Source organism: Macaca thibetana, chromosome 18 (genome assembly GCF_024542745.1).
Source record: "Macaca thibetana thibetana isolate TM-01 chromosome 18, ASM2454274v1, whole genome shotgun sequence".
NCBI lineage: Eukaryota > Metazoa > Chordata > Mammalia > Primates > Cercopithecidae > Macaca > Macaca thibetana.
In genome coordinates, this window is record NC_065595.1 from 56,078,956 (window position 1) to 56,218,449 (window position 139,494).

The following is a 139,494-nucleotide window of genomic DNA, read 5'->3' on the forward strand; positions in this document are numbered from 1 at the left end:
CATGACCAACAGGCCTCCAGAAGATTTATGTATAACTCCTGAAAGGCCAGGACCATAGTTGGACTCCTTTAAGAAGAGAAAGAATTCAAACATTCACATTGACCAGAAATAGATTGATTTCATGGCTAAACTCAAACACAAGATTGGAGCCCAGATCTTGATTCTGAACAGCATTCTCCACTAAAAGGAACGAGGGCTCCTCGAAGAAAATCTGATACCGGGACTCAGGCAGAGAAAGTAAAAGATGTGCCTGGAATATTTTCTTGTGCCAGAAAGTAAGGAGGTGGTCAATGATGAGGACGTGTCAAAAGAACACAGAGACCAACTCGAAGGGACTCGCCCTGGCCAAATCTGGGACAATTTGAGCATCAAAATCAATAATGATAATAATGGATGAAAACCCTTTAAATAAGATTAAACTCTAAAAATGTCATACTGATGAGAGAGAAAAGGCTCTTCTTTTAAATAGTAGAAGGCCAACTAATAAATACGGAAGGAATGATGGAGTTATAAAAGCATCAATGATGCAAAAAATAGTGGTCATAGTTTAAAGAAAAATAGCACATGTATAAGGTCTCAAAATATCTACCACAAATGTCTAATTAATTATAAAGGGAAGAGTCGGGTGCTGTGACTCACACCTGTCATTCCAGCTACTTGGAAGGCTGAGGTTTGAGGATCACTTGAGTTCAGAAGTTCAAGGCTGCAGTGAGTTATAATCAGGCCACTGCAGTCTAGCCTGGGCAAGAAAGCAAGCAAGACCCCAACTCTATAAAGAAAACTAACAATTTATAATATATATAAAGGGGAAAAAACATAGATTTAGAGTGGGAAAACCTTACCCAAGTTATCAAAGTCATCACTACTAATGAGACATCATCTACCAAATTATCGGGCTCATTATTTGAAATGAGACAGCCTGATATGATGCGTAGAAAAGCATATTACTTATCTGGTACTTCTGCCAAAAATGCATAACGTGGATATAATCAGACAAAACCATACTGAAGAACATTCTACGAACTAACTTGCCTGTCACCTTCAAAAAATATCAAGGCAAAGGAAGACAAAGAAAGGATAGGGACTTTTTCCTGATTAAAGGCAACCTAAGACACACAACAATTATATGCAACATGTGATGCTGCATTAGATCTTAGACCAAGAAAAAAATAGCTAGAATTTTCATGTGATGCTGCATTAGATCTTAGACCAAGAAAAAAATAGCTAGAATTTTGAGATACCTTACTGACCGGAACAACGGATGAAACTTGAATACCAATAGTGGATTAGACAATAACATCGTATCAATGTTCAATTTCCTCACTTTGATCATTGTTTTGTTCCTAAGTAAGCCAATGTCCATCTCAAGTGTTCTGGGGTAAAGGGACATGGTGTCTCTAACTTACTCTCAATAGTTTAGAAATTTCATTTTCATACGGAGAGTGAAAGAGAGAAGAGGAACGATATAAAGCAAATAGGAAAAAATGCAGATAATTGATAAATCTACATTTAAAAGTGCATAGGAATTTCTTCTACTATTGTTACTACTTTTCTGCAAGTCAAAATTAAAAGAGTAAAGAAAAACAAACCGGGGGGGGTGGAGGGGGCCAGTGGGTCATATGACATCAAAGACAGATGAGATTGACTGAATGTTCCCTCCCTCTTCCCAGCCCCGTATGCGCGCGCACACACACACAGTAAAGCAAAAAGCTAGATCCTTGTCCTTGGCTTCTGCATGGAAAACTTTGGTCCTCCTTGCTTCCCAGACACCTCAGGAGAGATGAAAATTAAAACCTTTCCAATGGAAATACACTTTCAACTTGAGGCTCTCTTCCTTCTTCTCAATTAAGGAATATTTTGAGAAACAACTGATAATTTAGGGCCTTAACCACTAAAGTGAGTGCTCACCCCTTACCCCTTCCCTTAAAGAAGGTGGAGAAAGAATAGAAGCCTCTTGGAGAAGTTTGTAATTCTCCCCGGCAGGAGGTACTGTGGCAGCAGAAGTGCACTGCCCTGGAGGAGGAACTAAGACGGTGGGCGCGGTAGGGCACTGGGTGTGGGCTGTTCACAAGTGGTGGAGTGAAAATCCTGCATCGTGGACTTCAGGAAGAGATGTTGGGTCCTGGTGGCAATGGCAGCATGGAACAGCAGCAGCCCATCCCCACACATTCCAGAGCTGTGGAGCCACCAGCAACAGAACAGATCACACTGTCACCAGAATGACTGGGTGACTGGAACTCACCTAGGATATGAGATTGTTTTGCTCATTCGAAGATGCTTCTGGGCAGGGGGGTTGGTTTCTGGTGCGAAGGTGATGGAAATCCTTCCATACATTCTTTACTTGTATCCCAACTCATCATAGGGGCACCAGTTTTACTCAGCTGCTGGGGCTCTTGCCCGGCCACTTATTACTCAATGCCAGGCAGGACTGTGACACTCCTCAACACTGCAGCAATGGCAGGCTCTCCACTACACGGTAGAAAAGCAGTGAGGAGGATACCTATGTTCCCACCCACTTATCAGGCTTTTCCCCCCATTCCTGTTGGGTGCACAACTAATCAGTCTTTAAATGCCAACTTGTCTGGGAGAGACAGAGCTAAAACTTTTTTATCAATGGTTCACATCCTCATGAAGCCCTGACATCAACCAAACAACCAGAAGAAATGAAACCTACATTAGGGACACTCATGCATATCCTACTCGTCTGTGCCAGGGAAGGAAAACGCTAAAGACAGCCTGGTAGCCGGGTGGCACAGAGCAGAAAAATGCTTTGAACTCTGTTTCTTAGGCAGCACAAAATTCTGCGATGCGTTCTCCAGAAGAATTGAAAGCAGGATCTCAAAGACATGTTTGCACACTCGTGGTCATGAAAGGACTATTCACACCACCAAAAGATGAACATAGACACAAGTGTCCATAGAAGGATGAATGGATAAACAAAGCATGTTGTATACATACAATGAAATATTACTCAGCCTCTGAAAAAAGAAGGAAGAGGTGGCACAAGGTCAACCAATCGAGACCATCCTGGCTAACAGGGTGAAACCCTGTCTCTACTAAAAATTCAAAAAATTAGCCAGGCGCAGTGGCAGGCACCTGTAGTCCCAGCTCCTCAGGAGGCTGAGGCAGGAGAATCGCTTGAACCCGGGAGGCGGAGGTTGCAGTGAGCTGAGATGGTGCCACTGAACTCCAAAAGAAAAAAAAGAAGAAGGAAGAAAATCCTGCCATTTGCAACAATATAGATGAACCTAGAGGACATTATGCTAAAAGAAATAATCCAGTAACAAAAAGACATGCTGTATGATTTCACTTACATGAGGTACCTAGACTAGGCAAATTCATAGAAACAGAAAGTAAAATGGGATTGCTAGGGTTTGGGGGGAAGGGAGAATGGGAAGTTGATAAGTGGATACAAAGTTTCAGTTTTATAAGATGAAAAAAGTTCTCAAGATTGGTGCCAGACGACCTGACTTTGGGGAAAATTACCTGTCCTTTCTGTCCCCTTTCCAGCTCCCCTCTCCACTGAGAACCATTTTCATCACTCAATAAAATTCTCCACTGTTACCACCCTTCAACCCTCCGTGTGATCCCATTCTTCATGGACACTGGACAAGAGCTCGAGACCCACCCAGTGCAGGTAATCAGAAAAGCTGTCACAGCTTTGGGCTTGCGGTGGAGTAGGGGAGAGGGGAAGGCAGCCACCCTACATGACGAGGCAAGGGGCCAACCGAGCTGCTAACCAACCACTGTCCATGGACAGCGGAACTAAAGGAGCACTGTAGCACCCCCTGTGGGGCTTTGGGGTAGCAGTCACCCTCACCTGGGTGCTGCCGCATTGCCCTCCAGGCGACATTCCTGGTCTGGTTGCGGGCCGCATGGAGCTCGTTCCTGTGTTGGCCCCTGGGGTGGCTGGCTGGATCCTGCATCGCTTGTTCACTTGCTCCCTCCCACAAAGGGTTGAGCGCCGAGGGGCCAAGTAGAGGGGGCGCTTCTGCCGTGAGTCCCGTGAAGGAGCCGAGAAAAATCCTGCATCACCTCAACTTCCTTATCTGTAAGATGGGGCTAAAGTACCTACATCATAGCATCAGCTCGAGAATTAAGTAAGATAACACTTGTAAAGTTCTTAGAAAAACCGGCACATCCTAAGTATTTGATAAGTTCGTTGTTATTGCCATTATCATTTCTACTGAAGATCCATCTTTGACCTTGTTTTGCATGTTGTATAGTGGTGCTGGGCAGCCCCTCCCTCCCTATGGACTGTTCTGCCAACCTCAGGATACCATCATAGAAGACTTCAGAGACTGACTGTTGCAGGTTGAACTGTGTCCTCCAAAAAGATATGTTGAGTCCCTAACCCCCAGTACCTGTGAACGTGACCCAGTGTGGAAATAGAGTTTTTGTGGGTGTAATCATACTGGATTTCAGTGGACCCTAATCCAAGATGACCACGGTCCTTCTAAGAAGAGAATAGATGTATGTGCGCACACACACACACACACACACACGTGACAACTGAGGCAGAGATTGGAGTGACGTGTCTGCAAGCAAAAAATGCCAAGGATTGCCAGCAACCACCTATGGTCTCCTCCCCTAGATCATGTAGAGAGAACACAGCCCTGCTGACATCATCATTTCAGGCCTCTATCCTCTGGAACTGCAACATAATAAACTTCCATAGTTTTAAGCCACTCCATTTGTGTTACTTTGTTACAGCAGCACTAGGAACCTAATACTCTCACCTTAGCTTTTCCCATTCACTCTATGGACTTTCCTTTTTAAACTTCCCTCCCCAAACAGTGTCTCTCATAGGATTCTCATCCATGTATTTGTGCATGAACTTCCCTGTATCTTATGAAATATGTGAGTAAATGTTTAGTCACAGTGGTCTTTATCAGAAAACTGCAATGTTCTTTAAGGTTTGTTTTTGTTTTTTTAATTTGGTGTACATGAATTCTTTCCACACCATAACATATGATCATGCAACCAAAGGAATTGACACAGGACAATGGATTTCTTTCTTTAATTCTGTCAGTGTTAGGGAACAATCTGTTGTCGTTGGAATCAGAAGCCAGTCTTGTCCTGCTGAGCCATCGTGTATCCTCATTTGGGTCTGGTCATTCATAACCTTGATGTCCTAATATTCTCTCAATTGGGAGACTGACAGAAACCACTGTCATTTCACCAACTGATTATTCAATTCCATATTCCTAAATCTCATTTTTTTCCAGCTTCTCCGAGTTAAGCATTACATTTTATTTCAGCTAAATCACCTCTGTAATAGGTTGAATCTTATTCTGTTAGAGATTTTGATGACTTCTCCATTGATGGAACATAAAACAGTGTCTAGCACATATACATTTTTACAGTTTAATTTTGGGCTCCCAAAAGATAAATTGTGAACCAAATGGGGAAAGAGATATGAATAAATAATACCAGCTGAACAGACTAAAATATGTAGGAAAAGTTAAGCCTCTCTCAGTAAATGTCAAGTATGAAATTGTTTTATATAATTTTATTCATTGGGCCTATCCTACTCCCACAAGATTTCATTTGATTTTCAGAGATTGATACCATTATGTTCTGCATTCTGAGTATGAGATCAAAACATTGCCAGTTCCAGGCCAGAATTTCTTGCACTCTGATGCAGAACTTGCTCTAATAATGGTGCATGCCCCAGACAGAATGAAGTCTATGGTTCAGCTAGACCCTACCCAACACTACTACTCCCTGCAGACTGATGTGTGTGGATAATCACTGTGTGAGCAGAGCATTGAAGAACCACAGCTGATCAGAGCAAGGGGGCTTAGAGGGACAGCAGAGGAAATGCTCCTAATTGTCAACAGTTATTGCCCCAACCAGGGCTGACGAAGATACACTGCAGCTGAAGCACACATGTAGGCAGATGTGGCAGGGATTGTTCGCCAAACCTTCTGCCTTTTCCTCCTAGATACACAACTAGACTATATATCTCAGCCTCCCTTGTGATGACATGTGACTGGTGACTGAGTTCTGGCCACTGGAACGTGGATAAAAGTGATATACTTATTAAATAAAAAAATTAATCATGATACTTGCTCAAATGGCAAGGCAGACTCTATTCAAGGTAGGAACCATCGAGACAGGTATAGGGACTATTGCAGTGGGAGAGAGAGATTGGGCTCCACTCTGAATACAGGACGGGCAAGTGGGAATTTACAGCCAAGGAGCAGGATGGGAGCCAGTAGGATGCAAAGTTACTAAGAGATAACATCAGAGGTAAGGAAAATTCTTGTTAGAGCAACTCAACAGAATTCTTGTTGAAGGCAGGCCAGGATGATAAGATATTGAGGGTGGTCAGATACCAAGGGTGGGGGACTTTTGTTAAGCTGACTTGGCAGGATTATTGTTTAAACTAGATCCCACAAGGACAGAGAGGGAAGCCCAAGGTTAGGCCTAGTTGGGTAGAGGACTCAGAGGAGACTGACTCAAGTTTGGGTCAAAGGAGAGTGTCTTTGTCAAGTGCTACTTTCAGGACTGGGCTCCAAAACCTTTCATGCAATCCTCCTTGTTCTCTCTCTCTTCCTTCACTTGCCAGCTGGATTCAGAGTACCCAGGGGGAAACTCCAAGGTCCTGGGCAAAATCCAGCAAACGTTTCCTATAAAGGGCTGGATAGTAAATATTTTAGGCTTTGGGAGCTATACCATCTCCACCATGACTGCTCAACTGTGCTGCTGGAGCAGGAAAGCAGCCATTGGTAATATGTAAATGAATGAGTGTGGCTGTGTTCCAATAAAACAAGCTGGATTTGGACCATGAGCTGTAGTTTCCCAAACTCTGCCCTAAGGAAATCACTCAGTAGAAGGATCTTGGGTTTCTGAATGCCTGTATGGATTAGACTATCCCCTCCCATCTATTGAGCCTCATTGGCTGAGACAGGAGTGATGAGTTGGCATGGGATTCTGCTCGGATTAGTCACTCAGTAATCCAGGCCCACACAGGCATCATCTTGGCATACACTTTCACAACCACCCCTATTGGTGAAAGGAAGTATCACAAATCGCACACTTAAAGCTTCCCCCCAGGAGTGGCATGCATCATTTCCATTCACATTTCATTGACTAAAGCAACGCACATGACTACATCTAGCTTCAAAAGGAAAGCAAAAAAATAAAAAGAATGGGGAAATGGCCAACCATATGTCCAGGAGAAGAGGAGAAGCCAATTATTTGTGAATAGCACTAATAATACCACTAAACGTTAAACAAAGCTATCAGCCATTCACATCCTCAGTGCAAGAAAGCCAGGAGAGCTAATCAGATTGCTATCCTCCCAAGACCAAGGTTGAGCTATTAAGGAGAGGTAAAGTGGGTTGTGAGAACTCAGACCCCTGTGGCTAGAGCGAGCTTAGATTAGATGACTGTGTATGGTTTTCAGAAAGCAGCATTATGGCACGAGGAAAACGGGAAATTGGGGGAGCTATGGAGTAGGGGAAGGGAAGACTCAAGGGCCTAAATTAGCATCTAGATACAAATTTGGCTTTCAATCCACCCTGTTCATTTTCTTCATAGAAATGACAGAATTAAATGGCCCACTTACAAATGATTCTGTGTTAGATTGAGCCACATGAGATTGACAAGATTTGACCACTTTTTACCTATAAAAACAGTTTCATATGGTCAAGCCTTCATTTATATTTTAAATATCACTAACTATTCACTTTGAAAATACAATGGCGGCCGGGCGCGGTGGCTCAAGCCTGTAATCCCAGCACTTTGGGAGGCCGAGACGGGTGGATCACGAGGTCAGGAGATCGAGACCATCCTGGATAACACGGTGAAACCCCGTCTCTACTAAGAAATACAAAAAACTAGCCAGGCGAGGTGGCGGGCGCCTGTAGTCCCAGCTACTCGGGAGGCTGAGGCCGGAGAATGGTGTGAACCCGGGAGGCGGAGCTTGCAGTGAGCTGAGATCCGGCCACTGCACTCTAGCCTGGGCTACAGAACGAGACTCCGTCTCAAAAAAAAAAAAAAAAAAAAGAAAAAAAAAAAGAAAATACAATGGCATAAAACAGTTACATTACATTCATAGAGTTAGAGGATTCTATCCAAAAATATGCTCAGAACATTCAGAAAATAAAATATTCCTTGGGCAGTGTAACCAGATCTAGTTCTTGAACATACTCCTAAGAGGAGCAAGAATGACTATATTCTTGTCTTGATACTGCCTCTTCTATTCACCTCACTTCTAAACCTAAGAAAAAGAGAACTAATATATACATTGAGCTCCAACTATGTAAGGGATTTGAGTCAGGGTCACAATTGAGCTGAAATGGGAATTAAGGGTCTGGCAGACCACCAAGCAGCCCCAATGATCTTTTTGTCTGGAGGAATGGAACCTTCAGCAAAGCAGAGATGGAGAGGATGCAAAATGAACATGGCCATAGAGGCTCAGCATTGAGTCTAGCCTATAAGACTAGGTTCAAGCCCAACGCTGTAGGCAGAAATGAAAGGTGCTATTTTCTTGAGGGACTTTGTGAGATACAAGATGTAAACAAGTCTTCAAGAACATTGGGATTTTGTGACTTCTGGGTAGCAGGAATAGAGCAGGAACACCTGCAGTCAGGTCTTAACTTGCCAGAAAGCAGACAGCAACGAGTGGAGGGCTTAGAGAAGACTTCACGAGCACATGTGTGAGAAACTCCCTTAGGAAGCTCAGAAATAATGGTGGAAGACTAAGGAAAGGGTGGAGGGCTGACGTCCTAGAATTAGACAGATGGGGACAACTGGCCAAAGAAATGCGGGCATTTCTTACAAAGTTTGAGGGGTTCTCCAGAGAAACCTAACCAAATATACATACATATATATATCTCCAATAAAGAGATTTATCACAAGGAATTGACTGACTCACCCAACTGTGGGTGCTAGCAGGTCCCATGATCATCAGGGTGAGTAGGCAAGTTGAAGACCCAGGAGAGCCAATGGTGTAGTTCTAGTCCAAAGGCTGGTGCACTTAAGACCTAGGAAGAGTCTGTGTTTCAGTTCATGTCTTAAGGCAGGAAAAAGCTGATTTCCAGTTCAAAGGCCATCAGGTGGGTTGAGCCCTCTCTTTCTTGGGAAAGGATCAACTTTTTTGGTCTATTCAGGCCTTTGGCTGATTGGATGAGGCCCACCCACATCAGGAAGGATAAACTGCTTTACTCAGTCTACTGACTTAAATGTCAATCTCATCCAAAACACCCTTACACATGTACCCAGGCCAGGCGCGGTGGCTCACCCCTGTAATCCCAGCACTTTGGGAGGCTGAGGCAGGTAGATCACCTGAGGTCAGGAGTTTGAGACCATCCTGGCCAACATGGTAAAACCCCATCTCTACTAAAAATACAAAAATCACCTGGGCATAGTGGCGCACACCTGTAACCCCAGCTACTTGGGAGGCTGAGGTAGAAGAATCACTTGAACCTGGGAGGCAGAGGTTGCAGTGAGTCAAGATAGCGCCACTGCACTCCAGCCTAGGAGACAGAGCAAGACTCCATCTCAAAAAAAAAAAAAACCAGGGCTGGGTGTGGTGGCTCGTGCCTGTAATCCTAGCATTTTGGGAGGCTAAGGTGGGCAGATCACATAAGGTTGGGAGTTTGAGACCAGCCTGGCCAACATGGTGAAACCCTGTCTCTACCAAAAATACAAAAATTAGCTGGGTGTGATGGTGCACACCTGTAATCCCAGCTACTTGGGAGGCTGAGGCATGAGAATCGCTTGAACCTGGGAGGCAGAGGTTGCAGTGAGCTGAGATCACACCACTGCACTCCAACCTGGACAACACAGTGAGACTCTGCCAAAAAAAAAAAGACACACAGAATAGTGTCTGTCCAAATATCTAGGCATCCCATGGCCCAGCCAAGTTTACACAAAAATTAACCATCATACAAAGTAACCTTATTTACTCACACAGGCTGATGATTTTGGTCTATGAATACACCATTTCACAAAATCTTCCCAACAGGTATTACTGTTAGGTATTACTGAGGCAAGTTAAAAGGTTAAGTGGATTGTCTGAGATCACAGCTAATGGAGGAGCAAAGATTTGAACCCATAACTTCATGCATGTTAGAAACTGTTGTTTCTAGCAGTTTCCAGAATAAGGAGTCCTTTTTATTAGCAATAAAATACCATAACTTTGTTTAAATATTGATTCAAGCAAACAAACTATTTTTTAAAATTTTTCGAAACAAATGGGGAAAACTGGAGATAATCTTGGTTTTAGATAATACTAAGCAATTATTGTGAATATTTTAGTAGCAATATGGCAAGGTTATATAAAGATAAAACTGATAGGTATATCATTACATGATAGTATTTTTATTTGAGATAATATATCACAAAAAATTTTTTTTTCAAAAGCTATGAGTTCCTACAGACAGAGTCCCAGGACAGTATACTAGCTTGTGTACATCCTGACTGATTAGTGCCTGTGGCATATCCTTATTAAATACTTTGAATTTTGACCCCCGCCTCAATGTGTTGACTTCATTCTGAGCCAGGGTCTTCCCATGATCACAAGGTGGCTGCAGTAGCTCTAGCCTTTACCTTCCCTCAGCTTTATAACCAGCTGGGGAAAATTGTTTAGCTTCCTTAACAGTCTCCAAAGCCCTGGGTCTTGCTCTCATGGGGCCTAACCAGATAACTTGCCTTTAATGAGCCAATCAACTATGACTAGAAGCTAACAACTGGAACCAACCCCTTAGTATATTGCATAGGCTCATGTTGGTGAAGAGGTATTTGCCCAAATAAATGTGGGGTACTGTTAGGAAGACAGAATGGATAGTGAATGGCCAAAACCAACTATTTTCCCTCTCACACCCTCCTACATGAGATTGAGTCTGGGTGTGTTCGACCTGAGTCTTTAGGTAATAAGGAAAGTTAGCCCTTTGTGGATGGAACGTTTTCCAGTGAACTGGGAATCTTAAAAGAAGTGAGCTCAAGGCCAGGCCCGGTGGCTCATGCCTGTTATCCCAGCACTTTGGGAGGCTGAGTTGGGAGGATTGTTTGAGCTCTGAGCTCAGGAGTTCAAGACCAGCCTGATGCAACACAGGCTGAGACTACGCGTGGCTAATTTTTTTATTTTTTGTAGAGATGAGGGAACAACTGAGACTGCCCCCCGGCCATCTCTACAAAAAATTGAAATTTTGCCAGATGTGATGCATACCTTTTGTCCCAGCTACTTGGGAGGCTGAGGCAGGAGAGGAGAGTAGCTTGAGTCTGGGAGGTCAAGGCTGCAGTGAGCCACGATCATGCCACTGCACTGCAGCCTGGATGAGACCCTGTCTCAAAAAATAAAAATAAATGCATAAATACATAAAATGAGCTCAGTAGAATCAGGAAGAGAACAGGATCCCCTCTGCGCCTTAGTAGGAGCCATGATCCCAGCCAGGCCCATGCCCTCCAGGGCCTCTGCACCCATCCTCTGTTTCCACAGTATCCAGAAACAGGATCTCTAATCTTTTTGCTCATTTTACATAGGGACGACAGAGGCTCAGGGAACAACACACAGTGGAGGTCACTTGCCCAGGAAGGGTGGGAGTAGTCAGTGGAATGAGCCCGAGGGATCCGCCCTGTTTTCACCTCTGGGTCCCACTCATTTCATAGAGTCCAACCGGTGGCGTTGCAGATGGACTCACAAGTGAGTGGATTGTGCCCCAGACCCACATCCGTCCAGAACCCCAGCCACATGATCTCCCCACCCCTATACAAGGGAGAGTGATATGGCTTGGCTGCATCCTCACCCAACTCTCATCTTGAATTGTAGTTTCCATAATCCCCACATGTCATCAGTGGGACCAGGTGGAGATCATTGCATCATGGGGGTGGTTTCCCCCATCCTGTTCTCGTTATAGTTAGTTCTCGCAAGATCTGACAGTTTTATAAGGTGCTTTTCCCCCTTTTGCCCTGCACTTCTCCTTGCTGCCACCATGTGAAGAAGGACATGCTTGCTTCCCCTTCTGCCATGATTGTAAGTTTTCTGAGGCCTCCCCAGCCATGCTGAATTGTGAGTCAATTAAACCGCTTTCCTTTGTAAATTATCCAGTAGTGGGGCAGGACTCGGGCCCAGAACTGCAGGGCAAGCATTTGGGTCTCTATTCTGAGTTGTGGGACTTTGGATTTGGGAAGCCCCAAATCCAAAGAAGAGGGAAGTGATCGGACTCATATTAACATAACAGAATCTCCCAGAATTCAGAGTGGAGAACAGATTGTGGGGGTGAAGGAGGAGGAGGAGGAGTGGAGACTCCTTGATGAGCCTTAGACACTCCTGTACTGCCATGTGATGCATGAGAACTTTGTAATTGTGGCCTCACAGGGTTGCCCTGGGTGGAGGTTGGCCATTCTCCAGCACTGTCTTTCCCCCAAGAATTGCATCTTTCAGATCCCACGGAGTTGCCCAAGTGGAGCGGGTCCAGGAGTCCTGGGTGCCTGACGGTAGAGGCATGACCCCATCTGGGCATTGCTCTTCAACCGCTGGCCTGCATTTAATGTGTTATGCGAGGTACACATAACCTGAAACATCTCTAACTCCAGTTCCTCTGTTGCAGTTCGGTTTTCCGGAGACTGGAGACACCTAATGTCACCAACATCCAAGGACTAGTGAAAACCACTTGCAGAGGAGTGTGGGCATGGAGTAGAGGATGAGGAGGTACCTTTTAAGCAAGTCAGGTCTCCCAAGGCCGGTGCTTCCACTCAGAAGGCCCTCCAGTCCCAAAAGACATGCTACAGCCAGCTGAGCACTGTGGAACACACCCTACACAGAAACTGCACATGTGTGGCCCGTGAGGGAGAAGCTTTAATTTCAGTGCAAACCTTCATCAGCCCCAGAAGGGGCACAGTGGAGAGAGACCTTTCTGGAAAAACAAGGGTAGGGTCATCTTGTTGAAGAGCCACAGAGTTCACACTCGACAGATGCCATTTCCATGCAGCAAGGTTGGAAAAGGCTAACTGGTCAGCTCTGGCTTCTTCCAGCACCAAGCAATTCACAATGAGAAGCCTGATTTGGATTGTTGTACAAGGCTTGCTGGGAAAGTTTAAAAGGCATTGTGGGCCTAATCACTGGGTGTAATTAATAGGGAGTGAGGATATTGCAGTAAACTGGGAGAATGTGTCCCTTCCAAATATGCATTCACACATTTTCAGAGACTAAGGCTGTGTGGAATCAGGGTATACAAATTATAACTTCCAAATCTCTCTCTCTCCTATAGCACATATCACTGACAGAGCAAATGCATTAAAGATTATTGGATTTCTATAGTCTTTATGGTCTGTTCACCTCTAAACCATTGCTGCACAGGTGAAAGAGTGGAGATTACAGGGACGTAGATAGAGTCCATCAATGTGGCTTATGACCTAGCCATTCTTTCTGGTGACTCAGATGGAAATAGACTTCATTGCCTGCTGACTTTTGCCACCACTGCAAAAGGTTAACCCCTCCCAAGGAATCCGGCCAGAGATGGCAGAATCAACATACGGTTGCCAAAACTTCTGGTTTTCTAAAAGAAGTGGATATGTATTTTTACGTAGAACCCTTTTATAAACTCTTTATTGCGGTATAATTGACATGCAATAAAACTCATGTTGCAAATATACAGTTTGATATGTCTTTCATGTACATATATTTCAAACCATCTCTATAGCTGTGATAACGAACATATCCATCACCCAACACATTACCTCGTCTCTTATAATCCTCTTCTCTCTGCACTACTGATAACGACTCCCCTGGAAACTACTGATTAACTGTAGCTTAGTTTGTGCCTTATCTAGAATTTTCTTATAAATGAAATCATGAAGTATTTATTCTTTTTTCTGGTTTCATTCATGACACATACTTATTTTTAGGTTTGTTGATGTTGTGTCTATAATTTTTTTAATTGTTCAGTAGCATTCTATTGTCTGGATATGCCACAATTTGTTTATCCTGTCTTCTGTTAATGAATATTTGGGTTGTTTCTAGATTGCAGCTATTAAGTAACTATGCTGAAAGCAAAATTTTCAAAAAGAGCTAGGACAGTCGTTGAATCTCATATTCCACTGCTCTCACACTCTAGACAAATTAATTTATTGTTTCTTTTACAGGCCTGAGGGTTTGTTGTCTTTGCTTGCGCTAAGCTCCTCCACTGGAAATGCCCTGTTTCCCACCCTCTCTCAGCTTACGCAGCTTCTGCTCACCTTTAATGGCAGCTCAGATGCTACCTTCTTCAGGAAAGGTTCTCTGAACTCCTTCCCTCCCCACCCTCCACACCCCAACCTGATCCAACCTCTCCAAACCTCTGCAGCACTGCATACCTGTCTTGTGACACCTCTCCTCTTCCCACGAATTCATGAGACGTGGAACTTTTTGTGTTATCAGTTTCTTCCCCCTTCCAGGCTGCAGACACTACGAGGCAAGCCTATGTCTTGTTCAACCTTGTATGCCCCCACACCAACTCATGGTCAGTACCCAACAGTTACGAAATTCCATTCGAGTCAGCATCCAGGTGGATGTCACTTCTCACAGGTATTGCAACCACCATTAAAACAAATCAACATGGTTGGACGCAGTGGCTCACACCTGTAATCCCAGTCCTTTGGGGGCCGAGGTGGGCAGATCACGAGGTCAGGAGATCAAGACCGTCCTGGCTAACACAGTGAAACCTGGTCTCTACCAAAAAAAAAAAAAACAACAACAAAAAGTTAGCCTGGCATGGTGGTGGGCGCCTGTAGTCCCAGCTACTCGGGAGGCTGAGGCAGGAGAATGGCGTGAATTTGGGAGGCGGAGCTTGCAGTGAGCCAAGATTGCACCACTGTACTCCAGCCGGGGCAACAGAGCGAGACTCCGTCTCAAAAAAAAAAAAAAAATGTTCTTTTTCTTAATCTAGGTGGTGTGTTCAGAAGTATCACTTCACTTTATTATTATTATTGTTATTATTATTCACTCTTTAATATGTCTGATATAATTTTTTTTGAGACAGAGTCTCACTCTGTTGCCCAGGCTGGAGTGCAGTGGTGCAATCTCGGCTCACTGCAGCCTCCACCTCCTGGGTTGAAGTGATCCTCCCACCTTAGCCTCCCAAGTAGCTGGGACTACAGGCACGCACCACCACGCCTGGCTAATTTTTGTATTTTTAGTAGAGACAGGGTTTTCCCATATTGGCCAGGCTGGTCTCGAACTCCTAACCTCAAGTGGGCTGCCTGCCTCGGCCTCCCAAAGAGCTGGGATTGCAGGTGTGGACTACCATGCTCGGCTGCATACGTTTTTTTTAAAGTAAATAGGAAAACTAGAGCCTGAGCTCTCATAGATTCTCCATCATTTACACATCGCTTTCATACATGAAGAATTGTTTCAATTGTAGAGGGTAGACCATTCCCTGAGATCAATTCTGCTCTGGATTTCCCATATGCTCCTTAGAGCTGGGTCATTGCTACCTTAAGAAAGCGCTCATTGAAACTTGATGCCTATAATTCTTAATTACAATTGCATTGCTGGCTTTATGTGCATCTCTGCTCATTTAAACTCAATGCTGACTGACAAATTGTGCTCGTCTGCCTATTCGACAGTAATTTAGTCAGGCAACCTGCAGCTTGCACCAGATTGATGAGCAGCTGTTGGATCTGTTTGGGGGACGTATTGTTGTTTTCTTGGTGTAGGCTGCTTTGTGCGGCTGCTGAATGGATGAATGGTTTTGTCTTCTCCAGTGACACTGTGGGCCCTCTGGATGACCACTCCTGGAACTCCAAATGCACATTTCAAAAAAAAATCAATCACCCACCATTCCAAACGCACCCTCACTCAGAGAAGCAGGATGGACTGGCCCATCTGATTCAACTCAGATTCACATTGCTGTTTTCCAGGCCAGCGAAAGGTCAGGGTGATACCCAAAATGTGGCCATCCGTAGCCTCAAATCAAAGCCTATTTCATTTGTTACACATGGTGACTTGTCTCTGAAGAGCTTTAGGCTAGCATAAACAGCCTTCCAGTACAGTAACCCTGTGCGCAGCTCCTGGGCTCATGCAATTCTGAACTGTGCAGTCTCCCTCTGCCATAGCTCATGGCCTTCAGCCCCTTAAGCATGTTGAGGTTCTGAGTTAATTGTCTGAATCTCTTCAGCTGTATTTATCTCCCTCCCCCCAATAATTCACACTTGATTATGTTTCCAGTTCAACTGGTTTTTCGTGGTGCCCTATGGCCTGAATACAGAGTTAAGGAAAAGTGTCCCGAAGGTATAAGCAACTTTATTGAGATATAATTCACAAACCATGCAATTCTCCCATTTAAAGTGTATGATTCAATGGGTTTGGTTTATTACGGTATTTTTAAAAATTGTAGTAAAATATATATAACATGAAATCTTATATTTTAACCTTTAAAAAAAAAAGAAAAGAAAAGGCTGGAGTGCACTGGCACGATGTTGGTGTCACTGCAACCTCTGCCCTTCGGCTCAAGTGATCCTCCCACCTCAGCCCCCTGAGTAGCTGGGACTTCAGACATGAGCCACTTCGCCCAGCTAACTTTTGTATTTTTTTGTAGACACGGGGTTTTACCATATTGGCCAGGCCGGTCTCGAACCCCTGACCTCAGAGAATCCGACTTCGGCCTCCCAAAGTTCTGGGATTACGGGCGTGAACCACTGCGCCCGGCCCCATTTTGGATTTGAAAATAAATTGACATCACCACATTTCAAGGAACTTAATCTAGGTCCACTTTAATAACGGACATTTTTCAGTGGTCTCATATTATGCCCTGAAATGTTCAGAGGGCACTGGGGACCCTAAGGTCAAACAGATCCTTCCCACTTGCAAGTATGCTCATTGGTTCCTGTTAAGGGACAACATCAAGTGCACTGGGGAGTCACCCACAGGTGGCAATAAAGTATGAGTACCTTACAGTTAATGTATTTTATATGTATAAGGAAGTTTCCCAAAGTTGAAGATGAATACCAGAGCGGATTCTTAAGCACTAGCTCTGAAATGGGGCTAGGAAGAATCAAAATATGTGCACCTTTTCAAACTCCCAACCCCACACCAACCCAATATCAGAGTCAATAATGTTGATTTCCCCATCACTGAGAAAAGCAATTCACGTGGGCTCCTCAAATCTTTCTCTTCCTGGTCAAGCACAGTGGCTCATGCCCGTAATCCCAGCACTTTGAGAGGCCGAGGAGGGCGGATCTCTTGGGATCAGGAGTTCAAGACCAGACAGGCCAACATGGTAAAACCCTGCCTCTACTAAAAATACAAAATTACCTGGGAGTGGTGCTGCACACCTATAATCCCAGCTGCTCAGGAGGCTGAGGCAGGAGAATCGCTTGAACCCGGGAGGCAGAGGTTGCAGTAAGCCAAGATCAAGTCACTGCACTCCAGCGTGGGTGACAGAGCAAGACTCTGTCTCAAAAAAAAAAAAAAAACCCTCTCTTCCCCATCAAAATGTGTCTTTATCTTTCTTCTCTCCCTGCCTCCTCTCCTGCTATCTGGAGGAGGTACCCCCTCTCCTTCAAAACTCCTTTCTCCTCATTGCCTCCACCCTTCTCAGGTGCTAGGCCCGCACTAGTTTCGTCATCCTTTCTCCCTTATCTCTTCCCTCCAAAGCCACAAACATCCTGAGTTTTCTCAACTGGCTTCTGTCCCTCAAGCCGCTATTCCAGCTCTTCACCACACAAATTCTTCACGAAGAACCTTTTCCAGTTGCTCATCTCATACAGACTTCTTAAAGCTTTGCAGTCTGGTGTTTCCACTGGGCAACCCGGAGCAAAAGAGGACTGTGCAGGGCTGAATGGGGTCTAGAAACCAAGAAGGAAGACCAATGAAGCCATGAACTCAGAATGGCTATGATGGCATTGGGGTAAAGATGCAGCAAAATAGAGAAAGAAATGTAGACAGGCATACTGGCAACAGCACCTGGAGTTGACTAGTGATAAGTCAGGCCCCTGTTGTAAGGCTCCTGTCATCTTGTTCATAAGTACAAAGGGGGTTAGGTGAACCGAGCTCATTGGAACACTCTACCGAGTTCACTAAAGACATCCTTCAATTCAAGTCATAGTTAGGATTGTCAGATTCAACAAACAAAAATGCAGGATGCCCAGTTAAATTTGACTTTAAGATAAACAATTTTTATTCATTATTTTATTGTGTTTGTCAATATTTTATTCATAAGTATGTCCCATGCAATATTAGGGTATCCTCAGCATAAGTATGTCCCAAATATTGCATGCCACTTACACTAAAAAAAAATTCCATTGTTTATCTGAAATTTAAATTGAACTGGGCTTTCTATAATTTGCCTGGCAATGCTAGTCACACTCCATACTTCACTTACGGAATTTTAACCAACCTCTTCCTCAATCCTCCTCCTCACTTGACTTCTAGAATACTACTTCATCTCAGTTCCTGTCAATGGCGTCTCTTCAACCTGGTCCTTGAATGTAGGGATTCCACAGGGTTTGGGCTGCAGGCCACATCCTGCTTGGCTCTGTGTCTTCTCCACAGTCAATCTGTCTGTTCCTCTGTTCCTAGGTCTTCCTCATGCCGCACTTATGGCTGATCATGTTCAGAACTTGAGTCACTTCCATCTTTCTTTAGATATCTTCACTTTGAATTGCTAGCCCTATGTCATACGCAACCCATCTAAAACCAAACTCATCATGCTAATATACCTCCAGAATTGGTCCTAGTTTCCCCACTAAGCCATGGTGCCAACATCCTCCTGATCTTGCGTCCAGGAAATGTCAGACCCAAATTCGATTCTTCCTGTTTCATTGCTTATATCCCATCACTAAACCTCTTTTACTCCATCTTTGAATATCTGTCATCTCTGTCACTGGGCCTCACCCTCTGTGATGTCTTGCTTGAAAAAATGTACTCCCAGGTGTCCATCCCCCATCTCTCCAGTTCTTTCTTCAAACGACTGCCACACAATATCTAAAAATGCTTTCCAATTACATCATTCCCTTCTGGAAGGTCTGCATGATTTCCACTGACTCAGAATAAACTCCTGCTTGAGCCTCACTTCCGGTACAGAAGGAGCCTTCTTAACTGTTCTGAACCAACACCTATGAGAGTCAACCATCTACCTTCACCCAATTATGACGTAAATGTACATTTCTCTTTTTTTCAATTTGCAGAGAATTTGAAAATACAGAAAAGCTTAAGAATAAAAGTGTATTTTTTAAAAGAATGACCTTTTAGGCCAGGTGCGGTGGCTCACACCTGTAATCCCAGCACTTTGGGAGGCCGAGGCAGGCAGATTACCTGAGGTCAGGAGTTCAAGACCAGCCTGGCCAACATGGTGAAACCCCATGTCCACCAAAAATACAAAAGTTAGCCGAGCACGGTGGCAGGCGCCTGTAATCCCAGCTGCTCAGACGGTTGAGGCAGGAGAATTGTTTGAATCCCAAGAGGTGGAACTTGCAGTGAGTTGAGATGGTACCACTGCATTCCAGCCTGGGGGACAGAGTGAGACTCTGTTTCAAAAAAAAAAAAAAAAAGAAGAAGAATGACCTTTTAATCCCTTAATACGTTGCAAGTTTCCATGATCTGACCCAGGCAATGTCTGCAGGCCCATCTCCCAGGGGGTGCTACCAAATATCCGAAACTAAGCCTCGAGGTTTATTCATCATTTCCCAAATATGCCACCGTCTCTCCTGCACATGTGCCTTTTCCCAGCCTGACATTCTCTTTTGCCCATTCCTCACCTGCTCAACTTTCAAAAGCAACTCTTTTGTGAGGCCATCCCTGGTTTCTGTGTCACACACCCCCGATTTCTAGTTAGAAGTAATTTCTCTTTCTCCTAAATTCCCACAAAATGTGCCCCTTTATTTAGCACAGATTTATTTGTCTCCCCTCTAAGTTGTTGAGCAAACATGGATTGATGGGTTAGTTACTGGGACATGGGCTGGGAGAGGCAGGATTGGTGAAGATAGCAGGACAATGAGACTTGGGGAGGACGGAGGATCAGGGAGGGCATAGTGACGTCAGTACATCTGGGCTCACATCAGGTGTCCCCACTCCTTGGCAGCAAGGCCTTGGTGGACTCGCTGGGTGCCCCACCCAGAGCCCCTTGGTAAGGGCCCTCACCTGCGATCTTTGCTAACTCACAGCTTCTTGACCTATGAGCCTGGGAGGTGACATGAACCCCGGGAGTGCCCCATCCCCTTTTGATAATGGCTAATTCTGGGGTACAAAAGCCTGACTCCTTTGCCCAAGTTGCACAACTCTTTAGTCCGATTTGGGTTCCAGAGACCCTCTCCGCAGCCCTCCACCCTCAGCCGGCCAAGGTAGACTCCACCTGAGACCTCACTCGCTCAGCTCCTTCCCGTCCTTCTCTGGGTGTCCTCACTCCCGGGGGATTCCCAGGGAGAGCACCCTCAGGAAGTCCCAGCACCTGAAGTCCTGTCCCATCATTTGGCCTGGTATCAACGTTATGTTCTCTCTTTGACCTATGCCGTTATCTCTGAACTGGAGCTCAAGTTCTCCCCCACAGTTGTGAATAAGGACTGTGCAAGCACTTAGCTGGAGGCTGGGAAGTAACAGTTCCATTCAATGCTCCCGGAAACGGAACCTGAGCCCTCAGGAAGGCAGTCCCCAGGGGCAGGCAGTTAACAGTGCTGTGGTGGAGGTGGGCGTGAGGTACCCTCCCTGGAAGGGAAGGAGAGCTTCGCAATGAATGCAGCTCAGCCTCACACACCCCAATCCCTCTGCCTCACCTTAGTGAACTTTAATAATCAGTTTACCTTTACCTTGACTGCGAACCTATCTTTCCTTTTTTTGTTTTGTTTTGTTTATTTGAGGTAGAGTCTCACTTTGTCGCCCAGGCTGGAGTGCAGTGGCACTATCTCAGCTCACTGCAACCTCCACTTCCCATGTTCAAGTGATTCTCCTCCCTCAGCCTCCTAGGTAGGTGGAATTACAGGCGCCCATCACCACACCTGGCTAATTTGCATATTTTTAGTAGAGACAGGGTTTCACCATGTTGGCCAGGCTGGTCTTGAACTCCCAACATCAGGTGATCCACCTGCCTCAGCCTCTCAAAGTGCTGAGAATACAGACGTGAGCCACCACACCCAGCCTCATGAACCTATCTTTCTGGATTCGTTCATAAATTATTTCTAGTGATTGCTGTGTGACCCCAAGAAACTAGAATTTCTAGGCACTCCATTGTGGGTCAATAAGCACTGACTTAATATTAAAATCATCTAGTGAGGAGAACACTGACCTAGTTTCAATCTGTGTGCTCGTAGCAGGAGGACGACGGTGTAGAGTCTGCTAAGATGAACACACCGCAGAGGAGATGGGGTGCTAGCCCGGGGATTTAGGGCCCAGGAGGAGAGCGAGAGAAATGGCTTACATTTATCTGCAGAATACATTTCCCATTTGTTTCATGGCACACTAACCACCGTGCAGCTGTGACTTGCGGGTCTATTCAGTCCTTGGCTGCTTTACATTTTGATTCTTACACACTGAGGATTCTGCTTTTTGGGACTTTAAAAGATTTGACCATAGAATGTGTTCATTTTCAAGTAGATAAAAGATCTTCCTACAGATCAACCAAGAGCATTTCATCTTTTCTTTCTGTGATACCCATCCCAAGGCATACAGCACAATTCAAGAAACAGACATCATCGCTAAAAAGCAGAACATAACCAGATGGCTTTCCAGTTCTGACTATCCGAATACTGTGTCATCTGTGTTACATCATTCTTACAGAACACACACTGCTTTAATTGTGCAGCACAGATCATGACAGATTGCTCCATTTTTTGACATCATTTTCTTTAGTGTTTGCTCTGCTCTGAGCTCAGGGAAACTAATTATGTCCAGGTGGGGTCCAGGTGCAGATATATGTGCTAACTCCAGAGGGCCTGCTTATATATGAAATGGTTTTGCTGGAGTGTTCTAGCTTTGAAAACTTGCTCTCTTGGCCCTTTTTAATAAGAGCTCATTTCTCTCTAAATATTCCCCCATCCCCATGCTGACATGAGTAATTGAAGCTCTCAGGGTCCGGGACCAGCTCTGAGAAGAAGAGCGTTCTCAGACTCGATTGCAGATAGTGGGCTGCCGTTCCTTAGAGTCTCTCAGAAAACCTGTCTTTAGCGTACATGGTCTCATTCTTTAAAGTATCATTCTCATGCACGATGCTGAGATGATTTAGCTTCACTTCCAGTTTAGAATGGAAAATCATACTTGTTACGAAGATGTATTTCCTGTTATGAAAAGGAACTGGATGGCTGGAGGTAGATGGTGGTGATGGTTGCACAGAAGTGTGAATGGACTGAGTGCCACTGAATTGTACCATTTAAAATGACTAAGATGGTAAATTTTGTGATGCATATTTTATCACAGGAAAAAAAAAGGGACTGGTACTGTTTCCAACTTCAGGAGGTGGGCTCCACGGAAATTAGAGCAATATGCCAATTTCAGATCAGTAATATTTACAGAATCCTTCTATTCTATTGATTTTTGCAGAGACTTACACCTTACATTGGCATAGAATTGCTTTATAGTTTGAAAACCACTTTTATATATGCTATTGTATTTTACCCTCTCTGTGTATACAAGATAAGTAGGTTTATCACCATATAACAGATAAAGATTGTTGCATTATCTTTACTACCTAAGAAATTACTTAGGTAGTAAAGATATAATACTCATTTTGGCCAGGCGTGGTGGCTCCCACCTGTAATCCCAGCACTTTGGGAGGCCAAGGTGGGCAGATCACTTTAGATCAGGAGTTCAAGACCAGCCTTGCCAATATGGTGAGACCCCATCTCTACTAAAAAGACAAAAATTAGCCAGCCATGGTGGTGCATGCTTGTAATTCCAGCTACCTGGGAGGCTGAGCTACAAAAATCGCTTGAGCCTCGAAAGCAGAGTTGCAGTGAACTGAGATCGTGCCACTTCACTCCAGCCTGGACAACAGAGCGAGACCCAGTCTCAAAAAAAAAGAAAAAGAAAAAGAAAAGAAAGAAAAAGAACACTTATTTATTTTACTCCACGATCTGCAATTATGTTCAGGGCTTGGCAGAGATGGCCACCTCTGCTCCACAAAGCATCATTTGAGGTGGCCCAACGAGGACTAGAGGATCCACTTCCAAGAATGGTTCCCTCACATGGCTGGCAAGTTGGTGCCAGCTATCAGCTGGGATCTCAGTCAGGGATGTGAGTTAGGGGTCTGAGTTCTTCTCCACATGGACCCCTCCCCAGGGCTGCTGGGACTTTCTACAGCACAATGGCTAGGTTCCAGAAGTGGGTGTTTCAAAAGATAGGAAGAGGTAGCTCCCAGTCTTTAACGACTTGGGTGCAGGAATGCGCACATCTTCGCCTGTACTGTATGCTCTCAGTCAAAGCATTTACAGGGCCTACAATCTCCCAGGAAAGGAGACATGGACCCAATCTCTGGAAAGAAAGATTGTCAACCAATCTGTGTCCATCTTTAATCTGTCTCAAGCATGTCAAGACTTGGAATAGGTTGGCTATGATTACTCAGAGATGTGATCCTTGGTTTTCTCCATGAAATTTCTGGATTGGTGTGATTATTATGCACTAAAACCCATCTAAGTCACTTTACATGATTTTCTTCCCATGAAATCTGTTGATAATCACGCTTAAACCACTTTCCCTCCTTTAATTTAGAGTACAAGAGTGAGTTGAGTTATTTTTTCTACTACAGAATGCTTTGAAATACATCTCTTCCAGCTCCAAGATCTACGTATATACATGAAATCTTTAATTTAGTTTCTGCCAATGATTTAAACACTATTTTTATCATAATATTTATCACACTAAATGTATATAAATGCAAAATCACTAAAACTAAGCAGTTTGAATGTCATAAATGTCATTTATCAGATTATCTCAAGTAAGAAGTGAATTCATTTGATGTTACCTAAAAACCTTAAAGATTATAAATGTGTTATTACGGTTGTGTTTTTATGGTATGAAATTCCTACTTTAGAGTGAAGCTCTTGTAGATGAAATAACAATTTTCTTTGAAGAATTTTACCTTGCAGTTAAATTTGCTGGGAATAAACCATTCCATCAAAAAGGAGATACTGACCTATGAGTGCTGCATGTTGACAAATAAGGTTGTTAAACCATGGAGACCACGGAGAACATTCTTTACAGTGAACTGGTTGAGGTGGTCACCACCTTAACCAAACGATCAAACTCCACAACCACATCACTAATGGTCTAACAACCTGATGTTAAATGCCTCCCGGCATGATACAGTAGGAAGTAAATGGTACCGACTGTAAAATAATCTTGCCCAAAATGACTTGACTCTAATTGAGCCTTAATATCTTTCAGTAAGCCTTTCTCAACTAGTTCCTCAGCTGAACTATGGATCCACAGAAAGTGAGTTGAGTGATGATTGTCAGTTCTCCTAAGAATGGAACATAACTAGTACCATTCTAGTTGCATGGGATAGAAGTTACTTCACGACCTAAAATGAGTGCCTTAGGACAATACCCCTCAATCCTCTCATGGGTCCCCAGTTGTGAAGGGTCAAGTTCAATGAGAAAATAATCAGGCAAATCCAGAATGTGGCATATTCTACAAAACAACTCATCTACTTTCTCCAAAGAGAAAATATCGTGGGGGGAAAAAAAATGGTGATTATTAATTAAAGGAGTCTAAAGACTTCAGTCACAGTTGATGATAGTTTATGCCTCTTTTTGGCCTTCACCTACAAGGATTCATACAGTCTGTGCTCTTGTATCAAGCTTCTTTCACTCAACATGTCTGAGATTCTTCTATGTTATTGCAAGATGCAATATCTCTTTCCTTCTGTTACTGTGTAGCATTCCTTTGTATATACATATGCCACAATTCAGTTATCTATTTTATTGTTGATGGATATCTGTGACTTTTCCAGCTTGGGGACATTGTGAATAAAGCTGTTGTAAGCATTCTTGCAAGGGTCTTTGATGGCATGTGCAACTCTGCGGTGTAGACTGAGGAGAGGAATTACTGGTTCATAGAATTAGTATCTGTGGAAGGATTTTAAATACTGTCAACAATTTTCCTAAGTGGTTCAACCAATTTGCACTTTCAGCCAAAGGATCTGGGAGGTTCAGTTGTTTCATATCCTTGCCTCTTCTAGGAGATGGGGAAGAGGTCATATTGACTGTGGTAAAATATGCACACCAAAATTTACCATCTTAGTCATTTTAAAGGGTACAATTCAGTGGCATTCAGAGGTTGCCTCAAGAGAAACAGCTTGGGGCAACCTTCTGGGGCAATGAAAATATTCCACATATCAACCTGGTTGGTGGTCATATAGGGGTCACAATTTTTACATAAGTATGTAAAAATTCATCAAGGTACAGATTTGAGGTTATACCCTTGTATGTAGGTTCCACCTCAATGAAAGATCAGAGAGCAAGAGATTAAAAAGACAACAACCAAATGTAATGGGTGAAACTTAATTGGCTCCTTGTTCAAAACAAAAAATACTTACCAAAGACAGTTTTGAATCACTTGGAGAGGTTTTAATATGGCCTGGATATCAGATGCTATTAGGGAATTCTTTTTCATTATCTTAGGTGTGATCATTGTGTTGGGGTTATTAAGGAGAATGTTCGCATTAGGAAATGCATGCTGGGGTATTTAATTAGGGGTACACTATCGTGCTGCCTGTAACTTACTTTCTAATGTTTCAGCAAATGTGTCTGTGTGTGTGTATGTGTGTGTGTGTGTGTACACATAGAGATAAAAACAAAGCAAATACGGAAAAAAAAAATGTTAACCATTGTTGAAACTAGGTGGTGGATATGAAGTTGTTATATTATTTTTTCAACTTTTCTGAATATTTAAAACTTTCCAAAACAAAAATCAAATGTGTTGGGGGAAGATATAGAGAGTTGAAGTGACCAGCTTAAAATGACAAGGTAACTAAGGAGAAGACCCTAAAAGAAAACTCTAGCAATCTTGATCCTCTCTGTGCCATCCTGTACATTGTCGCTTACCGGTGTTAAAGACTGATTGTTAAATTTGAATATGCTTTTTAAAATTTATTTCCTTCTTCAAAGTGCTTCCAATAGTCTAACGGGAAAGCACAAAGACACCCCTAGATTTCTCTTATAAATAAACTTGCATTCTGCCTGCAAATCAAACCTCCCCCTGCCCCCGTCTCTCGCCTGTTACATAGCTACTTTCAAAATCACTCCACAATCATTTGACCCATGTCCATATTCCCTTTTTCTAATGCAAAAGCTAAATTGAAAGCTAAGCGGCCCAGGCAGCCCACAAAGCCCCATGATTTCTGCCCTGAGCGGGAGGGGACCTGGTGAAACGCCGCGCCGCTGTTTCAGGTTCACTGCCCAGCTGCCACGCTCAGCCCAGCTTCTCAGGTGGCTGGGCCACTTTGAAGGTTTACTTTCAATTAAAAAAAAAAAAATAAGAAAGAAGCCAAATCGGCAGCTGTCAGGGATGCAGGGGAGATTTATTCTGGGTGGTCAAAGGGGAGCGTGGCCAGCAGTAAAGGCCTAAGGTAGGCAGGAAGGAAATTCAAGCTGGAGAAAGAAATTCCTCCTGGCAAGGTCAGCCGATGCTGGGCTAGTCCTTCTGGGTAAGGCTGCCCGATTCCTACTGCCGGACCTGCTCAAAAGGGAGCCGCGGAGTCGGCTTGCAGACACTTAGAGAGTGGGTTTGGGGAGGGAGACTGTCCAGGGGGAGCTTTGAAAGCAGAGCTTATTAATCAGATGAAACCAGGCCTGAGGGATCCAAACATGACTGATTTTCAAATTGCTTCCTGATTCAAAAGCTGGTGTTGCCCACCTCAAAATGTGATGAGAGGTGAAGAGGCCAGGTCCCTGGGCAGTTCTGCACGCATCGAGCTTCCATTGAAGTCGGCCTGTGTGAAGAAGCAGAGCAGCTGTGCAGAGCGGAGCTGGAGTGGGGGGCTGTGGTTTTATCACCTTTCATTTCCTGTCTCAATTCTGATACGGCTTTAGACGTTTCACATGCGAGTGTGAAAACTAACGTGTGCTTTGCAAAAGCAATCAGCCAAGCGCCCCACTAACCCTGATCAATGCCCTAGTAACTTCTAGAACCAATCAGTCAGCTCCAAACATGGGTTTTAAAATATTCTCAGCCCCTCTCCCCTGTTTACAGCCATGTTATTTATCCACGCAATCCCGGAAGTAATTGGAATATAGAAGCTCGAGTGGGTTCTATGCCCTCTCCATTTCCTCTGGACGTACTAATTATCCGTGTTATACCCACTCGCTTCTTACCGTGGATAACGAGGGTTATCACTGACGCTGTTAGTTAAGCTAGTAGACATTGCCCAACTATCCCAGACCTCATTAGGTATTTAAGATACATATATGTGTTTTATACTTTTATATATATTTCAAATACCTATATTTATTTTATACTTGTACGTACTTTAAATACCTAACGAGGTATTTAAAATACATATATGTATCTAATATGTATGTATTTAAATACATATATGTATATATATAATGCATATATATACATATATATTTAAATACAGATATATATGTATTTAAATATATATGTATTTAAAATATGTATATATACACATATAGATAGAGATTTATTTTTTAAAAACAAACAAAATCACGATGGATTAAGCCTATTTTGTCGGATTTTCAGACATTGGCCTTCTTGTATCTCTCCTGTCATTTCGGACGGTTCCCAAAGAGCGGTCCTTGCACGTGTCCATAAACCAGTCTGTCGAGGGAAGTCAGCCTGAAGCAGCCTCCCTCTTTCAAGTCGTGGCTCTGGGTGTCGCTTGTCCTTGTCCACCACATGGACCTTCTGGGTGGGAAGCCCCGGCACTGCCAGTGCCCATCTGGAGAATGCAGTGGTTACACAGCCTCCAGAAGACACGTTTCTTCCATGGGAGCTCCACTTTCCAACTGGGTTGTCAAAATGCTGCGTTCCTTGCATCATGGATGAAAATGACTTTCTCTGGCTCTGTATCACTTTGTGACATCTGGTCACTAAGGCAGCTCTGTTATGCCAAGAGAATCACAAAGTGTCTTTTGAAAGGTTTTATAACGTGTGCGTTTGTAAAATAATTCCATAACTTCGAGTCATCATTCCTCTCTCCAGGGGAGTTCAAATATAAGCCAGGGCGATCATTATATTAAACACTGCTTGCTTTTTCTTCCTCTTTCTTCCCAACTCTTTTTTCCCCACTTTTCCTCCCAGATTTTCTTCTCCAAAATAAATTTATTTCTCTTTCCCAGGTTACAGAACAAAATCTCATAAGATTTTAATATAAGAAACAGATATTGATAGAGATGGAATGAAGGTATTCACGGGATTAACACTATCTGGGACTGTCCCTGATCAGTCGCAATTTTTAACAAACCTAAAAAGCCAAGTCAGGCACAGTGATTCATGCCTGTAATCCCAGCCACCGTGGGAGGATCACGTGGGTGGATCACCTGAGGTCAGGAATTGGAGACCAGCCTGGCCAACATGGCAAAACCCAGTCTTTACTAAAAATACAAAAATTAGCTGGGCATGGAGACACGTGCCTGTAATCCCAGCTACTCGGGAGGCTGAGGCAGGAGAATCGCTTGAACCTGGGAGGTGGAGGGTGCAGTAAGCCAAGGTCGAACCACTACACTCCAGCCTGGGTGACAGAGAGAGACTCTGTCTAAAAAAAGAGAAATAGGCTTATTTTGTGACTTATAAACAATGCCTACATTATGAAATAGATCAATCCTGAAAATTTGACCTTAGAACAATTTTCACCAAAATGTACATTATTTCCCCCATTAGCATCTATTATATTATCAAAGACAGAGTTTCATAAAAGCAAAAATTTGGGTGTAAGAGATGCCCCAATTTAAATAATATAAAATATGTGGGGTAAGATAAATATTTGATAGGGAGGGGGTACCATATGTCTTTATGTGAAGGAATGGCACAAATGTAAAAGGTTAAGTAGATATTTTGGTACAACTTACAGAAACAATAAACGTCACCCCAACATGCACGTGCTGCCTCGGTGACCAGGAAGGAAGCCGCTCCATGGCTAAATACAATGACTTAAAATGTGTAATTAGAGGCTGGGTGCAGTGGCTCATGCCTGTAATCCCAACACTTTGGGAGGTCAAGGTGGGTGGATCACTTGGGCTCAGGAGTTGGAGACCAGATTGGGCAATATGGTGAAGCCCCGTCTCTACGAACACACACACACACACACACACACACACACACACACAATTGGTCCGGCATGGTGGTACATGCCTGTAGCTTCAGTTACTCGGGAGGCTGAGATAGGAGAATCACTTGAGCACAAGGGGTGGAGGTTGCAATGAGCCAAGATTGTGCCACTGCACTCCAGCCTGGGCGACAGAGCGAGGCCCTATCTCTAAACAAATAAATAAAACGTGTAATTAGATTCATGGAACATGATGTAATATGAAATTAGAACCTATTTTTGTAATAAAAATAGTATCACTCTTTATACCCTGATCATATAATTATAAAAGAAGCTCTGTTGCTTCTTCGGGGGTTGGGCATCAACTAGAACTGAGCTGCAATACCAGCTACAGCCAGTAGATGGTGCTTCCATGAAGGAAGAAAAGACTGGAAGTTGAAAATTCTGCTTCTAGGAAGATACTTGAAGTTCGAGATCTTGAATTTATTGGGTACTTTGACATGTGGTTTTTACTAAGAAATAGATAGCTACTTTGAGAGCTCAGTGGGAACTGGAGTTGTAAGAGTAGATATAAAAGAAATGCCAACAGAAGAATTGTTTAGGAAAGTGGACATAGGTTTGTGAATGGGTAAGATAAGTACTCTTTTTCAGTGGATTTTGGGGAAGATTTTTTTAAGGTTTTGGAGGTCCTGGAGTGTGGCTATTTTTAAAAAGCCAAAAGCTTTTAGGTGGGGCACAGTGGCTCATGCCTGTAATCCCAGCACTTTGGGAGGCCAAGGTGGGGTGGATCGCCTGAGGTCAGGAGTTCGAGACCAACCTGGCCAGTATGGTGAAACCCTGTCTCTACTAAAAATACAAAAAATTAGCTGGGCGCGGCGGTGGGCTGTAATCCCACCTACTCGGGAGGTTGAGGCAGGAGAATCGCTTGAACCCGGGAGGCGGAGGTTGCAATGAGCCGAGATCATGCCACTGCACTCTAGCCTAGGTGACAGAGCAAGACTTCATCAAAAAAAAAAAAAGAAGAAAAAAAAAAGTCAGTAGCTTTTAATATTGTTAGGAAAGCTTCAGGAATGACACTAATGACATAGGTACAGAAAAACTTCTCTACTTACCTTATAGTCTCAGGGGATTGTAAGGGCTTCTTGAAGAAGTGATTGTGGTTTGTAATGTCACGGGGTAGCAAGGTGTGTGTGTGTGTGTGTGTGTAATGTGGATGGGAGGTGGATGGGGTGGGTTGTGTGGTGTGTGGAGTGGATACTGGGGGTGGATATGTGTGGGTTGGTGTGGGCCTGTGTGGACGAGCAGAAGTGTGTCACGCACGGAGAGGGCAGGTGTGGGGGCGGATGTAGCAGAGTATGTGTGTGCACACATATGCCCTCATGTGAGCACCTGGGACAGCCTTACCTTCTAGCAAGGGAGAAGGAGAAGTCATTGTTTTATCATTTTTTAGAGCGTTTATGTAGCCTTAACTGATTTTCTGAGTTTAAGTTAATACAAAATATGGAGAAGTGAGGGGGAACTGTGATCAGATTGCCTTACACTGTAACACAAAACAACCCTTCCCGTGTACTCAGTGGCTGCAGGACAGAACGAGAACAGAGAAAAACTATGTGGAGCTACTGCCATCTGGTGGACCACACAGAGACTGCTGACGTGGATGGGGGAAAGACTCTTAGGGGTTTTGTTGATTTAGATTTGCTTTTTGGTTTTGTTTTGTTTGGGGTTTGTGTGTTTGTTTGTTTGTTTGTTGTTTTTTTTTCTTTTTTGAGACAGCATCTCTCTCTGTGGTCCAGGCTGAAGTGCAGTGGAGCGATCTCGGTTCACCGCAGCCTCGACCTCCTGGGCTCAAATGATCCTCCCACTTCAGCCTCCTGAGTAGCTGGGACTACAGGTGCTCACTACCACGCACGGCTAATTTTTGTTCACCATGTTGCCCAGGCTGGTCTCCAACTTGTGACCTCAAGTGATCCGCCCACCTTGGCCTCCCAAAGTGCTGGGATTACAGGCGTGAGCCACCGCACCCAGGCAATTTGTTTTGTTTTGATTGGATTTGATTCGGTTTTTTGTTTGGTCCACTTACCAGTCACCTCTTTCTACAAGCTCTGTCTTATTAACTTCCCTATGTGAGCATGGTGTGAACAGAGCCTCCTGTGAGCATGGTGTGAACAGAGCCTCCTGTGAGCACGGTGTGAACAGAGCCTCCTGAGAGTCGAGAGACAGTGTGGGACGAAGCTTCAGCACCTGGACTCAAGTTGCAGATCCCTGAATTCAAGTTCTGGCTTCAGCACCCGCTGATAGTGCCGCCCCAGGCAAGTCAACTGCTCTCTTCATCCATTTGTTTCTAAGGAATGAGGCCATTCATCCCGTGCTGGTGAAGTAAGTACGGTACCTAAATTTCTGCATTACCATTATCCATGCAAATCCTGTTTGGCCTTCTCTATACAATGTCCAACACATCAGCTAAACGGCCTTGCTATGGAAGGACTGGGTTGTCTGAAAAGACACAGGGCCAAGCAGGGCTGCTCTGCCGTGGGGCAGCTGTAGGGGCATTACTCTCTCTTGCATCCCTACAAATAGTACTATAAAAGCAACAATTAATCAAGCTATGTCACTTCACTGTGGCGCACATTCATGCTCGCGTTCCTGTTGACTCCGTGCCAGGCAATCTCTAACTCCTTTAAGGCAAGGGCTCTGCCTACCCCATCCCCCAGTACCCGCTCCATGCTATGAACCTGACTAGGGGCTATTGTCTCAAAGCAGCAGGGATTTTCCTCAGTCTCGAGAATGGACTAGAAGAATATGACCTTCAGAACTTCAGATCATCCATGTGATGCTAGATGGAAAAAAACAAAAAAACAAAAAAAACAACAAAAAAAAGAATTGTACTCACACCAACTTGATTCCAGAAATGAGAGGCCAGGAAACATAGAACATGCAACCACCCACCTAACTGGGCCATGACCCAGATGGCCTACATTGGAGGCAAGAAAACAGGAAAGACAGAGTAATAATTTTAAAAACATTTGTTTCCAGTTATCTAAGAAGAAACTGATAAGTGTCTTCCTATGGAGGAAAAAGCAGATCTTTTTTTTTTACATCTTTATCTTGCCTATTGGAAATTTTCGGTAAGGATGAATATCAGAAAAATGTTCACAATTACCCTAAACTTTTTTGCAGGTTGTTTTCTTTTATGATCAACTGTGACCTTTACTAAGACAGCAGAGAACAGGCGGTTTGGAAATTTGAAGTGAAAGATAAAGTCGACTCCTTCTACTAATCCTTTCACAGAGCTACTAATCTTTAACCAAATGGGCTGGTTCTCTTTAAGGTCCTCTCTCATCTTTTATTCCCTCACAGAAGTAGAAACATGTGAAGAAATGTCTATGAGCATAAGCAAGGAGAAATGCATTTTTTAAAAGGCGCTATTTAATACAAAGTGCATAGCCCTTCGTATTGCAGTATATGACTTAAGGTGGAAACTTGAAGAGACTGAATGAGGTAATTCGGGGAAAGATGCTCATAGCTAAGAACAGCTTGTTTTTCCCTGCAATGCCCTTCCTCTTCCATTCTCATGGTACAATTTTACTCTCTTGGGTACCTGTATCCTACCATTGTTATGTTGTGTAGTTTATGATATTTCAGAATCACTTATCTTTACCACTAAATCATTTCTCAATGAATATGTTCCTATCGAGAAGTAGCCATGACCTTAAAAAAAAGTCTGTTCTCTTGCATGATAATGCTCAGTAGCTTCTGTCTGAACACACAGAAGAATAAGCAATGTAAATATCTGCTTCTCTTTTCTATTCAACTTTTAGAGGCTGTTTAATACACAGCAGGGTAAGTGCTTGACATGTCAGTTAGCTATTGCTGAATAGCAAACACTCCCAGAATGTAGTCTTATCATTGCTCAGGAGTCTCTGGGTCAACTGGGTGGTTCTTCTTGTCTAGGCCATGCTAGGCTTCCTTCAGCTGGCCTCATTTTGCCTGGGATTGCCCACGCATCTTCAATAAGCTGCTGAGTTAGCTTGAGTGAGGCTGGCTGGTCTAACATGGCCTCAGCTGAAACACCTTGATTCTCCTCCACGTGGTCTCTCATCCTCCAGGAGTCTAGCCTGGGGCATGTTCACCTGGAAGCTGGGAAAACTGCCAAGAGATAGAACAGATGGGCACAGGCTTCTTGAGGCTAGGCTTGGAACTGGCAAGGTGTCACTTTCACTGCCTGTTGACAGCAGTCTGCTGGCCAAAGCAAGTCACTCTTGATGGAAGGAGCTACGAAGTCAGAGTGCAAAAGGTGGGAATACAGTCATAGTGCAAAGGCTGTGGCCATAGTGGAAGGTCTGCACAATGTACGAGGAAGACAATCAGATCATGACAGCTCCAATTTTTGAATACCCCTGAGAGTAGACATTTATTATCTCTGCCTCCTTTTTTGTTTTTTCTTTCTCGCTCTGTCACCCAGGCTGGAGCGCAGTGCTGCAATCATGACTCACTGCAGCCTAAGACCTCCCAGACTCAAGCAATCCTCTCATCTCAACCTCCCAAGTAGCTGGGATCACAGGCACACACCACCATGCCCAGCTAATTTGTTTGTAGAGATGGGGTTCTGCTATATTGCCCAGACTGTCTACCTTCTTCTTCTGGTAACCGAATACGCCTTCATTTGAGGAAATTGTTCCTCCCTCTTCTGCTCACCTGGTTTGAAAAGAGTAGATCCTACTTCCCTGCCAGGAAGAGGAACTGACACAGGTGGGCAGTCCTGGCGTCCACCCTCCCCTCTAGAGACTGGTTCAGAGACATGCACAAGACACCAGCTGGGCATTCGATTGATTTTTTCCAGCATTTTTTTTTTTCTCAATGTTACTAGGAGAGATCCTTTTTCTATCCACTTAAGAGAAACACAGGCATCCATCGTTCCAGCCCTGTGCAGAAGCCAGTCTGAGAAAACGAAGTTGTTGGAGTCTCTGGCTTTGGCCATCCCTGGGGTCAACTCCCACCACTGTCTTTAGGTACTTTGGTTGTAAAAGCCAATTAGCTCACTTTTGCCCAGGTGGTTCAAATTGTGTTTCTATCATTTGTATCCAAGGGAATCCTAACGGATGGACCCCTGAGAACATAAAATTTCCAACAGAAAAGGCAATGTTTGTACTTTCCAGGGTACTCACTAAAATAATGTCATGAATCACTTTCTTTTTACTTGTAGAGTAGGGGTTGCAATCTAGATATCAAAAGGGAAGAGACAGGTAGATTAAAAGGCCTAAATGAGGGAAAGTGGAACCCTGGGGGCTGACAGGTGTCTCTGTCCACTACCAGATTCAGCAAATTGTTTTCTTGAGGGAATGTGGGCCCAATATTACTGAATCTTTCAATTTTTTCAGGCAAAAAAAAAAAAAAGTTAAAATCCCAATTTTAGGGAGAAATTTTCTAATTTATAATTCATGACAACAAATTCAGTTCATCATATTGACCAGACGCATCCATGAACCACTCTCTTGGAAGCTGTGTTATGAAATGTAGAGTGAACTCACCGATTTTAGAGCTGAGCCACTGCTCCACACCTTCTCGGAGTTCCTCATTCCTCCCTCACCTCCATCACCAACACACAAAAATGTTAGACACTTCATAAGCATTGCTAACAAGAGCAGAGAAAACTTCACTGGAACAAGGGTGCTGGGTTTAGCAGCCACGTCACTCAGCATATCCACCTAATGGAACGTGATTTGAATTAGTGCCTTAAGAAAAATACAAATTGGCTGAGGCGGGAGAATGGCGTAAACCCGGGAGGCGGAGCTTGCAGTGAGCGGAGATCCGGCCACTGCACTCCAGCCTGGGCGACAGAGCGAGACTCCGTCTCAAAAAAAAAAAAAAAAACAAATTACTAACCCGGGGCGGTGGCTCACACCAGTAATCCCAGCACTTTGGGAGGCAGAGGCGGGTGGATCGTTTGAGGCCAGAAGTTCAAGACCAGACTGGCCAACATGGGGAAACCCATCTCTACTAAAAATACAAAAATTACCTGGGCATGGTGGCACACGCCTGTAGTCCCTGCTACTTGGGAGGGTGAGGCAGGAGAATGGTTTGAACCCAAGAGGCAGAGGCTGCAGTGAGCTGAGATTATGCCACTGCACTCCAGCCTGGGTGAAATAGTGAAACTCTGTCTCAAACAAAAAGAAAAGAAAAGAAAAAGAAAACTACAGATTACAATATGTTACGGAGTGGTGGGCTGCTGATGGTACAGTTGAAACTGTAGGTGTGAAATCCCTAAAGGCCAAAGTTCTACTTTATTATGCTTAAACACACGATGCGTTTGCCAGTGATTTCTCTGTTGCCTACAAGCTTCAAGCCCGCTTTTTTAGACACCACACCATAAGGCTGGAGCTAGGAGTCACACCTATTTCTCAGACTCTCTCGTCAGCTGGCTCTCAGTTAGCTTCCACCAATGGAAAACACTGGCAAGAAATAGGAAGATGGGAGATCCTAAGAAGAAACTCACTTAGCGCTTCTAGTGTGAGTTGGCATCCCTCCAGCAGCAGTGCACAGCAAGCCTCCTACTTCAATGCACCCCATCCGAGCGACCAGCAGCAGCTGTCACGGCTGTCCCCTCAACCCCATGTGGCAATCTGAGCACCAGCTGGCCCCACCCTTTGGGATGCCCAAGCCCTAACTACAAAGCATCACAAATCAATCAGAAATCCAAGCGTCAGTCCTCCCGATACTTCTCCAAGATCCTAGGTTTTGATAACATCACTTCTCCCCTTATATTCTCTCAATGCCTAAAGATGTTATCTGTTTTCTCAAAGTATTAATCTCCGGGTTAACCAATTCTCCGCATTAAATTTCTTCTGCTTGAAATAATTAACATGTTTCTCTTTTCTTCGTTCAACTTTGACTGATAGCAGTTATTAGAATAAAAATGTACTTTGTATGCTAGAATTTCTTTTTCTGAACTCATAATGTGAAAAACGGTTTCTTCAAATACCAAGATCTTTACTACAGGAAAATTGTTACCAAAAAGCCACAGAAATTGTTCTGTAAAATCCCAGTTAGGGCCGGATGTGGTGGTTCATGCTCATAATCCCAGCACTTTGGGAGGCTGAGGTGGGCAAATCACCTGAGGTCAGGAGTTCAAGACCAGCCTGGCCAACATGGTGAAGCCCTGTCTCTACTAAAATACAAAAATTAGCTGGGGCGTGTTGGCAGGCACCTATAATCTCAGCTACCCAGCTACTCAGGAGACTGAGGCAAGAGAATCACTTGAACCCAGGAGGCAGAGGCTGCAGTAAGACTAGATTGCACCACTGCACTCCAACCTAGGCAACAGAGTGAGACTCCATCTCAAAAAAAGAAAAAACCGCTATTAGGATACTTCAGCTACTTGTGTCGAAATCTTCATGATTCATAAAAACACTTGGCCAACCAGGCGCAGTGGCACATGCCTGTAATCCCAGCACTTTGGGAGGCTGAGGCTGGAAGATCCCCTGAGGTCAGGAGTTCAAGACCAGCCTGACCAACATGGCGAAACCCCGTCTCTACCAAAAATACAAAATGTAGCTGGGCGTGGTGGTGGGTACCTGTAAGCCCAGCTACTCGGGAGGCTGAGGCAGGAGAATTGCTTGAACCCGGGAGGCAGAGGTTGCAGTGAGCCAAGATCACACCATTGCACTCCAGCCTGAGAGACAAGCAAGACTCCATCTAAAAAACAAAAAACAAAACAAAACAAAACGCTTGACCTACAGTGTCTTTCCTAATCAGCATTTATATCCCAAAGCCCTTCTTCACTCTTCAGGAGTCCATTTCTATACACACCAACTGAAGCCAATACTTAGGAGCCAATATTCTTAGGAATGTTCTGCCAATTATGCCAGTGGATTTGGATCTGGATTTAAGATGAGCAAATAAGTGTTTAAAAATCAGATTTTAAAAGCCAGCCATGTTTGGGGGAGAGAGCAGTAATTACTCATTCTAGAACAGAAGGCTTCATTTTATGAAAGCATTTGCCTGAAGATATCTTAAGAAATTTACATATGCAAATATATATTTTCAAAAAACGAGATTACCTTTTTTTTTTCTTTAGAAACATCCACACTGATATGGTTTGGATTTGTGTCCCCGTCCAAATCTCACGTCAAATTTTAATCCCCCATGTTGGAGGAGAGGCCTGGTGGTGATTGGATGATGGGGGCAGATTCCCCCTTGCTGGTCTCATGACAGTGAGTTCTCAACAAACCTGGTTGTTTAAAAATGTGTCACCTCCCCCTTCTCTCTCTTCCTCCTGCTCTAGCCATGTAAGACATGCCTGCTTCCTCTCCACCTTCTGCCATGATTATAAGCTTCCTGAGGCCTCCCAGACATGCTTCCTGTACAGCCTGTGAACCTATGAGTCAATTAAACCTCTTTTCTTTATAAATTACCCAGTCTCAGGTAGTTCTTTATAGCAATGCTAGAACAGACTAATACATTCACCAAACTAATAATTATGGCTATTCTCTGTATATGGGAATTGTTTCAGTATTGTCTTTTCTTCTTACAATAAGTACACATTACTTTTATTATAATGGAAAAAATATTCTAAAGTTCCTCTAGTGCAAATTTTAAATACTTGAATTCTAAAGCTAGGATTCATCTTCTGTTTGAATGAAAATGCCTCATGTATGCCTTTTCAGTAAGCATCTACTGAGCATCTATGGAGTGCCTGGTGGTGTACTAAGAGAACCCCAAAGAAAAATTCCTGTTCCTGGAGAATCTAAACGCTATCAGCATGGTTCACAGGCATCTTTACAATAAATAGCCAATACATGATAGACCTTCAATAAACACTTGTTTAATGAATATATGCATGTACCATCATAGGATTTATTTTTCAAACTCTTGTTTCATAGAGGATTAGCCACATTCAGTTCACTTATCACACACACATCATACTTCATCACTTCTAAGATGCAGATTGTCCACATTTCAACTCTAAAATCAGAATGAAGCTTACTGTCAATGTGATTTTTTTAAAATATTATATCAGACAATTTGCAGCATTTTCTCTTTCATAATGGTAAATGATATGGTTTGGCTGTGTCCCCACCCAAATCTCATCTTGAATTGTAACTCCCATAATTCCCATGTGTTGTGGGAGGAACCAGATGGGAGGTGATTGGATTATGGCAGTGGGTCTTTTCTGTGCTGTTCTGGTGATAGTGAAACAGTCTCACAAGATCTGATGGTTTTAAAAATGGGAGTTTCCCTGCACAAGCTCTCTCTCCTTGCCTGCCGCCATCCATGTAAGAAGTGACCTGCTCCTCCTTGCCTTCCACCATGATTGTGAGGCCTCCCCAGCCATGTGGAGCTGTAAGTCCATTAAACCTCTTTTTCTTCCCAGTCTTGAGTATGCCTTTATCAGCAGTGTGAAAACAGACTAATATAGTAAATAAAATAACAATATGTCTTATCTTGACAGCATCTTAGATGGAATGAAATACAATATATATTCTATTTTATAAATACTTTAGAAAATACATGTGAATTGTTGGGCATGCACCCCCCTGAGGTTCAACTGGGAAACGTTTTCATAGGACCACTCCATTCCATGAACGTTCAAGCCCCCAGTGATCACTTGAAATCCACAACTAGTAATTTATATAAATGTTAAAATCAACAGCACACAAGTAGCAAGTTTATAAAAATGTGTGCATTTATGAGAGTTTACTTCTCAAATTTTTCAAATTATTATTGAACGTTAAACACATATTTCTCATATTGAACTTTAATAAGGCATAAGGGTATATAAACATTATGTACATTTCTAAGCACTCATGTACTTAAAAGACTTTTGTATTTTAATGTTTGAAGTTAATCAAAGGTTTAAAGTTTCTAAGAAACATGAAAATGACTAAACGGTGTAAGAACTGCAAAGTTATAAAAGAAAAACCATTAAAATCTTATTGGAGAGATGAAATTAACTATGAGAAAAATGAAATTTTGTGACAAAGACAGGCAGAGAACATTACAAGAAAGAGAACAATTTAAAATCTTTTTAGTGGGGTGTGGTGGCAAGTGCCTATGGTCCTAGCTACTCCAGAGGCTGAAGTAGGAAGATTGCTGGAGCCCAGGCAGTCAAGGCTGCAGTGAGCTGAGAGCATGCCACTGCACTCCTGCATGGGCAATAGAGCAAGACCCCATCTCAAAAGAAAATTTTTAAAAAGGACAAAACATCACCAAACTAATAAAATGTGAATCATCTGTAAAGTATAATCTATACTAACTACATAATAAAGGAATATCTCTGAGCAGTGCAATGTAAAATATTGGGCACATGCATTAAAAACATTAAATAAATACAACAACATTTTAAAATAATAATTGACATCCAGGCAATAATTATTGTGGTGGCTTGTGCCCATAATCCAGGCACTTTGGGAGGCCAAGGCGGGAGGGTTGTTTCAGCCCAGGAGTTTGAGACCAGGCTGACCAACATGGCAAGACCCTGTCTTATCAAAATAAAAAAAAAATTCCAGCTTGGCCAACATGGCAAAACCTCATCTCTACTAAAAATACCAAAATTAGCCAGGCATGGTGGCATGCACCTGTAATCCCAGCTACTCAGGTGGCTTAGGCACAAGAATTGCTTGAACCTGGGAGGCAGAGATTGCAGTGACCCCTGATCACGCTACTGCACTCCAGCCTGGGTGACAGAGCAAGAGTCTTTCTCAAAAAAACTTTAAAAAAATTTTGTTTTAATAATTATTGACATCCAACCTGGGCAACACAGTGAGACTTCATCTCTACAAAAATAATTTTTTAATTATCCAGGTGTGGTGGCGAGTACCTGTAGTCCTACATACTTGGGAGGCCGAGGCAGGAGGATTGCTTGAGCCGAGAAGTTCAAGGTAGCACAGTGAGCTATGATTGCATTGCTACACTCCAGCCTGGGAGACAAAGCAAGATGCTGTATGCTGTTTTAAACAAATAGTTTTGTTTTGTTTTTTTTTTAGACAAAGTCTTGCTCTGTCGCCAGGCTGGCAACCTCTGCCTCCCAGATTCAGCGATTCCCCTGCCTCAGCCTCCCGAGTAGCTGGGACTACAGGCATGCAGCACCACACCCACCCAATTTTTTGTAGTTTAGTAGAGATGGTGTTTCACTATGTTGGCCAGGATGGTCTAGATCTCCTGACCTCATGATCCACCTGTCTTGGCCTCCCAAAGTGCTGGGATTATAGGCGTGAGCCACCATGACCAGTCAACAAATAAAATTTTTAAAAAATAATAATTATTGACATCTACTAGTTCAGTGACTGTACACGAGGTCTATCTAGTTAAATCATGTAGTCCCTTCAGCATCTCTTAGCCTTCCTCTTCCATATTTTCTCACAAAAGGAAGCTGATGTGGAAGCTGGAAGAAGAGAACAGGAAGAAATGGGACAAGCCATACTTTCAGCCATTGGTGACAATTGCCTATCCCTTGCCTTCTGATCCTGTGACCACCAGGGCCTCCAAAATAACTTCACTGAGGACCTTTGAGAGCTGCCATCATCAACTCTTTCCTCTCCCACACTACGCTTTCTTCCTTACTGGGATTAGGAATATAAAATCTGGACACACACAGGAGCTCACCTGGGCACATCTCCGTTCCCTGCTCTTGCCAACTCAAACCCTACCTCACCCACCCACTGATCAGAACAGAGTTGGGCAGTACCAGCCAGGAGGTTCTTTTTCCTATTGCAATGCTTTAGGGAATGATTTTCAAACTGGATAAGTTTCTGTTACTATAAAATAAAAAAGAGAAATTCACTTGAGATTGTATTATACATGGAACATAGAAAACAAAACTGGATTTTTGTAATCGGCATGATATAAAGATCTAAAAGACAAGGAAGAGGTGAAGACTAAGAAGAATATAGTACTATTATGACTACAAGTTTACAAAAATATTATCAAGTCATAATTATACTGCTATTATTCACTGGAGTAATTTTCCATTGACTTCAAAGTGCAGATCTGTTGGTAGAATGAAAAGGGCAAGATAAAGGGCAGACCTAATCCATTTAGGTGAGATTGAGACTAAAATTTACAGAAGTGAGAAAATTGTCTTTAAGAAGATACTGACCGACTGTGTGGTGATGGTAGAGGTTGCTTTTTTATACAAAATATTTTCAAGAAAGCCTTTTGAAAGCGCTTGTGACACAATGGATACAAAAGAGGATTGACAAAGGAATTGAACCACTGAAGCCAAAATGCAATTCTGTACCAAACGGATTTAGAACCTGTCTCTGAGGAGTAAAATGAAAGAACAATTGTGAACAGAGAATACGGAGCCCAGCAAACAGCAAAGACTCCTAAGAGAATGGCCAGTGACTTGGCTAATCTCCTGGCTCTAAGCAGTTCAGCATGCTCCCTTTGGTGAAGACCTACAGAATCTGATTGGGAGAAGGAACCCATTTTGGAAGCAATTCTATTGCTATTCATCTTGGTTCTTAAGGAATACATGAGACTGCTCTTTCTCCTCTGTCTCTCTGAATGAAGGGACACAGGCATTTCTGTCGATGCAGAAAGAGATCCCCTTGAAGAGAGTCCACATCTGAATGACTGTCCACAGCTGTTGGAAGAGACAGCAGTCGGTCCAGGATGGCTTTGGCACCTACTGAGATGATCACGCTTCCACAGGCTCCAATAAATATTCATGTTGAAATAAGCAACTAAGATGACTGGGATCAGGAACTCCAAGAATGATGTGATGGCAAGGATGTACCATTCCGAAAAAAATCCAGGTTCACATTCACTACCTTCATCCTTCCAAGTCTCTGAAACTAGAATCATTGGCCCATTCACTAAGAAGGCCAGCACCCAAACGGCCACCATCAGAGTGACAATCTTCAAGATCCCAGTATGTTGAGTTCTATAAGACACCTAGAAGAGACCAAACAAATTATTTTCAATATAATGAATGTATATGGGATGCATAAAGTATCTGACAAGTCCTTAGAAATTTCAGGGATGTGCAAAGGATGGAAACTTTAACTAACCTGGGTATCATGATGTGGACCAGGACAGAGGGTTTGACTTCAGAGGAGCCTGGGCCAAGATGCAGACTTTCTTAATGGGTTTCAAGGGGAGAAGACTAGACTGTAACCTTCAAGGTTAAATCCCTGATGCTATAGCAAATGTCAAAGCCAATGTGTAAAATAAGAAAGCAGGTTTTCCTAATTGACACTAATCTGAATGTCAAACAACTGAAGTTGGGCGCACCTTACCACAGTATTGCTCAATCTGCAGGCTGAGCATGACCAGATCTTTTTAATGAAATAGAATAGTTGATATCAGAATGCATCACATATAGTGAGGGTAGGTGTTCTTTAATGATGTTTCATCAAATAAAGCAATATGTCTTTGGGAATAGAGATACATATATTTCAAGAGAAATGCAGTTCCTCTGAATCACAGCACCAAATGCATTTCTCACTGTAGTCACAGTCAAAAAAGTTTGAAAGCCCTTGCCTTATCTGATTCCAATACATAGAAAGAATCTACTCTGTGGTTTTTGCTGAGACTTCAAGGTAGAATCAGAAAGAGAAAGGACTCTCATCACTACCGAGAAGATTAAGCACAGACACAAAGATTTTTTTTTTTTAGTTTTTATTTTATTTTATTTTTTTGAGACAGAGTCTCACTCTTGTCGCCCAGGCAGGAGTGCAATGGCGCGATCTCGGCTCACTGCAACCACCACTTCCCAAGTTCAAGCAATTCTCCTGCCTCAGCCCCTTGAATAGCTGGGGTTACAGGTGCCTACTAGCACACCCAGCTAATTTTTGTATTTTTAGTAGAGATAGGGTTTCACCATGTTGACCAGGCTGGTCTCAAACTCCTGACCTCCACTGATCTGCCCACCTCAGCCTCCCAAAGTGCTGGGATTACAGGTTTGAGCTACCGCACCCAGCCCAAAAAAGAATTTTAAACCTGCTGCAGATAAATACTGCATTGCTATTAAGCATTACCAAGTCACTTCTTGGTGTTCATTTGTTTGTTTGTGACAGGGTCTCGTTCTGTTGCCCAGGCTGCAGTGCAGTGGCACAATCACAGCTCACTGCAGCCTTGACTGCCTAGGCTCAAGTGATCCTCCTGCTTCAGCCTCCCAAGTGGCTAGGACCACAGATGTACACCACCACACCCAGTTAAATTTTTGTGTTATTTGTAGAGATAATGCCTCACTATGTTGTCCATGCTGGTCTCGAACTCCTAGATTCAAGTGATCCTCCTGTCTTAACCTCTCGAAGTTTTGTAATTATAAACTTGAGCCCACCTAGCCCACGCGCGTCACTTCTTTGTGCAAGCATTTCCGCCTGACAAATACAATGTCAAGGCTGTGATGACCAGTCACTTTGAGAGACACAACTGTGACTAGTGCCACCATCTTTTTTAAGGATGAAGAATATTCTAACTCCCCTTGGTCACAAGGACAGGCTTCTATAAAGGAAAATGAGATTCTATGAGTGAGGACTGCCCTCCTACCACAGGACCCGCAATCCTTATGTCAATCCTGAAATCTTTAATAATGTCTTCTCAATCTAAAGACCCCTAAGATCAATCACTCTATATGAGGGATAAGGAACTCTTTAAGACGACCTGGAACAGACAACCTCTCTGAACCTCATTTAAATCAGTACGGTTTCGACCCGGTGCAGTGGCTCACGCCTATAATCCCAGCACTTTGGGCGGATCACGAGGTCAGGAGATCGAGACCATCCTGGCCAACATGGTGAAACCCCGTCTCCACTAAAAATACAAAAATTAGCCAGGCATGGTGGCTTGCACCTGTAGTCCCAGCTCTCAGGAGGCTGAGGCACAAGAATAGCTTGAACCAGGGAGGCAGAAGTTGCAGTGAGCTGAGATGGAGGCAGAAGTTGCAGTGAGCTGAGATGGAGGCACTGCACTCCAGTCTCGTGACAGAGCGAGACTCTGTCTAAAAAAAAAAAAAAAAAAAAAAAAAAAAAAAAAATCAGTAAGGTTTCAAGGTTCCTTTCAGCTCTCATGTTCCATGTTTCTCTGATTTCCTCACTCACAGGCAAAAAAAAATGGATCCATGAAATTGGAACATGCTTCCTTTCTCTACCTCTTGTGTCATATTTTTTCTGAAAATTTTAAGTCTCATTCTACAGTGGTTTCTTAGGTTTTAAAGGGTGCAGCATTGCCCAGCACTCTTTCCTTAATGGATCGTATATGCTGAGAAGACCTCTATTGGCTGGAGGTAAAAAAAAAAAAAAAAAAAAAAAAAAAAAAAAAAAGCTAGTTAATAATTTAAAAATAAAAACACTAAGTTTTTTTTGTTTTGTTTTTTGTTTACTGTAGGGAGGTGGATTTGTTGTGTTGTTGTTGTTGTTGTTTTCTCTCAAATTGCTGGTATTTCTGAGGCTAAGCTAAAATGCATATGGTGCTGGCCACAAGCTCTCATATGCAATGAACTTTTTTTTTTTTTTGCCTTCTGCTTCCTGTGCCACTAATTAATACATCTCTTGCACTAAATCTAATGATTATGAAGATGGTAACAATACCCAGATGGTCCTAAAGCTGCATTTAGTGTTTAATTGCTCTGCTCAGCCTTGGTAATGATATAACACAATATGTTGGAAAGAGATCTCTCTTCCATTATGCATAAGGTCAATTGAGATAATGGACAACCAAGGAGCTGTGAAGAGGATGCTGATCTCCGCATCTCCGGGGAGCATTTTTGAAAGATAGACAGTTCAAGTGAAAGGACACAAAGATAGATGTGTACCCGCCCCCCACCCGCTACACCCTTGTTCTGCTCTCTAATCTTTGCACATACCAGAGATTTCGTAAGTTCTGTGAGTACCTGGTTTTCTGCACGTACCAGAGATTTTGTTTTGCACATACCAGAGATTTTGTAAGTTCTGAGGCAAGGTCACAAGACGTGTTTAAGTAAGATAAACTCTTGCTGCCATAAACCTGCTCTCCCGCCTCAAAGTTTGAACCAAAATATCAGAAATGGCGGGAACCAATCATAGTTAGCCAAATCGCCTTGTTCAAACACTAGCCAATCATATATCCGATTTGTATAATAACTCTATGCCCACTTTTCTTAGACTATATAACACTGCTCGGAGCTCAGTGGAGGAGCTCTCCTGCCCGTCTCGTTTCACGAGCGAGGGAGAGTTCCAGGTTTGAACCTGTAATAAAGATCCTTGCTGCTTAGCTTTGACTCTGGACTCTGGTGGTCTTCTTCGGGGAATAAACGGTCTGGGCATAACAAATGGGGGCTCGTCCGGGATTTCCCCCAAGCCCACCAGACCCCCAAGTCAATGGATCTTAATCTGTAGGTAAGCCGGCTTTGTCACTGTCTCTGTCTTTGTCTCTGTCTCCCTGAAATTTCGCGAAATACGTAATCTGTAATCTGTATTGGTCTGTTTTATAAGTGGCATGGTCTTGGCGGACGCGCTAAAAGACAGCCACTCGGGACTGGTGGGAGACGTCCCCCAGTGCCCATCTGGGGGCCTCCATCCTTGGTTGCCCCGTCTGACTCAGGTCGGAATTCCGACACGCGCTCGCGAAGGCTCATCGTTTCTCACTGTCTGTCCGTTATTGTTAAGTGTTAAGTGTAAGTCCAAAACGAAACATAAAACCTTTTCTTCCCCTTCCAGGACCGGACCTGTCGGATACTCCCCTCTGCTTCACACTCATTTTCGTCCCTCCTTCTCTTTGTAGGAGCAGTCCAAAGATGGGCAACAACCAGAGCACGCTGCTCTCACTCCTTGTTACCAATTTTAAGGATGTGAAGGCTCGGGGGCATAACTTAAGCGTAGAACTAAAGAAGGGAAAGCTAGTTACTTTCTGCCGTTCGGAGTGGCCCTCGTTCGGCGTAGGGTGGCCCTCCGAAGGAACTTTCTGTCTCTCTATTATTACTAAGGTAAAAACTAAGATTTTCCTGCCAGGGCAGTCAGGACATCCTGATCAAATTCCTTATATTCTAGTGTGGCAAAATCTTGTGGAAGACCCACCGCCCTGGATAACTCCATTCATCCTTGAGCCTTGCAAGGTCCTAGTAATGCGACCTACAAGACAAAGGACTCCCTCTGCTCCCTCGGCCCCTGTGCTGCCAGACAGCCAGGACCCCCTAACGTTAGAACCCACACTTCCCCCACCATATCCGCACCTTATCCCGCAGGACCTAGTCCCCCAGGGTGGTGCTTCCGTAGAGGGAAACCGAGAAGCGGAAGCAGCCGAGAGTGAAAGTAACCCGGGGGGGCCAGCCGGCCGAACGCGAGGCCGCGTACTGCGGGACCAAGCTTCCCAACTCCCTGACTCCACCGTAGCCCTGCCTCTCAGAGAAATAGGATCGCTCGATGATACCAGGCTCTCCCGTCTCATGTATTGGCCTTTTTCCACTAGTGATTTATACAATTGGAAGTCCCAAAATGCTCGGTTCTCCGATAATCCCAAAGATCTAACCTCGTTGTTAGACAGTGTCATGTTTACTCACCAGCCAACCTGGGATGACTGTCAACAGCTCCTCCGAATCCTGTTCACAACGGAGGAGCGGGAAAGAATCCAAGTTGAGGCCAGAAAGCTGGTTCCAGGAGATGACGGCCAGCCAACTGCAAATCCTGACCTCATTAACGCGGCTTTTCCTTTGACCCGGCCCAGATGGGACTACAACACGGCAGAAGGTAGGGGATGACTGCTCATTTATCGCCAGACTCTAATGGCGGGTCTCCAGGCTGCAGCTCGCAAGCCCACCAATTTGGCTAAAGTATATTCTGTGTTACAAGGTAAGACAGAAAGCCCCACTGTGTATTTAGAGAGATTAATGGAAGCTTTCAGACAGTATACCCCTATGGACCCGGAAGCACCGGAAAATCAGGCTGCGGTAGTAATGTCCTTTGTAAACCAGGCAGCATCAGATATTAGAAGAAAACTCCAGAAATTAGAAGGTTTAGAGGGAAAGCAGATTCAGGACCTCCTTCAGATGGCCCAGCGAGTTTATAATAATAGGGATACTCCAGAAGAAAAACAGTTCAAGGCAACCAAAGAAATGACCAAAGTTTTAGTAGCAGCTTTCCCCCAGGCAGGGAATGGCCAAAGCAGAAAGCAGACAAAGCAAGGCTCTAGGCAAGGATTAGAAAAAGATCAGTGTGCTTATTGCAAGGAACGTGGTCACTGGATTAAAGACTGCCCAAAGAAACGGAGACCAGCTAACCCTACCTCCGTACTCGTTACCCAAGACTCTGACTAGGAAAGACGGGGTTCGGACCCCCTCCCCGAACCCAGGGTAACTTTGCAAGTGGAGGGGTCCCCAGTTCGCTTCTTGGTCGATACTGGGGCGGAACGCTCAGTCCTAACCAAACCAATTGAAAAAATGTCTAAGAAAACATCCTGGGTGCACGGGGCCACAGGCATCAAAAAATACCCCTGGACAACCCAGAGGACTGTAGACTTAAGAACGGGAAAAGTCTCCCATTCCTTCCTAGTCATCCCAGAGAGCCCCTGCCCTCTACTAGGGAGGGACTTGCTGACAAAGATGGGGGCCCAAATCCACTTTGAGCCAGAAGGGCCCAAGATAACTGATTCCCAAAACAGGCCAATATCTATCCTGACTGTCACCTTAGAAGATGAGTACAGACTCCATCAAGAGCAAAAGCCCCCCGATCAGGAAATTGACTCTTGGCTCCAGCGTTTCCCTGAAGCGTGGGCAGAAACTGGGGGCTTAGGGCTAGCTAAACATCGACCTGCCATATTTGTGGAAGTTAAGCCAGGGACGGACCCGGTTCGGGTTCGGCAATATCCTATGCCCCTGGAGGCAAGAGAAGGAATTACGCCCCATATCCGCCGACTCCTAGACCAGGGAGTCCTACGGGCTTGCCACTCATCCTGGAATACTCCACTGTTACCTGTTCGTAAACCCAACAGTACGGACTACAGGCCAGTACAGGATTTAAGAAAAGTTAATAAAAGGGTCATGGACATACATCCCACTGTGCCCAATCCATACACCCTTCTGAGTGCTTTACATCCCGAAAAACAGTGGTATACCGTTCTTGATCTAAAAGATGCTTTCTTCAGCCTTCCTCTGGCTCCCAAAAGTCAAGGACTCTTTGCATTTCAATGGACGGATCCTGAGAGGGGCATCAACGGTCAGCTAACATGGACCAGGCTGCCACAAGGGTTCAAGAACTCACCAACCCTGTTCGATGAAGCCCTTCCTGAAGATCTGGGTGAGTACCGGCGGCAACACCCTGAAATAACTCTTTTGCAATATGTTGATGATCTCTTAATAGCAGCCAGATCCCCGGAAACTTGTGTTCAAGGGACTGAGGACCTCTTGAAGACTCTGGGGGAGCTAGGCTACCGAGCCTCAGCAACAAAGGCTCAGATCTGCAAGTCGGAGGTAACTTATCTGGGGTACCTATTAAAAGGGGGGCAACGCTGGCTAACCAAAGCCCGAAAGGAAACAGTCCTACGCATCCCTAGACCCCAGTCGACACGGCAAGTGAGAAAATTCCTGGGGTCGGCAGGGTTCTGTAGGTTATGGATACCCGGATTTGCTGAGTTAGCCAAGCCCCTATACCAGGCAACAAAGGAACGGCAGCCCTTCAATTGGACGGAAGAGGCTGAGCTGGCCTTTCAACAAATCAAAACTGCCTTGTTATCAGCCCCCGCGCTGGGGCTCCCTGATGTCTCCAAGCCCTTCCACTTATTATACGTAGATGAAAGTAAGGGTGTTGCAAAAGCCGTGTTAACACAGTACCTAGGCCCCTGGCAGAGGCCAGTTGCCTATTTGTCAAAAAAATTAGATTCAGTGGCTGCTGGCTGGCCACCCTGCCTGCGGATAATCGCGGCGACCGCCCTAATGGTCCGAGACGCTGATAAACTTATCGTGGGGCAAGAGTTGCGCGTTATAACCCCGCATGCCATTGAAGGCGTCCTCCAGCAGCCGCCGGACCGATGGATGAGTAACGCCCGGCTCACCCACTATCAAGGACTGCTGTTAAACCCCCTCAGAATAACTTTTCTGCCCCCAACCTCTTTAAACCCTGCTTCACTGCTGCCAAATCCAGACTTGGACGCCCCGTTCCATGAGTGCACTGAGATACTGGCTCAGGTGCATGGGGTGCGGGAGGACCTACAAGATCGTCCGCTCCCCGACACAGAACTCACCTGGTTCACTGATGGCAGCAGCTACGTCCACCAAGGCCAGCAGTATGCAGGAGCGGCTGTAACGTCAGAGACTGAGATACTTTTTCAGGATGGACAGAAGCGTTCCCAACTAAGAAAAAAACTGCTCAGGTTGTAGCAAAAAAAATTTTGGAAGAAATCCTCCCCAGGTATGGCTTTCCCGTCCAAATAAGGTCAGACAATGGACCAGCCTTCGTTGCTAAGGTAAGTCAGGATTTGGCTTCCATTCTTAGGGCAAATTGAAAATTACATTGTGCTTATAGGCCCCAAAGCTCAGGACAGGTAGAAAGGATGAATCGGACTCTGAAGGAGATCTTAACTAAATTGACCATGGAGACTGGCGCTAATTGGGTAGTACTTCTCCCCTACGCTCTGTTCCGGGCCCGAAATACCCCTTACAGACTGGGCCTCACACCATATGAAATCATGTATGGCAGACCCCCACCCCTGGTCCCCAGTCTAAAAGATGACTTACTCAAACCTGAAACTGAAAATGTCTCTGAGCTCCTGTTCTCCTTACAAGCCTTACAGGAAATTCACCAGGAAATTTGGCCCAGACTACGAGAACTGTACGAGGCAGGACCTCCGCCGACGCCTCATCCGTTCCAGCCAGGAGACTAGGTCCTAGTCAAGCGCCACCGGCAAGAAACTCTTCAACCCAGGTGGAAAGGACCACTGCAAGTACTCCTGACTACTCCCACCGCTCTCAAAGTAGAAGGCATCGCTTCGTGGATCCACTACACACACGTCAAACCATTGGACCCAACATCCGACCTTCTCGAGCCGTCTAGAGCACTGGTTACATGGACTGTAGACAAAGCTAAGAACAATCCCTTAAAGCTAACCCTGCGCCGTCACCCACATAGCCGTAACCATGTCTAGCTTGCCTATGCTTTTATGCCTTATACATCTGACTCTCCTAACTGCTGCGCCGTCTAATCCCTATGTCTGGAGGTTCTGGCTCTATGAGAACAAAACTCACCCCGGGGAAACCCCCCAAGCGGGTAAACTGCTAGCTAGTGCAGACTGCCCCCCCTCCGGGTGCAATACTCCAATTTACCTCAATTTCACTAATTTCCAAATTGCCCAACCGGGGATACCCATGATTTGTTTTGAATATGATCAGACTGAATATAATTGTAGGAATTATTGGTGGCACCAGAATGCAGGTTGCCCATACCACTATTGTAAAATGCACTCAGCCAAGGTATAGGACGAATACCCGAGAAAGTCTAACCTCCTCAGGACTCGCTACCCGACAGGGACTCCCAACATATTCACTTGGATAATAACAGATCCAGGGCACTCCCGGTAGACATCGCCCCAACATGGGGCAGTCTACTACGATGCCAGTAGTAGCTGGCCTAGTAGCCACCTGTACTTATGGCGGAGTCTAGTCCAGATTCGACCCTTAATCCATACACAAATCCACAGACAGGAAACCAAGCTATCACAAGACTTGCAGCCCTTCTCCTGGCTAACCCTATTACAAGAAGGGCTAGCATTCGCCAACCTCACCGGTTTAGGCGACCTGTCCTCTTGCTTTATGTGTGCAACCTTAGGAAGACCACCATTAACCGCTGTTCCCCTTTCCTCCCCACCCACAAACTATATGCCAGATTCTAATTCATCAACAGTTGCAATACCTGATGTAGCCCTGTACCGTGACCCATACCAAGAGAAATACCCCTACTGTTATTCAGCATTTAGTAGCAGCCTCTGCAACCAGACGGCTACATACCCTAATAGCCCCATACATGCTCCCCCTGGTGTGTTCTTCTGGTGTAATATGACTCTGTTAAAAACTCTGTCCAAAAGCATCTCTGACGGACAGTTGTGCATCCCTGTTACACTAGTTCCCCGACTGACCCTGCTGACCCCGGCAGAGTTCATAGGCTGGGCAGGGACTGCCCCAACTGAAACTGCGCGACATAGACGAGCAGTTTTTCTACCACTAATTGCCGGAATATCCTTAACCACCTCTGTCGTCGCAGCGGGGTTAGCAGGAGGGGCCCTACAACACTCCATGATAGAAAACGACAAGCTGTTACAACAGTTCTCTGTTGCTATGGAAGACTCCGCCTATTCCCTAGCCTCCCTTCAGCGGCAGCTCACCTCCCTAGCACAGGTCACCCTTCAAAACCGCAGAGCCTTAGACTTACTCACGGCTGAGAAAGGAGGTACCTGTATGTTCCTCAAAGAAGAATGCTGTTTCTATATAAATGAGTCAGGGTTAGTTGAGGAAAGAGTCCAACGCCTACACGAACTAAGCTTAGAAATGAAAAAGCAACAATTCACTACAGCCGCTAACAATTGGTGGAGCTCTTCAATGTTTTCCCTTCTGGCACCCCTTTTAGGCCCCCTAATGTCTTTACTACTTCTATCCACTATAGGCCCCTGTGTGGTAAATAAAATTTTACAATTTGTCAGAGAAAGGTTTGATACCATCCAACTAATGGTCCTCCGTAGCCATTACCAGCCTCTCCTGCACCCAGAAAGTGAGGCTATATTATAAGACTCTAGAAATCCAAGATTGGACATCCAGTTACTTATGAGAAGGGGGAAATGAAAGGACACAAAGATAGATGTGTACCCGCCCCCCACCCGCTACACCCTTGTTCTGCTCTCTAATCTTTGCACATACCAGAGATTTCGTAAGTTCTGTGAGTACCTGGTTTACTGCACGTACCAGAGATTTTGTTTTGCACATACCAGAGATTTTGTAAGTTCTGAGGCAAGGTCACAAGACGTGTTTAAGTAAGATAAACTCTTGCTGCCATAAACCTGCTCTCCCGCCTCAAAGTTTGAACCAAAATATCAGAAATGGCGGGAACCAATCATAGTTAGCCAAATCGCCTTGTTCAAACACTAGCCAATCATATATCCGATTTGTATAATAACTCTATGCCCACTTTTCTTAGACTATATAACACTGCTCGGAGCTCAGTGGAGGAGCTCTCCTGCCCGTCTCGTTTCACGAGCGAGGGAGAGTTCCAGGTTTGAACCTGTAATAAAGATCCTTGCTGCTTAGCTTTGACTCTGGACTCTGGTGGTCTTCTTCGGGGAATAAACGGTCTGGGCATAACACAAGCATTGCTTGAATCCGGACCCAGGCTGCTGGAGTGGTGTCCCTGAAATCCCGCAGTGGCCTAGCTCTTGCCCACTACAGAATATGCCCATTATTCAGGACACTGTCTCTTACCCTACTTTTTTCCCGCCTGTATAAAATATCCACATCTTCTGTCAATCAGGTTTTTTTGGCGAGGCCAAGCGGCCTACTAGAACTTGTTAGTGTTAGTAATGAGATGGATTTCAGGACCATTCTAAGTGCCTGTTGTGGGTTACATTATGTCCCGCAAAAAGGTATGGTGAAGTCCTAAACCCCTCAGTACCTGTGAACGTGACCGTATTTGGAAATATGGTGTTTGCAGATGTAATCCAGTTAAGATGAGGTTATACTGAATTAGGGGTCACCCTATCCGATATGTCCTCATAAGAAAACAAAGACACAGACACAGACCCAGGGACACAACACCATGTTACAACAGAGGTAAAGACTGGAGGGACGCATCTACAAGCCAAGGAATGCCAGGGGTTGCTGGCAACACCAGAAGCTAAAAGACAGGCACAGAGCAAGACGTCCTGGAGCCTTCCGAGAAAGAATGGCCCTGTCGGCACCTTGATTTCAAATGTCTAGTCTCCAGAACCGTGACACAATAAATTCCTGTTGTTTTCAGCAACCCAGTCTGTGGTCCTGTTATGGTAGCCCTAGCAAACAAACACAGTGCCCCAGTGAGTCTCCCAGCAATGAGATTTCCTGTGGTCTTGATTTTACTGTCAAGTTTCTTTCTTCATTTGCAGGTAAAGAAATACCCTTCTTTTACTATCTTAATTCTGTATACTTTTTTTTTTCCCCCCCGAGACAGAGTCTCACTCTGTTGCCCAGACTGGAATACAGTGGTGCAACCTTGGCTCACTGCAGCCTCCGCCTCCTGGGTTCAAATGATTCTCCTGCCTCAGCCTCCTGAGTAGCTGGGATTACAGGCGCCCGCCACCATGCCAGGCTAATTTTTGTATTTTTAGTAGAGACTTTGTTTTGCCATGTTGGCCAGGCTGGTCTTGAACTCCTGACCTCAAGTGATCTGCCAGCCTCAGCCTTCCAAAGCCCTGGGATTACAGGCGTGAGCGACTGCACCAAACCATTTTTGTACATTTTAATTCCCATTCCCTCCAGCTACCATGAAGCCCTGCTGTCCTTCCCCACCCAACTCTGACTTCAGCCACACGGAATCTGCCCCTCCAGAAAACCTCTCTGAGAACTGTAATCATGTGCTCCACCCGCACTGGGCTTTTCTTTTCCAAATTATTGTCAGATTTCCATTCCTCAGGCCACCCATCCCTTTCCCCTATCACACTGTCCCCTGTGCTTTCAGCTACAGTAAGAGTTCAGCTTCCCCACTGCTGCTTCTATGGGATCCCAGTGGTCTTTGAAGGTTTCCTTCTGTTTTCACACGGCTGCATTTGAACTATTCGCCAACAGAGGTACAAGGTCTATCTGAGCACCCCTGCCAGCATCCATACATTCACTTGTGGAAACCTATGTATTCTACTCTGTGCTGTGCACTGGGGACCCAGGATCTAGCCAACATATCCCTCACCAAGTTTACAGCCTGAATTGCCAGGGGAATTACTGGAGGCAAGACTAGGATTTAAAAACAAAACACAGGCCAGGCATGGTGACTCATGTCTGTAATCTTAGAACTTTGAGAGGCAGACGGGGGCGGATCACTTGAGGTCAGGGGTTCGAAATCACCCTGGCCAACATGGCAAAACCAGATCTCTACTAAAAATACAAAAATTAGCCAAGCGTGGTGGCGTGCGCCTGTAATCCCAGCTACCCAGAAGGCTGAGGTCCAAGAATGGCTTGAACCCGGGAGGCAGAGTTTGCACTGAGCCGAGATCGTGCCACTGCACTCCAGCCTGGGCGACAGAGCCAGACTCTGTCTCAAAGAAATAAAAAAGTAAAAATAAAAACAAAAAACAAAAAGAAAGTCTACATTCCCTCTGGGCATCATCCCTCATCTGTCTGTAACCTCTAAACACTTTTCCCAACTGGGTAAAATGTCCCTTTTCTGCCCACAAACCTGAGAGTAAATTCAAAAGCTGGGACAGCCAGAGAAGGAAGCCCTAGGAACATCCAGAGGAGATTAAAAAGAAATGTTAACCCAGAAAGAAAGGAAAATTTGAAAGTATAAATGGAAAAGATTCTGAATTAGAGCATTATTTTTCAAATACTTGACTGTGATCTAAAGTAAAATAATATTGTATATCATAACCAAGCACACAGACGAAAGTATTCACAAAACAGTATTTACTTTTATTATGTACAAGATACTCTGATGTTTTCTAATTTTTTATTTTGTTCTATTCCTTTTTTTTTTTTGAGATGGAGTCTTGCTGCGACACCCAGGCTGGAGTGCAATGGCACAATCTCAGCTCACTGCAACCTCCTCCTCCCAAGTTCAAGCAATTCTCCTTCCTCAGCCTCCCAAGTAGCTGGGATTACAGGCAAGCGCCACCACACCTGGCTAATTTTTTTGTATTTTTAGTAGAGGTGGGTGTCAGGCCTCTGAGCCCAAGCCTGTATGTATTCATCCAGATGGCCTGAAGTAACATAAGAATCACAAAAGAAGTGAAAATGACCTGTTCCTGCCTTAACTGATGGTATTACCTTGTGAAATTCCTTCTCCTGGCTCATCCTGGTTCAAAAGCTCCCCCACTGAGCACCTTGTGACCCCCATCCCTGCCAGCCAGAGAACAACCCCCTTTGACTGTAATTTTCCACTACCTACCCAAATCCTATAAAACGGCCCCACACCTATCTTCCTTCCCTGACTCTCTTTTCGGACTTAACCCGCCTGCACCCAGGTGATTAAAAAGCTTTATTGCTCACACAAAGCTTTTTGGTGGTCTCCTCACAAGGACATGCGTGAAAGCGGGGTTTCACCATATTGGCCAGGCTGGTCTCGAACTCCTGACCTCAAGAGATTCACTTACCTTGGCCTCCCAAAGTGCTGGGATTACAGAAGTGAGTCATCATGCCCAGCTGTTCTATTCTGTTTCATTCCATATTTTTTTCATTGAAAAAAAAAGGTCACAACCCACTAAATTGATTTCATAAATCAATAATGGGTCAAGGCCAGCAGATTGAAAAATATGAGACTATAGGCATTTGAATTGTTTATCCAAGCTGATCTGCACTCTCCACATACAATACAAACTGCGGTGGACCCTGCTGCCAATGAAGTATGTGATGCTAAGGGGGAGACATAGCTGGCTGTCCTCCCACATCCATTCTCCCCTCCTTCCTATGTGGTGGCTCAACTAGAGTTTCCCAGCTTCCTTTGTGGCGAGATGGGACCATGTGACTAAGTTTCACCAATAAAATGTAAGTGGAAAAGACTGTGTGACTCTGCACTACTTGGTTAAAAAAAAATAAGAAAATCCCTTGCTCTGGACTTCTTCCCTTTCTCCTTCCTGTCCAGAACCTAATATCACAACAACCTGACTTTGACCATGCAGAGGAGGAGAATGGCCTACAGCAGAGGCCAGAAAACTACTGTCCATGAAACAAATATGGGCTAGGCGCAGTGGCTCATGCCTGTAATCCCAGCACTTTGGGAGGCAGAGGCGAGTGGATCACCTGAGATCAGGAGCACAAAATCAGCCTGGCCAACACGGTGAAACCCCATCTCTACTAAAAACACAAAAATTAGCCAGGCATGGTGTTGCATGCCTATAATCCCAGCTACTCAGGAGGCTGAGGCAGGAGGATCACTTGAACCTGGGAGGCAGATGTTGCAGTGCAGTGAGACAAGATCATGCCATTGCACTCCAGCCTGGGTGGCACAGCGAGACCCTGTCTCAAAAAAAAAAAAAAAAAAAAGAAAGAAAGAAAGAAATGTGGCCCACCACCTGTTTGGGCAAATAAAGTTTTATTGGAACAAAGCCAAGTACATTTTTTTATATATCATCTATGGCTGTTTGGGGGCTACAATGGTATATTTGAGCAGTTGCAACAGAAACAGTAGGTTCTACAAAGCCAAAATTATTTGCTGTCTGGCTCTTGATCACGAAGGTTTGCCAGTCCCTGCCCTAAAGGGTGCAGAGCCACCTGCCAGCAGCATTCCTGGGTGAGTTCCTGGAGCAGAGAATCCACTCTTTCATGGACTGTTATGTGAGAGGAAAATAAACTTTTATCTTGCTTAAGCCTCCACATTTTGGAGACTCTTTGTCACAGCAGTTTATCTTTGCCTGATCTAATACACCTTCCAATCCTGTCAACCTCCAGCTGCACAATCGTCCCAAGCTAGAGCTGTCACTGTCCTCTCAACACCCCAGGACAGCACTTAGTCCACTGTACTGAACCGACTTGTTCCTGGATCTGCCTCCACGTAGATGACTATGCTCATCAAAAATAGAGACTCACATAAAAAAAGAAACAACAGATACCAGGGCCTACCTGAGGGTGGTGGGTGGGAGGAGGGAGAGGATCAAAAAACTACCGATCAGATACTACGCTCATTACCCTGGTGACAAAAAAATCTCTACACCAACACCCCCGTGACACTCGGCTTACTCATACTCACATAACAAACCTGCACACGTACCCCCTGAAGCCAAAACAAAAGTTGGAAAGAAAAATAAAATAGAAACTCTGCATATTCACTTCTGTATCCCAGGACTTAGCAAAATGCCTGTCACACAGCAGTCCCCCAAAGAGCTGGGTCCCTGAGATGGGAGTGAAGGAAGTTTCCCATCTAGGCCTCAAAGGTTTCAGATCACTGCCCCATATTTCTGTGGCCCCCTTATCCTTACTTCAACCTTATTTTGTCTTTTGATCCATTGCTGAGAAATTTAGTATGACTTAAGAATTTCCACTAACTCGCAGATGAGGCTATTCCAAATCTTGAGTAAGTTCCAGCTTTCTTGGCACAGGTTCTAAAATGGCACGAGAACTTGATCTTTCTGGCTGGTCCCACTGTGTAAACTGTAGCTTCCCTATATACTGTCTTTTCCTTTGGCCATTCAGAATTGATTTTCTCATCACATTTCAAAGTATGGCATTCTTTCTACTGCCCTCCAAGTTCTATTCCAAGGAATAGATTCAGGTCTCAATATGTCTGTGGAGTAGAACCCATAAACCTGTCATGAATGTCATGTCTATCCAGTCTACTATAGACTCAATATACCAGTGGAGACAACTTGCCTTGGGTTTTCTTTGATTCCTTCCCATTTTAGTGGCACATAGGTGAGTGAATTATCCAAATCACACAACTAACAACCAGCAAGAACTCTATGCCAGACAACTAAAGGATAGGGCTCCTCTAAGGCCTGTCGATTCAATTAAAAATTAGGCTTAAAAGAATTTTTGCCTGGGGACCCATATGTACATTCACACAATCTTCCAAGGGGGATAAATTAATGTTTTGACTTACAGCGTTTGAGACTGACAGGTATCGATCATAGCTGATGAGGACAATGTTGTATACAGATGCTGTACATAAAAGATAGTCAGTAGTGAGCCAAAATACACAGATTTCCTTTCCAAAATCCCATTCGAACAGCATGTGAGGGATGTACAGAGGAATGGAGATCACACCTGCACAAGGAAAACATAAGTGTAAAAAAATAGCACACATCAATGAACACAAATGGGCATGTTTTAATGGCTACACAACACCAGGACATATCTGAATTCACTACAAATGCTTTGGCTGTAATTTAAAAATTCATGGTACTTCATCAAGCAGCTCAGGACTGATTTTCTACACACTCCTTAAATGCCATTTTTATAAGAGGGGTCATGAACGTTGCACAGCGGGCCCTCCTTATCCGTGAATTCTACTTCTGTGGATTCAACCAACCACGGACAGAAAATATTAGGAAAAAAAGTGCATCTGTACCGGACACATATAGACTTTGACTAATAGTAATGACTTCTGGTCATTATTCTCTAAACAATACGGTATAACAACTATTTACATAGCATTCACATTGTCTTTGGTATTATACAAAATCTACTGATGATTTAAAGTATACGGGAAGGGCCGGGAGGGGTAGCTCATGCCTGTAATCCCAGCACTTTGAGAGACGAAGGTGGGCAGATCACTTGAGGGCGGGAGTTCGAAACTGGCCTGGGCAACATGGTGAAACCCCATCTCTATTATTAAAAATAATAATAAATAATAAAGCATATGGGGGGATGTGCATATGTTATATGGAAATACTACAGCATTTTATATCAGGGACTTCAGCTTTCTTGGATTCTGCTATCTAAGGGGAGTCCTGGAACAAACCCCCACAGACACCAAGGGGTGACTGTACTTTCAATGGCTCCTTTCCACTTTCCAAATTAAGTACAGGTCTTGTATTTCTAGCCATAGGCAGCACAAATCATCTTTACTTTTTTCATGCTCTAACCCAAACAGGATGGACCACCCTTCTCCCACACATATGGCACATTTTCACATCTCTTTTTTCTCTGCCAACATCATTCTTTCTTCCTAAAATGTCCACCTGTCTTCTACTAAAAAGTCAATTCAAGCCAGGCATGGTGGCCCACACCTGTAGTCCCAGCCCTTTGGGAGGCTGAGGTGGGTGGATCACCTGAGGTCAGGAGTTCAAGACCAGCCTGCCCAACATGGTGAAATCTCATCTCTACTAAAAATACAAAAATTTGCTGGGCGTGGTGGCACACGCCTGTAATCCCAGCCATTCTGGAGGCTGAGTCAGTAGAATCACTTGAACCCGGGAGGTGGAGGTTGCAGTCAACTGAGATTGTGCCACTGCACTCCATCCTGGGTGACAGAGCAAGACTCTGTCTCAAAAAAATAAAAATAAAAAATAAGTAAAAAGTCAATTCACTTCCTTCTTATTTTTCACTGAGGCCAAAAAGTGACCTCCTCCATGTCCTCTTTCTTGGAGCTTCCTCAGTAGAAGTGACCCCTCTGTCCTCTGCACTTTCCTGGTTCTTTGCTCATCTTTCCCTCTCTCATGCATTAACCACATTCTACTTTTATATCATAGTCATCTTTTTTGTCTGTCTCTCCTGAGGATGAGGGCCGTATCACAAATCAATGTTCGTATTTCCTGCAACCTCTAGAGTTGGCCAATGACTTGTACATTTCACTTAAATTAATAACAGCTAATATGTTTTATACAATTACCATGTGGTAGACCCTGTGCTGTGTGCATTGCAAATGTTACCTCATTTCATCTTCATAGAAAGTTTGTGAGGAAGGGACCATGCTGAGTTAACGTTAAAGAACCTGAAGCTCAGAAAAGAGAAAATTAGACCAAGGTCCACTCAACTAGCAAGTGGAGAAGATTGCATGTGAAACCAGGGATTGTGATATCAGAACCTCTGACTTTACCTACAACTCTTCGCTGTGTGAACAAATAGATAAGCTCTATCACAGCGATTCAGCCCAGCACAGAAACTGCTTAACTGAAAAGTGACGAAATGAGGTTCCCTTTCCTTTAGCTTTTAGGGGTTTTTAATTGCATTCGCATTTCAGACAAGTGTGATTAGTTGCTAAGAATATGATCTATTAAGTGGAAGCTCAGATGAAATCTTACTTTGTTGAGTCACTTCAAATGTATCAGATACTTCCAGGAATTCCCATTTTTTTATGAGAACTAAATTAGTCTATTATTAAGAATAGTAAAGATAAAGGACAAGGGAAGGAAGAAGGAAAGCCTGCATTCTCCAAAAACAAGACGACATGAGGCTATAACAGCATGGTTTCAGAACCAGTGGAAGGTAGTGCTAAACCCTAGTATTCTGTCCCTAGGTTACATACAAAAATGAAAGACAAGACACCGTAGAGATGAAGAGTTGCGTGGTCAGTTCTTATATGTAGTTCAAATAACCTGTTTGTTTCATGTTTCAATTATATTTTTAAAGATAAGCAAACTTCCTTAGGGTGTCTTTCATCTCCAGGGTATGTGTGTGTATGTCTATGGTATAAAATAGGTCACTGGCTGAGAGTGGTGGCTCATGCCTATAATCCCAGCACCTTGGAAGGCTGAGGCAGGTAGATCACTTGAGCCCAGGAGTTGGAGACCAGCCTGGGCAACATGGTAAAATCCTATTTCTACAAAAAAAAAAAACAAAACAACAACAAAAAAAATTAGCTGGACATGGTGGCACATGCCTGTAGTTCTAGCTAACCAGGAGGTTGAGGCAGGAGGATCACTTGAGCCAGGGAGGTCAAGGCTGGAGTGAGCCATGATCATACCACTGCACTCCAGTCTGGGTGACAGAGTGAGACCCTGCCTCAAAATAAATAAATAAATAAAATAATGTAGGTCACCAGGTCCACTTGAGGTAAATCAAAGTATCCCCCAAACAGAGACATTTATTATATTTCAGCCCACGGTTGTGGCTTCCAATGTTCCCAACGTGAGTATTTTCAACACTGGAACTCATTTCTTCCACAGAACGAGAAAGAAGAAAGATACTAGTAACGCATTCTAGTCACCACTGACTAAGAGTTCAGGGCAGGGGGTGGGAGGTAAATACTCTTTGTCACACACTTTCTCATTTACACAAAAGAGGAAGAGTGTGTTCGAAAGCCTAGGAGATGCTGGAACAGTGGTTAGCTGAAGACAGGCTCCAGGATATTTGGTTTTCGTAACCCCCGCTGTGCTGTCACCCGGCATTCTAGGTAACACTTCCGTACTTGTGTCATGCTCAGTTCCTCTGTCTTGTTGAGCAACAGAGATGTCTGTGGCTCATTCTGAACGAGATGCAAAGAAACTGAATCTGAACTATTTCTCTCATATACGTACTCCGAAGTGTCTCTACACCTTCTTTTTTTTTTTTTTTTTTTTTTTTTTTTTTTTTTTTTTTTTTTTTTTTTTGAGACGGAGTCTCACACTCTTGCCCAGGCTGGAGTGCAGTGGCGCGATCTCGGCTCACTGCAAGCTCCGCCTCCCGGGTTCCCGCCATTCTCCTGCCTCAGCCTCCCGAGTAGCTGGGACTACAGGTGCCCGCCACCGCGCCCGGCTAATTTTTTTTTTGTATTTTTAGTAGAGACGGGGTTTCACTGTGGTCTCGATCTCCTGACCTTGTGATCCGCCCGCCTCGGCCTCCCAAAGTGCTGGGATTACAGGCTTGAGCCACCGCGCCCGGCCGTCTCTACACCTTCGATTCGGGAATTGTGTTTTTGGGTGAAATGGAGCTGATAAGTAAACAAGAGCCAGTTTCTTGAAAAGATTAAGACAAAAGTAAAAGAAAACAAATATATGCCCCACCTCCCAGTCCCACTCCTAGTTCTCACCCCTCAGTCACTCCACCCCAGCCCCTCTGGCCTCCAGTGCACCACCCACCCTTCTGCCTCAGATCCTGCGCACCTGCTGTTCCTTGGTGTGAAATGCTTTTCCCCAAGGGCGCCTTCTGTTTGCTCAAATGTCTTTCTTTTTTGTTTTGTTTGTTTGTTGACACAGTCTGGCTTTGTTATCAAAGCCAGAGTGCAATAGCATGATCTCGACTCACTGTAACCTCCACCTCCTGGGTTCAAGTGATTCTCCTGCCTCAGCCTCCTGAGTAACTGGGATTACAGGCATGTGCCACCATACCCGGCTAATTTTTGTGTTTTTAGTAGAGATGGAGTTTCACCATATTGACCAGGCTGGTCTCGAACTCCTGTCCTCAACTGATCTGCCCGCCTCAGCCTCCCAAAGTGCTGGGATTACAGGTGTGAGCCACTGCGCCCAGCCTTCAAATGTGTCTTTCTAAGTAAATTCTAGCTCCAGGGTTTAAAATTGCAGCCCCACTCCCAGCACACTCCCTTTCCCTCCTCTCTGCGTTTTTTTTTTTTCCAGTAGCAATTATCAGCCTCTAAAATACTATATAATTTGACTCAGTTATTTTTCTTATTTATTGTCTGTCTCCATGCCCCTGCATCCATTAGAAATAGAATCATCATGAGGGCAGGGATTTTCACCTGTATTTTTACTGCTTTATCCCCAGCACCTCAAAAGTGCCTGCTTCAAAAGAAATAATTGTTGGATGAACCAATAGATGAGGATGAAGAAGCCCAGTTTGCTTTAAAATTGCCACCCATTTGACATCATCCCTTCTTTCTAAACCAGCTAAGAAGCTACATCTTCCATGAGAAAAGGCAATCAAAAGATGGGAGGAGCTAAAATCCCCAAGTAAATCCTTTGGGACACCAGAGGAATGTGTGGATGATGGTGAGTGCACAGAGGGTGTTATGGCCTGAATGTGTATGTGCCCTCCCCAAACTCACATGTTGGAGCCCTAACCCCCAATGTGGCTTTATTTGGAACTAAGACCTTTAAGGACAAAATTAAGGGTAAAAGAGTTCATAAGAGTGGGGCCCTGATCCAATAGTGTCCTTATAAGAAGAGACAACAGAGAGTTCACTCTCTCTCTCTGTGCACACTCAGAGAAAGGCCTCGTGAGGATGCAGGTAGATGGCAGCCGTCTCCAAGCCAGAAAGAGAGCCCTCATCAGAAACCAAAATTGGCCAGAATCTTGATCTGGAATGTCCCCGGCTCCAGAAGGATGAGAAAATAAATGTCAGTTGTTTAAGCCACCCAGTCTAGGGTATTTTGTTACAGCAGCCTGAGCAGATGAATACAGAAGGCCAGGAAAGAGTCCTGAACTCGGGCATACAGGTATCAAGATAAACTTTGCCATCCTGAACACTTGGTTCAGGCTCTGATAGCAGCAACCACGCTTATCTGCTGAAGATCCTGTCCAGCCGTCTGACACATGGTCATGCAGGCCACAAATGCCAGCACAACATGGGGATGAGAAGAAAGTACCCATAAATGGAAAGACTGGTCACATGGCAACACTTTTATAGATATTGATGTAGATATAGATAGTATGTGTTTCCCAGACTAGTGTACAGATGATGTATATTTATATAACATCCGATATAGCTAGTACTAGAATTTTTCCTCAGTAAATCTTTGCTTTCAACAGTAAATTCAGCCTGAGACGCTAGCAACTCAGGTGCCACAAATTTAGATTATACGCAGAGGGCCAATTCTGAAACCTGGGGGAAGAGGGCATTCAGCCAGCAAAACCACAGTTCCAAGCACATGTGAGGGTCTAATCTGCCCTGCCATTGTCACACGGCTCTGGAGCTCTGGATCTCATGACCCCAAATGTTAAGAATCAATGGCTTACAGCTGCAGAATACCTCTCATGCGTTCTGCCCTGCACGCTCACCGCCTCCACGCCTTCCTCCCGCCTCAGAGACAAAAGGTTTTCTTCCCAGCATGGCAAAGGAGAAAGAACAGCATTGGCAGCAAACTTGAATCCTATTACAAAATGCTCCCGGGGCTGTGTCTTGGTGAGCCCTGCGTTAAATATGCAGACCTCTGCATGAAGCTGGCAGGGGGCAGGGGAGATGTGAGGGATGAGGCCGGCAGGCAGATGAATGGAGACTCTGACCTGCACCCAACTCCTTTAATCAGGAGCAAAAGAAATGATCAGAATTATTTCTTCACCCACCTGCTGATGGAGGAGATCACCAGGACTGCTGAATAACTACATCTGCAGAGCTATTTTCCAAAGACGAGCTCAAGCTCTTGAGGGTGGGACTGCCATGAGGCCGGCCTTGGGCCAGACGTGGAGACATTTTTACCTAGAACCATCTTTATTCAAAAGCTTCAGGCCCCAGGCTCTCTCAGCTGTCTCACCCGTCCCACCCTAAAACTTGGGCAGTCGGGACCTCACTCCCTTTTGGTTAGTAAAAACACTGCATCTATTTTAAGTGCTGACTGTCATCTAAAAGTCACAGGATCCTGTGAAGAAGGAAGAAGTGAAGGATACATGTATTTACAGTGGAATCTTCTCTATGTTCACATAAATAAACTCGTATATTTGTACATGTTTATGGGAGCACAGAGAATGATGTGGAAGGATCTACATCAAGCAGCAAATGTTGGTTACCTGAAGGGACAGAATTGAGGAAACAAATGGGGAGATAGTGCATTTTTTCAATACTTCTTTATGGGTTAGCTGCCTTTATCTGTCATTTCTATGCCATGACTCCTAAATCAATCTCCCAAACTAGAATTTTTCTCCAGAACTTTCAATGCAACATCAGAACCAGAGCCGCCCTGCCCACATACTTCCTGTGTCATTGAAGAGCTCCATACTGTTCTTAGTCTCAGAAACCCCATCTCTAACTCAGCTTTCTCTTTTCCTGTCCGATGCCTCCCTCCCCTGCTCCCACCCCGCCTTAGCCGCTCTGCCTGCTGTTCCCAGCCATCCTAGCTCGGGTCCTAACTACATGATTTCTGCCTAGATTGTTGCAGGATGGTCTCTGAAACCATGCCACCCCACACTCCAGTTTCCCCACTTCCTTTAACTTTTAACTTTTTTTTTTTTTTTTTTTTTTTTGAGACGGAGTCTCGCTCTGTTGCCCAGGCTGGAGTGCAGTGGCCGATCTCAGCTCACTGCAAGCTCCGCCTCCCGGGTTCACGCCATTCTCCTGCCTCAGCCTCCCGAGTAGCTGGGACCACAGGCGCCCGTCACCGCACCCGGCTAGTTTTTTGTATTTTTAGTAGAGACGGGGTTTCACCGTGTTAGCCAGGATGGTCTCGATCTCCTGACCTCGTGATCCGCCCACCTCGGCCTCCCAAAGTGCTGGGATTACAGGCTTGAGCCACCGCGCCCGGCCGAGTTTCCCCACTTCCTATGGCTCTTCCAATGCCTCTAAAGTAAAGCTTTGATCTGTTCAACCACTCACCTGTTTTAAAATCCTTAAATCTCCACAAGGCCTGCCAAATAAACTCCACTCCACACTCACGCTGGTATTTAAAGGCCCTCACTTATAGATTTCAGCTTCATCTCTACGGCTCCCCTGCACCCATCTGCACACCAGCCAGCTCGAAGCTCACCCTTAGGAAGATAAGCGCAATGATTTTCTACCAGCATGCCTTTGCTCATTCTTGGAGCAAAGAATCCTTCGCCCTATCTCTGACTACGGAAATTCTATCCATCCTTCAAAGTTCATGTTAAATGCCTTTATTCGCTAACTAAACGTGCTTTATGCCTCCTCCAAGTGACCATAGCACTTGTTAGGTCTTGGTGGGGTCTCGGGTTACTCTATACTGCTATAGTCATTTCTGAACGTCTCTTGTCCACTCTTCTCATCAAAACCTTACTGGAAGAGACTAACCTAATCTTCTATAGATCCCTTGATTACCTAATAGTGCTTGCATGCCTAGCAGTATTATACAGGCTAGATACTATACTAACATTTGTGACCTAGGTCGGCGTTGACCCATAGCTGCAGAAAAATTAAAATAAAAAAAAGGAACTAACATTTCTTGAGTGACCACTGTATTCCAGGGAATGAACTAAGTATTTTATGTGTTTATTTCATTTTAACTAAATGTAAGCTTTATGCAGTTATAAACAAAAATAATCTGAATATGCCAGATTAAATTATACTAGAAACTCTTATAAAACAATATCATCAGCTGACATTTCTGTACATCTACTTATCATGATAAGCATTGTTTAAAAATAATAATCATCAGGCAGTGAAAAATTATAAAGTGCATGTTTTCAAAGAAAGTTGGTTTGATTTCTATGGTCTCTTAACGATGATATAATGCTGTGATATCATATTATATGCAAAGTACTTTACGGTTGGGTATATTTTACAAAATTCTATGCCACATCATTAAATTAATACTATTAAACATATTATTCAATCTGAAATGCTATTTTCTGATTGTACTGGTTACTAGCATATACATAATTTCTTATTACTCCAACATTGTGATACCGAGAAAACCATATTTACTTGAAGAGGAATACTTATAAGTCTAAACATACGAGGAAAATAGCACCAGAAACAAGTAACTCTTACATTAAAATTTTGGAGCTGTTCTGGACTTATCTTTATTCTATAAAAAGAAAATAAACTGTTTTCAGCTGAAAATTCCCCTGCCACACGGATTTACATATGTATAACATTCCCTTACAGTGCCATATAGCCCCCTTCCAAACTTTAATACTTAAACTTTTTGGGTTTATTTTTCCCCCACCATATACAGTCCCCTGAAATAACAAAAGTTTATTTTAAGGTTTTAGAGATAAATTAAAATCAGAAAAGATTATCTTAAATAAAGACATATAACTTACCCACAAAGAAGTCAGAGATGGCCAAGTTAAGAAAAAAATAACTACTTCGATGTCTAAGGTTTTTGTCCACTACAAAAGCTAAAATGACCACAGCATTTCCTAGCATTATGGCAAAAGCTAGTAAGGACATAAAAAACGCTAAAGTAATACGAGTGCTTAGTGATAAGTTAATTGTGCTGTTAGTATCTGGCATCACATCAAATGATGAAGAAGGTCAAATTAGCAAATTAATCCAGCCAGACAATTCTGACAAGTATGTTTTCTAATCGGATACCTAAAATATGTAGTCTTCTACTCAAAACGACAGTTTTAATCTAATACTGATCTCATAGAACTTCCTGATTCTTGATAAAGTAAGCTTGTGGTAACAGTTTCCCTTTAACTGACACAGAAAAACTATCTCCAAAAAACAGTGAAATGTTTTACCTTAAACATTTTACTGTGATTCATCCATCTCCCATTATTAGAATAAAATTATATAATCTATAAAATGTAATCATCATATAGGTAATAAATTGGGCCCACACAAGGTTCATTTTTGTCGTTGTTGTTGTTGTTTGGAGATAGAGTCTTGCTCTGTTGTCCAGGCTGGAGGCCACTGGTGTGATCTCGGCTCATTGCAACCTCCGTCTCCCAGGTTCAGGCAATTCTCCTGCCTCAGCCTCCCAAGTAGCTGGGATTACAGGCACTCATCACCATGCCCAGCTAATTTTTATATTTCTTGTAGAGACGGGGTTTCCCCATGTTGACCAGGCTGGTCTTGAACCCATGACCTAAAGTGATCCACCCACCTCGGCCTCCCAAAGTGCTGGGATTATAGGCATGAGCCACCACACCCAGCCATTTTTAAAACTCATGTAGATTCAGTTAAATATTCTCATCTGGCCATGATGGAGTAATTGGGGCTGAATTTCATGGTCCCATCTGAAACAGCCAAAAAATTAGACGATGGTTTTCAAGGCATTTGTCATTAACAAGGAAGGACAGTGATCCCTGAGGGAAGGCATGAGGCCTGCAGTTGCCCCAGCTTACTGCCTTGAGAGTTCCCAGGGCATGACCAGAGGGGAAATCCAGGCAGAGCCCAGGAGACTCCCTGGAATGAGGAAATGGAGCTGAGAGTACAGGAGTACCAGAGAGGGTCTGAACTGCAAAGCCGCACTGAGCAGAACTCCAGAGATCTGCAGAGGACCCCCTTCAAGTATTCACCAGAGTGCTGATTAGCACAATGTGGAGGAACCGCTTTTAGGCAAGAAAAAGAACCACTCGAAAATATTACAGGCAATAGTACCCAATGCTCACAGAGGACTGGTTATAGTGCCTGCTTTTATTAGCCAAATGGAAAAAGTTCCTAATTCATGGGACGTTGGGTAGTATACTCAGAAGGGTCTTGCCTCAGCAGTTAGGAATAATTAGCCCTATACTAAATATTTCTTGGGTTCTTCCTAGCAAATCTGAAAAGCAAAACCTGAAAGTTTGAAACTATTTCCAAGTAGCTTATTTGCAACCCTGAACACAGCTCAAGAATATTTATATAACATAAAAATATCCAGTACCCAACAATGTAAAACTTACAATGTCTTAAATCCAATTAAAAATTATCTGACATGCCAAGAAGAAGGAAAATGTGATCCATAATAAGGGGAAAAACATCAATCAATTGAAGTCAACTCAGAAATGACACAGATATTAGAATTAACAGACAAGAACATTAAAATAGTCAGATGGAATATGGAAAAAGGAAAATGGAATATAGCTGTATTCCATGTTTTCAAAAAGATATGTAAAGATATAGAAGATTTTTAAATCAAACATCTAGAAATAAAAACTAGAATGTCTGGACTAAACATACATTGGAAAGGATTCATGGCAGAGATTGCAGAAGATAAGATTAGCGAACTTAAACATGTAATGATATAATCCATCTACAATGAAACACAGAGATAAAAGAGATTTTTTAAAAATTAACAGTGTATCACTAAGCTAGAAGACAACTTAAGTGACCTAATATATGTCTAATAGGAGTCCCAGAAGGAAAGGAGAAAGGAAACGACAGAAAAAAATTTGAAGCATCAGTGGTTAAAACCTTTCAAAATGAGATGAGAACTATAAACCAAGAAGCTCAATGAATCCCAAACACAAGAAACAGAAAGAAAACTACAGAAGGCATATCAAATAAAATTGATCAAAACCAGTGTGAAAAAGAAAAGTTTAAGAACAGCAGGGGTTGAGGGAGGACACATAACATAAAATAAGAAAGGTATGGGTGTCAGCATGTTTCTCATCAGAAGCAACAGAAGCAGAAAAACAGTGGCTGCAATATCTCTCTAGTGTTGAAAGAAAAAAAAACTCAACCTAGAATTCAATATTTAGCAAAAAAGAAAAAAAAGTTTCAAAAACAAAGACAAAATAAAGGGTTTTTAGATATATGAGAGCCGAAATAATTCACCATCAGCAAACTTGTTCTACAAGAAATGTTAAAGGAAGTTCTTCAAGCAGAAGGAAAATGATGCCAAATGCAAAAATGACTCTATGAAAAGGAAGGAAGAGTAACAGAAATGGAGATTTTCTTGCTGGCCCTCCTAATAGAACCTAAGTTGCTACAGGGCAGAGAATGCACTTTGTTTCATTTTGTTTTGTTTCTTTTTTGTTTAAGTATGTGCATAAATCATAAATTGATAATTGATTAATGTTTACAAGTTGAGCATAACCATGTAACTACCACCCATACCCCTTTCCAATTACTTACCCTCATGGGTAAGCATTATCTGGACATTTAAAAACATAAGTTAATCTTGCACACTTTTATTTTATAAATGTAATTGTACATTCAAAAATTATATAAAATATTTCTTCATGTATATTCATTCTACATGATCCACAATTGATTAAATTATTTAAAAATCTTTACATTCTGCTCTATTATAATTTATTAATGCCATTTGCTTGTAAATTGATTAAAATGAAGATAAAAAGTAATTAATTGTTGTATTAGTCTGTCTTTATACTGCTATAAAGACATATCCAAGACTGGATAATTTATAAAGAAAAGAGGTTTAATTGACCCCCAGTTTCGCATGGCAGGGAGGCCTCAGGAAACTACAATCATGGTGGAAGGGGAAGCAGGCATGTCTTACATGGCAGCAGACAAGAGAGAGCATGTGAGCACACAGTATGGGTATGGGGGAGCTGCCCCCATAATCCAATTACTTCCTTCCCTCGACACATGAGGATTACAATTCAAGATGAGATTTGGGTGGGGACATAGCCAAACCATATTAATTACATTTTCCCTTTCCTAATAATTTCACTGGGGGAAAAAAAAAACTATTCTTTCTCATGCGCCAGTCATAACCTGAGCCAGAAGCTCCTTTACTGGATAATTCCAACTAATATGTATTCATTAGATATCCACTTCAAAAGCAAGACCAGAACCAGATTTTTTTAAAAGGCAAATACCTGAGTTCAGAACCTACATCTTTTTCCGTTTAAAATTCACTGCCAGAAAGATGCAGTTTCCCACAGGAGAAAGACTCTGAGGAAGCAAGGGGCAAACTGAGATTCTCCCAACCCCTCCCATTCCCCTACCTCAGACATGAGAGAAACAGAATTTTGGAAAACTTCTTTTTTTTTTCTTTTTTGAGACACAGGCTCATTCTGTCACCCAGACTGGGGTGCAGTGGCACAATCTCAGCCCACTGCAACCTCCACCTCCCGGGTTCAAGCGATTCTCCTGCCTCAGCCTCCTGAGTAGCTGGGATTACTGGTGTGTGTCACCACGCCCGGATAATTTTTGTATTTTTTTGGTAGAGACAGGGTTTCACCGTGTTGGCCAGGCTGGTCTCAAACTCCTGGCCTCAATTGATCTGCCTGCCTCAGCCTCTCAAAGTGTTGTGCTGGGATTACAGGTGTGAGCCACAATGCCCAGCCAATTTCTACCTTTTTAACTGATCTAAACTGAAGATTAGTTAGATCTTAGTAAAGTGAACTGATGGCACTCAGTTCACTGCTCACATAGGCAATGACATGCAAAATAACATTGTATTCAATGGACTTGTATTTATCACTTTCAAAGTCATGGGTTAATAGGACATTGAAATGGATAACTAAAATACCTGTTTAAGAAGGTGGGCATAACAAAGAATCAAATGGCTAGTCTATAAGCCTGCAGCTTTGTGTTTTGCAACTGAAGGTGAGGGGAACTAAAGGTGAAGTTCCATTAGGTAAATAATTATATCTGTTGGTAGAATTAGGGAGAAAGAGATAAAGAATGAAACAAGTATTTGCATATGATCTTCCCTACTTCACCTCTATTTTCCTTTTCAACAATGGATCTGGTAGTCCTTGCAACCAGGGCTACCATTAAGAATCCCAAAATCCACATCAGGCATGGTGGCTCACGCCTGTAATCCCAGCACGTTGTGAGGCCAAGGCAGGCAGATCACGAGGTCAGGAGATTGAGACCATCCTGGCTAACATGGTGAAACTCCATCTCTACTAAAAATACAAAATTAGCCAGGCATGGTGGCATGCACCTGTAATCCCAGCTACTTGGGAGGCTGAGGCAGGAGAACCGCTTGAACCCGGGAGGCGGAGGTTGCAGTGAGTTGAGATTGCACTACTGCACTCCAGCCTGGGTGACATAGCGAGACTCCATTTCAAAAAAAAAAAAAGAATCCCCAAATCGTATAATATTCCAAAACAAGGTCATATATATATATATGTGTGCGTGTGTATGTGTGTATATATATGTGTGTATATATATATAAATTTGAACCTAAATGCAAAAATTCCAAAGAGGTTGATGGCATGGATTATCTGTTCCCTGCACTTTGCCAGGGTGGGGCTGACTATGCAAATGTTTTGTTGCTTCGTGGAAGGACAGTACCCTTTCTTCGTATGTATCCAGTGTGATCCCCTACTCTTGGGAATGACCCCAAAAGGAAACCCTGGAATATCTCATTTTGCTACCAAACATATGGGCTAGTCCAGTGACAACAAGTGGGACCTGCTTTAGGGGGAAAGGTTTGGATTTAAATTAATGATACAAGGAAGAAAGGTGAAACTGTTGCTGAGGGGAGGGTAGTTAATAAGTGGATATTACAAAAGGGAAAATCTAATATAATTTTGGTGCCTTGAGAGACTCTCAGAGCAAAAGAATAATATTCTCTTTTAACTTCCACCCAGTGCCCCTTGCAGTATTCAGTTTTCCAAAGCCTCTTTCTGAAGAATCAAGAGTAAGCAGTACAGTAGCCAACTCAATGAATGTAACACACACTTCTGAGAGTGGTCTTCGTCTGCAAAATGGATGAGCAGATAGCAGCTCTGACTATAACTATCTGGAACAATACAAATATGGCTATGTCCTTTCGTTTCCATTTCACAGGATAGAGCTATGGTCGAAAACCTGAATTGGGAAGCAAACTATGGAACACGCATCCAGTTGAATCTGGAAAACACCGATTACCACTAGTCTAAATGAGCATTGTGCAACCATTGATTGAGAAAGTTTAAAGAAGGTACTGGGATATGATGGAAGACGTTCATCTTCAGCATGTCCCATCTGTCAAAACATTATGTACAAAAATAGCTCTTGTTCCTGTTACTGGGGGTGGAAAGCCATAAAGAGATGGAGGAACAATTGAGATACTTGGATCGCTGAGAAAGGAAAATAATTCAATCTAATTTGCAGGCTCAAGTACTGAGAATGAAAAGTCAGGAATTCTATGTGGACGGGTATGGGAAGCATTATGGTATAGCCAAATCAAAGTCCATTTAGAGGCCGGGCACGGTGACTCACGCCTGTAATCCCAGCACTTTGGGAGGCTGAGTCAGGTGGATCACTTGAGGTCTGGGGTTCGAGGCCAGCCTGGCCAACATAGTGAAAGCCAATCTCTACTGAAAATACAAAAATTAGCCAGGCTTGGTGACACATGCCTGTAATCTCAACTACTCATGTGGCTGAGGCATGAGAATCACTTGAACCCGGGAGGTGGAGGTTGCAGTGAGCCAAGATCATGCCACTGCACTCTAGCCTGGGTGGCAGAGTGAGACTCCCTCTCAAAAACAAAACATCCATTTAGCAGTGAGTACCACTCATATGGCTTTAGTTTGAGGGAGCCAACATTGTAGGATCCAAGTTTATTTCCTAATTATAAGAAAGAAGTTGGTACTCAACATCAACAGTGGGTCTGGTGGATCAAACTGCACTGACCTGCTTAATATAAGGGAGACTTCTGAGAATTCAGAGCTAGGCTGAGAGGAATTCATGAAGAGGAATTCCCTTTCAATGAGGAAAGATATTTTGAAGAGAAAAAAGACTTCTTGTATAAACAGAGAAACTGCAAGACATCCTCCTCCAAGAGGAAAGACAAGGATGGCAACTGAAATGACACAATGCTGATGGAATGGGTCTTGCATTAGAGTGCACAGTAAGACCGTATGCCCAGACCAAGTGATGGGAATGGGCTTGCATGTCACACAGCTGGGTTACAAGGTATCTGCATTCAAATGGAGTCTGAGCTATCCCAGACCCGGAGGCCTGGGATTCTCACAGCAGAAGCACAGGATACACACTTAGAGGAGGCTGATGTGCTTCCCAGTCTAAGACATTGGTAATTGGAGAATACAACATACTGAGGTGCTCCTTAACAACTTTAGTGCCGCAAGTGATAGTGTAACTTGTGGGTACTGGACGCATTTTAAATAGGACTAGACGACTTCCAATAGGGAATAAATAGGCCCTGTTGGGGACATGTCTCCTCCTGGGAAAACGCTATCCACCAAACCATATGGCCAGAGAAATGGAATTTATAAGAGGTTTGGAATCCTAAAAAAACAGAGACATGGCCTCTAAGCTCCACTCCCATGAGAAAAGGCAGATTTGTTGGGAGAGACAAAATAATACATCATTATGTCTGATTTATATTATGCCATGTATTAGAGTACTACAATATAGAAATCACAGGTAAATTTAATATTGTAGAGGCTAATAAAACTTACAATAATACTGATGTGGTTGATCAAATGTATTGTGAGATTGAATTAAAACCCCCTCACAACACTATCGCTATGGAATAAAATTGGCCTGAAGAAGATTTAGACTTGATGAATTATTTTTAGGACTCTCAATCACTCATAGACGCATACCTGAGAGAACAGACAGCTACAAATCAGAGAGGCAAAAGAATTATAAAGTTAGTCCAAAATATGAGCAAGTTTGTTCCATTTTGTGCTAGTAATTTATTGAACTGTTCAGTTGTCTAAATCCATACCAGATCTTTACTAGGTATCATAGATGTTTGGAATTAGGTGCATTTGATTGTCCATGTGATTATGTGATGCTGTAATGCAAGTAATTGCTCTCAATCCAAGACTTGTCACTTCGTCTTAAAAAGGCCTTGAAGATTGATGGTGGCGGCAGTGAAACATGCTGCAAAGGCTCATTCCAGAAGGCTGAGTTGTTTTGCTAAAGTACCTGCAGACACTGACCCCTGGCCAAGACATGAAATGTACCGATTAATAACATTGGTTTGTAACATGGGTCTGAGGAATTTCGGGCCAGTTTGTTCTAGCTTTTAGCATTGCTGACTGGTACCAGTGAGACTGATGATTTGCACCTGGTCTTCATGAGCCCCAAGAGGCTCTGTCATTAGGGCTGATGACATAGGAAGAATATGCCTATGTGACCAGCAAGGTATAAGAAACCCCAACTGAGGCTCCATTTTATGCTCCCTGGATTCAGGGTGTTTCACGCACATGTCAGTGGTTCCCGGACCAACAGAGGACATACATACGTGTGGCCCTTACAAGAAGAGGATACTGGAGGTCAGGCCTCGGTTCTTCAGACCCCTCTGCTGGTAAAGCAGCCTTTGACTGAGACAAATTTCCTAACTTTAATGCTGGTGCTAATCTAATGGCCAACATCATTTAGTAAGTCTCTAGGGAGTTCCAAATTTTCCCACATTTTTCTGTCTTCTTCTGAGCCTTCCGAAGTGTTCCAACCTCTGACTGTTACCCAGTTCCAAAGTCGCTTCCACATTTTCAGTTATCTTTTCAGCAATGCCCCACTCTACTGGTACCAATTTACTGTATTAGTCCATTTTCACATTGCTAATAAAGACATACCCGAGACTGGGCAATTTACTAAAGAAAGATTTAACTGGACTTACAGTTCCACATGGCTGGGGAAGCTTCAGAATGATGGTGGAAGGTAAGGAGGAGCAAGTCATGTCTTACATGGATGGCAGGAGGCAAAGAGAGAGAGAGCTTGTGCAGAGGAGCTCATCTTTTTAAAGCAGATGTCATGAGATCATCAGATCTCATTAGACTTATTCACATCATGAGAACAGCACAGGAAAGACTTCTCTCCATGATTGGATTACTCCCACCATGTTCCTCCCACAACACATGGGAATTCAAGATGAGAGTTGGGTGGGGACACAGCCAAACCGTATCAGCCTCTCTTTAATAGTCTTGATTAAAAGGGCTTAATCATGACTTTTTGAACATTAAAGTCCATGATTATGTCGTATGATGAACTCCCCTAAGAAGATTACTGATAATAGACAGTTGATGGGGTTTCATTATATGTATTTACTTTTATTTACAGAATTTGAGGGCCAAGCATGATGACTCATGCCTATAATCCCGGTACTTTGGGAGTCTGAGTCGAGAGGACTGCTTGAGCCCAGGAGTTCAAGACCAGCCTGGGAAACAAAAGGAGACCCCCATCTCTACAAAAATTTTAAAAATTAGCCAGGCTAATGGTAGTGCATACCTGTGGTCCCAGCTACTCAGGAGGCTGAGGTAGGAAGATTACTCACTGAACTCCAGACTAGGCAATAGACAGAGACCCACTCTCTCAAATAATAATAATAATAATAATAATAATACCATAAGTATTTTAAAATAATAGTTAGAAACATTAGGTGTGACAGAGAAGGAAGGTGGTGGGGGGCGCTGCCACACAAGTTAGAAAAATAGAAAAAGATTTGACACTTAGCCATAAGATTCAATACAGGTCAGTAAATTCAAACAGAGATCTAGAATACTCTGCAGCTACACCAGTTCTATTTTCACACAAAGTAAGAGATAATGAAATCTGACCCAAAATGATTCCTCATTATTCTTTTTCCTGAATGCTATCTACCTGGCAGCCAACTTCCATCAAGAAAATTCCCCATAACCTAAGGCCACAAGGCAAGATCCCCATGGCTCTCTGGTTGCTTTCTTTTCCCACATGAAATGACAAAAAGTAGTGATTACCACACACAGTACAGAGAACCAATCCCTGATCACTTTCTGGGCTGAGTCACTCAGTACCCCTTCATAATCTTATCCACAATGGTTGCAGTCATCATGTTTACTTTTGCACCTTATCTGACACTACAGACAAAGTCAGCAATGTATTTATCAGCCTTTCTTTCCTTCCCTCTTCACAGCAAATGCTCTCTAGAGCCTCTGGATTTAGATGCTGAAATTATAAAATTACATAAAACAACTGCTGTGCTGCTTTTGTAACAGCAAAAGCAACCTTGAAAGTTGACCAGGCGCAGCATGGTGGCTCACGCCTGTCATCCCAGCACTTTGGGAGGCCGAGGCAGGTGAATCACAAAGTCAGGAGTTCCAGACCAGCCTGGCCAACATGGTAATTTTGTAAAAATACAAAAATTAGCTGGGTGTAGTGGCGGGCGCCTGTAGTCCCAGTTACTTGGGAGGCTGAAGCAGGAGAATTGCTTGAACCCAGGAGGCAGAGGTTGCAGTGGACTGAGACTGCGCCATTGCACTCCAGCCTGGGCGAGAGAGCAAGGCTCTGTCTCAAAAAAAAAAAGTAAGTTGACTAAGCATAAACACTGGCTATTTTTGAAAAAAACTTTGTAATTGTGGAAGAAGGTTAAAAAAAAAAAATCCTAGTGCCTCTTGTTAGTAAATTATTAATGAGTGAGGCAAAGAAGAGTGACGGTTGAGGAGAGCGGCAAATGAGTTCCCCTCATTCAGGTTTCCTTAGAAAGATTAGAAATAATTTTCCCGCTATCAGAAAAAATTGTAAAAACCCAATTTTAAGTCATGGCTGTCTATATATGTGTGTATTTTATAACATAATTTTTTTTGAGACAGAGTCTTGCTCTGTCACCAGGCTGGAATTCAGTGGTGTGATCTTGGCTCACTGCAACCTCCACCTCTGGGTTTCAAGAAATTCTCATGCCTCAGCCTCCCAAGTAGCTGGGATTACAGGCATGCATCACCACGCCCAGCTAATTTTTGTACTTTCTTAGTAGAGACAGGATTTCGCCATGTTGGCCAGGCTGGTCTCAAACTCCTGGGCTCAAGTGATCTGCCTGCCTTAACCTCCCTATTACGTTTTGGTTTGTTTGATTGGTTTTTTTTTGAGACAGAATCTTACTCTGTTGCCCAGACTGGAGTGCAGTGGAGCAATCTGGGCCCACTGCAACCTCCACCTCCCGGGTTCAAGGGATTCTCCCACCTCAGTCTCCCAAGTAGGTGGGATTACGGGTGCCTGCCCCCTCACCTGGCTAATTTTTTTGTATTTTTAGTAGAGACGGGTTTCACCATGTTGGCCAGGCTGGTCTTAAACTCCTGACCTCAAGTGATCCGCCCACCTCAGCCTCCCAAAGTGCTGGGATTACAGGTGTGAGCCACTGTGCCCAGCCCTTAAAACACACATTTTTAAAAACTGCAAGTACTATACTGTACATAAGCCTTCCACCTGTATAAATGCAGTACATGTATATATGTACATATATTCATGTGTATACTGCATTTATATATATAAAACAGGATGTCCATAAGGATTTTGAAAAAACTGTTAAAACCTATAATGACTAGCAGTTGTGGCTCATACCTGTAGTTCCCAGCACTTTGGGGAGGCAGAGGTATGTGGATAGCTTGAGCCAGGAGTCCAAGACCAACCTGGGCAACATAGCAAAACCCCGTCTCTACAAAAAAAATACAAACAGTAGCCCCCTAGTAACATATGCAACTATAAATGCATGTACTTGTCTCTTGTTTTCAAAATATTGAAATAAAACAAGTAACTTCCCAACATGATTTTTAAAAATAAATTCTTCATTGGAATGTGAATTTAATCATTTTTTTCTCTTACATGTGAAATTGTAAAACTAAACGCTTATATAAGCTGTTTTAGATGATTTCAACAAGGCAACTTCTCAGAAATTCATGTTTCAAATATCAGATATATAATTTCAGTATGTTTTTCAATATGTTTTGGGGACTGATTTATAATTTAATTAAAAAGGTATTTTATGGGATGCATGCTGCAAATTATTTTGGAACATATGACACAAGACGTTTCACATCTATGTTTTATAAAACCATTGCCCAAGATGGTGACAATCAAATATATCTTTGAGTTTTAACTTTTCACATATAATTCAAATACAATGAAATTCACTCTTTTCAAGTGTACAATTCAGCAGTTTTTAGTATATTCATGTATAAGTTTTTATGTGGTCATGTTTTCTTAACTATATGCTGAAAAGTGGAATTGCTGGGTCAAATGGCAATTGTATGTTTAACTTTTTGAGGAATGCCAAACTGTTTTCTGAAGCAGCTGCACTGTTTTATTCTCACATAAAAGGCAGTGTTACAAGGGTTCCAATTTCTTCACATCCCTGCTAACATTGGTTATTTTGTTTGTTGTTATGATTATAATATCCATGCTAGTGGGTGTGAAGTGGTATCTCACCATGGTTTTGATTTGGATTTCCCTAATAAATAACTTTTCATGAGTTTGTTGGCTATGAAATAGGAGCACCAAGAAACCCCCATAAATTAAAGCAAGAAAGTTTGACAGATGTATTTATAAACGAGTTATTACCACATAGATCTATACCAATGGCTCACCCTGTTATCCCATCTATTGCCAGATTCTAATTTTGCCTCCTAAACATTTTTTAAATCTATCAACATATTTTCAACTCCATTGCCATTATCCTAGTCTAAACTAGGCTAATGTTGCTATAACATTCACATACAAGTTTTTATGTGGACATGCTTTCAATTCTCTTGACTATATAATGAAGAGTGGAATTGCTGTATTTCTGCAATAGCCTTTTATCCACTTTTGTTACTTTTCAATCCATTCTCTACCTAGCAGCCAGAGGTAACTTTCTAAAATACAAATCTGATTGTGTCACTCTTCTGTGAGGTCGCAGTGAGCACACATTGTGCCACTGCACTCCAGCCTGGGTGACAGAGTGAGACTGTCTCAAAAAAATAAAAAGAAATTGAGTAGCTGTGACAAACCATACAGCTCACAAAGCCAAAAATATTTATATCTGGATGTTTACAGAAAACATTTGTCAATCCCTGGTTTATGCTTCTTGACTACATCCAGAGTTCCGTCTTGTTTCTCCCTAAGTAGTCTCTCAGTACCAACCCATGGCCTACTTAGATATGCGTGCTAAGTCTTACATCCTCAATAACTTCCCAGTCCTACGGGATGATTTGTTCTGTCCTGCTGTCTGCCTAGCAGGACAATAGGAAAGACAAATGCAAAGATGACATTTGCAAACAAGGGTCATCAATGACAGCCACCTAATTCTTCATAAGCTCTGCACAACTTGGTACAGAAGAGAGATAACTTGCCCAAGCTTGCAAGGCTAGTAAAAAGCAGACACAGGATTCAAACCCAAGTCAGATTTCAGAGACCTGGCTCTTAACTATTATACTATATTGTCTTCCTACAGGAGGCTATGAACTTGGTAACCCCAATGTCAACTTAGAATTCTAGGTAGTGGCTGGGCGTGATGGCTCATGCCTGTAATCCCAGCACTTTGGGAGGCCGAGGAGGGTAGATCACCTGAGGTCAGGAGTTTGAGACCAGCCTGGCCAGCATGATGAATCCCCGTCTCTACTAAAAATGCAAAAATTAGCCGGGCATGGTGGCATGCCACTGTAATCCCAGCTACTTGGGAGGTTGAGGTGGGAGAATTTTTGAATCCAGTAGGCAGAGGCTACAGTGAGCCAAGATGGTGCCACTGCACTCCAGCCTGGGCGACAGGGTGAGACCCCATCTTAAAAAAGAACTCTAGGTACTGTTAAAATCCTCAGAAATAGTTTATCTCAAATACAAGGTATGACTTTATCAAATCCTTATCATATACTAAGCACCACGTCATATACTTAATCCCCATAACTAACCTAGACAGGGAGGAATTATAACCCACATTTTTACAAATTAGAAAATTAAGGGCAGGCTGGGCACGGTGGCTCACGCCTGTAATCCCAGCACTTTGGGAGGCCAAGGTGGGTAGATCACCTGAGGTCAAGAGTTCGAGACCAGCCCAACAAGATGAAACCCCATCTCTACTAAAACCACAAAAATTAGCTGGGTATGGTGGCAGGCACCTGTAGTCCCAGCTACTCAAGAATTGCTTGAACCTGGGAGGCAGAGGTTGCAGTGAACCGAAATTGTGCTACTGCACTCCAGCCTGGGCAACAGAGAGACAGACTCCATCTCAAAAAAAAAAAGGAAATTAAGGGCAAAAAGAAAGCTGAAGTTCCCTGATAAATCCACAGACAAGTATACCAGTGGGATGGTGATAAGGTGTTGAAATTTACAGACTAGGTCCTAAGACATGCAAAACTGTAATCTTCTCTGTCTGTATTTGAACCAAACTTGGTAACAAACACTCATCTTTCTATTGCTGGGAGAAAAAAATGTTAGTTTCAGATTACTCAGTCACTTCAGGTACAAAATGTAACCAAATATATTCAATTTTATTAGTCATCAGGGAAATACAAATTAAAACCACAAAGTGATGCCATTACACACCACACAGCATGATGAAAATGAAAATGGTAATGCCAAATGTACATGTGTGGCAACTAGAACTCTCATTCATTTACTGGCAGACGTGTAAACTGGTATAATGATTTTGGAAAACTGCTTGGCAGAATGAGGGATGTCCTGGAGCCGGCTTGTACTAGCTCACAGAAGCAACTGTTAAATTTTTAGCTATTTTGTAAGCCAACTGAATTCACTTTGGCAGCTTGAAACTGGAGAGAATGGGGGTATTTACACATGGAAACTTGTCAAACATTACAAATCAGCACCTAGCCCAGCACACACCTGGGCAGAATATACCAAAGCTCCACATACACATATCCTAATGCCCAGCAAATTCATTCCTGGGTATAAACCCTATAGAAATGTGTACATATGTTCACCAACAGCCATGTACAGAAATGTTGATAGCAGCACTAATTGTAATAGCTTCAAACTGGAAACCCAAATATCCATAAATAGAATTGGTAAATAAATTGTCACATTCATTTGATGGAATACCATGCAGTGATAAGAATGAAAGAATTAGGCCAGGCACAGGCTGGTGTCACACTTGTAATCCCAGTGCTCTGGCAGCCTGAGGCAGAAGGATTGCCTGATGATTGGGGCTAAAGTAAGAAGGATTGGGGCTAAAGTAAACTATGATCGTGCCACTGCACTCCAGCGTGGGTGACAGAGTGACTCTCCAACTCTTAAAAAAACAAAAAACGAATGAAAGAACTTTTGCTACACACGTCCACCCAGATGAGTTTCACAAACAAAATGTTAGAAAAGGAGTCAAAACAAGGGTACTATATAATTCCACTTACTTAACGGGCAAAACAGACCAAACTCATCTCTGGTATCAGAAATTAGGGAAGTGGTTACTTGGCAGGGAGGAGAGCAGATAATGACCAGTAGAGACACAAGGGGATTGTGAGGTGTTGGTGTTGTCCTTTGTCAATCTACGTGCTGACTATGTAGTCGTGTTTAGTTTGTGAATATTTATCAGTAAAAAATTCAATCTGGCCAGGCATGGTGGCTCACGCCTGTAATCTCAGCACTTTGGAAGGCCAAGAGAGGCAAATTACTTGAGCTCAGGAGATAAGAGACCAGCCTGGGCAACACAGTGAAACCCCATCTCTACAAAACATAGAAAAATTCACCTGGTGTGGTAGCGTGCACCTGTAGTCCCAGTTACTCGGGATGTTGAGATGGATCACTTCAGCAAGGGACGTCAAGGCTGCAGTGGGCCATGATCAGGCCACCGCATTCTAGCCTGGGCAACAGAGCAAGACCCTGTCTCAAAAAAAAAGTTCAATTTAAAAAAACTAGTCACTTCCATAACTGGACATCCATAAGCAAAAAACAAAACAAAACAAAAAAACTTGGACTTTAATCTCACACCTTATGTAAAAACTAAAATGGAAAATAGATCTAAATGAAAAACATAAAATGATATAACTTTAAAAACAGAAGAAAATCTAGATCTAAGGTTAGGAAAAGTCCTTAGACGTTGGATCAAAAAGAAAGATCCAAAAAAGAGGAAAAAAAAGATAATTAGATCACATCAAAATTAACAACTTTACTCTGCAAAATACACTAAGAGAATGAAAAGACAAGCCACAGACTGGAAGAAAATATTTGGAAATCATTTATCTGACAAAGGAATTGTAATCAAACTATATTTCCTGGTTTTGAAATTTTACTATAGTTATGTTACTGTTAGGGGAGGCTCAGTGATGGGTACACAGGACCTACTATTTTTATAACTTCTTGTGAGGCTACAATTATTTCAAGGCAAAAGGTTATTTTATTTTATTTTATTTTATTTTATTTTTGAGATGGAGTTTCGCTCTTGTTGCCAGGCTAGAAATGGCATGATCTTGGCTCACTGCAACCTCCGCCTCCCGGGTTCAAGTGATTCTCCTGCCTTAGCCCCCCTGGAGTAACTGGGATTACAGGTGCCCAACACCACATCCAGCTAATTTTTTTTGTATTTTTAGTAGAGACAGGTTTGACCGTGTTGGTCAGGCTTGTCTCGACCTCCTGACCTCAAGTGATCAGCCTGCCTCAGCCACCCAAAGTGCTGGGATTACAGGCGTGAGACACTGCCTGGCCAAAAAGGTTATTTTTTTAGAAAGGATCTTGGGAGTTATCAAGCAAACTGTCTATTTTTTCCCATCTTTGGCTAGTATTAAGTATATTCCAACACAGTATTAATGGAGCAATCACTGATAACACTTTCCTGGAGGACAATCTGACTCAAATAATCAAAAGCTATTAAAATGTACAAACCTTGACCAAGAAATTCCATATCTAGGAGCTTTTCCTAAAGAAATAATAAAATATATATACAAAAATCTGCAAATGATGTAGGTTTTCAGTTGTTTATAGCAGTGAAAAGTTAAAGAAAACATAAAAATTGGAAATAAGTGGAGGACTAGTTAGTATAATAGGAAATACTGAGAAGACAGAATACAATGCAGCCATAAGAAATGTAAGCCATAGAAGAATATTTATTGACATGGAAAATGTTAACAATATACTTCTATATGAAATATGTAGGCTACAAAACAGTATATACAGTTTAATACCATTTTTATAGAAAGAAAAATAGCCATATAAAATCATGCATAAGAAAAAAATAATGTAAGGATGTACATATCAAATATTAATAATAACGCCTATCTCTGGATAGTGGAATCAGAGGTGATTATGTAATTTTCCCAAAAAATGTTCCTGTCCTCCAAACAGTATATGCTTCATGCTATTATTTCTTGGTTGTAATTAGTTTGATATAATTCTCTTCAGAAAGGCTCTGTTTCATCATATATACCTCAAAGCATACTTTTGATGCAGCTTCCGCAATTCCCATCTAAAAAGTAGTTAATACTTGCTTTTATATTCTGGCATACGCAGACTATTTGTAATTAATACACTATAAAATATGTCAAAGCAGGCCAGGCATGGTGGCTCACACCTATAATTCCAATACCTTGGCAGGAAGATCACTTGAGGCCAGGAGTTCAAGACAGCCTGGGCAACATAGTAAGACCCTATCTTTACAAAAAATTTTTAAAATTAGCCAGGTGTGGTAGCACATGCCTGTAATCCCAGCTACTTGAAAGGCTGGAAGGTCAAGGCTGCAGTGAGCCATGATCATGCCACTGCACTCCAGCCTCAGATCTAGACAGAGCAAGATCTCATCTCTAAAAAAAAAAATTTTAAATAAAGCAAAATACGCCATAGCATAGATCTGATTGTAGAAAATTATTATACGAAGAACTGAAAAATCTCCTAATCAAGACAAAAATTTTAAATAGAGGAAAAAAAATACTATCTATCATTAGTTCAAGTTTCCATTAAGAGTAGAGTGTGAAATAGCTCTGAGTTCAGAACTGGAGAATTTTGCATCTCTCCCTCTTACCAGTCAATTGACTTTAGGTAAAGAATACTAGAGTTTTTTAGTTAGTAAAATATAGTTATCAATTCTGTATAAAGGAGCAAAAATAACTTTCTCATTGTTTTCTATCTCCCTTCATAGGTCTGACATGTTGAAATTGTGAAATTATTTAATGTTAATAGTTTTTAACTTCTTTAATTACGTAAAACAATTAACTTTTTAAAGTATTTTAACAGTTAAAACACAAAACATACTTTTCATGGAACCTGAGGTTTAAGTGTTCCAAACACAAAAAGGTCATTCTCTGATGACTCTTGATAACATACAACATAAAATATAGTTACAACAAATATAATTTAGAATTTATATTTCAGAATCCATCCTGGTGTAAAGTTATTTACTATAACCTTACTAAAAATACCAACAGTAAGGATGTTGAATCTTTTAAAGGTAAAACATCAGAGAAAAGAGAAAAAGACCTGTTTGTCCAATTCTCTGTGCTTTCCATGCTCTAGCACCATCCCAAAGTTGCCTCCTAACTTCTGTTCCCTCCCTGGGAAGGGAAGTCCAGGCAAATCTGTGATCAGTTAATAACTTTTAACAACTGTTTGCCATTCCATCTGAAAGCGAGCAGTTAATCACTTATTGTCATATCTCAAAGGTAAATCTCATTGTCTAAATGCCTAGAGGTAACTGGAAGATGAAAGAAACATAAAGGTTTGATGAATAGAGGGAAAAAAATGGGTGGGAGGGTTGTTTCTGTTTTTCCAATGAAAAGGTTTGCTCCTTCTCTCTGCAAAATCTTGGAACTGAGAAAGCTGTCTGGAGTGCAGATGGGAAGCATGCATCAAACTGATGTAACTACACAACACACTCCGCCCTACACCAGGGTCATTCTGCCCCCTCTATCCCACTCTACAAACGTCCCATTCACCACAGCCTAGCTTCTACCATAGTTCTAATTCCTCAGTGAAGATCACAAGAAAGGTACTTCCAGGTTGTTATAAGAAAAGAGAATGTTACACCAACACATCTCTGGAGTGGAAGGAGACTACTGACACTCCATATTTATTGCTTATATTACAAGAATTAAACAAAAAAAGCAGAGACTAGAAAATCACTTTCTGAAATTTCACAATCACCAATTTGCAACAGAAACTGAGGCATAATATTTATGCTAACAAATATGTTGGATGAATTATCACCTCAGCACATAACTGCAGATGGATACTCCTGGATTTTCACTTAATCCATTACTCAATGATGAACACTATAAAATGAAAGGTGACATACTTATGAACTAAAATCACAAGAAGAAACTCTCCAAGATCAATCATAAATGAGCTCCTATTCCAGTACGCCATAAAGAGCAGTAAAAGGCAATATTCATTTAACAGTACAAGAATCTCGATGACAAGAAATCAGGTATTTATATTCCTCTAGAGACACTTCTTCTCCACCTAACAAAGGCACTTGACATGCACTGAAATGGACAGTTAATTCAGGTACTGCCCTGGGCAACTGTTACCTTCCTAAAATTAGATGAAGTGGTGATTAAGTTCAAATTAGTTCTCCCAAATAAGCCTGAAACACACATGAATAGATCATAAGTTCTCTATTTTTGGCAGACGATATAACCAAAGAAGAAAAGCTAATGTTGGTATCCATGCTGAATTGGCTGACTTGAGCAGTCAAGGATACCCTCTCTGCACAATATACTCCTTGATGACTACGGAATGTATATATAATTATAGGCAAATTAACCTTTCCTATAGTTTCAGGTATTAATGTTCATTCTTCTTCTTGTCTTTTCTTACTTTTTTGTTCTTTCCCAAAGACTTAGATGACTCCTCCTGAAAAAGACACAAATCAGTGCAGCATCTCTCCATTTACATAAAGACTAAAACTTAAATCTAATCACTTAGAAAATATTTATACATATATATTCTACATATATTCATACATATATGTATGTATGTATATATGTTATAGTGAGGGTATAATCACTTTCATATGTGTCATTTCTGTGTTTTACAGGGTACTTTCACTTATAGGCTAATTTTAAACAATCAAGAATAATCAGGGGAACCTTATTTATCTAGTAGATTTATGTTTGAATAATTTCAATATTATTTCATCTATTGTCCCACTTTCCCAAGCAAGGCAGTAAAATTTAAATAAGGCAGATATGAACATACCTAAAATATGAAACAAAATAAACTCAAAGTATAAAGGAAGAGGGTCAGGCACGGTGGCTCATGCCTGTAATCCTAGCACTTTGGAAGGCTGAGATGGGAGGATCACGAGGTCAGGAGATCGAGACCATCCTGGCTAACATGGTGAAACTCCATCTCTACTGCAAACACAAAAAAATTAGCCAGGCGTGGTGGCGGGAGCCTGTAGTCCCAGCTACTCGGGAGGCTGAGGCAGGAGAATGGCGTCAACCCAGGAGGTGGAGCTTGCAGTGAGCCGAGATCATGCCACTATACTCCAGCCTGGGCGACACAGTGAGACTCCATCTCCAAAAAAAAAAAAAAAAAAAAGGAAAAAGGAAGAAAGCATCTAAAGGTATGCCGGTGGAGGGGGAGATGTTTTACACTAACGGAGAATTTCAGAATTTTATAGATGTTTAAAGAACATCTAGTCTGATATGATATCAGCTACAACCACTCTGGGGCTCAATTTTAGGGGTGGAACCTAGTTGGTCTTAAAAGGTTTTTCTAATTATAAAATTTTATGAACCTATGAAATCAAGGTGCGAAGGGATGAAGTGATCTGTCCAAAGTCACATGACTGGCCAGACACACTGTTCAGAGTCTAGGTCTCCAAGTTCTTAGTCCAAAGGTTTTATCAATTCACCACCCACATTCTGATTCACTCTTTTCTGTCTTTTTAAAAAATTCCCAGGCAGTGATAAGAAATTATCTAGATATAGTATGAGGAGCCACTTACAGGTGAATTTGTGTAGTTCTTTTCCACTAGTATGTTTCTGGCACAGTTGTTGATATGTTTAAAGCGATCTGGTCCTAGCAGAATCCCTCCATACCAGCGTGATACTACCACCATGACATTCTTCACATTCAAAATCTGTTATTTTTTGGAAGCATAATTAGATACACAGACAGACATGTACAAATATGAGTTTTTAAAAAGGAGAAAGAAATAACCCATATATAAAATTGCACATAAAATTTCCCAGTGACTTTAATGGTAGAGTCAGATGAGTAGGCACTGAGTGAGATTACTAACAATTCAGGCAGTGAAATGAAAGAACAGAAGGGAATCTGGAAAACCACCACTTGCATGTTTCACAAACGTCCTCAAATTCCCAAATTTGGGGAAACTGGACAGAGTGAAGGGGAGACCATGCAGGTATGATTCTAGTTCCTGGTGACTTCAACTAGAACAGCTAAATTTAGGCAGCATTTTACCACTAGGCCAAATAACAACAACAACAACCACCCTGCTTCTGAACAAAGCTACAGGGGCTGCACGAGGCATCAATCCCTGGTGCTACTAGTAAGGTTTTCATCAGTTGAGATCTAGATCAGTTTCACTCTGTCACCAGGCTAGAGTGCAGTGGGGCAATCTTGGCTCACTGCAATCTCTGCCTCCTGGGCTCAAGTGATCCTCCCACCTCAGCCTCCCAAGTAGCTGGGACCTACAGGTGCATGCACCACCATGCCAGCTAATTTTTGTGTTTTTTTGGTAGAGACAGGGTTTCACCATGTTGCCCAGGCTGGTTTCGAACTCCTGGGCTCAAGTGATCTCCCCGCCTCGGCTTCCCAAAGTGCTAGGATTACAGGCGTAAGCCACCATGCCTGGCTGTCTTCATCAGTTTGACATCTGTCAAATGCTGCCCTTAATGTGAAGCCGGCCAATTTACAGGCCTGCCTCACAAACACAGTTCCTATTCAAGGGAAAGGCCTTGTTAGAAAATAAACCTTCACATACAAGAGCAGAAAAAACCAAGTAACTACCTTAGGAAAAAAACAATCCAATCTTAAAATTAATAAACAATAAATGATCACCAGACAGATGAAGAAAATCCAGCAGCATGAAAGAGAAAGGACAAGATAAACAAACTAAAATGGACCAGGAAAAATTTTTTTAGGAGTGAGAACATCTTAAAAAAGAAACTCTAATTAATATTATCGGAGAAATTTTAGAAGATATTGGAGCCATAAAACAGAACAGGATATTCTTAAAAAGGAAAAACAAAAAGCAAGAAAGAACTCTTAAAAATTAAATATATGGTTGCTAAAAAAAATTTTAAATTCAACAGAAATTTTGGACAACAGTCAAGAAAATGTCTCAGAATATAAAGACAATGAGATGGACAACTTAATTAAAAAAAAAAATATTCTTGATCTATCCAGAGGTTCCAATATCCAACTAACAGGAATTCCATAAAGAAAGAATAGAAAAAATAAAGAGAAGGAAATTGTCAAAAAAACAAAGAGTTTTCCCAAAGTTGAAGACAATCTTCTATTGTCTATGTCTTGAAAGCATAGCACTTCTTATTAATTATTTGCTTTCTGTCCCACATCCACTGGTTAAAATTTTCATTCGATCAATATTTTAACATCAACTACTAATTAAATCAAATATATCTTATATTACATAGTTCAACGGACTTAGCTATTACTAAATGGAGCTCTGTTTCATTGAGAAATTTTATGGCTTGTACAGAACAGGACTGACAGTTTAACTTACACCTACCTCCATGAGATGGAGAAGACGCCCACCAGCCGCTGTTTCCCCGTCATCCTCACAGTCCTGTAAGAAGGTCTGTTTATCCTCACAGTATATTCTGCAAATACACGTAACAGCGTTACACTTTGAACCTAAAATATTATCATAAAAGTTATTCCTCAATATTTGTGATCATGGTGATTACTTCCAAAATTGGCATATTCATTTTTTTAAATCCTTCTTGAAATATGTATTATATTAGATATATTTTCACTGATGGCTTACTATCCAGTATGTTTGCCTTTTTATATACTTGGGAAAGCCAGGAATCAAAGGCATCTCCTTTATATCAGAAATGTTGCTATTATGTGAATTTATACATGTGACATTCCCCTTACTTCATTTAACCTTGAAGCTACCGAGAGCAATCATTGAAAAACATTTATTGAGAATATACTGTATAGAAGCAACAGGTACTATGACATATTATAAAAGACGTAAGTGGCATGCATCTTTCTTCAAAGAGCCTTAAGATGTAGTGAAACAAAAAGCATATAAAAAAAGATGAAGGCAACAAAACCAACATAAGGTAATATTTTATACTTTCCTCTCATCTTACTGCAGCCATCAAGTATTTCTCTATTTTCTTCTAAGAATGCAAAGATTTAAATTTTCCTCTGGATGGTTACTAATATTAGAGACAAATCATGGTATTTTTATCCATTTAAACTATCTAGAAAGTTATATTTGAAATAATAATGTAGGCCTACAATACAGTAAAATAAGCTTGGCAAATAAGTGCCAGAGATTAAAAAAAAAAAAAAAAAAAAAAAAAAAATAGTGTCAGTTACAGCATGCCATCTGGTGGATTTCTTAGGGCCCTACAATGGTATCATGTGGAACTGGGCAAATGTTGTAAAGACATCTTCCCAGCTCTGGCCATAAAAAGCTATAAACTTTTAATGTAAATACTAAAAGCTATAAAAGCCCATCTACACACCTAAGTCAATTATGTTACCTTACAGCCATCACATTCATTCATTCACTCATCCTTCTTTCCCTCCATCCATCCGATGACTCAATATTTACTGACCACCTACTATGAACATTAAAGTTAAAATACTATGAGTGCCTTTTTTCTTTTTTCACATAGCTTAGATACAAGATTGTTGAAGCTGTAGCCACAGCCATGGAGGAGTCAAATAAAGAAACCAAATGAAATTGGATTATCAAATTTAGCTTTATCACTTAACTATGAGATCTTGAAAAGCTAACCTTTCTACAGTGGTAGAATTGCTAACTCATCAGAGTTAATTTACATAAAGTTTTGGCACAGAGTGGGCACTCAAAAAACATGTAGAATAAATGAATATTACAATTTTTACAGCCCATTCTAATGACTGAGAGTAGTCTAATTCCTCATTTTCCTATTGAAGGTCATAACTGATTAAGAAAACATTAAAATTCTGTCCAGTGATACTCTATTAAGAGGGGAATTACATAACAAATAATTGTTTGTAAGTAAGTTTTGGCACTTAAAGAGATGTGAAATTAGTAATATTAAGAACTCACCTACTCAAAATGATGAGTTTTTGAGTTTCAATTTCAGATAGCCTAGATTCTACAAATAGTCTCAATCACATTTTAAATTTATACCAAGTCCCTATGTCCTGATTTATTTTAGGCCTAAACTATGTTCTTTTAAAGTCTTACACATTTTTCAAATGCCCTTCATCTCTTCACTTACAAGTCAGCAAAGATGCATATAAAAACCTGAATTCTCAAAGCCGAAACTCATGTCGTAAAAGAAATACTCTTACTTCACTGCTTATGGGAGCATAAATTGGTTTTAAAAACCTTTGGGCTCACACCTGTAAATCCTAACACTTTGGGAGGCCGAGGTGGGCAGAACACTTGAACTCAGGAGTTTGAGGCCAGCCTGGGCAACATGGCAGAACTCTGTCTCTACAAAAAATATAAAAATTATGCCGGGCATGGTGGCTCGCGCCTATAGTCCCAGCTAACTTTGGAGGCTGAGGTGGGAGGATTGCTTGAGCCAAGATCGCACCTCTGTGCTCCAGCCTGTGCTGCAGAGGGAGACCCTATCTCAAAAACCAAACCAAAACACAACGAAACCTTTGCAAGAAATTTGGCTATATATCAAGAGTTTCAAAATTGCTCACACTTTTTGAAAATTCTAACAATTCTTTCTTCCTTTTATTATATTCCCATTTCATTTCAAAAAAGAATCTCAAGCAACGAGAACCTATCCTGAGAAAATAACCTAAAAAGTATACAGAGATGTTCCCTGGACCACTCTTTATAATCGTGAAAAATATGAAAAACTAAAAGGAAATGAATGGTTAAATAAACTGTAGTATGGCACCTCAAATATTAAACAGCCACTAAACAGTATTTATCAAGCAGTTATAACAACACGAAAAAGTGCCTCTGTTTAATTAAGAAAAAAACAGGATACAAGGGTAAAGCATTGGGAAAAAATAAACTTTGCATAGAAAAAACAAAACAAAAACCAAAATATTGTCAGTTACATTTGATGGCAGAAAATGCCAGATTTTTCCCTTCAGTTCTTTTCTTTTCTGCAGTTTCCAAGTATTCTACATGTCTATTACTATTACGATGGAAAAAATACATAATAGTTATTATTTTCTAAAATCATGCATCATTTCCCTCTATTTTTTACAAATTGCATATACTAAAACTTGTGATGATTACTCACCTGTAGGCATAGATGTTGTGGGTGGCACTAGCTATTTTCTTATTCTCATACAATTTGGAAAGAACCATTTTCACCTTAAAAACAGCAATAACATAAATAAGTATGCTTTTCATATTTGCTCTGTAAATAAATGCTAGAAAAATACCTTAAAGTATGCTGTATTTAAAAAGCCACTCAAAGAGTCTACTATACTCTGAAAAAGTCATTTCCAAAGTTTCCTTCTCATTTTAGGGGCAGAAACTGGTACTCATAATTGATATAAAAATGACAGACCTGGTATTTTTGAGCACTAATTATCAACAAACATTTCGGTACTACTATGTCAAAGGGATAATTTGTTCCCCATGTAGGGAATTTTAAATGTATTATGTAAAACTTCTAAAAACTAGCTCTGAAATCTACCAAATGTATACATCCAATGTAGCAGGTGTACAATAATGGTATGTTCCAAATGTTATAAAACCACAGCTTTCTCTGGGAGTCAAGTAAGGTTCATAGAGGAGGTCACATGAGCCAGGTCTTACAAGTGGCAGTTCTTCTGTATCAGAAGGAAAGATGGGAAAGGAAGAAGACATTCCACACAGAGAACAGGGTTATATGCAAATACAGGGACTGGGTGACCAAATTTAGCAACTAAAAATACAGGACATCCAGTTAAATCTGAATTTTAGATAAACGACAAGTAATTTTTTTACTATAAGTACGTCCCATGCAATAATGTTTACCTGAAATTCAAATTTAACTAGGTATTCTGTATTTTATCTGGCAACCCTAGCAGGAACAAAAAAGAGAAAAGTTCAGGAAGCTTTACACAGCTTAACTTAGAGAATGAATGAGATGACAGAAGATGTGTCATGAATGATAAGCTAGGGCCATATTACAAAGGATCTGTGTAATAAGTTTAGATGTTCCCTTGTAGACAATGGAAATCAGCACACATTACATGTGCAAACGTGGATAAGAGAAAGAACAGTGATACATGGTCAGATTTTTCAGGAATGTTGTAACGTCAAGAAGTATGAAAGAAACACTGGTGGCAGGGAAGACTGAGGTAGAGTTGGGGACACCAATTTGGATCACAAATTGTGCAATCTTCTGTTTATCATTTTATAATCTTTCAGGTTCTCAAATTCTGATCAATAAAACAGACAATGACCTCTAAAATTGGTTTCAGCTCTCACAAATTATAATGCTGTAAATCTAAGTGACTATGATCAGAAACAGAAAGAGGATCCAGAATGAACAAATTCAGAATTAGAATGTCTCAGGAGGACCCTGGGAAGAAGATTTGACCAAGGGCCAGGGACAAAATAGGATTCCTGAGAGAAAAGACCAGAAGTCCGCACCAAAAGTTACGATCTTGACCACAGGTCAATGCAGAAAAGAACTTCCTCTTTCAGAGAGTGAAAGAGCCTGGTACGAAGAGCTGTATCCCTGAAGACCAGGGCTTTAAAGAGCTTCAAGAGTAGAGTAGCTGCAAAGACCAAAGGAAGAGACTCATGCCTAAAACTCGCGGTAAATGAGACTTTTTAAAAAATGTAACTTTACAGGTAGTATTGAAATTGTCTCGTACATCAATAAGGTAAGCTGAGGTACATTATAGAAGCAAGGAAGAAGGAAAGGATTCTGCTGAAAGGAGAATAAGAAAGACAAAGACCTAGGAATAGTTTATGGCTGAAACTGCTCCCATTTATATCCGTGGGTGGAAATAAGGTCACTTAAGATCAAGAAGCACAAAGGAAAGTAAGTCCGGTAGGGAGGACTGGGTTTAGCCAGTCTATCCACTGTCCCCGGGAATGGACTTAGTTTCACAGAACTCCCATTCGACAGGACAAATAATTCTTTTCGACAAGATATTAAGCATCACAATTTTCTATAACACAATGAGTGTTTCTTATTTAAAGATTCATTAGAGGGTTAACCCTAATCAGAGTTTAGATACAATTTTGAAAGCAGTGACAGGCCTGGCTAGGTGGCTTATGCCTGTGATCCCAATACTTTAGATTGGGAGGCTGAGGCAGGAGGGCTGACTGAGTCCAGATTGAGACCAGCCTGGGCAACAAGGAGAGATACCATCTCAAAAAAAAAAGAAAGAAAGCAGAGACAAACAGAAACAAAACAAACCTTCCGTGATTCACAGTAATTTGGGAGTAGAAAAATGAACAAATAATTTTTATCTTATATGAAAATAAAACATAAAAGTGAAAATAAGGGCATTATTGCAAAATCATTTACCTGATACTTTAGGAAATTATCAAAATGAGCTTGACAAAGGAACGTTACCTGTTTGGGACAAACTACTGGAGCCAAGTGTGCCTGAAAAGTACTTCTTCGGTCTGTAATAGGAATGCCATGATCAATCGGAGGCAATTCTTCTACTTCTACTTCTAGAAATGTAGAAGAAACTTTTATTTTTTAAAAAGCCTTACATTCAAATACTGAAAAAAATGAAATGGGGGTGGAGGGAGCTGGGAAAGAAATGTAAATTACATGGCAAATCAACTAAAATAACTATTAATCATTATCTACCAACATTAAATGTAAATTATAATTTTAAGTAAAAAGTTTCTAAGTATATTGTACATAAGATTAAAATATTTGATTTATAAATGATTTCCACCTGCCAAGGTTACCCAGGGAAAGCAGTGGGTTAGGACTAAAATCCTGTACTACTGCAGTCAGTAGTATAAGTTGGCACAATATCTAATATAATACATAATTTTTAAGAGTGGAAAGGGGTCCTGAAAACAAAGATTTATAGCTGCTAATATACAACTTATTTATCAGTTTCACTGTAGTTAGACCTCTGAATCGGGAAAATATGAATTTATATTCTTTATATTGTGTAGCTATAATATAATGCCTTCTGCTAATATAACTGTTTATACTTCATATGATGGAATTAAATACATCAATAATACATCTAATTGGTCAATTCCATAAAGAGTATCATGATTTCCAGTTATTACACCTCTTAACAAGTTTAAGAATCATGGCTGGGCGTGGTGGCTCACGCCTGTAATCCCAACACTTTGGGAGGCCGAGGGGTGGATCATCTGAGTTCAGGAGTTCGAGACCAGCCTGGCCAACATGGTGAAACTCCTGTCTCTACTAAAATATAAAAATTAGCCGGGCATGGTGACATGAGCCTGTAATCCCAGTTACTCGGGAGGCTGAGGCAGGAAAATTGCTTGAACCTGGGAGGCAGAGGTTGCAGTGAGCCAAGTTCGTGCCACTACACTCCAGCCTGGGCAGCAGAGAAAGACTCAGTCTCCAAAAAAAAATTAACCCTCAATTCTGTTGAGAGACTTAATCATCCTGGCTACTACTACCTGCCTCACTTAGGATGAAAAGTTATTCAAGACAAGAAAGTAGGTTTATGTAAGATGTTTTACACCTTCCCTCTGACACTGTCCTTTTCCTGAATTGATTTTTACCACTGTACTACCATAGTAATAAGTCAAATACAGTATTAGGGTCAATATGAACTACTGACCAATTGATAGTATTTATTTATGAGTATGATTTTTAACCTTTTTCTTTTCACGGTAGATCCTGTTTTCAAAAGAGATCATGTCAAATCCACACAGAAATAAATGATTAAAATGGGAGCTACTTAGGTTGAAGCATAAATGAGAGCCCTGAATGCTCCCCACTCTTTCATTTCCTCTTTGTTCCTTTCTACTAGTCCTGGACACCATTCAAAAGCCCTAAAACTCAGAACACCTTTTAAAAGCTACCGTGTAATGACATAGGAAACCCCTCACCTTCAAACAGAATGAATATTCCCCTGGTCTCTTATGTTTTCCTAAGAGGCTTAGGGAAACTAACCATAACATTCAAAATTGTAAAATAGTAAAATGAAACATAGTATCACAGCAACTTATTTTTATGTTGACTACTACTCGATTATGAAACAAATTTGTTTAAACGAAACCAAGGCCAGGCGTGGTGGCTCACGCCTATAATCCCAGCACTTTGGGAGCATGAGGTGGGCAGGTCATTTGAGGTCAGGAGTTCTAGACCAGCCTGGCCAACACGGTGAAACCCAATCTCTACTAAAAATACAAAAATTAGCCAGGCATGGTGGCATATGCCAGTAATCCCAACTACTTAGGAGGTTGAGGCAGGAGAATCACTTGAACCTGGAAGGCAAGGCTGCAGTGAGCTGAGATCGTGCCACTGCACTCCAGCTTGGGCGACAGAGCAAGACTCTATCTCAAAGAAAAAAAAAAAAACTGAACTCAAGCTGGGCACAATGGTGCATTCTTAGAGTCTCAGCTACTTGGAGGCTGAGGTGAAAGGATCACTGGAGCCCAGGAGTTCAAGGACAACTTGGGCAACACAGCGAGACCTCGTCTCTCACAAAAAAAAAAACTCTTAAAGGCATTTTACCAGCTTTAATTTCAGGGGCTGCACTTTCAGTTAATATATTTGTACCTGTGAGCAGAGACTAAAATTTAATCCTGAGACATCAGGAAACAGCTAAGGATTTTAATACAGAAATATAAAAACATGATGTGAACAAAAACATTAATAGCTTTACTTAGTTTCAATTTCTTCGATCAGTAAATCAAAACTCTAGAAAGCAGGGGGAAAAGAGTAAATTTCCATTTATTTCTTACCATTCTGGTAAGACTTGGCAAACACCAAAATTGCCAACAGGCAGGAAAAAAATTAATCTTATCTGCAAATTAGTAACTCCTTCCTAAAATTTGAGAAAATTAGTACATTTATCTATCACCTCAAAGAACAATACATAATACTACCAACCCACTCTCCACAAAAGAAATCAGTAAGTAACATTATACCTGTCCGAGTTTCACTGATATCAAAATCCAGTGCTTTAACCGAACTTTCTGGCTGGCATGCTAAAATGAGATCATCTTCACATTCAACATCTTCTTCTTCAGTTTTCTTCTTTACATCTGGGCCTATGTGAATATGAGACACAATTACTCTACAATGCAGATAAGAAACGATGCTGTTTTAAAAAATCACTGGGTCTTGGGTTTTTGTTTTGTTTTTTTTTTTTTGAGATGGAGTCTCGCTCTGTCGCCCAGGCTAGAGTACAGTGGGGTGATCTCAGCTCACTGCAAGCTCCGCCTCCCGGGTTCACGCCATTCTCCTGCCTCAGTCTTCCGAGTAGCTGGAACTACAGGTGCCCACCACCACGCCCAGCTAATTTTTTGTATTTTTAGTAGAGACGGGGTTTCACCGTGTTAGCCTCGATCTCCTGACCTCATGATCCACCTGCCTCGGCCTCCCAAAGAGCTGGGATTACAGGCGTGAGCCACCATGCCGCGCCCAGGTCTTGGGTTCTAAACACCATTCTTCAATGGTAGGAACCAGCACTCAGCCCATAGGAGAACTGGTTGATTCCTGAGTTGGAGCAAGGAAATTATAAGATGAACCTGGAACGTTGTGTGGATCCACAAACTGGGAAATGCTCAAAAGGAGATGGGGCTTATAAAAAGAACACAGGAGCTAACCTGAAGGGGCCCTTAAAGGTCAAAGCTAGAACAATTTGAGCAACAACAACAAAAAAAATGATCTTATGGCATTTTAACCCATGGACTGAAATAATATACATGAGTCTATACTGATATAAATAATGAACAGATAAACAAATAAATACATAAATGGGGAGGACAGACATCCCTTCCTCATAATAGAATTCCAATTACTAAATGAAGAAGAAATGAAGAAAATAGAAAATCATCATCAGGCAAACACCACAGTAATAAATATTGTTGACAAGTTCCATGGATAGATGCTAAAATTAGTGGCTGAAAGTTTAAGGAGAAACAGGATATTAGCATAGCTTCAAAGTATCTCCCTCAAGCTACAAAGAGAAAGATAGTAACCGCAGTGGTTAATCTTACATGTCAACTTGGCTAGGCCACAGTACCCATATATTTGTTTACTTTTGTTTGACACAGTCTCATTCTGTCACCCAGGCTGGAGTATGGTGGTGCCATCTCAGCTCACTGCAACCTCCACCTCCCCGGGTTCAAGTGATTCTCCTGCCTCAACCTCCCAAGTAGCTGCAATTACAGGCACACACCACCATGCCCGGCTAATTTTTGTATTTTTAGTAGAGATGGGGTTTCACTATGTTTGGCCACGCTGGTCCTGAATTCCTGACCTTAAGTGATCCACCCACCTCGGCCTCCTAAAGTGCTGGGATTACAGGTGCAAGCCACTGTGCCCAGCCTCAGTACCCATATATTTGGTTAAACACTATTCTAGATTTTTCTCTGAAGGTATTTTTTGGATGAGATTAATAATTAACTCAGTTACTTTGAGTAAAGCAGACTTTCTTCCATATGGGCCTCATCCAATCAGCTGACGGCCTTAACATGAAAAGACTGACCTCCCCAGAGGTCTTTTCTTGGTAGAAATTTTTCTACCCAGGAAGAGGAAATTTTTCCTCTTTCCCGAGAAGAGAAAATTTTTCCAGCAGACCATCTTTGTTTTCAAACCATAACATTCACTCTTCCCTGGATCCCCAGCCTGCCAGCCTATCCTGCAAATTTTGGACTTTCCACCTTCCACAACTGTATAAGCCAATTTCTTAAAATATATTTCTGTGTGTGTGTGTGTGTGTGTGTGTGTGTACATACACACATATATATATACACGCATACATTCTATTGGTTCTGTTTCTCTGGAGAACCCTGACTACAGGATTTACAGTGGAGACATCTGGCAAACACCACCTTAACTGAGATATCAAGGTAAATATCACCAATAATAAGGCCTATGATACAGCACACACAGTGGCTCACACCTGTAATCCCAGCACTTTGGGAGATTGAGGCGGGAGCATCACTTGAGCATAGGAGTTTGAGACCAGCCTAGGCAACCTCGTCTGTACAAAAAATTTTAAAAGTAGCTGGGAGTACACCACCACTCCCTGCTACTTTTAAAATTTTTTGTACTCCCAGCTCTTTTTAAATTCTTTGTAGAGACAGGGTCTTCCTATGCTGGAGCTACACCCTATATCCCAGCTATATCCTCCAAGCCTGGGAGGATAGCTTGAGCCCGGGAGGTGGAGGCTACAGTGAGCCATGTGTTCATGCCACCACACTCCAGCCTGGGTGACAGAGCAATATTCAGTCTCAAAAATTAAAATTAAAATTAAAAATAACGGGCCGGGCGCGGTGGCTCAAGCCTGTAATCCCAGCACTTTGGGAGGCCGAGACGGGCGGATCACGAGGTCAGGAGATCGAGACCAGCCTGGCTAATACGGTGAAACCCCGTCTCTACTAAAAAATACAAAAAACTAGCCGGGTGAGGTGGCGGGCGCCTGTAGTCCCAGCTACTCGGGAGGCTGAGGCAGGAGAATGGCGTGAACCCGGGAGGCGGGGCTTGCAGTGAGCTGAGATGCGGCCACTGCACTCCAGCCTGGGCGACAGAGGGAGACTCCGTCTCAAAAAAAAAAAAAAAAAAAAAAAAAAAAAAATTAAAAATAAGGCATATAGGCCAGGCATGGTGGCTCACGCCTATAATCTCAGCACTTTGGGAGGCCGAGGCAGGCGGATCACTTGAGGTCAGGAGTTCAAGATCAGCCTGGCCAACATGGTGGAACTCCATCTCTACTAAAAACACACAAAAAATTAGCCAGGCATGGTGACAGGCGCATGTGATCCCAGTTCCTCGGGAGGCTGAGGCAGGAGAATCACTTAAACCCAGGTGGCAGAGGCTGCAGTGAGCCAAGACTGTGCCACTGCACTCCAGCCTGGGTGACAGAGCGAAATTGTTTCAAAAAAATTTTAAAAAAAGCATATGATATAAATTCTTTGATACGCTGCACTATGAAAGACGCAACAGCATTTTTTTAGTATTCTTGCCAAAAATGGCTAATCTCACTCCAAGCGTGAGAAAACACTGGACAAACCCAAATTCAGGGGCATTCTACAAAAAAACTATCAGTAGTCTTCGTTAAGTGTCAAGGTTATAAAAGTCAAGGAAACATTGAGTAACTGTTTACAGACTAAAGGAGAGTAAAGAGACACAACAATGGAATACAATGTAGAATCCTAGACAAGATCCTACAATAGCAGAAAGGATATTGGTAAGTTTGTAAAATCTGAATAAGCTCCTTAGTTTAGTTAATAATACCACACCAGTGTCAGTTTTCTGCTCTTGATAACTGTATGATGGTTATATAGGATGTTAACAGGAAATCAGGGTAAAGGATATAAAAGAGCCCTTCATACCATTTTTGTAACTTTTCTGTAAGTTTAAAATTAGTTCAAAAGTTTTAGAAATTGTAAACAGCTGTGTATAATCAGTTCAAAATCAGAATTTCTATGCTGAAAAAATATATAAATAATAAAGAATAAATCTGTACTGAAGATTAACAGTGAAATCAAAATGAATTACTTAACAAGTAAATGACTAGCAGAAGAGACTTCTCATGAGCTATTCTGATCACTAGCTCTTTTTCTTCTTAGTTCTTCAGAATTGTTAAGCCTTCCACTTTATTACGAAGTCTACAAAAACAATTTTAAAGAAAATAATCCAAACAAAAAAATTTCTAAAAATTCAAAATCATGAATTATACAACACAAATCAGTAACTCCAAAAGTTAAGGAGTGGTTAAACTATATTATGGATACAGGTAAGGAAAAATATTATTTTATTTTATTTTTTTATTTATTTTTTTTTTTTGGAGACTGAGTCACACTCTGTCACCCAGGCTGGAGTACAGTGGGGCCATCTCAGCTCACTGTAACCTCCACCTCCCAGGTTCAAGCAATTCTCCTGCCTCAGTCTCCCGAGTAGCTGGGATTACAGGCACCTGTCACCAAGCCCAGCTAGTTTCTATATTTTTAGTAGAGATGTGGTTTTACCATGTTGGCCAGATTGGTCTCAAACTCCTGACCTCAAGTGATCTGCCTGCCTCAGCCTCCCAAAGTGGTAGGATTACAGACATGAGCCACTGTACCCAGAAAAAAATGTCATTTTTAAGATCAATTATTAAAATTTCCTAAGAGTTAAGTGATACAAAATTTTCAGAGTCCTAATTTTTTACTATAATACATTCCATTTCTGTAATCCATCTCTAGAAAGGCAGATTGACAAATAACTTGTTTTTGGAATTCTGAGAATACTTTTCTCATAGATGCCCTGAAATGCTACAAAATCAGAACATGGATCATAAAAAGTTGAAGAAAATACTTGGAGAAAGATTGTTATACAGACAATATCTTCATGTCATTTATCTCTTTTTTTTTAATGTTTGTAGATACTTAACAGGTGTACATATTTATGGGACACATGAGATATTTTGATACAGGCATGCAATGTGTCATAATCATACCATAGAGAACCGAGTGTCTATCCTTATCTCTCTGATTTTAATAGAAGCAGTAAAAATACTTGCACTCATAGAAAAATGGTAAAAGGGCTCTAAAAAAAGATATACTGCTATCAACTTTACACTGACTTTGCCAAAGGAGTCCTAAATAGTTTCCCGTAAATAGCTTTCTAAAAAATTAGTAAGTAAACTACCAGGTTCTGTTTTTCTTTTCTTTTCTTCTTCTTTTTTTGGAGACAGGATCTCACCCTGCACCCAGGCTGGAGTGCAGTGGCATGATCATAGCTCACTGCAGCCTTGATCTTTCAGGCTCAAGCAATCCTCCCACCTCGACCTCCCAAAGTGCTGGGATTACAGGCCCAAGTTCTTTTGTAATCCCTCTTTTTCTCATATTAAAAACAATTCTAGCAGTGTAACAAGAACATCCTATTTGGAAATAACATGTTAAATAGAGTTATTTCACCCTCTCAAAGGCCTTTGTGGTAAGTGAAACAAAGACTAGCAAGTGAAGTAAGAGGAAACACTGAAAACCTCCATGTTGTTCATCTACTTAAATGATTCAATAGAAGATTAATAATAGAGCAAAATATAAATGTTCAGATGTTTTAAAATTAGTAGTAATGGCTGCCTAACAATGGGAATACTAAAAACCACTGAACTGTACACTTTAAAAGGGTAATTACGACATATAAATTATATCTCAATAAAAAATTCAACTGCAAAGTTAATTTCTATATCCTAATATTGGTCACTGTGCTTCCCAAAATTCTTTTTCTATAAACACTAGACTCATTTGAAATTAATATCTCAGCTGGATACAGCGGCTCATGCCTGTAATCCCAGCACTTTGGGAAGCCAAGGCAGGTGGATCATTTGAGGTCAGGAGTTCAAGACCAGCCTGGCCAACATGGTGAAACCCTGTCTCTCCTAAAAAGACAAAAATTAGCCAGGCGTGTTGTTATACGCCTGTAATCCCAGCTACTTGGGAGGCTGAGGGAGGAGAATTGCTTGAACCTGGGAGGCACAGGTTGCAGTGAGCCGAGATCGTACCACTGCACTCCAGCCTGGGTGATGAACTGTGACTCTGTCTCAAAAAAAAGAAAAAAAGAAAGAAATATCTCATTTATGTAGTCTAATAATTCATGAGGAAAGTTACAAAGTTCACATTACCTTAACTATAGTCAAAGAGAACAGAAATTTTCGATCCAAGTTCTTTCACCATAAAATTCTACTTCTATAAAAGTATACAGGAGTCTTCTTTATCTGCAAGGGATATGTTCTAAGACCCTGCAGTGGATGCCTCGAAGCACAGATAGTACTGAGTCCTATATATGCTGTTTTTTCCTATATATACATATCTATGATAAAGTTTATTTTATAAATTAGTCACAGTAAGAGATGAACAACAATAATTAAAACCAAAATAGGCCAATTATAACAACATACTTTGAGGCCAGGTGCAGTGGCTGATGCCTGTAATCTCAGCCCTTTGGAAGGCTGAGGCAGGCAGATCATGAGGTCAGGAGATAGAGACCATCCTGCCTAACATGGTGAAATCCCGTCTCTACTAAAAATACAAAAAAAAATTAGCCGGGCGTGGTGGCGGGCACCTGTAGTCCCAGCTACTGCGGAGGCTGAGGCAGGAGAATGATGTGAACCCGGGAGGCGGAGGTTGCAGTGAGCCGAGATCACGCCACTGCACTCCAGCCTGGGCAACAGAGCAAGACTCTGTCTCAAAAAAAAAAAAACCATATATATATACGTGTGTGTGTGTATATATATATATATATTGCACTGCACTTACCTTTCTTGTGATGACGTAAAATTATAAATGCCTATGTGATGAGATGAAGTGATAGAATGGCACAGCCCAAGATTTCATAATATTTTCAGAATGGCACACAATTTAAAACTTATGAATTATTTCTGGAAATTTCCATTTAATATTTTCAGACAACAGTTGACCACAGGTAACTGAAACCATGGAAAGTGAAATCTCAGATAAGGAGGAATACTATAATATGAAATCAAAGACGCTAAACCTTATAGAAAGAAATAACTATAATTACATAAGTAATGAAACTTTTCAGAGAAACTTGGATTTTATAACACACAAACCTTACCCAGAATACAGATTTTCATATTAAATTTCAATTAGAGTATCTACATAAAAATGTAATTATAAGTTAAAAGACTATTGATAGTATTTTTCAATCCTACCTGGTTCTGTCATCTGAGATTTTTGTATTAGAACATCTCTTATTTTCTCCACCCACAGGTAAAGAATACTTTCACCGATATTCTGTCTAAACAAAATTCAGGGAAAACAAAATTTGTTATTTCAAAAATCATCTTCTCAAATTCAAGAAGATATTGACATTTACAATCAAAGACATTATAAACAATCTAACCATTTCTTTTTTAAAATAATTTATAAAAACCTGGGGTTTATCAACATTTGTGTCTGAGTATTTAATACAGGTTATAGCAACCTTAAAAATTCCAGTCGACTCCAAAATTAACATGGCTAACTTTAAAATAAGCAGAAGAGTGGTAACTAAAGAGGGGAATAAACATTTCCAAACTAGATGGATTAGAGAAATATAAATGTGACTTAGTTTCTGTAAGTGGATACAATCTTTCAGTATGATCATTGCTTGATTTTTTTAAACTTTTTAAAGAATTTCAAACCACTTATTTGGTACCCTTATCATTTAGTATACTTATCTCAACAACAAAGAATGCAAAGCATATGGGGAACTCCTTCAGGGAGTCAATTTACAAGACCTAAAAGACAATTCAACAATTTTATATTCATATCTTGTTTCTGACAAAACATTCTATTGCCTAATATTCTATTGCCTAAATAAATATTCTATTGCCTAAATTGATAAATTTTGGTTCCAAATGATATTTGGTTGTCCCGGGTAACGAAATCCATCTCAAAGGATCACTGAGAAAAAGAATGTGTCACGGGTTTTGAAGTCATGTCCATAGTTATGTTAAATGATGGCAACAGCAATAAAATAAAGGCCCAAGCGTCTGCTCTTTAGAGAAAGACACTAACTGTAGATAAGTATGGTATGTGTTTAAAGATATCACCACACTACTATACAGCAACACTTCACCTCTTTCCTCTAACAGTTTCCCTTGAAACCATTATCTCTCTTTATTACTACTCATCAGCACCCACCGAAACTTTCAAAACAAGCAGACAGAAAAAAACAACGTTTTCAAATAATTCTGTACCCTCAAATCCTCCCCATCACACCCCACATCACTACAATTCCTAGTACTAAAACTAAATACTTGTATTGGTTGATATAACAGTAAAGCTATTCACTAAAATGCACTAAGCTGTGTAAAGTTAAACTAATCATTTGATCTGAGTTTCCGTCACCTAATTTTCAATATTATAAGCTGGAAGAGATGCTTTTTAAAATAAGAACAGTCCAGGGCCGGGTGTAGTGTAATCAAAGCACTCTGGGGGGCCAGGGTGGGCAGATCACCTAAGCTCAGGAGTTCGAGACCAGCCTGGGCAACATGGCAAAATCCCTTCTCTACAAAAAAAATACAAAAATTAGCCAGATGTGGTGGTGCCTGTAATCCCAGCTACTCAGGAAGCTGAGGTGGGAGGATTGCTTGAGCCTGGGAGGTGGAGGTTGCAGTGAGTGGAGATCGTGCCACTGCACTCCAGCCTGGGCAACAGAAAAAGACTCCTTCTCAAAAACAAACAAACAAAAAAAAACAAAAAACAGAAAACAAACAAAAAAAAAACCAGCCAGATGTGGTTGCTCACACCTATACTCTTAGCACTGTAGGAAGATAGCTTAAAACCAAGAGTTTGAGACCAGCCTGGGCAACAAAGCGAGGCTCCGTTTCTGCAAGAAATTCAAAAACTTAGCCAGGCACAGTGATGGGTGCCCGTAATCCCAGCTACTTAGGAGGCTGAGGTGGAAGGATCACTTGAACCCGGAAGCTTGGAGGCTGAAGTGAGCTATGATTGTGACACTGCACTCCAGCCTGGGCAACACAGCAAGACTCAAAAAACTAAAAAAAAAAAAATTTAAAGAATAAAAAAAAGATAGCTGCTAGTTTAATGCTGACAATATGATCCCCTTTCTACAGATGAGAAAACAGACACAAAGAGATGCCACTATTTTAAAAACTGACTCCAAAAGTCTGACTGAAACAGCCTTAACCTCAGCTAGACTAAACTTTATATGGGCCCATTCCTGACTCTAGGACCTTACCTCCCTTTTCTTAGAGCATTTTCTTTACAGAACTTGTCATTGTAAATTCCTTCTCTGTCTCTTTGAGATATATGTAAATCGTTTTACAGAAAACTTTAATTGGTTTTACAACCCAGGAAATGTCTTTCTCAAGGACCTGGGAACCATCCCTTTGAAACACATCATCATCAAAGACACTGCCCTTACCTTCCAGTCTCTGTGGAAGTACAGGAGGCTAACTTCAATGGGTGCGTATTAGTAAACACACATGGCCTACTTACAAAGAGAAATATTTGCAGACTCAACAATGACTTAATATGCCCAACACACCCGATTAATGGTCCCACATAATATCTTTCAGTACTTTTGCACTAGCTCATCCCGGCCCTTAAAAACCCATCTGCCTTTTGTTTCAGAGGAGTTGAGTTTACACTTGGTTCTGGCCTCTTTCCCTTATTGCAGGGGCCTTGAATACAGTCTTCCTTGTCTGTTTAACTTTATCCAATGTAATTTTTGATTCAAGAAGCCTCACTCACCAACATTAAAACCTAAGATTCCATGATGCATCAAAAGGTGAAGAGATGTAGAAAATTTCAAAAATTATCTTCTTGGATTCTAAATTAAATATTGCTATAATAGAAATTCACAAAATCAAATACTATAAAAAACTTGTAATCCTTTTCATTTTATCTTAAATAGTATCATATTCTAAGTATTTTAAATGTATTTACTTTTTGTTTTATCAAAATATTTTCATTTATTCAAAATATTCATATGCAAAATATTTAAATAAAAATTAAGGGCTGGGCACAATAGCTCATGCCTGTAATTTCAACATTTTGACATGCAGAGGCAGATAGATCACACGAGGCCAGGAATTTCAGATAAGTCTGGGCAAGGTAGCGAGACCCTTTCTTTACAAAAAAAAAAAAAAAAAATTAGCCAGTGGTGGCACACCTATAAACCCAGACACTCGGGAGGCTAAGGCAGGAGGATCACTTGGGCCCAGGAGGTCAAGGTTGCAGTGAACTACGATCATGCCACTGCATTCCAGCCTAGGCAACAGAGAGAGACCCCATCTCAGGAAAAAAAAAAGTAGGTACAATAACCAAACTAACCTACATCTAATCAATCACCAAATCCTAGCTTATATATATATATATATTTTTTGAGACGGAGTTTTGCTCTTGTTGCCCAGGTTGCAGTGCAATGGCGCGATCTCAGCTCACTGCAACCTCTGCCTCCTGGGTTCAGGTGATTCTCCTGCCTCAGCCTCCCAAGTAGCTGGGATTATAGGCATGCGCCACCACGCCTGGATAATTTTACATTTTTAGTAGAGATGGGGTTTCTCCATGTTGGTCAGGCTGGTCTCTCTCAAACCCCTGACCTCAGGTGATTCGCCTGCCTCAGGCTCCCAAAGCGCTGGGATTACAGGCATGAGCCACTGCGCCTGGCTAATATATTTTTAAGTATTTCTTTAACTGACCTTCTTCTCCACTCGTATTCTTGTTGCCTTAATAAAGGCCTCCACTATATCCCTCCTGAGTTACTGACTGCTCTTCTAAAGAGTCTCTTCTTCACAGACTTACTTTTTATTTATTTATTTTTGAGACAGTGTCTCACTCTATCATCCAGACTGGAGTGCAGTGACTTCACTTCAACCTCCTGGACTCCAGTGATCCTTCTACCTCAGCCTTCCAAGTAGCTGGGATTACAGGCACACCCCATCATATCCAGTTAGTTTTTATTTTTTAAATTTCTATAGAGATGCGGAAGGTCTCACAATGCTGCCCAGGCTGGTCTCAAACTTCTAGCTTCAAGCAATCCTCCCACATTGGCTTCCGAAAATGCTGGGATTACAAACAAAAGCTACCACACTTGGCTCATGTTTAATTTCTAAAAACCTGTATTTTTCCCTTGCTGCCCTCTGCTGGAATTATATGGAAAATATGATTAAAAGTTGTCACAAAGGCCAGGCGCAGTGGCTCATGCCTGTAATCCCAGCACTTTGGGAGGCCGAGGCAGGTGGATCACTTGAGGTCAGAAGTTCAAAACCAGCCTGGACAAAATGCTGAAACCCCATCTCTATTAAAAATACAAAAATTAGCCAGGTGTACAGGCGCTCACCTGTAATCTCAGCTACTCAGGAGGCTGAGGCACGAAAATTGCTTGAACCTGGGAGGCAGAGGTTGCAGTAAGCTGAAATCGCGCCACTGCACTCCAGCCTGGGCAATAGAGCGAGACTCAGTCTCAGAAAAAAAAAAAAAAAAAAGTTGTCACATAGAAGTTTTAAAAATAAATCCAGGTGTGATGGTATGTGCCTGTAGTCCCAGCTACTTGGGAGGCTGAAGCAGGAGGATCACTTGAGGCTTGAGCCCAGGAGTTCAAGGCTAGCTTGGGCAATACAGTGAGGCCCTATTTAAAAAAAAAAAAAAAAGTTTTACAAGTAAGACGTGTATTTCTATTTAGACTACATGTGTGAAAATAATAATCACTGGACCAAGGTTATTCGAGCACATTTAATAAACAAGACACCATATCCCACCATTAGAACAAACTATAATTTGACACTTCCTAAGTCTCAAATAGCTCAAGTGAACTAGTTAAAGAGAAAAGGAAAGTTGTGTCCTGTGGGAAGGTATCTTTTAGTAAAAGGAGGATGTTTGGGATAGGGGATAGGCAAGTGAAGAGCCACTTCTGAGTGTATGACATTGTACCCGGGTAAGAAAAAACGCTAACTGATGAATGTGATTAACATGATGGAAGTTAAATGTGGAAAGATTTCCAAGGAGGAAGTGGTCAATATCACCAAAAGTTAGGTAAGAGCTGAAAAATGGCCACTACATGAACAATTCTGGTGTTAATGGTGAACAAATCCGCAGTATACTGATCTTATTCTATTCGGGGGCTGGGGGTAGTGGGCAGATAAATTGGTAAATAAGAGAGGATTATAGAAAGAAGTTTGTTGGGGGCACAGAAGTTGGAGTGGCCAATAATGTTAGGGAGAGATCTCAGAAAACATTTAATTAAGGAAATACTTATACTTCCGCCAAGCATGATGGAATCACTAAATGGGGACCCAAGAAAGACCATACTTGCTCTAGGCAGGAATAAGTAGAATGGATTCCACAACAACTTACCATTTTCTAATTAAATATTTTGGAAGGAAAAGAAACCTGGCCTGGATCCCAGGGACACAAAGAGGGACTGTCACTGTACCAAATGGAGTGGCCACCTAGAACATATAATACAATCCTTACTAGATCCTGGATTACAGTAAAACTGATATTCCAGAACATTATTTATTTTACTAAATTATTTCATTAAAATTAATCTAAATCATAGTTATATCTTCTCTAGACAACTGCATTAGCCCCCTAACTGATGTCCCACATTTGCTACCTTCCAAACACTACTTCAAACAGAAATAGAATGATCTTATTTATTTATTTATTTATTTATTTATTTTTGAGACAGAGTTTTTGCTCTCGTTGCCTAGGCTAGAGTGCAGTGGCGCAACCTCGGCTCACTGCAACCTCCGCCTTCCAGTTTCAAGCGATTCTCCTGCCTCAGCCTCCCAAGTAGCTGGGATTACAGGCGCCCGCCACCATGCCCAACTAATGTGTTTGTATTTTTAGTAGAGACGGGGTTTCACCGTGTTGGTCAGGCTGGTCTCGAACCGCTGACCTCATGATCCACCTGCCTCAGCCACTCAAAGTGCTGGGTTTACAGGTGTGAGCCATCACACTGGCCCTAGAATGCTCTTTTTTAAATGAAAATATTATCATGGCCAGACACAGTGGCTTAAACCTGTGTCTCTGCACCTTGGGAGGCCAAGGCAGAACTGCTTGAGGCCAGGAGTTTGAGACCACCTGGACAACAAACCAAGGCTCCATCTCTACAAAAAAATAATTTTTAAAAAAATTAGCTGAAGGCAGAGCATGGTGACTCGTGCCTGTAATCCTAGCACTTTGGGAGGCCAAGGTGGGTGGATCATTTGAGGTCAGGAGTTCGAGACCAGCCTGGCCAACATGGTGAAACCCTGCCTCTACTAAAAATACAAACATTGGCTGTGCGTGATGGCAGGCGCCTATAGACCCAGTTACTCGGGAGGCTGAGGCTGAAGAATTGCTTGAACCCGAGAGGCAGAGGTTGCAGTGAGCAGAGATCACACCACTGCACTCCAGCCTGGGCGACAGAGCAAGACTCCATCTCAAAAAAAAATTTTTTTAATTATTTAATTAAAAAAAATAAAATTAGCTGGGCATGGTGGCATGTATCTATAGCCCCAGCTACTCGGGAGGCTGAGGTGGGAGAAATCGCTTGAACCTCGGAGGTCAAGACTGCAGTGAGTCACTATTGTGCCACTGCACTCCAGCCTGGGCAAGAGAGCAAGAACCTGTCTCAAAAAAACAGAGAAAATCTTATCACGGCACCCTACTACCTAAAACCCTTCTCTACTTCCAACTATTCTTAGTATAAAGACAGAATCTTTAACATAACCTACAAAACTCTGGAGGACCTGTCTTGTCTACCTCTCCAGGTCCTTTTCCTACCATATTCCCTCCATCTCATCCTGTCTCTTACCACTGCATATCACCATCACCGTTTCCTACAACGTGCCAAGCTCCCTGACACCAAGCCTTGTGCTGTGGCCTCTCACTGGAATTATCATTCCCTAATTAACTCTGCTTTTAAGTCAAACAAGCCATCCCTCACCTCCTAGACTATGTCAGGTCTTGTTTCAAATTCAATTAGTCTGGCATATCTTCCTTTCATAGAACTTACCACAGCTATTGTTATATTCATTTTTACAATGTTATAAGTAATACCTCTCCCCCACCAGAAATTCTAACTGCCATGATAAAGGGCACTTCTGTTCATGCTAGCCATACCTGCACCCAGGATCTAGTACAGTGCCTGCCATGTAATATTTATTGAATGAAGGAATGAACAAAAAATATAGCCCACCAAGAGATTCTGAGTCTTATGGCCTAATACAAGGGAAATTACCACTCAAGGTACATAGACATTTAATACATAATTACACTTAGGATTCTGTTATCAATTTCATTCTACATAGCCTATGAAAATACCAAATCAAGAGCAGTATCTCTGAATTTACTTTCACAGTTGGCTAAGTGTTTTTTTAAATTAAGATCCTTTTAGCAAATAATTTTTTTTAATTTATTGAGCTTGAGATGGGGGTCTCACTGTATTGCCCAGGCTAGTCTTGAACTCCTGGGTTCAAGCAATCCTCCCATCTCAACCTCCTGAATAGCTGGGATTACAAGCCTATGCCATCGTACCCAGCTTGGCTAAGTGTTTTTTATAGTTATTAGCTCTAAATGTTGCTGTATTTTTGTATCTAAGTAGAAGCTATCAAATGCATATATAAAATTATATAACTAACCTTTCAAGGTCTCTTCAAGTGAATTCTTTTTGTTAAAGCAGAAGTAGCTTTAAAAAGTTTAGAAAGGTTCTAACAAAGGGTTCACAGGTTCAACAAAAGCCCACAATACAATCACTAACAGAATTATTTTTTTAAAATTACCTGTCACTTACATATATATTTCCTCGAGGCTATTTGATAAATCCGCGCGTTCTTGCCCTTTAAGCCAAGGAGCACTAAGATTAAATAAAACAATTAAGAAGATTATTCAAGAATTATGTTTATATCTCAAATTACTGATTACATCACAAACAGGGCTTTAAAAAATTATTTTCATAAAACGGTCTTATATTTGTATAAATCTATATAGTCACAAAATGCTTTAATTAGCATTAATTCATTCAGCCTTCCCAAGAAACCATGACAAAACCCACACCAAAATTACTCTGTTTTAATGGTTTAAAAATTGGCCAGGCGCGGTGGCTCATGCTTATAATCCCACCACTTTGGGAGGCCAAGGCGGGCGGATCACGAGGTCAGGAGATCAAGACCATCCTGGCTAACATGGCAAAACTCCGTCTCTACCAAAAATACAAAAATTAGCTAGGCACAGTAGTGGGCACCTCTAGTCCCAGCTACTCAGGAGGCTGAGGCAGGAGAATGGCATGAACCCGGGAGGTGGAGCTTGCATGAGCCAAGCACGCCTCCGCACTCCAGCCTGGGAGACAGACAGAGCAGGACTCCATCTCATAAAAAAAAAAAAAAAAAAAAAAAAAAAAAATTTCTGAAAAGGATATTTATGTTTACAAGCATTCTATATCTATCATTTGCAATAAATAAAAATAAAAATTTACAGAACCATTATTAACAGTAAGCATTAATGCTATGGTTTTAAAATATGTGCACAAAAAAACTAATAGGTAAAAATTCTAGTAATTGAGTTTTTTTTTTTTTTTTTTAAGGCTAATTAAGTGAAGCAGTGGGAGTGAAGAAACAAAGTAATCTAACCAGTTGTGATCAATTACTGGTTATAAATCAATTACTGGTCTACAATCAGACCAGCCTAGTAATTGAGTTTATGCAATTCTGTTCCCAAGGGTTTATACATATTACTGGGTGACGGGGCCAAGGTAGATGAAATATCACTTGCATCAACAGGTCATGACTCATAAAAGATTAAGCTTGGGCTTCTAAGAAGATGGTTCGTCAACATCAATGGGGAAAGGGGCAGGTAGAAACACCAGAAGCATCATAAGTAACTCCTGGAAGGCACGCAGTCTTACATGTACATCAAGGAACTGTGGTTAGGTCAGGAGAACTAGGTTTGGAGAAACTCTAACGGCCAAGGTTTCTAGATTACTAGGCTCAAGCGGAAGGTTTCCTTCCTCATCTCTAAGGACAATTCTGCAGCTACTTCACCTCTACGAACCTTGTGATTCTCTTTCATACAAAGTGGCATATTCCACTGTTTTATAGAATTTAATTTTTATTTAAATGCTCTATACCAAACTCAAAAGGTATTTTTAATTTCTATATACATTTTAATAAGAAAGATATTTCCCGTAAATGCAAAGTACAGTATAAACATCTTTCAAAATATAATCTTTTTATAGCAATATAAATGTAGAAATACAGCTTACTTCAACTGGTAGATAGGTGGAGCTGTACCTGGGTATTCATTTGGCAGCATCACCTACAATGCAGGTTCAAAAACATCTGTTTACACTTCATCAAGGTTCAAAAGTAACCATATTTACAAAGCTAGCAATCGGACAAAAAGGGCAAGGAGGATAGAGGTGAAAGGAAAACGAAAACTGAAATATGGACATTATACCCTGACCCCAAGTGGATGGAGTGGCATTATAATATTTTCTGGGCACTTTTCAGTATTTCAAAAGAAATACTACAAAAATCCTAGGAAACACTATTAACTATAGGAAACAGCTAACATACAATAGAGAACCATACACCTACTTCTTTTCAAATCAGTATTATAAAAACAAACACTGGCAAAAACTGTTTTGCCTCCTTTATGCTGAAAGTACATACAAGCAGTCATCAAAGATTAAGCACTAAGAAAAGCCATAGCTGACCTTTTCATTTATTTTATCCTAATTACAACTGATAATTGATCATTGATTCTCAATTAATAAAGAAATGAGTGTCTCCTCTACCAGTCATCTACATTATTAACCTCTCCTTCCTTTTAAATGTTAGGCATCTTTCCAGGTTTGGACCCTTTCCTGTTAGATGAAGAGAATAATGAAGGGAAGAAAAACTACAGTCTCTCAAGGGTACATTAACACTTCTAAATGATTAAAAGCACTGGATTAGAAAGATTGAAACCATCAATCAATGTATGATTTGAAAGTGATCTGAGATGTAACTGCCCACGTGTTTCACCATTGACAAAAGCCAACAACAATTTAGAAAACAACACAAATAATCACTAGAATACAGAAGTCAACCATATAGTTAATATTGTAACTGAAAGATGGCTGCAGGGAAGGGGGAAAAAGTACCTGCAAGCAAAGCGTCCATTTGGGGTCATCTATATCGTCGCTAATTCTAATACAAAATATTTTGGCACAGTCGTCAATGACACACCATTCCTCGCCATAAATGGCTGCCATTGCTTCAATTTCCTCATTCTGAAAGAAATTGATGTTTTAAAAAGTCAACAAATGTACATATCTTAAAATCCTATTCTTACTACTTTATAAGGTATTCGCATTCAACATTACCAGCATAGATAAAAGATTCCTAGACGAGCCTTACCAGGGCAAATGTTTCTTAAGAGCAGGTCACCGTGTTCTACTCTCTGGGTGGTTGCTAGGCGCTACTCCAATGACTGGAGCCAGGCTTGCTACTGCGTTACTCTGCTTTTGGCCACTACTGAGCCAAAATTTAATATATATGCACTCCCATACTTTGTAACGACCATTCACACATGAAAAGATAAACCTATCTTCTCTGTTCCACCTTCTCTTTTTTAACAGGTAATCTCCACCCGACTCCTACCTCCAATAGCTCTGCCCCACATTATCTGTGTACTCCTCCTGGGTGTCTCACTGGTTCTTTCGAATGAAATTTTGTGTGGCGGGGAGGGGATACACAAGGACTGGATGGGTGGGTGGGTGGTAATCAAACCCTTAAAACATTTCATAAATTATTCTTTGGGCTTGGGGTTAAAACAGAAAAATAACTGGAGGACCTAAAGGGAAAAGATGGGAAGCAAAGCATCCATTCGACTTCGCAGCATTTCATTTTGTACTCACAGCCCTGTAAGAAAAGACATATGATCGCCCACGTGAACAAGGCACAGGGAAAGCTCGATGCCAAGGACCAGAAGGAGTGAGATTCGGTGGGCTCTCGGGGACGTGCAGGGTCTGGGCTATCGCCCATTTTGCAAAGGGGGAAACCCGAATTCTTAAGTGATTTGTCCAAGATGACCCGGCGGCGGCAGGGTGGGGAGCGAAACCCTGGTTTTTGCCTTCGGCCCAGAGCTACTTAGTCGCGTGTTAATGGTTGACGAGGACACCGTCCGAGACAGGCCCAGCCCGTGACCGCCAAGGAGCTGCCGGCCTAAGAGCGCTCGCCGAGGGGAAGCGCCGGAAAAATGGAACGCGGTGGAGCAAATGGCGTGGCCGGTGCTGGCGGAACCCGGAGCTGCCCCGGGCGGAGTGCCCCTCGGCTGAGGAGGACTGGGGTGGCGAGGCGAGCCCGAGCCGAGCCTGGAGAGTCAGCACCCCGCCGGGGCCTCACCTGCCTCTGGTCGCTCCCTGCGTCCCCCTCAGCCATGTGGCCCAGGGACCGGCCCTGCAGCCGCCGCCTGCCAGGTCCGGAGCGCGGGGGCGGGGCGCTGCGGCTGCGAGCCGAGAGCTGGCTGCGGCGCGGCCGGACCCGGAACCGCAACCCTGCCACGCCGCGCAGCCGGCATCTGCTTCCGGGTTGCGGGCCGAACGATGCAAGGGGCTCCGGGCTCCCGGGTTTGTTGTGGGGTTTTCCGTTGGGGCCTCGCTCCCGCCTTTCCACTCTCCCGTAGGGCAAAGACACAGGGAAAGCCGGCCCTCCGGAGTTGCTGCGGGAGGCTTTCTTGGCTCTGTCTCCTGGGAATGTGCCGGGGCGGGGGGCTTTTGCTTGCCCATTGCGGCCTTGGCGCCATCGGAACGCCCAGGAGACTTTGGGGAGTCATTTACCGCCGCGTCCCGGGAAGGGACTCAAACCTCAGTCCACAGCCCCAGACTCGTCTTTACATTCCCAGGCAAAGGTTTTGTGTGTTTGTTTTTAACATGTTTCAAGTTTTGTCGGATTTTGGCAAAGTTAGGTGTGATTCACCAAAACTGGAGAACAGAGAAGGCTGGCAGTAATTTTGAAAGCGTGAGGAGAAACCTTATTCTCCCATTCACTGTTGTATTGCGATCGTTTTCTTTAGTCTCCTTGAATATTGTGGGGGCAACTTTTGTGCGAGATAGTAGTTATGCCAGTCAACTAGAGCATTGATTCATTTTCCCAAAAAATGAATCAGTTTGCCATTACTTCCTCGCCGATAACACACGTTCCATGACATTCTAATACTTTGGTTATGAATTATATCAACCACCTTATTCAAGACACCTCAATCGGGCAGTCATTCTCTTGATTGCAAGGCATCCTTGCTTGCTTCACTTTTCTTCACACATAATACACAAAAACTCAAAATACTACATCTTTCTTCCTTAATCATGGGTATTTTTCTGGCCCCCTTTAAAACTGTTCTCTTAAGATAAATCATTGTACAGAAAAATAAAACTCTTCTCAGAGTTAGGAGTTCAACACCTGTAGAGAATTCCACTTACAATGAGTATAAGCCTTGTGGATTTATTAATTCCACAGACATTTATTAGGCTCTTACTGTGCTAAACATGGGAGATGCAAAATCATATGTCATACATTGCCTTTAAGGGGCTAAGATGTGAAGGGAACAAAAGTAAACCTGAACCAGAAGTACAGTAATGAATCTCTTAAAGGTTGGATAAGTGCTGAGAAATTTACCCTTAGGCGGTTTCGTCGTGATAGTGTGAACTTCATAGAATAATATACTTACACAGACTTGGATGGTGTAGCCTGCTACTTATCTGGGCTATGTATCACCTGTTGCTCCTAAGCTACAAATCTGTACAGCATGTTACTGTACCGAATAGGCAGTTGTAACACATGGTATTTATGTATCTAAACAAAGAAAAGGTACAGTACAAATATGGTAGTACAAATGCCGTAAGGTATGGTAGTACAAATACCGTATTACAAATACGGTATTGGACATGCAAGTGGTGTTATGAGACCACTGTCATATATTTGGTCCATCAGCATAAGTCACTGTAACCTCCTGGGCTCAAGCAATCTTCCTGCCTCAGTTCCCCTAGTAGCTAAGACTATAGGCATGTGCCACCATACCCAGCTATTTATTTTTATATTTTGTAGAGTTGGGGGTCTCACTGTTGCTCAGACTGGTCCCAAATGCCTAGCCTCAAATGATCCGCCCTCCTCAATCTCCCAAAGCACTAAGTTTACAGGTGTGAGCCACCACACCCATCCCTGAACTCTTTCTTCACTGACTTTTTCATATTTCTTACAGCTTATGCAAACATAGTGGTTTTCACACTTTTTAAAAGGCCGTGGAACCTTTTCTTCAATGAAAGTTTATGTAAAACAAATTTGTTCTGGCTGAAATGAAAATAGGACTGATTGTTCTGGCTGAAGTGGAAATAGGACTGAAGTCCCAAGTACTTAGCGGTACTCCCTCCCTCCCCGCAGCCCCACTAAAACTTTAAAACCCAAGTTTGAAAAACACCACGTTAAAACTTAACCTTCTAAACAAAGCACAATATATTCAATTAGTTACACATAGTACCTCTATTCTAACCACATATCGTAGCAACCCAGACCATCTTCTACAGATTACACCCATGATTTTCTATTATTAATTCCTATTTCCTCAAAGCTACAACCTTTTAAGTCTTCTTTTGAGCTCAAATTCTAAATGGAAATGGCTCTTTCTGCCAAAGGGAACAGAAAAAACCCTCCCCATTTCTGTGGCCAGCATTAGCATGTAGCCAATACAGAGAACCCTGAATAAGGCCCCAAACTTGGACATGCAAGGAGCCCTTTGAAAAGAGAAGAAGTAATTTAACAAGTGTAGTAGTCAACCTACATTTTGAAGAATGTGCTGGAAAAATGCAAGATGGTATAGACAATTCAGTTGCAAAAGACTACTTGGTGTAAACCTTGAGCAGTTTCCTAAGCAGAGACTGAGAATACTCTGCAAATAAAAACACAGTCCTGGATCCAAGACGGGGTCTCTAAGACAGATTCCAATGATGTACACATCCATTTACTCAAATGGTTACTGGCTGTCTCCCTTAAACTCAGTATGTTCACAACTGAACTCAATCACTTTTTCCTAAACTTATTCCTTTTTCTATATTCCTCAGTTCAATAATTGGCAACCCTTGGACCCTTGCATCCATAATTGTCCAAGATGAAAATTGGAAGACATAACTATACTATACTCTTCATTCCTTACCTCCATACCCAGGCAGCAAGTTCTGATGACTCTGATTTCTTGATATCCCTTGTATTCCTCATATGCTCCTTCCTAATCTTACTGATTCCATCTGGACCTTCTTCAAGTTATCCTCCTCTCTCGCCTCTGCCAAAGTAATCAAACTGTGTAAGTCTGATAATGTCTCCTCCCTTGAAATCCTTTAGTTGCTCCCCCTTGCTTTCGTGATAACACTTAAACGCCTTAACTCACAAGATATGTTCCTGGTCATCTCTAATTTCATCTCTCGTTGTTTCAGCCATAACAGCTTAATCTACTTAAGCATTCTTTGAAGAAAGAAATCCATGGCTTCTGGAAAGTATGAAACTGCTGTTTTATGCAGTAGACACAATATAGGGAATTGAGCCAAGATATGCAAAGGGGTCAGGATGATAACTGCACAAATCTTCAGGCAATCAGGAGGAGATGCACATCCCCAAATCCCTGAGAACTCACACCTAGAAGATAAATTTATGATAACTGGCTGCACCAAACTTTGTATGTAGGGTGGATTTTGGAGGCCAATATTGATAGGAGGGGCTTGAAACGTTTTGCTTAAAATTAAGAAACATACTGTCCATGCCAAATAATTGGAGGGGGAAAAGGAGATGATTGACATCATAGAGGGTCAAAGCCCTCTCTTGGCACCAAAAACGAATGCACATATGCAGGTGATACAGAGATAATCATAAAGGGATTGTACAAGTAGTATGACAAGAAGGGCTTGACAGCTGTGATTTTACACAAGGAGGAATGAGTTATTTGAATGGCAAAAATCTAACCTAGAATTGTGTATATCTGTTTTCCACAGAATTGCCTGGCACATCAGGGGTGAGGCATTAAACCTGCGAAGAGTTCTCCATAACCCATTTAGATAGCCTGAATAAGATACTTTCAAGTATTCTCTAGGCCCTTGCTACTTAAAGTGAGGTCTGTGGACCAACAGCATGTTATCCGAGGGCTTGTTAGAAATACAGAAACTTAGGCCCCACTTCAGACCTACTGAATCTGCATTTTAATGAGATTCCCAGGTGATCTGTATGCACATTAAATTTTGAGACTCTTGTGTGATGACCGAGAAAAAGCACCTCTTCAATCTTAGCGGTAAGAGTAATTGACTGAGGGCTCCAGCTACTGGGCTCAGAGATCTATTGCTATGCTTGCACTGAAACCACGTTTTTCGTGGGCAGCTCTCAGGCAAGAGTATGGCACAGTTACTCAGTAGGCCTACTTTTGGGAGACAGGATTCCTCTGATGGGGTGCTTGGGCTCCATACCTTGCTGAACTTTCCTTAGAAAAATGCCACACAACCTTCCTCTACTTCTTCTTCTTTTTATTTTTTATTTCTTAGAGACAGGATCTCACTCTGTCACCTGGGCTGGAGTGCAGTGGTGGGAATCATAGCTCACTGAGGCCTCGATTTCCAGGGCTCAATCAATTCTCCCACCTCAGCACCCCCAAGTAGCTGGGACTACAGGCACACACTGCCACACCAGGCTAATTTTTAAATTTGTTTTAGAGTCAAGGTCTCACTGTGTTGCCCAGGCTGGTCTCAATCTCCTGGGCTCAAGGGATCTGCCTGCCTCAGCCTCCTAAAGTGCTGAGATTATAGGTGGGAGCCACTGTGCCTGACCTTGTCAGTCTTATTCTCTCTATTTTAACATTAATGCTGGTCATTGCACCTAACCTCCAAAGGCATGTGGTATAATGAGGCATGTCTGACCTCCCTTCCCATCGTGGCCAGGAATTCAGTTTTTCAGTTTTTTTTCTAGAGTCCCCTTGGCCAAGAGGGAGTTCATTCAGTCACTAAGAGGGCTCAGGATTTTATTTTAATTTCTAAGACCCTTCCCTTCTTTCTATTCCAGCTGCTCACCTTAGTTCAGGCCGTATCACCTCACCCCATACTACTGCAGGGACCTCTTAGCTCCTTGTCCTGACTCCAGACTTTTCCCTTCCACCCATCCTGCCTTCAGCTAACAGAGCTCTCTCGTTAAAGCATCCACTGTTCAAAAGCCTCTTCATCTGCATTCCCAACCTCAGGAAATGGCTCCTCTACTTGCCAGTTGCATGGACCAGACACATGACAGCCATCCTTTATCTTCCTTGTCCCTCATCCCTCTCATGCAACCATCACCAAGTTCCTTCTGTCCCATCACCTAAGTATCCCCTGAATCTGTCTACTGATACTTTGCACCATCCCCATAGTTCCCACAAAAGTTCAAGCCGCTGTTATCTATTGACGGAGCCCCCTGCAACAGCCTCCTTGCTGGTATTCTTGCTTCCAACATTACCATCTTTGAACCCATTCTCCACATCGCCACAAGCTTTATCCCTATGATGGAAATCCAGTACTGTGACTCTCCTGCTTGAAACTCTTTGGGCTTTTAACTCCACGGCCCTGAGAATGAATCTCAAACTTTATAACACAGTATAGGGTCCTTTGAGATACGGCTCCTGCTTCTCTCTCCAGTCTCATCTTTTCACCCCAGCTGTCTCTAGCACCTTAGGTTCTAACCTCACTGAACTACACTCCTGATAATGAGGCACATTATTGCTTGCCTACTACAGTCCTTCTTGCATGTCACTCCCTGTATGTGGGATGTTCTCTCCTCCCACGTCTCACCTATTTCTATATACATCTTTTTAAACTCAGCTTCCTTAATGCCAGTTACTAAGTCTTCATCCTTTTATCCCCAGCTTGCAGTACAGTGCCTAGCACCTTGTGGCCCTCCATCCAGAGAAGGTAAATACATTGTGGTCTTATAGATAGTTAAGAGACAGAGAACTGGGATTTGATCCAACTTTCTGATTCTAAATTTTGTGTACATTCCATTTCCCTATACTGCCTTCTTATAAAACATCTTAGACATAAAGCCCCAGTTCATTTCATTCATTTAACGATGATTTCTTGATTTCTGAATATGTGCCATGCACTATGTTAGATAAAGGGAATAAACTGGTAAGCAAGGCATTCCTGCTAAAAGGCCAATCTACTTCTAGATTAAAGATGAAAGATAGCTAAATCAAGAGTCATTTGCAGACTGTGTGATGATCATAGGAGTAAGTACAAAGTAATAGGACAGCATGTAGGAAGGGCCCCTAACCCAGCCATATGGAGTCAGGAAGGCCTTTGGAGAGAAGTGATTTTTTTTTTTTTTTTTTTTTTTTTTTTTGAGATGGAGTCTTGCTCTGGCACCCAGGCTGGAGTGCAGTGGCACAATCGGCTCACTGCAACCTCTGCCTCCTGCTTTCAAGCCATTCTCCTGCCTCAGCCTCCCCAGTAGCTGGGATTACAGGCATGCATCACCATGCCCAGCTAATTTTTGTATTTTAGTAGAGACGGGGTTTCATCATATTGGCCAGGCTGGTCTCGAACTCCTGAGCTCGTGATCCGCCTGCCTCGGCCTCCCAAAGTCCTGGGATTACAGGCGTGAGCCACCGCACCCGGTGAGAAGTGATTTTTAAGCTCAGACTGCATGAAGCATAAATATCAGGAAGACGAAGAAACTGGGGGAGCATTCAAAGCACCAAAGAACAACATGGACGAAGGCTCTAAGCATCAGAGACCACGTCAACACTGGGAACTGAAAGTTGTTCATAATTGCCGCAGCGTGAAATACCATGGTGATAGTGATGAGAGGTGAGTCTGGACACACGCATGGCTTTATGATGCTAAGGGGTTTAGACTATGTCCCAAAAGATGTAGAGCTGAAGCTGGGAGTGGACTGGTGGTGCTCCTGTGGTCCCAGCTACTAGGAGACTAAGACTGGAGGATCCCCTGAGCCAAGGAGTTAGAGGCTGTAGTGCGCACCATGATCGCATGTGTGAATAGCCACTGCACTCCACCCTGGGAGACATAGCAAGATACTGTCTCTACCACAAAAAAAAAAAAAAAAAAAAAAAAAAAAAAAAAAAAAAAAAAAAAACTGAGTTGAATTTTCAGCAAGGGAATTAATAGATCAGATTTAAATTTTGGAAATATCCTCTGACTACAAAGTAAAGAATAGATTGGGGTTGTCGGGGCAGGGAGAAAGCCAGGATGGGGAGGATAGAGAAAGAGAGTGCTTACCTCCAAGAAAAAGAATATAAAAAGGAAACAAGAGGTTGGGGGGAAGAAGAGAAATTGAGCTTTTGGTTGAGATTCATTAATTGATGTGCGAGTCAGAGGCTTGGGAGTGACACTGGGACCCCAGTTAGAGACTTGGGAGACAGGAGTGTATAGAAAGTTATTGTAGCCATGGGAGTATACGTGCTCTCCTAAGAAAAGTGCAAGGGGAAGTAGAGTTTCAGGCAGAATGTTCAACAATTAAGAGATAAAGCCAAGAACTAGGAGCTCAGGAAAACTAACAGAAGAGCATCTCAGAAGGAGGGAGTGATGTCACCCAAGCTGGAATGCAGTAGCATGATCATGGCTCACTGCACCACCTGGGCTAAAATGATCCTCCCATCTCAACTTTCTGGATAGCTGGGATTACAGGTGTGTGCTACCACGCTCGGCTAATTTTTGTTTATTTTTTTGTAGAGATGAGCTCTTACTGTGTTGCCCAGGCTGGTCTTGAACTCCCTGGGCTCAAGTGATCCTCCTGCCTTGGCCTCCCAAATTATTGGAATTACAGGAATGAGCCACTGTGTCTGGCAGCAAGGACAGTTTCAATGGAGTTGTGGGGCAAGAAGTTAGAGTGGAGAGGAAATAGAGAGAGCCAGTGTAGACCACTCTTTCAAGTAGTTAACTCTGAAGGAGGAATGAAAAAAAGGGTACCATCTGGCAGGAGAGTTTTTAAAGATGGTAGACACTAGAGAACATTCATGTAGCAGGTACATTTTGAGAGCACTTGAAGATCTAGGAGAGAGCGAGTTGATGGAGTGAGGTTGCTGGAGAGGTAAAGGGAGGAATTATATGAACATCTGTGGAAGCTCCAATCTTAGGAAGGATCCCTCTTTCATTTTAACAGAAAAAGGAAAGGAAGAAATTATATAGGTGCTGGAAGGTTTGTTGGTTTGGTGGTAAGTTTGGAAGGCCTTCATCTAATGGCTTTTGTTTTCTTGGTAAAGTAGGAGGTGAAGTCACAAGTCACCTATTGAGACTGTGGAAGGGAACTATGGGAAAGGGATTTAATGAGAGTGAAGAAAGTTATCTGAAGGGCAGGAAATAAAGCACAGCTTTAACTCCTTTTCTTCTGACTTGATTCCTCTTTCTCCCTAAACCATCTCCTGCATGATATGAAATGAAGCCATGTCACCTCCACGCAGATGATCACAAATTTATATATGTAGTCCAGAATTTACATCTGAACTACCCACCTGTCATCCACTCTTGGGTATTGCAAAGGCTCCTTCAACTACCTGTCCCTCTAGCTTTGTCTTGGGACTGACTAGGGAAGGATAAAGGATAGAAGATTGTTGGGCCTTCCTGAGAATCCAGCCAGTGTTTTGTTTCATGCATTTTCTGTGTGGTCTATCATGTGCAAGGTCCTCCTCTACCTTTTGTGTCCACGCTTCTCTATCTTGGTCAGTTTTGCTCATACTATTTCATTTGCATAACATGTTCTCTAATCATTTCCATATGTTCAAATCCTATCCATCTTAAGCATTTAACTTTTGTCTTAGTCTGTTCTCTGCTTCTATCACAGAATATCACAAACTGGGTAACATATAGAATAGAAATGTATTTGCCTCTCAGTTCTGGAGGCTGAGAAGTCCAAGAGCATAGCATTGCATCTGGTTAGGGCTGGGTCATCCAATGGTGGAAGGGTACCACATGGAGAGGAGGTGCAAGCATGAGATAGAAGAGGATTGGAGGCTGAACTTGATCCTTTTATCAGGAACCCACTCCCATGATAACTAACTCACTTCCCAAATACAGCAATAATCGATTCATGAGGGTGGAGCTATCATGACCTAATCACCTCTTAAAGGTCCCACCTCTTAATACTGTTACAGTGGAAATTAGGTTTTAAATACATGAACTTTTAGGGGACACATTCAAACCATTGCAACTTTAAAACCCACCTTTTCTGTAAAGCACTCACTGTTCATCCCCTACTGAAAACAAAACAAAGCCAAAAAATTTTCTTCCTCTTATTTCTCCTTTATCTGTACTTTTCTCATGGTTATTATTTTTTTAAATTTATTCATATACCTGCTGATTTACAAGTCTTATTTCATCTCATCTGTGTTACTAGATTAAGTCCTTGAAGAGAAGGACTGTTATTGGATTTATCTTTTATCTCTCACCAAGCCTAAAACAGTGTCTGGCATATATATCCACTCACAAAATCATCTCATTTACTAAGTTAATATGTATATATTTACTGACTTATGAATAAATGAACTAATCAATGATGAATAACAAATTATCTGTTCTGGTAAGTCTTTTTTTTTTTTTTTTTTTTAAGATGAGGGCTCACTCTGCCTCTCAGGCTGGAGTGCAGTGGCGCAATCACAGCTCACTACAACCTTGTTCTCCTCAGGCTCAGGTGATCCTCCCACTTACATGGGGTTTCTCCATGTTGCCCAGGCTGTCTGTTAAGTCTTTATGTGTCATTATCCCAATCTTCTTTCCGATGGTAATGCTATACAACATCATGGATATTTGTGGATGATTCAAAAATCTGTTTCTAAAACAGCCCTGAGCTCTTGCTTAAAGTATAATGTACTATGTTAAGGGTACTCGTTTCCCATTTCCGGGTGTTTCCTCTACAAAGCCAAGGCTAAGTGTAAATACCACGACTTCTTTTTTTTTTTTTTTAAATACTTTAAGTTCTAGGGTACATGTGCACAATGTGCAGGTTTGTTACATATGTATACATGTGCCATGTTGGTGTGCTGCACCGATTAACTCGTCATTTACATTAGGTATATCTCCTAATGCTATCCCTCCCCCCACCCCCTCCCCACAATAGGACCCGGTGTGTGATGTTCCCCTTCCTGTGTCCAAGTGATCTCATTGTTCAATTTCCACCTATGAGTGAGAACATGCGGTATTTGGTTTTCAGTTCTTGTGATAGTTTGCTGAGAATGATGGTTTCCAGCTGCATCCATGTCCCTACAAAGGACACAGACTCATCCTTTTTTATGACTGCATAGTATTCCATGGTGTATATGTGCCACATTTTCTTAATCCAGTCTGTTACTGTGGACATTTGGGTTGATTCCAAGTCTTTGCTATTGTTAATAGTGCTGCAGTAATCATACGTGTGCATGTGTCTTTAGAGCAGCATGACTTATAATCCTTTGGGTATATACCCAGTAATGGGATGGCGGGGCCAAATGGTATTTCTCGTTCTAGATCCTTGAGGAATCACCACACTGTTTTCCACAATGGTTGAACTAGTTTACAGTCCTACCAACAGTGTAACAGTGTTCCTATTTCTCCACATCCTCTCTAGCACCTGTTGTTTCCTGTTTTTTTAATAATTGCCATTCTAACTGTTGTGAGATGGTATCTCATTGTGGTTTTGATTTGCATTTCTCTGATGGCGAGTGATGATGAGCATTTTTTCATGTGTCTGTTGGCTGTATGAATGTCTTCTTTTGAGAAGTGTCTGTTCATATACTTTGCCCACTTTTTGATGGGGTGGTTTGTTTTTTCTTGTAAATTTGATTGAGTTCTTTGTAGGTTCTGGATATTAGCCCTTTGTCAGATGAGAAGATTGCAAAAATTTTCTCCCATTCTGTAGGTTGCCTGTTCACTCTGATGGTAGTTTCTTTTGCTGTGCAGAAGCTTTTTAGTTTAATTAGATCCTATTTGTCAATTTTGGCTTTTGTTACCATTGCTTTTGATGTTTCAGACATGAAGTCCTTGCCCATGCCTATGTCCGAATGGTATTACCTAGGTTTTCTTCTAGGGTTTTTATGGTTTTAGGTCTAACATTTAAGTCCCTAATCCATCTTGAGTTAATTTTCGTATAAGGAGTAAGGAAAGGATCCAGTTTCAGCTTTCTACTTATGGCTAGCCAATTTTCCCAGCACCATTTATTATATAGGGAATCCTTTCCCCATTTCTTGTTTTTGTCAGGTTTGTCAAAGATCAGATGGCTGTAGATGTGTGGTATCATTTCTGAGGGCTCCGTTCTGTTCCATTGGTCTGTATCTCTGTTTTGGTACCAGTACCATGCTGTTTTGGTTACTGTAGCCTTGTAGTGTAGTTTGAAGTCAGGTGGCGTGATGCCTCTAGCTTTGTTCTTTTGGCTTAGGATTGTCTTGGCCATGTGGGGTCTTTTTTGGTTCCATATGAACTTTAAAGCAGTTTTTTTCCAATTCTGTGAAGAAAGTCATTGGTAGCTTAATGGGGATGGCATTGAATCTGTAAATTACCTTGAACAATATGGCCATTTTCACAATAATTATTCTTCCTATCCATGAGCATGGTATGTTCTTCCATTTGTTTGTGCCTCTTCCTCTTTTATTTCACCTAGCAGTGGTTTGTAGTTCTCCTTGAAGAGGTCCTTTACATCCCTTATAAGTTGGATTCCTAGGTATTTTATTCTCTTTGAAGCTATTGTGAATGGGAGTTCATTCATGATTTGGCTCTCTGTTTGTCTGTTATTGGTGTATAAGAATGCTTGTGATTTTTGCACATTGATTTTGTATCCTGAGACTTTGCTGAAGTTGCTTATCAGCTTAAGGAGATTTGGGGCTGAGACAATGGGGTTTTCTAAATATACAATCATGTCATCTGCAAACAGGGACAATTTGACTTCTCTTTTCCTAACCGAATACCGTTTATTTCTTTCTCTTGCCTGATTGCCCTGGCCAGAACTTCCAACACTATGTTGAATAGGAGTGGTGAGAGATGGCATCCCTGTCTTGTGCCAGTTTTCAAAGGGAATGCTTCCAGTTTTTGCCCATTCAGTATGATATTGGCTGTGGGTTTGTCATAAATAACTTATTATTTTGAGATATGTTCCATCAGTACCGAATTTATTGAGAGTTTTTAGCATGAAGGGCTGTTGAATTTTGTCAAAGGCCTTTTCTGCATCTATTGAGATAATCATGTGGTTTTTGTCTTTGGTTCTGTTTATATGCTGGGTTATGTTTATTGATTTATGTGTGTTAAACCAACCTTGCATCCCAGGGATGAAGCCCACTTGATCATGGTGGATAAACTTTTTGATGTGCTGCTGGATTTGGTTTGCCAGTATTTTACTGAGGATTTTTGCATCAATGTTCATCAGGGATATTGGTCTAAAATTCTCTTTTTTTGTTGCATCTCTGCCAGGCTTTGGTATCAGGATGATGTTGGCCTCGTAAAATGAGTTAGGGAGAATTGCCTCTTTTTCTATTGATTGGAACAGTTTCAGAAGGAATGGTACCAGCTCCTCTTTGTACCTCTGGTAGGATTCGGCTGTGAATCCATCTGGTCCTGGACTTTTTTTGGTTGGTAGGCTATTAATTATTGCCTCAATTTCAGAGCCTGCTATTGGTCTATTCAGGGATTCAGCTTCTTCCTGGTTTAGTCTTGGGAGAGTGTAAGTGTCCAGGAAATTATCCATTTCTTCTAGGGTTTCTAGTTTATTTGCATAGAGGTGTTTATAGTATTCTCTGATGGTAGTTTGTATTTCTGTGGGGTCGGTGGTGATATCCCCTTTATCATTTTTTATTGTATCTATTTGATTCTTCTCTCTTTTCTTCTTTATTAGTCTTGCTAGCAGTCTATCAATTTTGTTGATCTTTTCCAAAAACCAGCTCCTGGATTCATTGATTTTTTGGAGGGGTTTTTGTGTCTCTATATCCTTCAGTTCTTCTCTGATCTTAGTTATTTCTTGCCTTCTGCTAGCTTTTAATTGTGTTTGCTCTTGCTTCTCTAGTTCTTTTAATTGTGATATTAGGGTGTCAATTTTAGATCTTTCCTGCTTTCTGTTGAGGGCATTTAATGCTATAAATTTCCCTCTACACACTGCTTTAAATGTGTCCCAGAGATTCTGGTATGTTGTATCTTTGTTCTCATGGATTTCAAAGAACATCTTTATTTCTGCCTTCATTTCATTATGTACCCAGTAGTCATTCAGGAGCAGATTGTTCAGTTTCCATGTAGTTGAGCGGTTTTGATTGAGTTTCTTAGTCCTAATTCTAGTTTGATTGCACTGTGGTCTGAGAGACAGTTTGTTTTAATTTCTGTTCTTTTACATTTGCTGAGGAGTGCTTTACTTCCAACTATGTGGTCAATTTTGGAATAAGTGTGATGTGTTGCTGAGAATAATGTATATTCTGTTGCTTTGGGGTGGAGAGTTCTGTAGATGTCTATTAGGTCCACTTGGTGCAAAGTTGAGTTCAATTCCTGGATATCCTTGTTGACTTTCTGTCTTGTTGATCTGTCTAATATTGACAGTGGGGTGTTAAAGTCTCCCATTATTATTGTATGGGAGTCTAAGTCTCTTTGTAAGTCTCTAAGGACATGCTTTATGAATCTGGGTGCTCCTGTATTGAGTGCACATATATTTAGGATAGTTAGCTCTTCTTGTTGAATTGATCCCTTTACCATTATGTAATGGCCTTCTTTGTCTGTTTTGATCTTTGATGGTTTAAAGTCTGTTTTATCAGAGACTAGGTTTGCAACCCCTGCTTTTTTTGTTGTTGTTGTTTTCCATTTGCTTGGTAGATCTTCCTCCATCCCTTTATTTTGAGCCTGTGTGTGTCTCTGCATGTGAGATGGGTCTCCTGAATACAGCAAACTGATGGGTCTTGACTCTTTATCCAATTTGACAGTCTGTGTCTTAATTGGACCATTTAGTCCATTTACATTTAAGGTTAATATTGTTATGTGTGAATTTGATCCTGTCATTATGATATTAGCTGGTTATTTTGCTTGTTAGTTGATGCACTTTCTTCCTAGCATCGATGGATTTTACATTTTGACATGTTTTTGCAACGGCTGGTACCGGTTGTTCCTTTCCATGTTTAGTGCTTCCTTCAGGATCTCTTGTAGGGCAGGCCTGGTGGTGACAAAATCTCTAAGCATTTGCTTGTCTGTAAAGGATTTTATTTCTCCTTCACTTATGAAACTTAGTTTGTCTGGATATGAAATTCTGGGTTGAAAATTCCTTTCTTTAAGAATGTCAAATATTGGCCCCAACTCTCTTCTGGCTTGTAGAGTTTCTGCCAAGAGATCTGCTGTTAGTCTGATGGGCTTCCCTTTGTGGGTGACCCGATCTTTCTCTCTGGCTGCCCTTAACATTTTTTCCTTCATTTCAACTTTGGTGAATCTGACAATTATGTGTCTTGGAGTTGCTCTTCTTGAGGAGTATCTTTGTGGTGTTCTCTGTATTTCCTGAATATGAATGTTGGCCTACCTTACTAGGTTGCGGAAGTTCTCCTGCATGATATCCTGCAGAGTGTTTTCCAACTTGGTTCCATTTTCCCCGTCACTTTCAGGCACAACAATCAGATGTAGATTTGGTCTTTTCACAAAATCCCATATTTCTTGGAGGCTTTGTTCATTTCTTTTTATTCTTTTTTTCTCTACACTTCCCTTCTCACTTCATTTCATTCATTTGATCTTCAATCGCTGATACTGTTTCTTCCAGTTGAACGAGTCAGTTACTGAAGCTTGTGCATTGGTCAGGTAGTTCTCGTGTTACGGTTTTCATCTCTATCAATTCTTTTAAGGACTTCTCTACATTGGTTATTCTAGTTAGTCATTCGTCAAATCTTTTTTCAAGGTTTTTTAGTTTCTTTGCGCTGGTTACGTAGTTGCTCCTTTAGATCTGAGAAGTTTGATCAACTGAAGCCTTCTTCTCTCAACTCATCAAAGTCATTCTCCATCCAGCTTTTGTTCCGTTGCTGGTGATGAGCTGTGTTCCTTTGCAGGGGGAGTCATGCTCTGATTTTTTGAATTTCCAGGTTTTCTGTACTGCTTTATCCCCATCTTTGTGGTTTTATCTGCCTTTGGTGTTTGACGATGGTGATGTACTGATGGGGTTTTGGTGTGGGTGTCCTTTCTGTTTGTTAGTTTTCCTTCTAACAATCAGGACCCTCAGCTGCAGGTCTGTTGGAGTTTGCTTGAGGTCCACTCCAGACCCTGTTTGCCTGGGTATCAGCCATGGAGGCTGCAGAAGATAGAATATTGCTGAACAGCAATTGTTGCTGTCTGATTCTCACTCTGGAAGCTTTGTCTCAGGGATGTACCCAGCCGTGTGAGGTGTGAGGTGTCGGTCTACAACTAGTGGATGTCTCCCAGTTAGGCTTCTCAGGGGTCAGGGACCCACTTGACAGGCAGTCTGTCCGTTCTCAGATCTCAACCTCCATGCTGGGAGATCCACTGCTCTCTTCAAAGCTGTCAGACAGGGACATTTACCTCTGCCGAGGTTTCTGCTGTTTTTTGTTTAGCTGTGCCCTGTCCCCAGAGGAGTAGTCTACAGAGGCAGACAAGCCTCCTTGAGCTGTGGTGGGCTACACCCAATTCGAGCTTCCCAGCGGCTTTGCTTACCTACTTAAGCCTCAGCAATAGCAGGTGCTCCCCCCACCAAGCCTCGCTGCCACCTTGCAGTTAGATCTCAGACTGCTGTGCTAGCAATGAGGGAGGCTCTGTGGGTGTCAGACCCTCCAGGCCAGGTGTGGGATATAATCCCCTGGTGTGCCGTTTGCTAAGACCCTTGGTAAAAGCCCAGTATTACGGTGGGAGTTACCCGATTTTCCAGGTGTGTGTGTCTCAATTTCCTTTGGCTAGGAAAAGGAATTCCCTTCCCCATTGCACTTCCCAGGTGAGGCGATGCCTTGCTCTGCTTCACCTCTCACTGGTCGGGCTGCACCTGCGGACCAGCACCAACTGTCCAACATGCCCCAGTGAGGTGAACCCGGTACCTCAGTTGAAAATGCAGAAATCACCCATCTTCTGTGTGGCTCATGCTGGGAGCTGGAGGCTGGAGCTGTTCCTATTCAGCCATCATGGGTGTGTCCCCCCAATACCACTACTTCTAAATGTCTTCTCTATTCTAGTCCTCCTAAATCCTTTAGAATTTATTTTACTTACCATTTTTGGCTGTTATGGCTTAATTTTTTATGAGTTTTAATTGTATACTTTGCCTACCAAATTAGCTTATAAACTTCATGAGGCCAGGAATTTGTATATAAATGTATAACTTCTTTGCTGCACTCCCTGCTTTCTTTCTCCAGTGTAACTCCACCACCTCCTTCTCCCAGGTCTCTATTAAGTGAGAAAAATTAGCTACCACCAGAGAGCAGTGGAGAGGTCAGACACAATGGAAAAAAGGCCATAAGTTTAGAAAAGTTGATATTATCATAGGACTTACTAAGAGAAGACTTCCCTACCCTCTTTGGCTTCATAGAAACAGTTGTGGTATGTTTAATTCTGTGTTAGTCTAACTGTGTTAGACTACCATGACCAGTTGGAGCATGAAGATGGGTTGAAACACGGAAAAGAAATAACAAGGCTACTCATGACCATCGTCTTCAAACCTTTTTGTTTTTTTGAGACTGCCTCTAACTCTGTGGCTGGAGTGCAGTGGCACGATCATGGCTCACTGCAGCCTCGACCTTCTGGGCTCCAGCGATCCTCCAGTCTCAGCCTCATGAGTTGTTCAGACTACATTTGTGTGCCGCCACACACAGATTTTTTTTTTTTTTATTTTCCTGGTATTTTTTGTAGAGACAAGGTTTTTTCATGTTGCCCAGGCTTGTCTTGAACTCCTGGGCTCAAACGATCTGCCCGCCTGGACCTCACAAAGTGCTGGAATTATAGGCATGAGCCACCATGCCTGGCCCCACATTCTTAATGTTGGAAAAAAAAGTGGTTGGGCTGCAGTGTGAAGTAGTGACCTGCCAGTCTGGAAAGTTCCCAGCCACAGATGGGTGGGGTGGGGGGCGGGCAACCTCTTCCTAATGTGGTTGAGGACAGTCTGGCTTTAGGCTTCAGATTAAACTAGATGATTTCTGACGACTCTAACAAATCTAACACCCAGGAGTCAGTGATTTGGTTCATACTTCCAATTTAGGCCCAGAGACTGCCGGCCTATGAGGTTCCTACCCTTGATCTTTGTAACTTCAGTGAATGAAGTAAAATCGCCTTCTACTGTAACTCATTGAGAATGGGGCCTTTGACCTGTAGCAGGTGCTGACAGGTGACTGAGATATAGATAGCGGTGGTTAGTAGGGATCTGGAAAAGAGATGCATTTTAGAAGAGTCAGAAGAGCAAAGAACAGCATGAGACCCTGAAGAGATGGCTATTGAAAAGAAAGGAGGTATCCACAAGGTTATTGGTTACAGATTAAAATGGGAGAGATGAGAACAGGAAAGGGGATTGTAATGGTGTATTAGGCTTTTTCTGGGCTCAAGGAATAGAAAAACACTCAGGTTACATCAGATAAAGAGTAAGAATTTACTGCAACAATACAAAGACATAAAAGCAGAGACCTCGCGCTGCTGCAGAAGATTATTGAAGATGTAACTGCAGCCAGCCATTCTGGACCTCTCAGCAGGGGGCGCCATCCTTTGCTCCCTCCCCTAGTGTTTCCACATTCTCGGGTCTCAATCATTCTCTCTCTGCTGTTGCTTCTGCGGCTCCTGGTCATCTTTTCTCTATTCTCCTTCAGGCTGTCCCATGGATTCTGCTTTCTCTCTGCTGTCACTTCCCTCTGTGAGCCTTTCTGCATCTACCTTGACTAAGGACTGTCCTTTGCATGCGTCACGGTTAAACCTACCCAAGAGAGAAATCTAGATGGTTCACTACTACTCAGTATAGAGATTTCCTGTTGGGCAGAGCATGTTTACCAGGCCCTTGGTAAGCCTAATAGAAAGGTGCCATTTAGGAGGCCCTGCTCTTGCTCCCTCAGCTGCGCAAGAATTGTAGGCTGCATAATGAAGTCCTCAAAAAGGGGCAATAGGCAGGGCAGACTTTCCAAGGCTTCCTAGAAGGGGTCATATGACTGTCAGGCACACTGCTTGAGCAGACAATTATGGATAGAAAAGCGGGATATATTCGGATTTTTTTTTTTTTGAGGCAGGGTCTCTCTCTGTCTCCCAGGCTGGAGTGCAGTGATGTGATCTCAGTTCACTGCAGCCTCCACCTACCAGGTTCAAGTGATCCTCCCACCTCAGCCTCCTGAGTAGCTGGGACTACAGGTCATGCCACCATGCCTGGCTAATTTTTGTTTTGTAGAGACGGGGTTTCTCCATGTTGACCAGGCTAAGCAGGGTATATTCATGATGAATAAAGAAAGATAGGCCAGGTGAGGTGGTTCATGCCCACAATCCCAGCACTTTGGGAGGCCAAGGTGGGCAGATTGCTCAAACCAGAGTTTGAGACCACCCTGGGCAACATAGTGTGACCCTGTCTCTATAAAAAATAAACAAAACTTAGCTGGGCATGGTGGCTTGCACCAGTAGTCCCAACTAATTGGGAGGCTGAGGTGGGAGAATAGCTTGAGCCTGGGAGGTTGAGGCTGCAGTAAGCCATGATCATGCCACTGTACTCCAGCCTGGGTGACAGAGCAAGACCCCTGTCTCAAAAGAAAAATCAAAGAGAAAACGCAAGCTAAGGGCTAAAGGTTGAGTTGAAAATGTTGCCCAAGGAGCACATACCTTATGGGAAAAGCTATGAAAGACTATCTCTCAACTTTGCTTCTTCTGAAGAAAGACAAAAGGATAGGAAAATGAAAATAATTGGAACATATTCTTTCCCAGTGTTGGCACTGAGGAAAAACTATAGACTGGTTCCTACTACCCACATCCCCAGGGAGTGCCCTAATCCGGCCTTTGCCAAGCCAGATTTCCAGCTGTTTCTTTGATGTCTGTGTGATATATTCTTTATTTGCTTAAGTTAGCCAGCATGAGTGCTTGCTGCTTACAACCAAGAAACTCTACAGAAGACATAAGGGTCTCTTCCAAACTTTTTGTGTGGGGAACCAGCAAAATCAATCACTGTTGGAAGGCAGTTGCTTAGACACCTGTGTGTCATATCTGCAGGAAGAGAGAGATGGGTACAAAAGTAAGTCTAAATAAAAAGAATTTAATATCTGAATATATACCAATTCATTTTTGTTATTAAATAAACTGAGTGTAATGGCACAAATGACAAATAACAAATTTAGACCACTTTTAAGAGAGAAAAACTCCCAATGACCTCATAGCTTTGATGGTCTGGAGTTAATAGTAACTACAATGTCTTTCATTTCTAGGTATAAGGGAATGATTCATTTCCCTCAACTCAACAGTTTATCCGCATTTGCCTGATGACATATGACCTACTTTTCAGTATTCCAGGCAGTAATTACCCAAAGCCCTCCCCAAAGTCTCAGTCCATAAAATCCTCCTTTTAATGAGACTTAAGCCTTTAGCGTGTTCCTGCAGCACTTCAAAGTTACCTTGGCACCAGGGGAGTGTTTTTAAAACATGCAATGCACTAAGTGCATTCTGGGATGTCTCAGGCTGAAGACAAAACTGCAAGGGCACAGACATTAGGTACTACAATCTAAAGAGGATCACATTCTGAAGGAGGTCATTGGAATATGGGGAGGGAAAGATTTGGGCTTCTAAGTTTCCTGAAACAAAAGGGTCCAAGGTGAAGCCAGTCTGAACTAGGCAATGAGCAATTCTGATGAAGCCCATCCTGGTCTAAAGTTAACCTGTTCACTTTCAGTGTGGGTCAGGCAGGCCCGAGAATGACAGGGCCAAGGGTTCGCTACTCCCAAACCCGTTTCGCAACCAGTCAGAGTTTCCATTGCAATTCCTACTTATATATGTAAGGATCATATTAATAGTTACTTTAATATGCGGCATCTGCAAAGTTAAAATATCTATCCACCTAAAGCTCAGAAAGGAATACGAAGGAAAATATTTATTAACTAGTTCCAGAGGTTCTATTTCTGCCAAATGTTTCTTAAAATAGAGTATGACATGATGGGGACAATCTGGTGATAGTTTTGTTATTCTAGAACTGCACTGCCCAATATGGTAACTGCTATCCACATGTGGCTATTTAAATTAAATACAACTTGAAACCTTCAGTCACACTAGCCACATTTCAAGTGCTCAACAGTCACATGTGGCTAGTGGCTACTGTACTGGACAAGGTAGAATTATAGAACATTCCTATCATCGCAGAAAGTTCCATTAGACACAGTGTTCTAGAATAATGAATTCTGTTATGACATCATGGTGATTTTACCTGTACTAGCAGTCAGTAATATAAATGCCAATGAGATATCTTTTCTGCATATTTTATGGAAATACCAAATAAAGTCCTTTAAAAATACAGTACAAATAGTAATGCTATCAAGATTGGAACTTCTCTTATTGATAACTGTAGTGATTAATACTTCATCCTCCTATTGACTGCAATCTGTTTTTCATTTACAAACTGTAGAAGGGAGTTGCAAAGTGCAAGTTGTGAATTTAGGTAATTAAATCATCACAGAGAGAATGAAGACTTTCATGGAATCATGGAAAATTATTTCAGTAGCCAATTATTATTGTCATTATTTTGGTAGCTTTATTTTTGCTATGAAGATGGTTCAAGGCCGGGTGTGGTGGCTCACACCTGTAATCCCGGCACCTTGGGAGGCTGAAGCGGGTGGATCACCTGAGGTCAGGAGTTTGAGACCAGACTGACAAACAGAGTGAAACCCTATCTCTACTAAAAATACAAAAATTAGCTGGGCATGGTGGCGTGCGCCTGTAGTCCCAGCTACTTAAGAGGCTGAGGTAGGAGAATCCCTTGAACCTGGGAGGCAGAGGTTGCAGTGAGCCAAGATTGCACCACTGCACAAAAGCAAAACTCTGTGTCAAAAAAAAAAAAAAAAAAAAAAAGATGGCTCAATATCCTTAGATAATAAACCCTGAGGTTTCTTCTTTTCCAGACAAATATGACTGCTTTAGTACCACACATTTTGCAGTTGAAGTATTGTGCCAGTAAAGTGCCTGCTTTGTTAATAAAAGATGATGCCAGTCTGAGATACACCAGCAGCATTGCTTGTGGTATCCAAAAACATCATTTCAAAAGATCTACCGTATGCTGTTTCACAGGTATCACAATGACAAACGGGCCTATGATAGGTTCTCAATACATGATTCTAGACTTGATGGAAAAACTGCAGTCCTTTAAAAAACGATACCTATTTGTTACTTTTTCATTGCAAAAGAACATGTTCATTAAATACATTTGGAAAATTCAGGAAAGCAGAAATCAGTTTTCGGATGCTCGTAATTTCCTGTCTTTTTATGCAGAAATGTTTTTAAAAAGCAGAGCTGTGGCCTGCAGGGGTGGCTCACGCCTGTAATCCCAACACTTTGGAAGGTCGAGGCAAGGAGGACCGCCTGAGCCCAGGAGTTGGAGACCAGCCTGGGCAACACAGGGATAGCCTGTCTCTACTAAAAATACAAAAATTGTCCAGGCGCAGCAGGGCGCGCCTGTAGCCCAGTTGAGGCCGGAGGATCGCTTGAACCCAGAAGACGATGCTGCAGTGAGCCGAGATCGCGCCACTACACTCCAGCTTGGAAGACAGAGTGAGACCCTGCCTCAAAAAAAGAAAAAAACAAAAACGGTGGAATTATGCTGGAGTTTGAACCTTCACGTTATAGACTATTTGCTAACTCCTCTAACTAGACACCTTGTGCATGGAATCTGGAGGGGAGCAGGTGAGGAAATTTTGTAAATCCTTGTCTCACACATATCTATTCTATAATGGTTACACCTGTATGGCATTTTAAGGGCTTCCTTTCACATGTGAAAGTAAAAGGAGGTGTTTTTTGTAAATTGTCTAATTTATATTGCCAATTAAGTTCCCACGGGTCGAGTTGCAGCCAAAGCAAAAAGGAAAAAAATCTGCGCAGCTGGGAGATATATTGCTTAATGACAAACTTCCAGAGTATTAACCCAGGACTTATATTTTGCCTGGGGACGGGGGTCTTCCACTGGCTCACACGGCGGTCCCTTGTAGTCTCGGGGTAGGGCCTGCCCCTTCTTCCCTCGGGGTGTGGTGGGAGGAGCGCGAAGGCCTTGCGCCTCGCTAGTAGTTGGCAAAACCTGGAACCAGCGCCGGTGGCCCAGGCGGGACAGGAGCAGGCCGGGGGCGTGGGCAGGCCAGGCAGGGGCGGGGAGTGGGCGGGAAATGGGCGTGTCCCCGCTGCGGTCACAGGTCGGGCGGGATGCCAGCTCGCCAGGAGGGTGCGCATTCCAGGGGCGGGCTGCAGGGAGGGGCGGCGCCACCTCGCGCTCCGCCCTGGTCCCGGCCCCGGGCCCCGAAGACAGTCGTTACGCGGGCTCCAGCGTCCTCGGGGAGTGCCAGCGAGAGTCGGTGACGACCACTTTCTCGACGTGGGGCGGGCAGACGGGAAGCCTGCGGTCGTGGCCCCTGCCTCGGTTGCTCTAGGAGCCCGGGTGACCGCGTAGGTCAGTTTCTCGCGGCTGTCCCCGCCTGGAGTTCGAGGCTGGTTCCCGTGCTGATGGGTTCCCGCCGGGCTGCGCCGGGCTGCCCTCGGGAGGTCTGTCCGCGCCTGGTTGGGGGTGGGCGCTCCAGTCCCGGGCATCTCAGAGAATGGTCTGGTCGTGGCGCGGCGACGCAGGGCTGCAGCCGAGCTCGTCTTCCCGGCGGCCGCTGGCTGCTCCAGCGCTGCAGGAAGTTAAGGCGTTAAAAGTAACAAGATGTTGGCATTTGTTGCACTTCCACTCGGGTGCCACGACCATGCTGGTGCCGCATGCATCCCCCACCATATCTTCAGCTGCGTGCCTTCTCGATACTTTCGTGTGTCCATCGTGACTTTTTAATTTCCTCCTAACAAGAGGAGGATTGATGCACAATGGAAGTCACGCATTGTTCATGTGACTGTTTCCCAATGTACCGCGTGGTCGGTTCTACAAGCAGGAACGAATATCCAAGGGAGATTCCGAAACTGAATGAGAGCGCAGCTGCACAATAGACTTGAACAATTCACTTATCCCGCTGCCCTAATGATTAGCAGGAGGCACTGGAAAGGGTTATCCTGATTTAGTAGTAGTTTTCAGTTCAAGTTGTCGTTTTTAGGCAGACGGTATTGTGAAATGGAACTGTGGGCAGTGTGATATTGTTAGCTTAAATAAGATTGCTTGAATGTTGCAAATGTGGCTATTAGGTGTCTGAATAGTTAATATAATTAAATCAGCTTTAAAATCGGTGGTGTGTTTTCCCTGAAAACTTCAGTCTTTGCCCTGTAGTAGGTGCATTCTGGATTTGGAGTTTGGAACCTCCTCACCTCTGTACTCAGCATTTGGGAAATAATTTGCGGATTCGTTCTGAGGGGAGCAGTATTCGCAGTCTAACCCTGGTACAGTGAATTTTTTTGCGGCAGTGTGATGGGTGTAAATTCTGAGCCACCCCCCTACCCCCTCAAGCTGGAATTGTGAAGATTCTTCATTACAGCATAGTAACAAAATCCGCCTTTTAATTCCCTAATTCTAAACCACTAAGTGGGCTTTGTCTACAGTTTATTGGGGGAAAAGAGGAGAAAACTGTCAGTAACAATCCTTTCTGAAAATTTAACTATTGTCTTTTTTATTTCTCCCAGGAAGTGTAACTCTTCTCTAGTGTTGAGCAACAGATAGTCAAAATAGGACTTAACTGCCAAAGATTGAGTAGATTAATCTGAAACATTTGTTATCTCAGTGTAGTATTTTGTGAAGGTTGTTTATCAAAATGACACTTGCTAAATATCTCATTGTGAATCAGAAATTTATGGTGGGTGGCTAATTCTTCTCTCTGGAGGCTGCTCATTTTTGCACGTATTATTCTAGCCGACTAGTGATTCAGAGCAGGCAGGTAGGATTTCTCTGTTTTTGTTGTTGTTGTTGTTGTTAAATTGAGACAGAGTCTGGCTCTGTTGCCCAGGCTGGAGTGCAATGGCACGATCTCGGCTCACTGCAACCCCTGCCTCCCGGGTTGAAGCGATTCTCCTGCTTCAGCCTCCCAAGTAGCTGGGATTACAGGCACATGCCACCACGCCCTGCTAATTTTTTGTATTTTTAGTAAAGGTGAGGTTTTACCACGTTGGTCAGGCTGGTCTCGAACTCCTGACCTTATGATCCACCCGCCTCAGCCTCCCAAAGTGCTGGGATTACAGGCGTGAACCACAGGTATTATTTCTATAAAAGTATTCCTGGCCAGGCGCGGTGGCTCATGCCTGTAATCCCAGCACTTTGGGAGGCCGAGGCGGGCAGATCACCTGAGGTCAGGAGTTCGAGAGCAGCCTAGCCAAAATGGTGTAACCCTGTCTCTACTAAAAATACAAAAATTAGCCGGGCATTGTGGTGGGCACCTGTAATCCCAGCCACTCGGGAGGCTGAGGCTGGAGAATCGCTTGAACTCAGGAGGCAGAGGTTGCAGTGAGTGGAGATTGCACCGTTGCACTCTAGCCTGGGTGACAAGAGCGAAACTCCTTCTCAAAAAAGAAAAAAAAGAAAAATTATCCCCATCATTTCCTCAAAACAAGGGGAAATGATACTGTTTTAGAACCAACAACAATTAGGTTGAAGAATATAGCCAGTCTTTTTGAGTAATAACATGGCGCAATGCCTGTTAAATATTAATACATTACAAATTTTCTCCTTGTGGCTTTATTTTACTTAGAGATACATCTGTATATCTGATCATAATATTTTTAAGTTGTTAACTGTGTCAGTTTCTTACCTCTTGACAGTACTGGAAGCTGAGCTTTTATACATTATATGTATTCATTGAGAAAAGTAGTAGGCGGAAAGCAGAAATCGGCCAAACGAATAACTTAGTGGAGAAGAGAGAATATGGTATCAAGTGCATGTGAGAAATTTGATATCCTTCAGAAGCTTGTCAGTTCGTCCAAGCTGAGTCTGAACTTTGGCAATCAGAACTTTTTTGAAGACCTAGCAAGTTCTCTGAATTTCGTAGAAAGAGGACAGGTTTTAGCACTGCAGTCACCAGCTTACGCTAACAATTCATGAAGTTTAAGAAAAGACACTGTTGTGTACTCTGTATAGTATATATATATTTATGATTGTGGTGTCATATAAGTATCTTATGTGATGTTCTTGGTCTCTAGAAATGTTTTTCCTCACCTGGACTCTGCCACTAATGCTGTGTCGGTACTGTCAATATTAAGGGGGCTGTTTGAGGTGGGCTAGTATAAGAAATAGTTTTAATGCTATTACTAGGAAGATAAACTAGGTCACTCACTTTATTTTTATTTATCAGCCTGCAAGGAGGAAATTACTGTATAGTGAAAGCAGTCTTTAACTGTCTATTTTCCTATCATGTGACAATGGAAAGTAGCCACGTGTTTTTACTTTGTGTTTAAAGTCTTTCTTTAAAGAGGCATTTCTATGATGCATAAATGGCCAGTATTATCATACATGAGTTTAATTGAGTTTGAAAGTTAATTTTCAAATGTGAAATAATTGAAATGGGAAAATTTTAATGCATTTTTCTAAAATTTAGGGAATTTTATCATTAAAAGGTAACAATCAGCCTCCTTGCTAGGATTTTTGTTACTAAACTTGATTTGTCAAATTTGTAGGCTTCTCTGCTCTTCGTACCTGCCCTGTTTTGAAACAGTAGTTAATAGTTTTCAGAATCTGTCAAGTTGAAATTGAAATCAGGGGTGCATCTAGGGGTTAGTGCTTAATTGTTAAAGCAGCTAAAATTATAGCACCTAAAGTTATTTTAAACAACTTCATTGAGCAAAGCTATGAAGCTTATTTAATTTTTACTAATTTTAACAAACATTAAAATTTCCAGCCGAATATGGATAAAATAAATACCCAGTGATAGGGTTGGTTTTTTATTATGTCTGCATGGCATCCAAGTCAGTGTGGGTATGGAATGGATA

General features: G+C 42.2%; 3 protein-coding genes across 7 annotated transcripts in view; 1 reads left to right on the top strand and 2 right to left on the bottom strand.

The window, feature by feature from the left end:
* Window positions 1-38,822: 38,822 nt before the first annotated feature.
* HRH4 (histamine receptor H4) lies at window positions 38,823-66,947 on the bottom strand. Its single transcript, XM_050767190.1, has 3 exons — window positions 66,523-66,947; window positions 57,815-57,978; window positions 38,823-42,038 (listed from the first exon to the last, which is right to left on the bottom strand). Exons 1-3 carry the CDS (start codon window positions 66,713-66,715, stop codon window positions 41,223-41,225), a joined length of 1,173 nt encoding a protein of 390 aa, XP_050623147.1. The 5' UTR covers window positions 66,716-66,947; the 3' UTR covers window positions 38,823-41,222.
* Window positions 66,948-82,830: 15,883 nt separating this feature from the next.
* Window positions 82,831-114,035, bottom strand: IMPACT (impact RWD domain protein). Of its 3 annotated transcripts, none has more exons than XM_050767174.1 (11): window positions 113,888-114,035; window positions 112,645-112,773; window positions 111,763-111,815; window positions 110,296-110,358; window positions 102,719-102,804; window positions 95,982-96,104; window positions 93,454-93,557; window positions 91,171-91,244; window positions 88,458-88,548; window positions 86,688-86,822; window positions 82,831-85,588 (listed from the first exon to the last, which is right to left on the bottom strand). In XM_050767174.1, exons 1-11 carry the CDS (start codon window positions 113,921-113,923, stop codon window positions 85,520-85,522), a joined length of 963 nt encoding a protein of 320 aa, XP_050623131.1. In that variant the 5' UTR covers window positions 113,924-114,035; the 3' UTR covers window positions 82,831-85,519. The 3 variants fall into 3 exon arrangements, with proteins under 3 accessions (XP_050623131.1, XP_050623133.1, XP_050623134.1); XM_050767176.1 differs by lacking the exon at window positions 113,888-114,035 and adding an exon at window positions 112,901-113,825; XM_050767177.1 differs by lacking the exon at window positions 82,831-85,588 and adding an exon at window positions 87,716-87,737 and having other exon boundaries at window positions 86,724-86,822; window positions 113,888-113,993.
* Window positions 114,036-135,823: 21,788 nt separating this feature from the next.
* Window positions 135,824-139,494, top strand: part of OSBPL1A (oxysterol binding protein like 1A) — a 225,327-nt gene continuing 221,656 nt past the window's right edge. For 2 of the 3 annotated variants that reach the window (XM_050767792.1, XM_050767793.1), the window contains exon 1: window positions 135,852-136,051. The gene's annotated coding sequence lies outside the window, so the exon portion shown is untranslated. Of the gene's footprint in view, window positions 136,052-139,494 lie in introns of all 3 variants that reach the window. The other variant, XM_050767790.1, reaches the window with a different exon arrangement.

Coding starts and splice junctions, on each gene's coding strand:
- HRH4 (XM_050767190.1), bottom strand. CDS start 66,715: ATGCCAGATACTAACAGCACAATTAACTTATCACTAAGCACTCGTATT. Junction 57,979..66,522: donor CATCTCTGACTTCTTTGTGG/GTAAGTTATATG, acceptor TTCCTTGTGCAG/GTGTGATCTCCATTCCTCTG. Junction 42,039..57,814: donor ACCTGTCAGTCTCAAACGCT/GTAAGTCAAAAC, acceptor GGTCTCTTCTAG/GTGTCTTATAGAACTCAACA.
- IMPACT (XM_050767174.1), bottom strand. CDS start 113,923: ATGGCTGAGGGGGACGCAGGGAGCGACCAGAGGCAG. Junction 112,774..113,887: donor CAGGGAGCGACCAGAGGCAG/GTGAGGCCCCGG, acceptor AATTTCTTTCAG/AATGAGGAAATTGAAGCAAT. Junction 85,589..86,687: donor AGAACTACACAAATTCACCT/GTAAGTGGCTCC, acceptor TGTCTTTTTCAG/GAGGAGTCATCTAAGTCTTT.